Here is a 126,880-nt window from a genome sequence, read left to right as displayed (position 1 = left end):
TCACATTACAAAGGTGAGGACACATCAACTTTCAATTAAGTGGAAAGTGACCACACTGAAAAAAACGTGTGCAAGAAAATGCAAAGGAAGCACACCTGTGTATGTAGCACTACTTCTGGAACAGATGTGCTCTTTCCCCAGCAATCAATGCAGAAACGGAGGGTAGAATTGAACTGGCAAACACCAATGTATGCAGAAAAAGAGACCTACAGCTTTAAATCAGTGGAAGAGTGCTATAAATGGCACAACATTAACAAACTGAAAATCTAAAGTGGAAGCAGTAATGATTTGTATAACCATGTGCCAAGGATAGTGCCTTGTATTACATTGAAGTGTGTCGTGTATGGTCCATCTGGGCAAAACATCCAAAGGAAATGCCTTGTATAAGATATTGAGATCAACAAACACAGTCTTCCCAGGAAAAAAAACTTATCCAGAGGAAGCATTTTGGGATATGTGGCATTATTCTAAGTGCAGTCTATCCAGGCAAAAAAAAATTTCAAGGAAGGTACCTCACATAAAACATAATCTACAAGTGTTGTCCACCTGTGCAGTACCCATGGGGAAACATCTTCAGTATATATGAGGAAATCGAATGAATTCTGGATCTTGAATATTATGTCATGGTATAAATATTCAGTAATGAGTATAATGACAAGAGTCCTCTTGTTGCCGACCAGGTACAAATAATCCCAGCTTTATTTGTCATACAAAACCCACACAGGAGGAAACCTCCTTGGCCCACCACTCCAGCAAATGGGAAGTGGCAAGGACTTCCATGCTCCACTACAAGAGAAGAGGACAATATAAGTTAGGAAATTCTGATGGACAACAGGAAGTCCATGAGTAATGGCCCTTCATATATGAATAGTGATATATGTATACACAGGGCACAGGATAACCAGCTGGTGGTCTTACAAAAACACCCCATTATAACAGTGAGCATTATTGAAGTATACACATTTAGTGCTGACATTATATTGGGCATGTCAGACCAGGCAACACCCACCATGAGGTGGGATCCTGAAATATAATTTATATCAACTAAATAAGATAAAAAAACAATAATATGTGAGCTTACCCCAGTCAAAAGCAAATGCACATATGTAGAATTGTCACAGAAGCAAGAAAATATGTGCCCAACGAAGACCCAGTTAGGTCATGCAGGTAATGTGTGACAAATGTATAAGGAGTTATTCATATACCAGCCTTAATGATCTACTTCAAAGATTGGTGGATTAAAGCAACTAAAGGCATAGATGAAGAATGTTATACAAAGAAACATTATATAAAAAGTAACCTTCCATGGTGAAGTCGGAATATGCCAGTTGTATAAATTGACGAACCCAACCAGGTGATACAAAATTGGAAACTGAGGAATTTCACAGACCAAATAGACGAGAACGAGAACCACATAACAGCAGGAACAAATCCAGATCCAAATGAGAGTACAGGCGAAAAATGGAGAGTAATGAAATAGAAGAAAACACTAAACAACCTTCTTGGACAGCCAATGTTTGGGGAAGGAAGACTCAATCCAGATACAGTATAACACACAAGGAATGGTAATGTACATGGGAAACATTGTATAAATAATGGAATGACAATGTGTCCATGCCTGGAGGAGAAGGAAAGAGGTCTAAAGGGAAAGATGGTACAAGGAACATGTTGCAATGAGTTCAAAGAAATAACCTGACACAGTATGAAGGACAACATTGAGATTTCTACCCAGCAGAACAAAAAGAACATGATAGATGAAACAGACAAAAGGAAGGGAATAACCAGGAAGAAAAAAGCATTCTTTAAGTAGGAGAATGGAAGGTGTACTTCACAGCACTTTTATAATTAGTAACACAGACAAATCCTAACTAAGTAACAGATGAAGGATAAGATGGATAAAAGCCACTGTAATTGCACCAAAGTTTGAAGGTAAACCAATGCCTGTGGTACTCGGACAAGGAAGAAAGTCAAAAGGTACAATCAAAGAAAGACATTACACTAAAGGTGAGTCCCTAGGCTGAGGCAAGAGACTAGATAAAAAGCCGTAAAAGGTGTCTTATCAGAGGTTAGGTATATAAGTGAAGATGCCTCCAAATCTGACTGAATGCATCTACTCCCAAAGCTGCAGGGTGTGGAACCAGAGACAAAATGGAAGGAATTTTAGCATTCCAGTGAGCAGAAAACACTTGTGGTGCTCCCAGTAAAGAACACACCTACCATAATACTCATAAAAGAAATGATCACTGTGTATGAAGAACCAGGTTGAGTCGAGATAAGCAATTAGTCACCAAGATTGTGACACACCAAGATCACAATGGAGTGGTCATGGGCCCATTAAGGAAGATCCAAACATCTGAAAACACAGATATTTGGATTTCATTCCTCCTTGCTTGGTAATATAGTTGACAACAGTGGAATAATTGGAATGAACCATATTCACCATTTCCCATGGGAGCTGGAAGAAATGATACAGAGCTTGACAAATTGCCAAAAATTCCAGGATGTTGAAATAGAGAATAGTCTCCTTAACAGACTATTGGCCAGAAATCTCTTGGGAATTGAGAAAAGCATTGGTAAACAGATGAGACTCCAGACAAAGTGGAGTAATACAAGCCCTCCTATGGTTGGTTCTCTGTTGAGCCCCCAAGTAAAATCAACCCTGGTACCAGGGAAGGGGTAATGAAATGGTCCAAGGGATTGTGGGACAAATTCTATTGCTTGAGAATTGTCTACTGGAGAGAACACACATGAGCTCAACCCAAGGGAATGAGATCTTCCAAGGAAATCCATATACCTAAAAGAGAGAGGATTGCTCACACAGTGAGGAAAGAAGGTAGGGCCATTCAGACTGCCAACACCATATCCCTAAGCCAAAGTGGAAAAGTCTGGGCCTGACAAAGATGGGAATGGAAGAAAAACCCCAATGGAATAAGATATTGAATGGTGATAAAAATGGACCTGGACCTCTCCAACTGGGTCAGACATCCTAATCTAATTAGTTTTCCAAAAAAGTAAGCAGGTGTGATTGACTGACTAGGCATGGAAAGAGGCAAGCAGAAGGCAGTCATTCACGAAAAGGAGAGTCTGAAGAAACTACAGGTGAAAAAGACTGATAAAACAGCATTCTACTACATAAAACAAACTAGTAGAAACAAACACAAGAAGTCAAAAAGTTGAAACTTATTAATTTGTGATCAAGCCCAATCAAATTTTGTAGTCACATGGAGAGTTAAAACACACACACATATACACTAGAGTACCAATGAAGTAAGCAAGGATTACTCTAGAACAGTAGGAGGAGTTAACTGTGGTAGTGTGGAGAGCACAGTATGATTGGTTGAGGAAAGTCACCTATTCTGATATGGTGCAAAACTGACTGGGTATAAAAGACTGGAGAATGTTAGCAAAACATTTTAGCAATGCTTAGAGGCCAGTCTAGGATCAAAATAGCTTTGAGTGAAAGAGGTAAGACTGTTTTGGAATTTGTGGGTGATATGCCTTTTTATTTGAAAGAATGAAGATTGTGATTGGACATTATCCAAACATACAATTTTGTTTACTCGGCATATATTTTTGCCAATGAACTACCAAGAATGCCACAAATCTCGGTTCATATTGTATCTCCTTTTTTTAAGCTCAATATCTATTTCCATTTTTAACAACCACAGTTAATTAATGTTTGTAATAATTTTTAGGACTACAGGATTTCAATGTTTTGCCAGCTATTGGCATTTAAACTATTTCCATTTTTTGTTTGGTTTGTTTTGAATTTCATGCAAAGCTACATGATGGCTATCTGCACTAGCCGTCTCTAATTTTGCAGTGTAAGACCAGTAAGACAACTACTCATCACCACCCACCACCAACTCTTGGGCTATCTTTTATCAACAAATAGTATGATTGATCATCGTATAATAATACCCCCATGGCTGAAAGGGTGAGCATGTTTGGTGTGACAGGGATTTGAATCCACAACCCTCAGATTATGGGTCAAATGACTTAATCACCTGGCCATGCTGGGCTCCATTTTTTGTTGCTCTGTTAAATAATTTTCTAATGCCTTCTTCAGAAAAAGTTATCAAATTTCCTGGACAAACAAATAATTTAACTATATTAGGCTGACCATACTCAGTAACACTAAATTCTGCAATAATGAAGTCTTGGAACAGTATACTTAAATTTCACACCTCTAAATTATGAATAATTTTACAAACTCAGATCTATGTGTTAATGCTAACTTGTAAAACATGCCTAACTGAAATTAACAGGCCCCTCATGAACCAGTGGGGAACATTTCTGATGAAAAAGAAAAACCACCCAATTCAGTTTTTCTTAATTTGAACTGCTATGTTTTTAACATTTTTATTGGCTAAAAGGAAGGCATTTTCTACACTGTTTTAGCTTCAAGGCTGCAAAAAGTGAATTGAAATGGTAACTGAAATCCATCAGAATATCACAAGATTAACAACCAAGCATAGAAGTCGTCAAATGATACGCAGAGGTATTAAAGAATTGTTTAGAACCACCTTGGCAGATACCGTGCAGAAAGCCGAGTACAACATAACACCTGAAGCTGCTAAGTGTCCCTGTCTCCTTATCCTACTGCTGACTATCTTAATGCTTTGATCTTCCATACAGCACTGCAATTGAAATCATTTTGTCTCAAATACATAATAATAGAAGTATTAAAGGTTGGAAATTGCTTAATTAATGATGCTGAGAGTGTGGCTTTATTGATATATTCTGGATTTACTTCTAGAGAAAAAATAAGGGGAGTTTCCAAATTTAACTTACTTCCAATATTCAACCAACTATGGTGTCAATGTTTTATTTTCAAAATACAAGTACTCTTTTTTTTTATATATATAATATATCGTTGGTTAATAAAAATTCAAGAGCTTTTCAGCTTGTTTTTGTACTTTTATATAACAATTTTTGGATAGTGAAACTTACTATGAGCTTCATGATTTTAAATTTCCAGAATTATGTAAAAAGTCACTTATTTAATAAACCTTACAAATATAACCTAGAAAAAGAAAATTCAGGGCACATTCAACTAAGTGTACTCAAAAAGATTTATTCTCATCACATTTCAAGACAACATGGGACATAATGGTCCATCTCAGCTGTCCCATTCTTGAAACCAAACTAAAACTATTAAATAAATAAATTAAAGCCAGCCCATTCCAAAGGTTGACTACTCTATTAGAAAAAACAGGTTTAGCTGAAGATGACTCCTACTCTGCTAGAATTTGTCCCCTAGTCCTACTATTTTCACTGCTAAAGTATGAAAAAAATACATTACACTATCAATTCCCCTTACAATCTTAAACACCTCAATCATATCCCCACAAACTATTTTTTGCAAGAGAAAACAATTCAAAATATTTCAGTCTCTCCTCATATGGCAACCCCTCCATCCCAAACACCATACTGGTAACCCTATCCAATGTTTTTCCAAAGTTAAGCAGCCCAAACTTTAAAAAAATATTTAGAAACTTGCAAGTTGTATATAAGCTTCAGAAACAATTTAGTTTAATATACCATTGTTAGTGTAATTATAAACTAATTTCCTGTAGTGTTTTGCAATACCTTTTGTAAATTTTTCAGTAACCCAAATGTCATGTCTTTCTACAAATTTAAAAAATTGCTATATTATGTCAAGTCTACTAGAAATGTTTTCATCCTAAACATGCTGGATGTTCTTATAATTTTACATATAATGCAATATAAAGTAAAAATTTAATATATTTTAAACTGTTGCATGGTTTTTGACAGCTTACCATACCAATTTAAAGAATCTGAATGCAATGAGAAAACAGTTAAATTTTGCAAATCGTACTACATACTTGAACTGAACATTTATAAACAAGGCACATATTTTAAGTCGCATATTTTATTAATGTCACTTGATCTACACAGAATAATATACAAATCTTCCCATAAACACCAATCCATTAATCACTTGAAAAATGTTCTGAATAACCTACAAACTAATTAAATTTCTAAATTAAAAATCACAAGTATAAACCACTCAATAAGAAGAAATATATAAAAAAGATGTAAAATGTGCTTTAATTTGCAGCTTGTAGTTTCAGTAATGAGCCTGTAGTTCTTGCCTATGAAGAACTTTTTACTTCTTTCAATAGCATTCCCAGTTCATGTTACATTCTCAATGGTTGCTATTTTGAAATTCTATTCTACAAAGTATATTCCATTAAGTCATCCTGAAACTCTAAGTAAACTACACTGCATACATATGATGCTGGATCAAACAAATGATGCTTTTCAATATTACAGTACAAAACATTATGATACACCAAATTAGTTAAAAATTCATAATACAAGGCTAAATATGAAGTTTCTAATAAAAGGGTCATCTTATGACTCTGATGTTAATTATTAATGTTAGTATTAAATTTCAAAGTATATTAAAAGTACTCCAACATATAAACCTTTTGCATCTTCACAACAAGCACAAGCTAGTATTAGTAAACTATTATTGGTATTAGAATGTAACAATCAACTTTTTTTGCTTAATTCAGGCAACCAATTTATCTCTCAACATAAAAAAACCTACCACAAAACAAATACTAACCCTAACAAGAATGTGGCTCTTATTTACGAATAACAATGTTGCACTAGCATACAATTTAGCAAAAATATATAAGTATTAACTGAAACCACATGGCCGATTATTGTTCTTTTCTTTTGAAGCCCAATTTTTGTTTTACAGAACACACAGAATTTTCAATGAACTTTTTTGCCTGCAATAAATAGTGATCAATCTTTTCTCTGTTGACTTCATAAAATTTTGGGAATGTAAAAACACCAAGGACGCTTAAAAGAACAATGGTCAGCCCGTTGAACCAGTATCCAACATAAGTCAAACACCACAACACTGCAGCCATCTTTAAAGACTCAAAAACGTTTTCAACTAGGAGAAGACTGCGAAGTTTAGTGATCATCCAAGCACTTTTTTCAATGAATACATCTACAACTTCATGAATGTAGTCAGACGGTAAGGTAATCTCCTTCTTCAGATGTTTTTCAAATGGATTTCCCCTCTCATTTGTTTTCTTCGCCACATCTAATGCATATTTGTAGATTCTGAAAACGATGGCATTAAGAAGAATCATAAGCAAAAAATAAGAAACAACTGATATAATGGAGAAATACAAAAGTGGAAGCAAGAACAGAAATAGTCCCAAAAAAATCATGGCACTTTTCTCTTTCTTTCGCCAGTAAATAATGCTTTCTAATTCAGGAGACCAGAAAAGATCGCACAAACTAACGTTTGAGCTTGAAGTGGAAACTGGGTGATCAACGGATGCCATTCCTGTCGATATATTATCAGCTGAATTTGAACCTAAGTCATCCATACTTTTAATAAGTACTGGGATTAGATATTTAAAATGTTCTTCTTATCTCGACCAAAAGTTCTATCAATGCCACTAACTATATCTTTCTTCTACTGCCAGGTGGTGCAATACGCACGTGGAAATGATAAAGAAAGATGGCCTCCTCCTTTCTCAATTGACGTCTATGTATAGTACTAGCGACATCTCGCACGTTTTCGAAAAAAACACACACTAAAGTTAAATATTTAACGTAAATACTGATATTTTATAAAACTTTAGCTCGTGTCTAATAGCCTTGCAACAAAGGTTGGTCTTATAAGCTCTTTGTTCTACATAACAATTACCTTCAACATATGTATAACATCTTGTTACACATTACGATCTATGAGAAAACCTGTATTAATTTTAATTAATCAAAGCAAATAATTTGAAATGAGTTACTTTTCTATACATTACTTTCCGAATTCTGTTTTCGAGATAATAAATTTGTAAAATATTTTAGATGTTATACACACGTTACCAGCAATTTTTTTCAGAGTTGTGCTTACAGCAAACAAACAGAAGATGCTTGGCAACTTTTGTTTGAACCTTTATTTGGCTATATGTTAATTGAGAAAAAAACTAAAGGTTCTGCTTTTTTTTATTTCATGTACTAATAACACTTGTAATGGCTTTCGAGTGATATACCATATGATAGACTTAAAGGTTCAGTTTCGTATGTCATAGCATTCTAGAACACATTTATCTAAAACCAAAAAGGGGGATTCGGGATTTTAATGTGACCTAAATTCACTAAAGGCGCCTACAGCCTGTACGTTTGCATTTGCATTGCTAGAGTACTACTAAAAAATTCAATTAAACATTGTTTAACTGAACCGTTCAATCAACAAAATACGAAGAAATTTCTGTGGGGAAAAATGATGGCCAAAATAATCTGTATTCTTATGAAACAAAAAGTATTATTTTCTTCGATTTTCTTTATTTGTGCCTCAACTGAATTTGTATCTGATATTTGTTGCAAAATTACTAATTCTGAACTACTTCCCAAACAGAAGGAAACCAATTCTAAGCACCTACTAAATACCCTTCATCCACATTCTTGGATTGACTGTGATTCCAGTAACGCTATCAAAAATTTAAATGAGTGGTTTATATTGCGATATCGCACTGATTCGACCACGTTTTACCAACTCCAAGACCTATAGCTCTGCCTCAGAGTCGATCCTCTTCCACATCTACTTAAAAAGGCTGAACTTGCTAAAATTATATATAAGCGTGAGCATTATTTTATAAATAATGTGATATTAATTTCAATATTAGAGAAATTCAGAGCTGGTATTATGCATAACTAAACTTTTTCAAGTTAATTTGATTTTTTCTTGACATTGCATTCTCTCGAGTGGTTTAATAGGTTCTAAGAGTATAGTTTCAAGGGTGTCATTTGGAGGGGAACAAAAGACAGTCTCTGTAAAACATTTCTAATAAAGCCATAGTGTAGTGCAACTAGCCGAATTGATAAACCCTCATAAAGTCAGTCTTCCTTACTACTTTCTTCCCATTCATCAAGCTTTTTTTTTTAATGATGTTTCTATGTCGTTAGTAATTATTTACAGTAATCAGTGACAAATTATCTGCAATCACCAGTCAAGAAAGTTCTATGAATTTATTTTCTATCAATAAGAGCACTGTGGTATTTAAATAGAATCATTTTTTAAATATATTTTCAAGTAACAACAATATACTTCAACCTCAAGAAATGTAGAGAATAATTTTCATCACGAAAAATCTGAAAAGAAAAAACAAACACAAGTGAACGAATAATAGAGAATATTTTTCCATACAAGTCATACTTTCGTGTGTTTTGAAGCTGGGCATAATACTACACAATAGACTGTTTGTGTTCTGCCCTTAACTAGTATCAAAACCTGATTTCTAGCACTCTAAGTTCGCAAAAGCATAATAATTGCTTCTGTTTGCTAATCCTAGAAAAATAATGTTTGAATAAAACAAAACAACATTAGAAATCCCGATTATATTACACTTTCCAACCAGACGGAACTTAATATTGTATCTCAATATCTCAGATTACGTACATCAACAATTATCCCCTTAAAACAGCGCTTTGCAAAAGTATTCCACCCCTACCAATAATGTCATATTTTGATGAAATACAAATAATATAAACAATTTATTTGAGAAGATTTTTTTTAATTCAAAACTCTTATTATGAAACTTAGCACTGTTATGTGTGAAGAAGGTTGAATGTCAACAAAACCTGAAAAGAAAATATATAAATTGAAATTCTCTAATTCCAAAAGGATTCAGTCCCCTTAGTCATTACTTGGTGAAAGCACACTTGGCAGTTTTCTACCAGCTTTTCACAATGTAATGGTGTAGTTTATGCCTATTCTTCCTGGCAAAATTGTTCCAATTTTGAGAAGTTCATTGAGTATCGTTGATGGATAGCAATCTTAAAATCTCGTTAAGGCTCTCTTATCAGGACTGGGCAACTCCAGAACATTCATTTTATTCTTTTGAAACCACTCCTGTGTGGATTTGGCCATGTTCTTCGGTCCATTGTTCTGCTGAAATGTGAATCTTCAAAACAATTTTAAATTCTTCGCTGACTCAAAGAGATTGCCCTCTAGGATTCGCTTGCATTTTGCATCATCCATTTCCCCTTCCATCCTTCTCAGCTTTTCAATCTGCTAATGATAAGCATCCCCATCACATTATGTTGTCACCAGCATGATTGACAGTTGTGACGGTGTTGAGTGGATGATGTGCTGTGTTTGGCTTGTGTCAGACGTAATGCTTTGAATTTAAAACAAAAATATTAATTTTATCTCGTCTGACCACAAAACATTTAGCCATACGTCTGTAGTATCATTACATGCTTTGTCACAAACTCCATACGAGATTTAAGATGATTATTTTCCAGTAACGGCTTCTTTCTTTCCAGGACAGCTTTGTGTAGAGACTGGGATACTGTTTATGTATGAACACTGACTCTCATCTCAAACATGTAACTTTGTTAGCATTTCAAAGTTACTATTGGCTTCACAGTGGTATTCCAAACCAGTTTCCTGCTTTTCCGCTTGCTTAATTTGAAAGGATGGCCAGAACTGGGTAGCGAATGAGTGGTATGATACACATTTCATCTAGTAATGATGGACTTCAACGTGCTTAAAAGTATAATCAGCGACTTTGAAATATTCTTGTAACCTTTTCCTTATTTATGTTTCTGTACCACTCTTTATCCCTGATTTGTTTGAAAGACTCTTTGATCTTAATGATTGGTTTGATGTATCACTACATGCGTTTTGGTTTGAACAGATGCATTTACTCTGAATTCAAGTTCAACTGATTTCATTACACAGAGAGAGACCATTACACTAATTCTGTGACCTTTCAAATTAATCTTTTGCGCTTGAACTGATTTAGAATTGCCGTTGCAAAGGAGTTGAATACTTATGCAAATGAGAATATTCTAATTTTATTTGCAAATCCAACATACTTACATAATATCAGCGTTTTTGTAGCTTTCTCGGTGTGGAGTATATTGTGTAAATTCTTAATATAAAGCCCCATTTGAAAGTTTCATGACCTAAAGCTCAGACAGCAACAAAATGTGGAAACTTTGCAGGAGACTGAATAGACACCGAACTCACGATAACTTATGCATGTCTTTTTACTGTCTCTCAAAATTAATACGACTTCACTCAACGATAGTGTGGCCATATTTTGTAAACAATACTAGGTGACACTTCTATAAACATTTCGCCCGATACTTACTATGATTCTAAATGTAGGTCCTGCCATAGCCAAATGGCTAGAATCTTTAATTCTCAATATGAGGGTCGAGGGGCTCGAATCCTCGTCCCACAAAACTTGCTCTCCCTTTCTTCGTAGTGGGCATTTTAATTTAATAATCAATCCCATAATTTATTGGTAGTAAAATAGTCTAAGAGTAAGCGGTGGATAGTGATGACTAGCTGTTTTCCATTAAGCGGTGGATAGTGATGACTAGCTGTCTTCCATTTAGTCGTACACTGCTAAAATTGGGACGGCTAACGCAGATAGCTCTCTTGTAGCTTTGCGCGAAATTCAAACCAAACCAGATATACTGGCAGTAGTGAAGAAACTTGCCTAATTTTTGCCAATTGTATTCCTTTGGTGAATGTAGCTGTTTTAGAATTTTTTTATTCTAAAAAATAACAGAAAGCATTTTGTGGCATTTCAAGATTGTAACTATGACAACTACATTAGAATTGTCACGTGACGATTTTACATAACAGTCTAACCTAAGATAATTTTTATTTAGATACTTTTATCACTGAGGATGTTTTCCATGGTTAACTTAATTAATATACATATTTTGGATTAATCTCATGTCTCATGAGATATTATAAGGTTTAAAAGCGAGTGTACCGAAGTAGTGAAGCAAAGCATCACATTTTTTATAAGTGAAAACGTAAGAACAGTATATTTAATTTACTATACTCATTATCAAGTTAAATTTTAGTTAATATTAAATACTTAATAATAATTATTGTAATTATTAATAATTATAATAAGTGACTGATTGTTTTAATCAGTGTATTCTGCAGCCATTATGACATTTACGGGCCTGGCATGGCCAAGCGCGTAAGGCGTGCGACTCGTAATCCGAGGGTCGCGGGTTCGCGCCAAACATGCTCGCCCTCCCAGCCGTGGGGGCGTTATAATGTACGGTCAATCTCACTATTCGTTGGTAAAAGAGTAGCCCAAGAGTTGGCAGTGGGTGGTGATGACTAGCTGCCTTCCCTCTAGTCTTACACTGCTAAATTAGGGACGGCTCGGTGCAGTCGGCTAACAACCTACTCACTTAAATAGTTGTTGAAGAATCCGCAAGATGGAATTCCTAGATGGAATCTAATGGTGCTAACTAACTAACTATGATATTTATAAGAAAATAAATGTAAGGCTATTTTGGGGAATTTTTTTAATAGAAAATACTTTTTTCCTTGGTACGAATAATCCTTCTTTAGGAGCCTAAGACAAATAGAAACAACAACACGATAATAAGAATAAGCCTTGCTGAACAATGTTATGGTATATGTAACATTTATCTAAGCAAGAGAGAGTTAGTGCAAATTTGGGGTCTTTCTAAATCCTTTTAACTTGGAAAGATTCTTATAATTTCAAATGCAGCAATTCCTTCTTCTTATTTCATGGCCTTCATAATCCTGAACCTGAAAATTAAATAAGAGTTAAAATAATGTGGTTGTACTTGTTGGTAATCACTTCTTTGTAATATATACATGACGCCATGACACTTACATAAAAGAAAAAGGAAATTATGTTAAACTCATACTCTGTAATAGCCAGTTGAAGGTAAAATTAATGAAATAAATAACTTTAATAAAATTAGATAAGTTGAAGAAAACTAAAAGTAAAGCAAATTAAACAGAATTACAAGCTATATAAAACTGAATACAAAATAAAATATAATCATAAAATGAATAGAACTGAATAAGTAATTTAATGAAGCCATAACAAAAAATTGAGTTCAAAAATGAATACAATTTTGAAGTAAGCATAAAACAAAATACAAACTTAATTAGAAATATAATTCAATTATGAATAAAATCAAGTTAAAATACAACATAAAGATAGTGATAAAGTAAAATTAGTTTTGTTGTTCTTTGTAGCTAAGCACAAAGCTATACAATCTGTCTGACTGTGTTACCCAGGAACATAGAAACCTACTTTGTAACGTTATAAGCATTTATATTTTCTGCTGTGTTATTGAAAAGCAAGTTAATGTTGCGAAGTCCATATAATAAAACCAAATTATAAAAGTTAGACAATTTCATATTTAACTTAAAACCACATAAAGTGTAACGGATTTAATATTATATATTTATTTTAATATCTATGTTTGTTTCAGTTTAATATATATTTAGCTGTGCACATAAATTATATCGTTAAATGTGTGTTGCGAACTGCCCGTCTATTCTCTAAATTTGTAGAAGATTCTCGAGTGTAAGAATCGACAATATATGTTTTACAAAAGCACTAGTGTATCTTCGAACACTGTTGCCAACTCAACTTTCGAGAACATCACCCTAAAATTTTATAAATTTACGCGCCAAGAGACAGTTTAATACTGTTAGTTTACTACAGTTGGTATACTGTAAACCTCGGAGGCTATAATTGTAATTAACAGCCGTTTTTAAATATATAATCCGAAAGCTAACCTTGGAAGGTTACTGACTTTAGTTAACTTAGGAGTTACTTGACGGATAGAGGTGTTAGGAGGTAGCTTTACCTTTACCTGTGCTAGATTGGTCAAACAATGTAAGTGGAAAGACATCTTGAGAGTTCATATAGAGGTTAGAAATTATAATTATACGCTTAGAAACTCCGAACTTTCGTAGTTGTCATGTGAATCTGTGTTTTTACTGCAAAAATCATCTTCTGTTGAGTTAATGCCACCTAAAGAAACTAGTCTAGAACTTCTAGTTGAAGCTGAAAAATACAAGTGCTAAGTATTTACATATTATTCAATAAATAATTATATTTTAAAAACAAATGTGTGTGGCAGTTTTCCTCACAGTTTAATAAATTTGTATAAATCTGTTTTCACAGGTTAATAACTAGTTGTACTTAAATTTCATCTTAAAACACAACATCACTGCAGGTTAGTCACAAAAAATAAAACAACTAAGAAAATATATAATTTCGTTGAGAAATGATCAGTTGAATCATAAAGTATTTATGTAAAAACACTTGAGTTTTTATACTCGACCTAAATGCTATTCGCCAATGCTCATTTGACAGATTTTAAATTATTTTAGTTTTAACTGCCGTTATTTGAAAGGCTACTACAACACTAAAGTTTGTTTAAAGAGCATGGTTTGCTTGTTGCACATTTTATCACCGAAATGGCCCGGCATGGCCTAGCGCGTAAGGCGTGCGACTCGTAATCCGAGGGTCACGGGTTCGCGCCCGCGTCGCGCTAAACATCCACACCCTCCCAGCCGTGGGGGTGTATAATGTGACGTTCAATCCCACTATTCGTTGGTAAAAGAGTAGCCCAAGAGTTGGCGGTGGGTGGTGATGACTAGCTGCCTTCCCTCTAGTCTTACACTGCTAAATTAGGGACGGCTAGCACAGATAGCCCTCGAGTAGTTTTGTGCGAAATTCCAAAACAAACAAACATGTTTAAGAAAAAATGGGAAGTTGAAAGAACGATAAGATTTTTCCCAAGGGTGGAGGTTAAAGATATGTGTCAGAAACTTATTTTTAGTATATATATATATATATATATATATACATACAGTAATGTAAATATATGGGTGTGTTGCACTAAGGATTCTTCTAGATGAGGTATCTGTGTTTTCTGGTGATAAATTGGATAGTAAACGAACAGCACGCATTTCACTTGTTTTTAAAATAATATATGTATTCTAAACAATTTAAACATATTTTTATTTACACTATGCAGATCATGGTTGTATCTTAAACACTACACAGTTCTTTTCTTCTGGTCAAAAGTTCATTTAGACCAATTCAACTGCTTTAGAATTCAGTTGACAAGCCAAGGTATTCTTCTTTATTATTTTTTTTTGCAACAGTATCCGTAAATAATTCACTTACCCTTGCATGTGAGTTATTGCAATTGTATCCCGAATTATAATGATTGTCTGCTTTTCGTGCTTCCAATAATTATCTGTTCTTTGTACTTCCAATAGTCTTCTGCCTTTTGTCAAAGCTCACGTAGGCGGGTTCAGTTAGTCTAGAACACCCTTAGACGAGACAAATATTGTCCTTATCTATTTCGAGCTGTTAATTTTACTCTGACGTATCAGTGATTAGGTTATTCACTCCAACAATGATTAACTTTACATTTCCTAACTTTTCTCTGATTCAACATCTCTTTCAGGTGACTTTACTTTTACTTTGTTTCCATTCATCTTGTCGCAGCTATTTCTATGTCTATCACGTAGACCTTCTAGAAATCTCCATAACCTCGACAGCCATAAATTACAAACACAAAATAAACAAATCTTAACACTGCATTAGCCCCACCGCTAGTACAGCGGTATGCCTCCGGATTTACAACGCTAAAATCAGGGGTTCGATTCCCCTCGATGGGCTGTGCAGATAGCGCGGTGTGACTTGGCTATAAGAAAAACACACCCACGCTGCACTAAACAGTTTTTTATATCTGATGATATGTCAGCCGTTTGCTACTATTTTTTGTCTGTCTTTGAACAATGAGCAGGTACCAGAGGACTAGAAGTTAGCTAACGTAACTCTTCTTTTCAAGAAAGATGATCAAAATTGTCCCAGTAATTATAGACTCATTAGACTTACCTCAATTATTGGAAAACCTTTTGGAAAGTCTGTTAAAATATGATTTGCAAAGCCATTTAACAAAGTTGAGAATTTTATTTTAGGCCAGATGATTTCGCTAAGGGGAAACCTTGCCTTACAAATCTCTCGACATTATTTTAAAAGGCTACTGCCTAAGTATATGAGGGTAAGAGTGTAGGTTTTGTGTAACTAGATTTTCAGAAAGCATTTGACAAGGTGTCACATTAAAAGCTTGTAAAAATAATATTCATAGATGCTGGGTATAAGTTAGCAAATCGGATAGAAAAGTGGCTAGATGGAAGAAAACAGAGGGATATTACAAATGGAGCTCAGTCAAACTGGATTAATGTTACAAGTGGGGCATTTCAGGACTCAGTCTTAGGACAATTGCTCTTTTTGATTTACATTAATGTCATAAATGAAGGAATGGTCAATAAATCACTTAACTTTGTAGATGATATTAAGATTTTATATGGTGGTGCATACTCCTTTTTTCACACTTAATTGAGAGAATGAGTAGGATTATGGAACAAAAGAATAAATTTTGACAGAGTAAAAGTTATCTATATCTAAGAGTTTTATATTCCTAACAGATCATTGGCCTTTGGAATAGGTTGCCTTTGGATGTTGTGGAAGTAATAAATTTAATTGAGTTTAAAAGAAATCTTGATAAATACTTGAGTGATAAGGACTGGCTTTAAGATAAAAAAGTTATTAATAGTTTATTTGAATTTAGAGGATGGAACAGCTGAAATGGACGAATAGGCTCCACACTGGCCCAAAATGCTATGCGATTATAATGTCTCAACTGGTGTATGGGCGAGCTTGTTCAGTGACGGAATTCAATTTAGGCAGCCCAGAGACTGCAAGTCGAGCGCTTTAAACATTAAGCCATACTCAGTGATGTCGAGAAAACCCACTTGTAGAGAAATATATATGCAAAAACGAGCCGTTTTTGCATATATATCAAACCATACTATAAGCACAAGTTATTCCGTTTGAAAAGGTATACCAGAAATTTAACACAGTTACATTAGAATCAGAACAAGTTTTATACCAGAATTTTTAGTTTTATCATTTAACTTTGGGGAAGGGGGAAATGGGCAAAATAGAATATCTAATTAAAAATAAATGTGTTATGTTAGTGGATTAGTATTAAACGAAGCGTCAGTAGATGGCAGAATATTCTTAGAAGTTGAGTCAATGTTTGACAAAACGTTAAGAGTAATACTGCAAAGCAGGCTTAAGACTTTTGATTTTTAAATTGTATAGTATTGGTAAGTACGTGTTTATTAGTGAAAGTAAATCATTTTGAAGATAATTATTATTTTGTGTTCGAGAGTGTTAAGTAAAAATGAAATCTAAATTAAAAGCCTTTTTAATTTTTATAGCATACCGTTACTTACTAGCAGCGTCGATATAATACGTCATTATTGCAATAGGCCTAATGTATAATATTACGCTACTACTGATATTAAGTAATGATAGTAATAATGATCTATACACCTTACCAGCTAGCGACAAAACTAAGTACAGTTTAGTTAGTAAGTGTGCGATGTGAGAGAAAGTAGTTGTGAAACAGGATTCTTTTCTTGAGAAATTCGAAATACTTTGCAAGTTTACTTTTGAGAATACTGTATATAATATAATTTTAGGGGTAAGAAAATTAAATAATTGTATTCAAGTTCTTCTAAATTGTAAAATATTCAAGTACTGTCAACGTCATACGGCCAATAAGAAGTTTACAGCTCACTGTTTTAGCAGAAGTTGTTATATATTAAACAAAAATATTTTTTTCTATACAATGACTCATAACCTGTGAGTCTGTATTGCCAGATGTAGCAATTCTTTTTATTCTCGCTAAGAAAAAGTAAAATGTTAATAAGTATTATTATTGTTAAGAAAACAAATATTTATCAACAAGTTAAAAAAATATATACTTGTAATCCAAAACTAATTTCAGACCCAGAGTTTTACAATTTTACATCTTTGGAGTTTCAAAAACAGTTTTTATCACAGAATAACCTTGGCAGAAGTGGAGCTAAGAAAAAGAATGAGGAAAAATATCCAAAACAACAATTACAATTTCTTAAACTCATAATAACCTGAGTGAGTACTTTGTACAATATCTGCTCTACTAATCTCTTGAACACTTGACTTTAATTGTCATTTATACTCACATTTTTTGCTGTATGATTGAGGTTAAAATTCAACATAAAGCTACTATTGACACAATATCTAGTCATTTGTCTATTGTGACAAACTGAATTGCATACCTTTAGGGCTGAAGTTATAAGGTAATATCTTGAAACCACTCAGTTATATTGTCAACCTACAAAAATTAGTGATTAAATCATTCTAATGGAAATGAATTTGTCCTAAAAAAAATAAAATTAATAGGTAACTAAATGATGATGGACAAAAAACAAAATATAAAGTCAATAATAACAAAAAAAGGAACAATTTTATGGCTTTGCCTAAAGAAGTGATGATGAATTTAATCACTCCATATATCAGTCTCAGTGCTTCTAAATGCTCTGGGTTTCTTGTTTTTTTTTTTAACCAAACAAACTGACAGTGGATATGTTTGTTTTTATCACAACAATGAAATAATGGTTTGGGCTCAGGTTTAATTTACTAGAATAAACAGAACTAATTATCAGAGAAATATTAAAGTGAAACATTAATTACAAGGAAAAGCTTTAGCTTTGGTCCAGCTTATCAGAAAGCTTTTCACCTTTAGTAACAACAGGGAATCTTTCAAGATGTCGGAAGTTAGTACAAAGATTTATTCATACAATTCTTAGTTTCAATTTGGTGGAGTATTGGCAGCAAATTTAGTATCTATTTAGTATCCTATTTTATGAGGAAAAATACATTTCTTTGAATTTAATATGTGATATTTATGGTATATACCATACAATTTTAAGATCTTTTAACTTGCACAATAATGGAGTTATGCATCTCGTACTTTCATGAGGTCCTGTCCATCTTAGAGCATATTTAGCAATAAACTGTTCTCATACTTAAAAATATGGTTGGTTGTCTTCTGTAATTGTAGGCTTATCTGTCATTTTTAGAGTTTTTTTACATTGTGCTCTGCTAAAGGTTTTGTAGTTTCGTAGTGTATTTTTAAACACATGTTGATAATATTGTATTACTGAGGTAAGGATCTTGTGGAAGGGTGATTCAGTGTCCCAAATTTAGGTTGCTGAGGCAAGACTTGATGATTTATGAAGGGAAGTTCTGACAGCAGAAAGGAAAACCAGGTAAATGAATATCCCAAACTTAATGATATTTTATGAACATATGAAACGTATCTTCTGAAAATACCTGCTTGCTTTTTTTTGGCATGTTTAATTAAGCATGATCGGGGGTAGTTAATACATGATTAATTCTAACTGTTTTATACATTTCTACCATTTGATGAGAAATAAATTGGAGTCTATTGTTGGAAATGAAAATTTTGTGAATGCTTTATCTGTTGGAGTATTCATTTACTAGCTTCTTTTCAAGAATTTGTGTGTTAATTTGTCTTAAAGGATACTGTTCAATCCAGTTACTAAAATTGCTGTCACAGTTAATAAGTTACTATTTCCAGCAAGTGACTTGAAATAATATCTCATTATGTCAATGGCTATACTCTCATTATATTCAGATGTTTTAAAACATTTGATTAAACTAGCAAATTTCTTTTTATTGATCATGTTTTGCAGTATGGCATGCATGATATAATAGAACCTAATTAGTAATGTTTTCATCATTTCAGGCCATTAGTTTCTCTTTTCTATTTTATTTCGGAATGACTTGCTGTTGGATGTTTACGAGGAATAACTAACCTAAATTCACCATTATTTGTGAATTGTTTCTCCATATATTTGTTTATAATGATTATCTTGTGATTGTTCATAACCAACAATGAATAACAGTTAAGGAGAACATGAGGTTTAGGTCAGGAGTTTTTCTCTGAAGGATTAACAGGATACTGTGATAAATTTTAGGTCATTTGTAATCACTTCCTTTTTGATGGACCACTAAAAATATCAAATTCAACAATTTCAGAGATCAATACACAATATTCTAGTCCGTCTGTAAACAGTTTGCAGCTATTTGAGAGAAGCATCATCTGTTACTGCTGTGAATTCTTTGTAATCTCGTTACATCTTAAATGTTTCTATAGCTAAACAACAGCCAAGCATTATAATTCTGTTGTAGTGTAATTCCTCTCAGTTTAATAATAATTATCCGATTTATATATGTATATTGGATGTTGATGTTCAACTTTCTGAGGAAGCTTTTGTACTGGGCCTGATATTAAGGCTTGTTTTAATATCAGGAAAGTATCCTCATACTCTGGAATTTAATTCTATCAACTTTATATTCTTTGTAATTGGCAAAAGTTTGGCAATAGTGAGAAGTCTTGATACAAATTAATTATGGTAACTGCACATTCCCAAGAAGATATTCAATTTTCTAGTTCTTTGTAATTAGAAAAATTCTTTACAGCTTTAATTTTGATAGTTGTGTGTATGTGTAATTTCATATGTTATCCTAACATTCAAGGCATGTATTTCAGATTTATAAAATTCACTTTTATTAATGTTAACATTTATGTTTGCTTTTCAAAGTCTATGAAATGTAGTTTAAGATCTTTAAACTACTTCTCAGACCTCTATAAGAATATTACATTATCAGTGTATGTCCTTTAGTACCTTATATCAGTCGCTGGAATATTCTGTTTTCCTTTTGTCTACTACTACTTTTGTCTCTGTTTTCAGGAACATTTCATAGAAGTATATCCATATTTAGTACGTTTGATAATGTATGTTTTACTTTCCATCTGAATTTACTCTGTGTTGCTTCTTTATGAAATATTTGATTTTCTTTTTTATATATCTTTAAATACTTATTTGGGTTATTTTTACGGTTAAATTCATATTGTGTCATTACTTTTAAATTGTTCCCTGCTGGGACAGCTGTAAGTCTGAGGATTTACAATGCTAAAATAAGGGTTAAATTCCCCTCAATGGACACAGCAGCTAGTCTGATGTGGCTTTGCAATGTGAAAAAATACTTTTAGAACATCAATATGAAATATTCTCTCAGTGGTATATAAGGTGAAATGTCATGAATTTGAATCATTTGTAATGGAGTGTGTCTTCCAGGTTATATGGACATCTGGTTGGTCAGATAAGTCATTTTGAATACAATGAACAATCAAATAATATGTTTATGATTGTTAAATTTAATGGTAGGCATGCAACTGGTAAAAACAATTGTATATACAATAAATTTATCAAATTATTACTTTCTATGTCAACAGTAATTATATAATTTTCATAATCAGAATGGATATTGTGTTATCTACACAAACTTATTTCATTCAAACCTGTTATTTGTGAAATATATAATACATGTATTGCTTTCATATATAAACATGTTTTAATGATGCTGACATTTCCACCCACCTTTGTTTTTAAGCTCTGTCACGTGACTGTAGCATAAATCACTCTGATGACCTCAAGATATCTTTTGTAGTTATTATATCCTTGCTGTGAAAATTGCCCAAAGAAAACCTGTCCTAAACCAGTACATGCTATGAATGAATCTTTTTCTGTGAAATATTTTCATAAACCATAGTTAACTGCTAGTGTAGATGTTTTATTAAAAGTGATTATCACTTCTTGTTCTAATTGCCCTCTTCTTGACTCTTGAGGAGTCTTAGTGATTATTGAAACATGTAATAATAAGAAATTGGATTTCTCTACGATAAGTAACTATTTGGATTATTGATTAAGAATTGTTTAGAATTTGTATATATGAAAACATCATGCTATTTCTCATTCTTTAAGCTCAGGATTTTCAGAAGAAATTGAGTTACACCATTGTTTAGGAGATTACAATTAAATGAGCAGCTATTAAGTATATCTGCCTTCTTTTCAGAATTCTGTAAAAGTAAAATGTCTTTCCATAACTTTTGTAAAATTGGAAACTGCGAGTTGTGAATTACTGTTGAATGTTTCACTTTAAGTATTGCTTGAATTCTTACTTCATCCAGATAAAATCCTCTATACTTAATGAAAGAATAATTTATACATTATCACTTCTACCAGTTCCTGTTAAGGAGCCAAATGTAATGAATCTTTTACTCTGGCCCCTCGGTGAGGATTCCTGTACGTGGTGAGGGGACCTCCCAGGGAAGGTTCTGCTCTTTCAGTTTACCTCCTCTGGGATCTAAACATCTCCCCATGTGTTTGCCATGTGTGGCATCCCGTGAAGGGGTAGAGAGGATCCTGGTGGTTAAGGGGTCCATCCCTAACACACCACTTTGGCCTTGAATTCCTGTAGACGGGCAGCATTTGGATGGGCCCCCTTGGGTCAATCAGCTGGTCCACTTGGGCTAGAGTCAACCAAGTGCCGTGTTGGAAGTTCTCAATGGGTGTTGTGGACATTGTGTCTGGTGCTGGTGTTTGGGTATAGTGCTCACGAAACCCTGGCGTTGCTGCAGTGTCCTTGCATGACATTGCAGTGTGTCCTCTTGTAGGGCTCCATGTTGGGTGGGGTCAGTGGGTACTGAAATTTTCCTTTTTTCCTATGAATCCTCCAACAAAAAATTTAAATAAAATAGTGAAAAAACAGTCAATAGGTAAATGACCACGTCTTGAAGACTCTGAGCAGCAATCTTCAACATCTGTAACACCTGTACCCCATTTTCTTATATTACATTTTCTTTCAGAAAAACCTTCAGGGCAAATGTCCCCCTTTTTTATTCAGAAGGGACTAGAGGAACTCGCTGGCTCTCCAAAGTCAGTAAAGAAGCTTCGATCTGGAGACATATCAGTTGAAACATCCACATCCAAACACAGTGAACTCCTCTTGAATTCAAAGGCAATTGGGGATGTACCTATTGAGGTTACCCCTCATGCTACCTTGAATTCGTCACGAGGAGTTATTGTTGAGAGGGATTTGAAGAACATCCCTGAGTCAGAGATTGTCGCTGGTCTCTCCATTCAAGGAGATTCTGTAGTGAGGCACATCTCCACTTGCAAAGATGGAGTTACACTGCAAATATCCTCATTTTGACATTTACATCACTACGTGCACCTGCCACCATCAAGGCAGGTTATCTCATTTGCAGGGTTCGGGCCATACATACCAAACCCTCTTCGATGTTTCCAATGTCAGAGATTCGGCCACTCAAAGACATCCTGTTGTTGTTCCCTTACATGTGCTCATTGTGGTGGCGAGGATCACGATGCCTGTGAATGTCACACAGACCCACATTGTGTCAACTGCAATGGTTCTCACCCTTCCTACTTTCCTTCTTGCCCAAAATGGTTGGAGGAAAAAGAGGTGCAGCATTTGAAAACGACTCATGACATTAGTTATCCTGAGGCTTGGAAATTGCTGTCTGCCACTCCATCTTGGACATATGCTGCTGCACTTCATTCCACAACTACAGTGGGAGTGCAGACAGATCTCTCTGTGCCTCCAAGAGAATCGTTTTCAAAACAAATGAAAAGCCTTTTGACCTCCGTGGTTAAAAAGGTTGATGAATCGTCTTCCACACCCATCTCTGTTCCTCCCATACCTTCCAACAAACCTCAAGATCCACGTCCTTCAGTTTCAAATACAAGCATTTCTTCTGATACATCTTTTTCTCCCACCCCACAATGCAAAACAATCATTCGTTTGTGTCCTCAGTCACTGGAATCCCCCTTCCAACAACAAAGACCTGCCCAATCGACACAGGGCAGGATCCATGGAGGTCGAAAGACCTCCGAATAAGGACAGTAAGGAAAAAAAGACGTGGTTATAAACAGAAGGGTTCTCCAGCTACTTCACCTACCCGTCATTAAAAATGACCACCTTGATACAATGGAACTGTCAAGGTTTACATTCTAATCTGGATGATAACAAAACACTGATTGCTTCCTACTATCCTGTATGTCTTTCCTTACAAGAAACATTTCTAAAACCTACTGATACAGTCACCATTTGGCAGTTTTATTTGTACAGAAATGACAGGCTGTGTGATGGACAAGTACATGGAGGGGTGGCACTATTGGTTGATCAGCATGTACCCACCCTGTCTTTGTCACTCAACACACCCTTGGAGGCCGTAGCCATTCGTGTTTTCTTGCGTCATACCATCACTGTTTGTTCTCTCTTCCTGTCCCCTGGAGAGACATATGATCAGACCTTGATGCTGTTGTTGAACAGTTGCCATCTTCCATTCTAATCCTGGGGGACTTTAATGGACATCATCCCTTCTGGGGAAGTGCTGTTATTGATAGGAGGGGTTGCTCTGTAGAGCGTATGCTCTCTGATCACAATCTTTCTCTTTTCAATACTGATTCTTCCACTTATTTTCACGCACCTAGTCAGTCCTTTACCGCTATTAATCTCTCGGTTTGCTCCCTTTCTATATTCTCCCATTTTTCATAAAGGATTGACAATAATCCACTTGACAGTGATCATTTTCCTATACTTTTGAGAGAGGTAAATCGTGATCGATGCCACCCAACCCGCGTGCAGTGATGGAAGCTGGATCAGGCAGACTGGTCCACTTTTGCTGCTCTCGCAGAACTTGATCCTGCCATTGTCTCTCAGCCATCAGTAGGCGACTGTGTGGCAGTGGTAACTGATTGTATTATACAAGCAGCTGCTCAGTGTATTCCTAAAACCTTGACATGTTTTCCACGATATCCTCATTTGTGGTGGAATCCTGCTTGCCACTTTGCACGGAAGGCTCAAAAATGGGCCTGCGATACTTTCAGTAGATATCCCACACTTTCGAACCGCATCTCTTTCCAACAGGCCCGTGCACATGCTAGGTGGGTAAGACTTCAAAGCCAGAAGGAATCTTGGATTAAGTTCAAAACTAGCATATCTTCTACTACCAGTTCCAAGATCATGTGGGACAGGATTCGAAAGGTCAGTGGGCACTACAATTCTGTCCCTCTCTCCATCTTACTCTCTGATGGCCAAGAGGTAGCTTTTGCCAGGTATCTAGCACTTCTGCTTGCTCCTCCACCTTCTTGGCCATCAAGACTCAGGCAGAGCGTTCACCTCTTTCCTTCCGAACTGACTGTCTCTTTGACTATAATTGTCTCTACACTGGTGGAACTGATAATGGCCTTTCATCGGTCTGGCAGTACATCTGTTGGATATGATGATGTACACTATGACATGCTGCGCTATCTCTCTCCTGCTTCTCTTGATATTCTTCTAATTGTTTTTAACTGGATCTGGCAGGAGAATGTTTTTCCTGAGGCCTGGTGCCAGGCTATTATCTTACCTTTCTCTAAGCCCGGGAAAGATCCTAAGATTCCTTCAAACTACTGTCTAATTGCTTTGACAAGCTATCTTTGTAAGACATGGGAGAGGGTGGTCAATACTTGTCTTGTTTGGTTCCTCGAATCAAACAACCTCCTCTTGCCCACCCAGTGTGGGTTCCGACGACAGCACTCCACCATGGACCACCCAATTCAACTTGAAACATCAATCAGAGAAGCCTTTGCCAAACGACAACATCTTGTATCAATATTCTTTGACATTGAGAAGGCTTATGACACAACATGGAGGTATGGCATTTTGTGAGACTATATATATGGGTTACGTAGCCATTTACTCATGTTTATTAAAATTTTTTTAATGAACAGGAGATTCCAAGTTCATGTGGGTGCGACATTTTCCTATTCTTTTCTACAGGAACTTGGAGTCCCTCAGGGCTGTGTTCTGAGTGTCACACTTTTCAGTATAAAAGTTAATGCCATTACCGAACAACTCCCTCTTACTTTTGCAAACTGGTTCTATGTCGATGACTTTGACATCTTATGTCAGTTGACGAGCATGAGGTATATTGAGCATCAGCTACAGACTGCCCTCAGTTGTTTACTGAAGTGGACCATGGAGAACAGCTTTAATTTCTTTCTCTCTAAAACCATTTGCATGCACTTTTGCTGCCAACAGGGTATTCACTTTGATCCTGAACTCCATATTGGTGAAGTTTTGCTGCCAGTGGTCCCTGAGACCAAGTTCTTAGAGCTTATCTTTGATCATAAGCTGACCTTTATACCACACTTAAAGCAGCTATGGGTCAAATGCACAAGAGCACTGAACATCCTCGGTGCCCTCTCTACCACCAGTTGGGAAGCTGATCGATGTTCTGTTAAAGATATATCGTGGTCTTATTTGATTGAAACTCGATTATGGATCAATAGTCTATGGTTCTTCCATACCCTTGGCCTTGAAGATGCTGGACCCCATTCATCATTAAGGACTTCGACTCTGCACTGGTGCTTTCCACATCTCCTCGGTTCAGAGCTTATATGTAGAATCTCATGAACCTTCTTTGCACCTGTGCTGTTTGCAACTGTCTTTACTTTATTCTTTGAAACTTCGTTCCTTACCAAAGCATCCCACCTGGGGTTGTGTTTTTCTTCCTCGGTGGCCCATACTTTTTCAGAACAGATGGTCTGCCATTGCTCCTTTTGGCCTTTGTTTCCAGGCTCAATTGGATGAATTGGGTCTGTCCTTGGATAACATTGCAGAATCCACTGGTCAGCCCATCCCACCATGGCTTATTACAGTCCCTATATGTGACTTCTCTTTAAGTCATCTGAGAAAAGCAGGTACTTCCGATTAGAAGTACCGTCTCTTATTTACTGAACATCTTTCAAACAATCTTTTCATTCCAATTTATATGGATGGTTCCAAATCATGTGAATGTGGCTCTGCCATGGTTTGTTGCAGTTCTGTGGTTGCATGCAGAATCCTCTCTACAGCTTCTGTGTTCACTGCTGAACTTTATGCCATTTCTTTTGGCCTGAATCATATTGAAGCTGAGCAGTACTCCAACTGCACTATTTATTCTGACTCGTTTAGTTTTCTACTGGCCCTGGAATCGCTTCACGTTGGTTCACACCCTTTTATCGCTGATATTGAAAACAGAGTGGCTCATTTCTTATTGACATGTACTTCTATCCAGTTTTTCTGGATACCAGGCTATGTTAGTATTCACGGGAATGAACTTGCAGACACGGCATCTAAATCTATCTGCTCTGGCACTATCACCACTGTGCCCATTCCATACGTGGACTATAGTCCTGTATTGAAGGCTTGGCTTTGTGCCAGCTGGCAGTTGACTTGGAGTGAGCAACGTGAAAACAAGCTTTTTGAAATAAAACCCTGTATTGGACTTTGGCCGTCTTGCTTGCTTAAAGATTGGAAGGAGGAAGTTGTTCTAACTAGACTACGCATTGGTCACAGTTTTTTAACTCATCATTTTCTTTTATCTGGAATTGATGCACCAGTGTGTAGTTTGTGTAACACTCAAATCACTGTAAGCCACATTTTACTTTCTTGCCATCGTTACGACTCTCAATGACAGCACTATTTTAAACATGTTCTCTCCTAGGGTTTGTCTGTAACATTGGACAGTGTTATTGGTGATGGTGACACTGTTCATCTTGATATAATTTTTAGTTTTTTAATGGTCATTAATCTTTTTAATGTTATTTAAGTGTTTGATATTTCATCATTAAACATTTTGGTTCCCTTTTCAGAGTCACAATCTTTAGTTTGATTTGGAATTAGAAAATGGCTGTAACATTAAATAACTCGACACCAGGACTGGAAAGGCCATCTTCAGGTGACTAACACTGCTGTTTGAACTACCTGTTAGTTGTCCTGGCGAGTTATTATTACAATTTTGCTGCATGTCTTTTAAAACACTTTTATTACTTTACCTTTTAATAATGGCCGTAATGACACATAACCCAGAATCAGGACTGGAAAGGCCAACTTCAGGTGACTGACAGTGGTTCTTGTACTTACCTGTTAGTCTGCCTGGCAGGTTATGATAATTACCATTATGCTATGGAAAGTCTTTTACAACTTCCTTTACTCTGGTTTCTCTCTTAACATTGTAGACTAGATGTCAACATTGGTTTTATGCTATTTATGTTTTTCAATGCTGTTTTGTTTTACCTTCATTTCGTTATATGTATTTTACTACATTTACTTTTACCTTTTTACCAGATGTTTGGCGCAGATAGCCAAGCTGCTTTGTGCCATAAAACACTAAATCAACCAACCAACATTTTATAAATTTGTGATTGTGGTTTTAATTCTTGTTTCATTCTGTAACAAAAAACCAATTGGACGAAGTACGTTTACATGTATAATACAAAATGGTATACTTAGTTGTGTTAAATATAAATATTTTAGTTACTTTAGCAGTATAGATACACTTATTATTTAAATTTTTTAACAAATATATATATATATATATGTATATATATTTTCAGATACATGTATGACCTTGTTGTGGAAGGTGGTTGGCAATGCGTAGGAGGACGTTCTATGCGATCGTCTCTCTAGCGCTGTTATCGTGGGCTGGCTTAACATTTCACCTTTTTCTGCAGCGACCTCAGGGCAAGGTGAGTGCTTTTTTTGTGTGTGTTTCTCTGGTTTAGTAGAGGTATTTTTTTGAGCACCTGGAAACAGTTTTGTTTCACAGCTGTTGGTGTATCTTGCACTGATTTTAAAGCCAGTATAATTTGTAGTGAAGCTCTTAATTTTTCTTTTTATATTTTTATTCTTCTTGAAATGTAAGCTCAACATATCTTAAATTGTCTTTGAGTTTAACAAGATCCAGCCCTGCAAGCATGCATGGACAGAGAAAAAAAAGTCATCATGAAGATGAAACTTTAAATGTTTTGATAAATATAACTTAAAATCTATCTAAGGATAATGTGCATATTTGTAAAATGTGTTTTGAAAGTACCATCCAGTATGAATATAGAAAAATCAAATGTTTAATGAGGTATCCCTTTCATTTACTTTACTATTCAGTGTTTTCTTGTTTCTCTTCCCTACACTAGTGTTGTTTTTAATTGTGATGTAGTTTCTGGTACTTTTGAAACATTTTTATATTGATTTAACCTTTAAATTAGTCAACAGACTATTGGAAGTGTAATGATGTAAGATAATGTAGACCAATATTTTTACAGGGTGAAAGGTTCCAAATTTCACAAGTTTCATCATGTGTGTGCAGGTGTATGGTTACAATGTAGCTGAAGCTTTTTAAACTTGTGAGGGAACATTCTACTACAGGCACGCTTATTATCAACAATAATTGTGTAATTTTTTATGTTGTTCATACCTCCTCTCAAATAATATCTTTTATCAATCTTCTACTGCCCTCTAATGCATTGTGAAAAACTTTTTATTGATGCACTAGTCTCTCTACCTTGTATATTCAAGCTACTCATTTAGCATGCATAGAGCATGTGACAACCCCACATCAATAGCAGCATTATACACCCTCCTAGAGCAAGTGGCTTTTTCTGTATAATTATTTTTATGTAACTTTCTAGATTTGCATACTGAGTTGGGTGTTTCTTGCTTGTTCTTGATTTTCATTATATTGCGTTATTTGTACTTTACTACAGCCAAACTAATTTTAAGTTTTGTGGGATAATTTTTGTTTTTCGAATGTTTATATTTGTGTTTATACTTATTTTTGTGAATTATGAATTTGTTATTTACTGTGACTGCCACTATAGTTCTTGATGTTTCTAGACTCGTGCAGTATTATTGCTCAGACCATAGGGTCGCCGTTGTCTGCCAAGAAAGTGCAAGTCTTAGTTTGTCATGAGTTAGCTTCTTATATGGGGCCTAAGTGTTCTTTCCCACATGGGTCTGCATTATTTTTAGCTGATGAGCATAATCACAAGGAAGATAATTTAGATAGCATATTTCCTGGTTCTTTGTTTTCTGTGCTCCCAGTTGAAGTACCTTTTGAGGAGATTCACCCTTCTACACCTTTCTTTTAATTCATTTAGTTTTGCTACATTTTGAAAGTTTCTTCTGCTTATTGTGATGGCTTTTCTTTTCTTATGTGTGAACTTCTGAAAATTGATCTGTTGGGTGTTTCCCCACTTCTTCTAACATTGAGGTTTATGCTCAGTGGGCTTTTCTCATTTAAATTCAGGGTTTCATATGCCTTAACCCTCTTGAGTTTTGGACCAACAGTGTTTGGTATTTCATCATTATTAGAATCCTTACTTGGATTCACAAAGGTTAAATTCCATTTCACCCCTCTGGAGTTCAAATACTGAGGCTGTTGTCTTGATTTTTCAGGCACAGTTTTCAAGAATTTGTGTTACCTCTCTCTGTGTAATTCTTATCAAAGGCCTTTCATCATTATTCTGAAGAATGTTTGAATGACTTTAGATTTCTTTTGTGGCTGACATTAGCCAGACTATCTTCATCAACCCTTTTCCTACTTGCCTGGCTATTTTGTTGTTGAGATCTGTTAGTAAGAGATGTGCTATTGGTGGAGGTGTCTATTTCCTGTGTCCGTCAGGAACTTATTAATGTCTTCATTTCTCTGTGACATGGTATTTGGGGACTATCCTGATTCTTTGGAGCTCCATGTTGATGTGGCGAGGCCAAATAATTCCTTCTTATTCCTTGCTAATAATTTATCACCAAATTCCTCCTCCATGTTTCCTGATTCTTTTGTTGTTTCCTGGCATCCTTCTCCATGCCTCATCTTTCTTATTTTCACGATGGATGTCTTCATAGGTATTGGTGACTACACAATACAGTCAGGTCTTGTGGCTTAAATGTTTTGTCACGATCATTGACCTGTCCCTTCTCAATCAATTTCTGGATCCTTGTTTTTACATGGAGTTTTTGTGGTTCTTCATTGGTTGATGGAAAACCAGATTTGTCATAGTGGATGTATATTATTTCTAGATGAATTATAAGTTATATTTTATATTATATGTTTAGAGAAGTATCAGGCGTCTGTTGAAAATATATTATCAGTTTAAGAAAATGATAAAATTCATAAGTGATATTTTTCATCTGTACATGGTAGTATGATATTTATTAAAATATTTTGTACTATTACTGTGTTTCAGTGCATATTTAAAATATAAAAAAATTATAAATTGGTGCAAGTTCAACATTATGATGAATTGAACTTCAGCATTCTCATTGTGTTAACTAATAGGAGATGCAATTATATAGACTAAAATAAAAGTTAACCAGTAGTGCCAGTGTTATAATTATACCAGAGATGTCCTACTAAAAAAAACATTGAAATAGCTAATCATTACTATGACCATTCTGATTGAAATTAAAAAAAAACTCCCATGTGGGTCAATAGAAACATTTTAAGTTGATTTGGCAGAAAGCTAGCTTGCTTTGACTGCAAGTGTTTTTGTATTGTAATATTTTTAAGCCTTGCACAGCCAAATGATTTCTGATATTAAGTGAAAGGTTCCCTTGGTTGTGACACTTGGCAACAAAATCATAGAATATTATTTTACACTCCACTGATTTAAAGGCAATATTGAAACTTCTGAAGAAGATCATGGTAAAATAATATTTAGTCTAGCATGTTTTTTATTCATGCAAAGGTTACAATTGTTATAATTGTTACTACATTTGTTATTATTATTCACTGCACATTCAGCTTTGCATGTTAATAACATCTGTAATTATTCATGTGTATTATAATAAACATGGACAATTTATGATGTCATTTTATAAAACCAGAAAGATATAAACACAAATGCTATTGTTCTATATGTACTTATTTTGCTGATTAAAAAAAAAAAAAGAATGTTTGTATGTCATAGAAATAGTAAACAAATGTGAAGTATAATAGTTATAATTGTTATGGTTGTTTAACACTTACCACACGAGCCAGCTCAGCATACTGATGTGAATAAAAAAAAATTAATTCCAGAAAGGTTCAGGATATTTTGTTTATCCATTTAGTCAACTGATTTTTCCATTGATAACAAAACATGAAAATATGGTTGCAATAGTACCATTATTATACAGAAGAAGGGGGCTAAAATAATGTATAATAAAATCACTAGTTTTAGTTCCTTATGAATCTATTGGGATAATTAAGCACAAAAAGGTAGTGATGGAGTTGAAACGTGCACAATGAATTACAGGTGATTTCCATTGAAATTTTCAAGTTAAAAATGGCATTTCTGGAATTAAGAGAAAGAAGAATAGTATAAAGGCTCCTTTACTGTCATCATAGTGTAATCCATATAGACTTCATTGGGCTATATTTTCATTATAATTATTATTATTATTACTTGTTTTAGAAGTTGTGTGCTGAGTTTCTTTCATTGACAACTGTTGAAATAACTCTTAAATCATCAGTTTATAGAAAGAACACCCCTCCCCTTCCACCCACCACCACACGCACACACCGTTGACCATTCTGGGCTCAGTATTAAAAGATACTGGATTGTCTCTTGTGCATTTCTTAAAATAAATATTTAAAATATTATTTAACATTCATTCTGATATTTTTGTTATGACTTCTGTGCTTTATTAATTAATTTAGACTTCTGTGCTTTACTAATTAATTTAGACTTCTGAAGAATATTTTTCTTAGTATCTTTGTATGATTATTGGAAATTTTGACCTCAGTGGTTCACTTGTTCTGGTAACTTAACCAATCCAATATCATAATCAGTGTTCCATTAGTTCCATTCAAACTGAACCTGAACTTCTTCACTGATGCTTTCAACTCTGATTGGTGATCATCTCTGAATGGCCATTTCACATCTGGCACACAGACTCAGGACAGTTGCTTCTTTATACCATTGCATTCAAACTTCCAGTAGTCTGTTGGGCATGCTCCCATTTTGTACCCCTCGTTGTTGATCATTTTGTTATGTTCCACTCCAGTAACTTATTTTTTTTTATATTGACTACAAAAGGTGAACTCAATTCAGGATCTCTTGTTTTCAAACCATGCACCTTCCTTATTGGACCAATACTCAGTGGCTTGTCACATTACTTGCCACGTCAGTTACTTTGAACATGGTGCAAACTTTCTCCTTTGGATAGACTATGTTCTGTACACAGTATAGTGTTTTCACCTCAGGTTCTCTGTTGGTAGTGCTCTCTCTTGTGGGCTCCACTCCTAAATGCTTTGTCAGCCCTCTCAAGTTCTTTTTCCTGATTAGCTGTTCCCCATCCCTTTGCTCTTGCTATCAGTGATTTAAGCAGTGACTGGTCTCATCCTCTTTCCATGTATACCCACCTCTGTTATTTACCTCAGTTTCTGGTCTTGATTCAAGATAATCCTTGTTGTCTTCTTGGTAGTACCCCTCTGGTTAGGTCAGTTGTGGTTACCTCTTCTATGCCATTCTCTCTTCTCCTGCTTTAACCTGACACATCACCCTTCTGTCATGCGATTTTGCCCCTCCATTTTCACGTGTGTGATTTATTCTGTCCCTTGGCCATTGAATTAGACTTTTCTGTGAGATATCCCTTTTCTTTTGCCATTTCTATTGTCCTCCTACTTTGGTCTATCCATTGTCACTTGCCTCCTGACTTTTCTACTTTTGACCATCATCTTCCTTTTATCTGGAATTTTGACAGTAGACCAACTATCTTCACCATTATTTGTTATTGGTTAGCCTTGTCAAAAACATTTCAGTTTTCTAGATACCAGAAGATTTTTTCCTATGCAGTTTTTCCACCTTGTTTTGGTCCTTCCTTATCCACAAATCCATTTTTCCCTGTTCTCAGGTGCAACTGGGACCTCTGTGTGATCCTGCATGCCCTTACCTCTGTGCACCTTTTGGGTTGTTGGAAACTGCAACTTTACTCTTTTGCCCCCAGTAGTTTGAAGTATTAAAAAATACTTCATTGAAAAATCTGTTTACTGAAGTCTACCAAATTTTGTGAAGATACCCTTAATATGTTAGAAGTTAGATGAGGAAAATATCTTTTCTTTCACTTTTCTTCTTCTTACCATTGTTCATAAGTGCTTCTGTGAAGGGTATTCCTTTTGTGTGAAACCAGAATTAGAAATCAGCTGTGTATAACATACCTGCTTAGACACTCAAAGTTGATTAATGGGGTTATAACATACTTTGAGAAAAGTTATCAGAGGGAATCTGGAAGCTAGTTACTTTTCATTTGGAAAACAAGTTATTCTTGATTATTGATAGCCAGTTTATTTTATTTTAATACTTTGACATCTAACTGATTTTGGCATAAATAGAAGATACTTGAATTCTGATCTTGATGTTTCAACTTTTGTTGGAAGTTGCATCTTATGCTAGTATTTATTATATACTGATGTCCTTGACATATAATACCTTCAAACATTGAACTTGATAATTGAATGCTCCTGTGTTTGTATTCAAACCTTCTGGAATAAAACTGATATAAAATACTTGAGTACTTGCATAAATAGTTTATATTCCAGTTTTTAAGATCTAGATCTGTTGCTTTATTGCAAAGAGTAGTTAAAAGATACAATGTTTTAATGACTTTTGTTCATGGAATTTAATATTGTAATTTTATTATGGCCTTTAACAATATCATTTAACAGCGTCTTTCATAACAATGGCAAGATCTAGGTTGTTGTCATTTATAGATGTGCAGAATTCATATCACATGATGCCTAGAATGAGATTTGTCTGAGGAAAATTTTTACCACTTTATTTTCCTATCAGATTAATTTGTTTTTCTATACATCATTTTATAGCTAGAAAAATACTTCTTGTAGATTTTTAGGGTGCCACAAAAGTAACTGAAAATTCTGAATTTTCAGTCTAGCACATATACATACAAACTTTTAAAAATGTGTACCTATAACTTCAAAATTCAGTTGCTTAATCTCATTCACACAATTAGAGTTGTTGCTCATCAAATTGATGATAAAATATTAGACCACTACAATATTCGTTGCACCTCAGCTAGCCTGACGAGTCTTAGTTTTGGGGGGAGAAAGGCACTATTGGCACTTGATATGGGAAATATAGTGTACTTTAAGTGCTATTAAATCTTTGTTTTTACTCATACAGTTTTATAAGTACTAATGTAGTTTTTTCCTGTTGATGCTGTGATTGTTTGGCTGTATCTGGGAACAAGATGACCAACTTGCTGACTTATCAGTTCTAAATAATAGTAAAGTTAAACTAAACAGTAATAAATAAATATTTGGTGTTAAAATAAATAAATAGTATTGTATTATTAAGTCTTACCATTATTCTGATGTGTAAATAACTCAGATAAAATTGATAATTATACTTCACTGGGTAACATGTATGTTAATATTTTACTTTAAAAGTAAATATTAAAATACACAGTTAAATGTCTGTTTCTGTGTTTCACGTGGTATGTCGAAGGTAGCACTGGTTCATATTAGATTTTTATGATGTTAAAAATTGTCTTATAGAAGTGTATAATGATTTACTCACCAAAAGAAAATTGCTTTTCATATTATGATTTAAACATAAAGTTTGTGATGAATTTTTTGCATCCAATCATACATCCAAGTAAAAAAAAAGTAAAACTGCATATAACAACGAGTGGTAGTGAGATATGGAACATATTGTGTTCTGTTACTATGACTAGAGACATTTTTACTTTAAAATATCACTTGTACAAAAGTATAAGTGGTATCATTTTAAAATGAAAATTATGAAAGTATGAATGGTATAGTTTTTCATTATTTTTTTTTGCAGTTTTGCTGGTGTGATCATGCAATAGTTGGTATGTACATGTATAATAATCATATTTTTACATTATTGTCTCATCTGGGTTACGCCATGACTTTATGCCTTTAAAAACCCATAAAATACAAAAACCTGCATGAAGAGCATAGTTGAAAATTGTGACATACCTACCCCATTCTTGAGAAAATGACATTGTATTGACTGATATTGATAAATGTGAACAAAAAGACCTATATGTATAGTGTTTTGTCTAAAAAAACATACATTTCTTAAAATTGAAATAAATGATAAAGGTAGATTTCCATATAATTTATAAAGATTTTATTTACTAAGTAAAGCAATGGATTAAACAAATGAGAAATTGAAATATTGAGAAATTTGAGAAAATATGGTACTTCATTTGATATTGAAACCCTTTTGCAAAAGCAAATGTAGAATGGTTATGCAATGTTTAATCAAAAGTATATTTATTGAGTTTAGTCAGTGAAGGTAGTCAACTTTTGAATAATTTTACTTAGACTAGTATTTTAAAAACTGTAATTTACTATAACCAGTTGTGCTGAATGATTTAATTATTCTTCAAATTTTTAATTACATATTTGGTGTATAGGTGTCTTTTTATATTTCCAAGCTACTATTTATTTTCTTTAAATTAAGAATGCTATAGGTGAGGATGAAAAAAGAATCAAGAGATCTTTATATACGAATGAATCAATGTTTGTAAGCAAACTGTTATAATTTTTACAAACAGTAATAGGTGAATATTGACTGTTGTTTAAGGATAGTGTTCAAATGAGGAGTAAGGAAATGTTCTTTGACATAAGACATTTACAAATGAGAAATTGGGATTATTTTGATGGAATCATATCTGCTGGAGCAAGAACATTTTATCTGGTATTATTATTGCATATTAGAGTATACAATATAACTAAGCTGTTAAAATTTCAGTTATATGCATATATCTAGTAAATTATGAACAATCCATAATAAAAAGATCTGGTATCAATACTTTCATTATGCAAGGTTGATCAATTTGTTGTGGAATTCTTTAGTTGATGTTTATATTAGCTAAGGAATAATGAAACTACTTTGTAGAAGAATAAATAGAAATGATTATTTGAAGGAATAAAAAAGTGCTCTGAACAAGTAAGTATAAAACTGGTGATTGTAATAGTTGAATATAAAACTAGTATTTTAAATGAGTGAATATAAACTGGTGATGTGAAAAAAATGCAAAACTGTTGTCTAAATAAGTTAATATATAATTATTGTTATAAATGAATAAACATAAAACTGTTGAAGCTTCCTCTGAATTTATAAATATAAAACTGGTAATTTTATGGCATGAATAAAACTTTTAATGAATAATTTAGCGCTCCCTTCTCCTTTTAGAAACTGAATCAGTAAGTTCTCTTTGCCAGTAAACAATAAGTTAAATATTAATTTTTCCGTCTTTTTTGATATATTTTAATATCTTAATTTTTTACTGTCATTCCTTTTGCTTTGTGCTGCTGTTTTATTTTATTGGTATATTTGTTTTGGTTTTGCAAATTTAATCAGTTCAGTTTTTTCTGTCTGTGCAGTTAGTTATATTTTACACATTTATCTGTTTATATATATATATATATATATATATATATACACACACAGAAAAAGAAAGGTTGAACAGCATATAATAATGGAATTTAATATAAATTTGGAAAATGCTTGTCAAAACTCAAAACTAACAATGACTAACTTGAAGCAGCTGAATTTGTTTCAGTTAGTCTAGTTTATACTTCATTGATATTGCTGAAGGAAAGGGATGGATAATAAATTATTATTAAACTATTCAAGTAAGGATTTTAAAATTCTTGTTACCTTGTAATAGTTATTTATAGGAAGAGATTGGAAGTTTTACAGTTGTAGATATTAGTGTTTTATTTGTTAACAAATATTTCTACCCACAACCAGATGCAGATAGTGAGTAGTAGTGGAGTTTGGACATTATAGATTCCAGCACTCAAATTCTAGCCTCATTTGATTTTCCTTGAAAGCTGTATTGTTTTTCATCTGCGTTTCTTGGTTATATACTGATTTGAGATATTCCCAATTCATTTAAGAGCTGTTGTCACAGAAATTCTTCCTTCAGAAATTAATTTATTATTTTTGAACAAATGGTATTATTTTAAAATTTCATTTGGTTTTTATTATTTTCAAGGTTATGGATCACTTTTTTATTGTTTTTGGGTTCTGTTTCTGTTAAGTATTAAAGTAATTTGAATCATTTTTTTTTTAGTAAAAAGATTTGTTGAAGATTGTGATCCTGTAAAGGTTACTAATTAACCTTGTAGTAATGGTAATTTAACTGGTTTCTGAGGTAATAACATTATTACAGGTATTTTAAAAGTTATTAAAGATGAACCACCTTTGAGTATTTTTACAAAAAAAGGTAAATTTATCATTTATAAGAAAGACAAAATTAAAATACTAAAATGTTTAGAAAAAAACATTGATAATTATAAAAATTAATAAAAAATGTTTTATCCACCTTGTTTCTTTACCTGAATAAAAATTTGTTTTTAAAATTGCAAAAAGCTTATATTTATATAAATTTAATGTATTTAAAATATATATTAAATTTAAAGGTAAAGTTAAAGGAACTAAAACAAGTTTATTACCACAATTGCTAAAGCAAATTGTAATTTTGGATTTGTGTAAAATTTTATGCACAAGTTTTAATTAATTAAATTAATACAATTAAAATACTTACAAAAAGATACAAATAAAAATACTAATATTACAAAATTACAGAATACTATAAAAATAGAATATAATTAATGATTCCACAAATTTAATTTCTCCTGTATGTAACTCCAAAAATTATATAAAACACCTATTAAATTTAGGTTTATAAATTCATTTAAATACTGTTACCAAACTTATCTCTGTTGTGTTTTGTGGAACTCAGGATATGTTTATTCAATAAAATAAAATCATTATCAGAAAATGACTGATGTATTGTTTTTAATATACCCAAAATAATAAACAGTTTTGTAATGTATAATTGCTTTAAATTCTCTTGAATTGGCAGTTTGTATTCTAAAACATATTTCTACTTTATGTACTGAAATAGATTTGAAAGACTTGATAAGAGTATGTAATAGTTCATGGTGAGCATTCAAGATTGTAAAGAAACACAGCCCTATAAAAACTGACAGTTTAAATGATTGATTTTTTTTCATGCAAATATAGTTATTTCTAAATAGTTTCACTAGGATTCTGTATAAAAATATACTTAATATTTATATTTATAACTATTGTTTTTAGTGAAGAAACTTTTAAAGAGGTAAGTGGTATTCCTGTAGGAGACAATTTTTCATCGAATAATTTGTTTCTTCTATCAAAATATGTTTTGAGCAGTTTATAACACCTGGCTTACATGCTCTTACTTTCCATTATATTGATGATTTAATTTCTACTAATAATTTAAATTTTGATCTCTAGAATGTATCCATCAAAACTTGCATAATAAAATACCAATGCCAATTACAGAGCACACTATTTAGATTCTGATATAGTTTTCATAAGTCTGCTGTTTTTAATGAAAGAGCAAATTTTTCATGCCCTTGGTTTACCTTTCCCAAATAGCAGGTTTTTTTATGTTCTGTTGAAAGGAAAAATTATATTTACCAACTAAAACAGTATGTAACTATTTGTATTAATAAAATTTTATTTATACTTGTTAGTAGTAAAGTTATTTTTTAATGGTTATAGAATGTTTAAATTCATTTGCAATAAATATTAAAACTTATTAAATAGTAAGTTCTTTATAGACATTATGGTTACTTATATTTTCAGTATGGGATCCCTGAGAATAATTAGTATTTGAAGGTCATCTAAATAATATAAATACTAGCTTTAACTAATTCTACCTTTTTGAGTGGTGACACATTCAGCATGCCAGGCCTGGAAAGGCCAGCTTGAAGTAACTAAATTTGCCTCATCTGTTTCAGTTTATGCTTGAATGATATTGGTAAGTGAGAATTATTATTGAACTATTTAAATAAGTGTTTCAAGTTATCTTATAATAGTCTGAGTGAAGGCTGGTTATTTCATAGTTGTAGATATTAAGAGTGTTTTTAATTAATAGATATATTTCTACTGTTGTTTTAAGTTTAACATCATTTTAATCACGTTGAATTAATATTTTACTAAGAGTAGCTACAATATGCACAATTGGCTGCAGCTGATAATTGATAGTGGGGTTTGAGATGTTTTAGGCTCAAGTATCAAATTTGGCCCTTGTTTGATTTTTCTTGCTGGTTGTCTTGCTTTCTCATGTGTGATTTAGGATCAATCTGATACATGGAATATTTTTAGTGCTTTTAGAAGCTATTGCTGCAGACATTTTTCTTTAAAAATTATACTTGTATCTTCTTAAATATTACAGCTTAATTGTCCTGTTTTGTGTTCGTTAATAGGTTGATAGACAATTTTTGGTGGGTCATGTTTGGATTTGGATTCTTTTTATTCCAATCAATCTAATATTTTGAGTTATGAAAAGCATTTTTAAAATCTGACTTAAATGTTACCTTTGAGAATTTGTTTTGGATGCTCATATTTTTCATCTTTATATATATATTTCTGAATTTCTTTCCATGTACTTTTGATATAGAAAAAAAAAAGACTATTTGCATTTGTAGAGATATTTAGTTATGGAAAAAGTATAAAAAAGACAATTTCAATATCTAAAACTTCTGTAATGATGTTGCCGGCACACACCAAAAATATTAGCTATAACCATTATCTACCACATTTTTTGCTGTGGTTTATTTGTCCTTAAGTACAAAACTGCACAATCAAATTAACTCACCATGACAATTTGCCCCTGATTTTTTTTTTTATAAGCTCCAAAGCTTATTGCTGAATCATAGTAGTGGGGAATATTTTTTCTCAGTATATATGATATGTCAGCCTTCATATATAAAATACAGCATGATGAAGAGAAAACAATGCATTGTTCTAACCTAGAAACACCAAAGACAACTCATGCAAGTGCAGCATTAATGAAAAAATCCATTCATACCTAGTATATTATTGTGTAATTTTGTAAATTTATATTTGTGTACAGAGTATTGCACTTGAAATGTGTAGAAACATACTTTAATTATTTGGAGCCAATTGTAAACATGTGTATTTAAGTATGTTAGAAATTTTTTTGTTCACATACTCTGAAATAATTTATCAGAAGGATGAGTAATAATTCATAAGTTTGTTGAACTTGTAAGGAAACTTATTTTTTCCTTTTATTGAAGCTATTTTCTTCATAAATTTTTCTTTACAGTAGCATGAATAGAGAAACAATTTGTATTGCTTTTTCTTGGAAAATGAGATTACATCATTCTTTAAGCTGGTGTATCAGTTAATTTAGCTTTTAAAAGAAGTTCACATTTGTCCTTTATTTTAGGGTGGTCTAAAATATGATTCAAGCAGTATATTAGGTGGGTATTCAAACACTTTGTTTTTCTGGTTGAGTACTTTGCTGGATATTCACTGAAGCAATAAAATTTTATTGTGTGACCTTTATTAGCACACAGCTCTGCACATTCAATCTTAAGTGAAGTATAAAAATATAATAGCAAGATTAATGTTCTAATGCATATTACGCAGTTAAAAAAGGATATTTGTTCTTTTGGTTACTGTCCCGTGTACTCTGCTGATGTAGAAAGTCTTTCTGCAGAGAAGGTACATATTATAGCCAGTTGCTTTAGAGAATCATGGGGGTTCTTGTACTATTTAAAAGGTTTTGCTGTTCAGAGTTCTTATGAGCCCTCAGCAGATCACCTTCTTAACAAAGTTTCTCAATATTGAATCTAGAGATGGTAAAGGAGTTAGAAACTGTTATTAACATTGGCTTCATTATGTCCTGGTTGTTTAGAAGTTATTCAAACCATATTATGAATTTCACCATCATTTTACAGAATTGTTCTTGAAGCTGTTAGAGGTGTATAACATTCAGACAGCCCAACAAGATGGGAACATTGTTCAGTACCTGTTCGTGTAACATTCTAGCTCAGCTTATGACAGTGAGACTCAGATTTTTTATGTGCTCCATCTATGTGATGTGTATAATTTCCTTCTACTTCTTGGTTGTTCAGCAGCTATACAAGCATCAATTAAAAAAAGAAGCACCTTGGTTGATGGGTCTTGTAAATGAAACACAACCAATACAGCAGGTATGTATGGGGATTATGTGATACAAAATTTAATTTAGTTAATTTGATGAAATATTTCACTAGGATATTAAATTGTTTAATAATTTTATTTATACATACATACATATAACTGTATTTTAATACAGAAGATAAAGTTTACACCTGTCTACTTATCTTAAATTGTTTTGTAATTCATTTATACAAATCAGTTAATGTTAATATTCCAGAATGTTTTTTACTTTGTGTAAGAGACTGTAACAATATTTTTAGAAATATTGATAAGATTAACTTCCCTAACATTTGAATTATTGAGGCAAAGTGGAGAATAAAGACATTAATTATAATTTCCAACAATTAGTGGTAATGGAATACAGCTATGCTCATTTTTGGTTTAATGTAAACTACTATTCTTCTTCACATAAAATCTGCTTGTAAATTACAGCAGTACAGGTACTTGTATTTCAATAGATTGTAGATCTGATACACCTTTCTTCTGATATAATTTTAAAAGCTGACTTCTAGCAGTTAACTATGGTCAGAATTGTATGTTATACATGAACCAGGCTATTGCAACTTTGGTTACATTTTTTGTAAATGTTAGTGTTAAAACAATGAGCTGTTTGGAAACTTTATACATAAACTCATTTATACACTAAATTTTATTAAGTGCACAATGCAACAACAGGATTTAAATATTTATTTTGCTGTAGTTTCAGACATAATAACTTATTAAATATTTTTACATAGCATTTCATGTTTTTTTGAGAAATATATCAAACAAAAATCAAAATGTATTTTTTCAGCATTTTTAAAAATGAAGCCCTGAAATAATATTTGTGGAATATACACAGTCTTGATAGATGATGCCATTGGAAGTTGTCAGACATATGACTAATATGTCCAGTTAATTATAAAAAGAAATCAGTTTAGAAGGCCTATATATGGGGTTTCACTATTAGTTTTACACTTCAAACAGAATAAATTACAATGCTGTAAATTATAAAATGTTTATAATTTGAGGAAACGTGGTGTTGTTGAACTGCAATTTGATACATAACCTCAACACCCATACAGGTTTCTGGATTCAGATTCAGTGTTGTCCTCCATATGTGTTAACTTTTTTGATCTCCACTTTTTTGAGGATCCCACCAAAACTCGTGTTTCCATATGCCATTGCTGCATTTTTACATTCAACTGAATATGTAACCAGCCCCATCAGTAGGAGCGTGACACATCCTTCTGATTGTTCAGTCATCACTTCTCGATTTGGCACTCGTGGGTAAAGGTGCTTTTTTCTTTTTTCTTGCTTGTGAACTTTTGAGATAGGTATTTGTTGTGAAAGTATCTACAGAAACACCAACTATTCTGGAAATATAAAATTTGATTTTTATTTCCAACACATTTTCTCCTGCAGATATTGTGTGGTCTTATATTTTCTCAGTATTGATTCATAAATGACAGTGACTTCCACTTTGTCTGAATGTAGGACAACAAGACATTGTTCACACTAGACTAACAATTAAAGTAGTATCTGATTTGTCTTTGTTGAGGAGGTGATGTAAGAGTTTTTCATGTTGCCTGGACAATCTTTCGAACCTATGTTTGTCATTGGTGACAAAGAAGAATTAGACAGTTTTTGCCACTAACTACCTTTGCTAAATCTTCTATTTATGTTGTCATTGATATTCCTAGTTTTGTTTTTAATTTTTACACATTTTCTCATGTATGTTACTTTGTTTCTCCCACCTTTGCCTCTTATTTTATTTCCTGCTTTTTCTGTTTTTGTTTTTTTCCTTTTAATCAGATATAGAAATGTATTCCTTATATTTGATTATTTTTACCTCAGCCTTGCTCAGGGATAGTAGGAACCCATTTAGCTCAGTTTTCACATTTTTGGCTGATTGTCAGAGAAACTTAGTCTTTATTTTTATGATCCTCCTTCCCTGTGTGCTGTTCCTTTTATTCTCCTCCTCAGGATTATGTTTCTTGATACAATATGTCAGAGGCAGTGTCTATTGGCCAGAGTTGCTGTTGTATAGTTTTTTCATTCTTTTCCAGGAACTTGTTCCCATCTGTTGGACATTCCCAAGAAAAGTAGGGATTGGCTTTTGGTCATAGCTCTTTAGCATCCCAGTTGGTTTCTCAATCCACTTTATATATCCCATGGAGACTTTTCTTATCCTACAGTGGGCTTTTGTTCAGAATCTTTGGATGATCAGATTGTCTCAGATGTTTATTTTCATATTCCCATTTCCTCTTCTTCCAGACTTTTAGCTTGTTCATCAAGTTTGTTTATTAATTCCAAGCTCCCCTTTATGGCCTTGTTGCTGCCCAATATATATTGTTTTTCCTCATTTAAATGCATGGCTGGTGATTGTGGTTCCACCCTTATATGGCCAATCCTATCTGGCCTTCTACAGCTATACTGTTTTTCTCCTTCAAGAGAAAAATTCTGTCTTGGTTGGTTACTGAAGCCAGAGATATTTCATCTCACATAAATTCCATATTTGGTTCTTTTGGATGTGTTATTTCTGTTCTATCCTCCTCTTTTTTTTCTTTTGGGAACTTGGGCTTCCTAGAAATTTCATATTTTCTTGGGTAATGCTCCATTTACAGTGGACTGTGCACAATCAACGGACTCTCTCACTGGATGCTTTGTTCCCCTTCATTCATCTTTGTTCTTCCATGCATATTGATATCACCTGATGGTTCAAAACAACATAGATAAATACTTAACCCTTTCACACTTTGCATCCATACTACCCACTTTGCTTACTCTTGAAGAGATGATTGGACAGTCAGTATAGAGAGAGTCAGCTTTGTGTTATACATCTGTTGGTGGAAGGCTATCATATACGTTTTTGTCTCTAAAAATGCAGCAGTATCATGTACAAAGCAACTCAAGGGTAGTGGTGAGAGAAGAAAAGGTTGTATATAGAAGGCATCATTTAATTGATAAAAGCTACATTTTGTAAAATGTTAACTTTTGCTGATGATAATGGACTTCAATTTGGCAATTAACAGCTTTGGCAATGTGCAACAGTTGTTCATCCTTAACTAATTTTCACAAAGGTGTCAGTTCTCATAGTAATATTACCTTTTATAGAAGTATACAGTGTTATCCAAAAGGAGTATGATTTTTTTCATCGAAATAGATAACCACCTGATAATGGAGCTTGTATGTTTTTTTTCTGAATGATAAATAGCTACTTATTCTTTGCTGTAATATTCTTCAAAAGAAAAGAAACTTTTAAAAAGGTTTAAATATGCAGCTTATTTGTTTCTATAGATACACTATATAGGATTACAAATAATGCACTTAACCTTTTGAGATTATTATCTTGCTTATGTTAACATTATTGCTGTTTATTTATGGGGCATGTAAAACTTTAATATTTCAGAGGTAACAGTATGATCAACATTTCACCAACTTTACAATTAATAAAATTACTGTCACATTCTTTCCTTTCATGTTATTTCTTCATGTAAGAGGAAATAACTGCATATAAACTATTAGACACAGGTCACAAGAATTTTCACTGAGTTAACCTAAAAAGAACATTTTAATCTTCAAAACCACCTTATATACCAAAGTATCTAAAAATGGTAAACTGGTTTTATATCAACATTTAATTGTACACTTTATAGTGTGGTGTTTAATGCATACAAATGTTACAGGAATCACTCAGCATGATTTAGTAATTGAAAAATAGTAAACTTTCAACATATCTACACTGAAATTCAGTAGCAGGTCCCCTCGGTGTGGATTCCTGTACGTGGTGAGGGGACCTCCCAGGGAAGGTTCTGTTCTATCTGGTTACCTTCTCTGGGATCTAAACATCCACCCACGTGTTTGCCGTGCGTGGCGACCCATGAAGGGCAGGAGAGGATCCTGGTGGTTGAGGGTCCAACCCTAACACACCACTTTGGCCTCGAATTCCTGTAGACAGGCGGCCTTTGGGTGGCCCCCCTTGGGTCAATCGGCTGGTCCACTTGGGCTAGAGTCAACCAAGTACCAGTGTTGGAAGTTCTCAACGGGTGTTGTGGACATTGTGCCTGATGCTGGTGTTTGGGTATAGTGCTCACAAAACCCTGGCGTTGCTGCATTGTTCTTGCGTGACTTTGTAGTGCGTCCCCTCGTAGGGCTCCATGGTGGGTGGGGTCAGTGGGTACCGAAATTTTTCCTTTTTCCTATGGATCCTCTAAAAATTTAAATAAAATTGTAAAAAAACAGTCAATGGGTAGCGACCACGCCTTGAATACTCAGAACAGCAATCTTCAACATCAGTAACACACGCATCCTCATTTTCTTATATTACATTCTCTTTGGGAAAAACCTTTAGGGCAAATGTCCCCTTTTTTTATTCAAAAGGGACTAGAGGGACTTGCTGGCTCTCCAAAATCAGTAAAGAAACTTCGATCTGGTGACATATTGGTTGAAACATCCACATCCCAACACAGTGAACCCCTCTTGAATTCAAAGGCAATTGGGGATATACCTATTGAGATTGCACCACATGCTACCTTGAATTCTTCACGAGGAGTTATTGTTGAAAGGGATTTGAAGAACGTTCCCGAGTCAGAGATTCTCGCTGGTCTTTCCACTCAAGGAGTTTCCGCAGTGAGGCGCATCTCCACTCGCAAAGATGGAGTTGCACTGCCCACAAATACCCTCGTTTTAACATTTACTTCACCAGGTGCACCTGCCACCATCAAGGCAGGTTATCTCATTTGCAGGGTAGGCCATACATACCAAACCCTCTTCGATGTTTCCAATGTCAGAGATTCGGCCGCTCAAAGACATCTTGTCATGGTTCCCTGACATGTGCTCGTTGTGCAGGCTAGGACCACGATGCCTATGACTGTGACATGAACCCACATTGCGTAAACTGCAATGGTTCTCACCCCTCTTACTTTCATTCTTGCCCAAAATGGTTGGAGGAAAAAGAGGTGCAGCATTTGAAAACGACACATAACATTAGTTATCCTGAGGCTCGGAAATTGCTGTCCACAACTCCATCTCGGACATATGCTGCTGCACTTCATTCCACAATTACAGTGGGAGTGCAGACAGATTTCTCTGTGCCAAGAGAATCGTTTTCAAAACAAATGAAAAGCCTTTTGACTTTCGTGGTTAAAAAGGTTGATGAATCGACTTCCACACCCATCTCTGTTCCTCCCATACCTTCCAACAAACCTCAAGATCCACGTCCTTCAGTTTCAAATACAGGCATTTCTTCTGATACATCTTTTTCTCCCACCACAAGAGACAAAACAATTATTCGTTCGCATCCTCAGTCACTGGATTCCCCTTCCAATAACAAAAACCTGCCCACCCGACCCAGAGCAGGATCCATGGAGGTTGATAGACCTCCTCCGACTAAAGACAGTAAAGAAAAAAGACGTGGTCGTAAACCGAAGGGTTCTCCAGCCACTTCACCTACCCGTTCTTAAAAATGGCCACCTTTTTACAATGGAACTGTTGAGGTTTACGCTCTAATCTGGATGATATCAAACGCTGATTGCTTCCTACCATCCTGTTTGTCTTTCTTTACAAGAAACATTTCTCAAAACTGCTGATACTGTCTCCATTCGGCAGTTTTCTCTGTACAGAAATGACAGGTTGTGTGATGGTCGAGTACATGGAGGGTGGCACTGTTGGTTGATCAACACGCGCCCACCCTGTCTTTGTCACTCAACACACCCTTGGAGGCTGTAGCCATCCGTGTTTCCTTGGGTCATACCATCACTGTTTGTTCTCCGTACCTGTCCCTGGAGAGACATATGATCAATCAGATCTTGATGCTCTTGTTGAACAATTGCCATCTCCATTTCTAATCCTAGGGGATTTTAATGGACATCATCCCCTCTGGGGAAGTGCTATTATTGATGGGAGGGGCCGATCTGTAGAGTGGATGCTCTCTGATCACAATCTTTCTCTTTTCAATACTGGTTCTTCCACTTACTTTCATGCACCTAGTCAGTCCTTTACTGCTATTGATCTCTCAATTTGCTCCCCTTCATTATTCTCCCATTTTCATGGAGGGTTGACAGTAATCCACTAGGCAGTGATCATTTTCCGATCCGTTTGAGAGAGACTGGCCGTGGTCGATGCCACCCTACCCGCGTGCCCGGTGGAAGCTGGATCAGGCAGACTGGTCCACTTTCACTGCTCGCAGAACTTGATCCTGACATCGTAAATCAGCCATCAATAGACGACTGTGTAGCAGCGGTAACTGACTGTATTACACATGCAGCTGCTCAGTGTATTCCTAAAACCTCGACACGTTTTCTACGATATCCTTGTCCGTGGTGGAATCCTGTTGCCACTTAGCACGGAAGGCTCAAAAACAGGCCTGTGATACTTTTCGTAGATATCCCACACTTTCAAACCGGGTTGCTTTCCAACGGGCCCGTGCACATGCTAGGTGGGTAAGACGTCAAAGTCAGAAGGAATCTTGGATTAAGTTCACAACCAGCATATCTTCTACCACCAGTTCAAGATCATATGGGACAGGATTCAAAGGTTAATGGACACTACAATTCTATCCCCCTCTCGATCTTACTCTCTGATGGTCAGGAGGTGACTGATGTTCGGAACATCGCTAACACTCTAGGTGAAAGCTTTTGCTGGGTATCTAGCACTTCTGCTTGTTCCTCCACCTTCCTGGCCATCAAGACTCGGGCAGAGCGATCACTTCTTTCCTTTTCGAACTGACTGTTTCTTTGACTATAATTGTCCCTTTACCCTGGTGGAACTAAAAATGGCCCTTCATTGGTCTGCCAGTACATCTGTTGGACCTGATGATATTCATTATGACATGCTGCACCATCTATCTCCTGCTTCTCTTGATGTCCTTTTGATTGTTTTCAACCGGATCTGGCAGGAGAATGTTTTTCCTGATGCCTGGCGCCAGGCTATTATTTTACCTTTCTCTAAGCCAGGGAAAGATCCCAAGATTCCTTCAAACTACCGTCAAATTGCTTTGACGAGCTGTCTCTGTAAGACATTAGAAAGGATGGTTAATGCTCATCTTGTTTGGTTCCTCGAATCAAACAACCTCCTCTCACCCACCCAGTGTGGGTTCCGTCGACAGCACTCCACCACAGACCATCTAATACGTCTTGAAACATCTATCAGAGAAGCCTTTCTCAACCGCCAACATCTTGTGTCAATATTCTTTGACATAGAGAAGGCTTACGACACAACATGGAGGTATGGCGTTTTGCGAGACCTCCATACATATGGGTTACGTGGCCATCTACCCATGTGTATTAAAAATTTTTAATGGACAGGAGATTCCAAGTTCGTGTGGGTTCGACACTTTCCCGTTCTTTTGTACAGGAACTTGGAGTCCCTCAAGGCTGTGTATTGAGTGTTACACTCTTCAGTATAAAAATAAATGCCATCACTGAACAACTCCCTCTCACTGTTGCGAATGGGCTGTATGTCGACGACTTTCACATCTCATGTCAGTCGTCAAACATGAGATATATTGAGCGGCAACTACAAACCGCCCTCAGTTGTGTACGGAAGTGGACTCTGGCAAACGGCTTTAATTTCTCTCTCTCCAAAACTGTATGCATGCACTTTCGCCGTCGACGGGGTATTCACTCTGATCCTGAACTTCATATCAGTGAAGTTTTGCTGCCAGTGGTCCCGGAGACCAAGTTCTTGGGGCTTATCTTTGATCGTAAACTGAACTTTATACCACACTTAAAGCAGCTTTGGGTCAATTGCACAAGAGCACTGAACATCCTCCGTGTTCTCTCTTTTACCAGTTGGGGGGCAGATCGCTGTTCAATGTTAAAGGTATATCGTGCTCTTATTAGATCGAAACTCGATAATGGATCAATGGTCTATGGCTCTGCCAGACCCTCAGCCTTAAAGATGCTGGACCCCATTCATCACCAAGGACTTCGATTCTGTACTGGGGCTTTCTGTACCTCTCCAGTTCAAAGTATATACATTGAATCTCATGAACCTTCTCTACACCTTCGCCGTTTGCAACTATCTTTACAATATACTTCGAAACTTCATTCCTTACCAAAGCATCCCACCTGGAAATGTGTTTTCCTTCCTCGGTGGGCAGTACTTTTTCAGAACAGACCATCTGTCATTGCTTCGTTTGGCCTTCGCATCCGGGCGCAATTGGATGAATTGGGTCTATCCTTGGATAACATTGCAGATTCCACAGGTCGGCCCTTCCCATCATGGCTTATTACAGCCCCCAAATGTCACCTTTCTTTCAGTCACCTAAAAAAGGCACATACTCCAGATTGGAAGTACCGTCTTTTATTCAATGAATATCTTTCAAACAATCATTCAGTTCCCATTTATACAGATGGTTCCAAATCAGGTAATTCAGTGGGCTCTGCTATGGTTTGATATGGGTCAGTAGTTGCGCGCAGAATCCCTTCTACAGCTTCTGTGTTCACTGCTAAACTGTATGCCATATCTCTTGCCCTGGATCATATTGTAGCTGAGCAGTACTCCAACTGCACTATTTATACTGATTCGCTTAGTTCTATACTTGCCTTGGAATCGCTACACGTTAGCTCACATCCTATTCTCGCTGATATTCGAAACCGATTGGCCCATTTTTCATTAGCAGCTACTTCAATCCAGTTTTTCTGGATACCAGGCCATGTTGGTATTCGCGGGAATGAGCTTGCAGACATGGCAGCTAAATATGTCTGCTTCAGCACCATGGACTATGGTGTTGTCTTCAAGGCTCGGCTTTTTGCCAGCTGGCCATCCACTTGGAGTGAGCAACGTGACAACAAACTTTTTCAAATCAAACCCGAAATTGACTTTGGCCATCTAGCTTTCGTAAAGTTCGAAGGAGGAAGTTGTTCTCACTAGGCTACGCATTGGTCACAGTTTTTTAACTCATCATTTTCTTTTATCTGGAACTGATGCACCAATGTGTAGTTTGTGTGACACTCAAATCACTATCAGCCACGTTTTACTTTTTTGCCATCGTTACAATTCTCAACGACGGCAATATTTTAAACATTTTTTTCCCAGGGTCAGTCTAACATTGGACAGAGTTATTGGTGATGGTGACTCTGTCCACCTTGATAATGTTTTTAATTTTTTAATGGCCATTAATGTTTTTAATCTCATTTAAGTGTTGCATATTTATTCATTACACCTTTTTAATTGTGGTTCCTTTTTTACAGTTTTAATCTCTCTCCTTCAATTTGACATTGGACAATGGCCAGAACATTAAATAACTCGACACCAGGACCGGAAAGCCAACTTCAGGTGACTAACGCTACTGTTTGAACTATCCGTTTGAACTACTCGTTAGTCGTCCTGGCGAGTTGTTATTATACTTTTGCTGCATATCATTTCACACTTTTACTACTTAACTTTTTCGTACTGGCCATATTGACTCATAACCCGGAACCAGGACTGGAAAGACCAACTTCAGGTGACTGACGGTGGTTTTTATACTTACCTGTTAGTCTTCCTGGTGGGTTATGATCATTATCATTCTGCTACAGGTAGTCCTTTACAACTTTGTTGACTGGATGGCAACATTGGTTTTTACACCATTTTTTGTTTTAATTGCAGTTTTGCTTTTATCTTCAATTACTTTTACAAATTTTACTCCATTTACTTAACTTTTATCTTTTTACTGGACGTTTGGCTACTCATTATTACGATTTTGCGGAGTGTTCTTTAAAAGTTTTATTCTTTTACATTTTGATAATAGCTGCTATGACACATAACCCGGAACCAGGACTGGAAAAGGCCAACTTCAGGTGACTGACGGTGGTTCTTGAACTTACCTGTTAGTCTTCCTGGTGGGTTATGATCATTACCTTTTTGCTAGAGTAAATACCTTACAACTTCTTATACTCTGCCTTCTATCTTAACATTGTAGACTAGGTGTCAACATTGGTTTTATACTTTTTTGTTTTACCTTCATTTCCATTTATGTCTATTACTACATTTTTTTCTTTTTTCTTTTTACATTTTTATCGAATGTCTGGTGCAGATAGCCTCGCTGCTTTGTGCCATAAAACACTTAATCAATCAATCAATAGCATGTCATTCCATCAATTTTGTTTCAAGAACAGATCAGCCATAGCAGGGGCATGGTTTTGGAATAAGTTTAAAATATAACTTGTGCTAATGCTCTTTTTTGAAGATTATTTAGTTGTTAAGATGACAAAAACATTAGTTATATGCTTGTTTTTCATTAGATCTGTATTAAAACATTTGTAGGATTGTTCTGTATTACCTGATAATAACAAAAAGTTTTCATACTCTGAAAATTATAACTTATTAATGACCATTCATTGTCTTTTCATACCTTAATAATTTTAAGGTTAAAAACTCAACTTATCATAAGAAACTTACAAAGCTCCTACTGAATTTGTAGAGCATATTGATTTAACTATCACGAAGTCAGACAAAGGAAGCAAGACAATAATTTTAATGTAAGAAATAACAGTAAATGTATAAGCCAAGGACAAAGTGAAAAACTTGACACTTGAGTGGCATAATATTGTAGTGTAATATCACTATTTATGATAAACATGTTTGTGCATAGTAATGTTCTTGTCTGTGCCATTTACTATAAACTGTACATGTCTGATTGTACAAAGATGGCATAGGATTATAATGCAGCTATAAACATTTGGATGCTTTATCAGCAGGCCTAGTTCCATCTAGGACATTCTGCATGTATTTAGAATTTACAACTCAGTTATTTGTAATTATAATTTCTTAATCTCGTGTGTGAATGAAACATGCATAAGCCTGATCAATCGATTAAGATGTAGTTATGTAAATTCAAAGATTTTGATGCTTTTATATAGAACTTAAGTGTAACGTTTGAAGCATTTGCAAAGATAATACAATGCGCTCTGTATCAGTGGCTCATTTTGTTAATGTGTTGAGTTGTTTTATATAGAAGTATGAATTTACTGCAATGTATGGCTAGTAGCTGAAAGTTTTCTACATTATTTATTTACACATATTAGAAAGTAGTGCTTTAGTGAATACTTGACTAATAAGAAAAATGTTAATGAATATTTCACTTCACAGCAGTAAACATGCTCCTTCCACGTGTTAAAAGTTGAAACAATTATCACAAATGTTGAAATCTATATTGTTGTTTATGCTGTAATAACATTTTTGTCATTTCATTAGTATGCACATCATAAGCAAATGGATGAATTGCCTTTGTTTTATATGTTATTATAAAATATCAGTAATTAGAGAATGACATGACTGATCATAGACCTTGCAAGATGAAATTTAAGAACACTGTGGCTTTTAAACAGTTGATACAATCTTCTTATCTTTATTAAACAATACATCAATAATGGTTCATACCTTCACCTATTGGTATATATTTCCATGATAACATTACAAGGATGAATCAGATTATTAGGGAATAAAACATTCTTGTCATTGAAAAGTCTAGGAAAAGTCAGAAAATTTTGCTTTGTCAAATATGTTGGATCCATATCAAAACTTTCAGTTTATGCAGAAATAAATGAAAATAAACCTTCCAACTCCAAATGTAGATTTTTTTAAACTAGTTGTATTGTCTCATATTAGAATGAAAACACTAAGTAAGGATTTGAAGTTGACTGAAGAAACCAGAATTGCACAACCCTATTCAGCCACATACCTATAAAGTACTTTGTTGTAGCCCCTGTTGACTTTTTGCCTTTAACCTGCATAATTGAAGTCTTGAATGCTGGTATCTACATGTGCAGAATCTTTGGAAAGTCTGTCAAAATGTATGATCTAAGATTAACCTGTCTTTTTTTAATAGAAACTTGTTATAATTGGAATTGCCAAGTTAGTCAATAACACTGTAACACAAAGTTTGTTCCTGGACAGTATGTGTTATTTCTTAATTGTTTGTGTTGTAAAAGTACAGGTAGTGGCCATTATTCCCTTCAAACTTTGCTTTTATAACCTGGATAATGAAATATAGAAATTAACCTATTTTTCTGTGTAAAAACAGACAAATTTGCATATTTTCATTTACATAAGGTCTGAATAAAACAACATACGAGTCAAGATTTACATGTATTTATACTAAAGTTATACAAAAATGAACAAAAATGTTTAGAAATGAGTAGTTTTTCGAGATTTGTGAGTGTATTGTAAATCACATTCACGTATCAGCCTCCAAATGTAGTTCCCCATCATGTTTTCATTATACGCTCCTTGGTAGCAGCATTCAAAGTCCAGTATATCTTGGTGGAAGCACTCGCTTTGCTCCTCTGAGTATGCTCCCATGTTCTCCTTGAACTTATTAAGAAATGTGTCAAGAATATGGACTTTCAGGAACATCCTACAACCCATTTTGCTGTAGTTCTTCACTAGAGCCTCAACCAGTTCTATACAATTTTAGGCCTTGTGATTGCTCAAGAAGCCATGAACCACTGTGACAAAACTGTCTCAAGCTTTTTTTTCCTTCCTACTATTGTTCTTGGGGAATTCTATGCACTCCAGGATCTTTATTTGTGGTCCAATGAAGACACTAGCTTTGACCTTTGCCCCAGACAGCTTAGGGAAGAAGTCTTAAAGGTACTTGAAAGCTGCAGACTCCTTATCAAGAGCTGTGGCAAATTGTTTCATAAGACCCAATTTTTTGTGCAGTGGTGGGGACAACACCTTCTGGAGGTCCATTAGTGGCTCACACTTGACATTATGCCTCCCCACAGAGAACTCAGTCCATTGTAGCCAGTGCTTCATGTTGTAGTGAGCTGTGGTGTCCCTGCTATCCTAAAGGCAAAGATAACAGGGAAACTTGGTAAAGCCTATTTAGAGACCCATCAGGAATGCTACCATTTTGAAGTCTCCGATAATCTCCCAGCTACGCTCATCATACTTCAAGACTTCTAGCATGGTCTTTACATTGTTGTATTCCTTTTTGAGGTGCACCAAATGAACCAGGAGAAGAGATGGATACTTATTCCTATTATGGAGCAGCATAGCTTTGAGGCTTTTTAATGAACTAGCAATGAAGAGGCGTCACTCGTTCGGATTACAGGCAATTTCAGTTGCCTTGCACAGACCCAATACATTGTGGGAGAAGTAGAGCCCATCTTGATGAGTGAAGAAACTTGAAAAATGTCAATGACGCTTCCTCTGACTTCCTCTAACAAATCCCATTCCTTGAGCCTAGATGTCAAAAGCTCGGCATTTAACTTTGTTAGACCAAGATCTCTGATTAAGTCATTGTGGTCTCTTTAGTTGGGGTAATATGGGTTTCTCTCACCAGCTGCACCTCTGAAATTGTAATCTGGTTCTTCAATGTCTACATCCTCTTCAGATTTGCTGTTCTCTTCTGAGGATGGCTGCCTTCTCTCTGGCAAAGTGGGTACAGGGAGCTCAGGGCAGTATGGCACTGGGCCAATGGATGATGGAAGGTCCGAATACATGATAGCAGATGCATTTTTGCCAGCCCAACGTTTGGAAGGGTCTACCATGCCGAAGTAACAACTGCTTGAGTGGTCAGTGTGTTCACGCCAAATTCTTGGAATAGCAAACTTCATGGCTCTCTTTTTCCCTCTGTTCACCATCCTGCAAAAGAGCAAAATAAAATTATTATGAAGAATGAATTTATTTCATTTACAACTAATGTGTAAGAGGTTTGTGCAAAATATTTTGATATTTTTTTACTATTGAAAATTAAAAAAAAAAAAATTAAATTTTAAAAGCTCAAAAATTTGTATGATATAAAATCTTACTATTCAAGCAAGCAAAAATTGTCCATCTTATCTTCTAGAGTTTTTTGCAGTGCTCACAGGTAAAATGAGGTACCCAGGGTTTGTCTTGATTCCCGACAGACGTGCTGAAGTTTACCTTATAGGCTTCACACATTTTAGCAGATGCTGTCACAGAGTACTTTTTTGCTTTTGTCTTGATAAATTGGCCACATAGAATGCATCTGGAGGATGATTGTAGCTTCTTGATGCCATCTCTGATAAAATCAGATAGGTCTGTGTGTTCACTTAGGCAGCTAGAACTGAAGTGGTGAGTGGTGAGCCTCTGTATATATATTACTATGGAAAGTTTTAGAAAATTCTAAAATGTTCTTGACAATTGTCGTAAGTTCTACAACATTCTAGAAAATTCTTGAAAGTTCGTGAAAATTCTCTGTCAGTTACTTAGTACTGAATCTACCTGGAATGTTCTGGAAAATGGGTAAATTTGAAAATTTCATTACCCACATCATCAAAGCAAAGTTTTAAGAGAAAAATAGGTCTTTTCCATTTACTTTAGGCATAAGCAATTGGGAAATAACATTTTCTTCCAAGGAACAAGAAAAAGTAAAAATTTTGTTAAGAGTGTAATATATAATCACGCCATCAAATTGAGCATAATTAGTGATGAAAGTAGTTCTGAAGGCAGTGCAGAATCTAGGACTAATTTATTTGTTTTATTAAAAGTTTCATATAAATTAGACATTTTAGGGGGTTTTAGTGTTGTTTTTTAAATTTAATTTGCAAGTGAATAAAATATTTCTGACTGAAGTAAGTGACACTTGACAAGAAAAAAAAATTTTTGGTTTTATTATTTTACACTGCAGTCATCTATTTGTATTACACCTTATACATATGATTTTGCTTCCAAGTTATTTCATTTTAAAATTGAATCTTATTTCTGGTGCTTCATGTGTCAGTATGATAAAATGTTACTGGTCTCTCTCTGAAACATTTTAAAGAAATTTCAAATTTTATTGCAACCAATGTAGAAGTAACAGTTATGATAACAATTATACTTGTCATAAGACATTAATGTTAGGCTGATTACATTTTTAAACATTACATTCTTGATCTAGTCCTTTAGGGATTTTTAATAATTAGAAGTGTGTATAATGATAGTATTCCTATCACATGCTTGTCATATCCATTGCCATTGACTTGTTTCACCTGATATAGGGCTTGACAAACTAGTTGGGATATATGGTAGTAGTCAGAACACTATTTATATGAGCCATTTGATATAAAAACAATTATTATGGTATGTATGCTGTTTACAAATTGCTAATAACGGTTGTAATGATTATACTTAAGAGTAAAAGTCTTATTAAAGGGTACATTAACTTTCATTTCTTTCTCCTGTATGATACATCTGTCCCTTTTGCACTGACAGTTATTGATATTATGTTTTTAGCAACTAATAAAAAGAAATTGAAACACTATGCCACCTTGACTTCTATCTCTAAAAGTAGAAAATGACTTTTTCATATGACAACAGGCTGCCATTTTAAAGATTCTTCTAAAGTATTTTCTTGATACATTGAGTTGGAAAATACACCTTGATATGTACCTTTCTGAAGTTTGATTTATAATAAAACATTTAACTTTACCAAAAGTTTTGTAAACACTATGTATAGATAATTTTCCTATTCATTTAAAATTTAAAATGCATGTTGTGCAAATTAACGCCCACAAGATCATAAATTAATTATTTGTTTTGAACTGTGAAAATATTTTCATTGAACTTGTTTGGTAGAGGTGGATCAGTTGTTTTATTGCAAAATTCAGATTTTGATATTGATCAGAAAAAAAACAATCTGGAAATGTATGTTTAGTAATCATTTGTATTTTAATTATTGTTGACTTTTTTGCTATCTTACATAAATATTTGTCATACATGCTTACATTTTTGTTGAAGAATTAATAAATGTTTTGGTAGACATATTAGATTTGAGAACTTTAATGAATTGTAACTTCCTATTGAAAGAAACAGGGAAGCCAAAACATAGTCAAATGTAAGAGACAAATTTAATCCATTAAGGTTTGCAAACCTACTAATAACTGTTATTAGTATCTTTTCTTTTTGTAACATTAATAAAGATATTTAGATTTTTTTTTCCTTTATCAGAAAAGATGTTTTCCAAGGTTTCACTGGGTTACGCAAAAAAATACATTACTTAAAAAAAAGATTGTTTATCCTTTAGTAAAGAATCTTCATAAAAACTGAAGTAGAAATAAATTTCAATCTTTTTTTAAATGCTCTGTATTTACATCATTATTGTGTTATCTGTTTTAATGATTTGTTTTCTTTAATATTTTCCTGGTTTAGACATTTCAAAATAATTTTTGTAGTACAATTCCATTATCATCTGGGTTTAATCATAGAAACTCAAACATTCTTTTGAAAATGAAGCTTTTTTTTATAATATCTAAGAAATGAAATAATCTGATTTGACTTAAGGTTTATTTGCAAGTTTAAAGTCATTGTAAGTTTTAAGGAAAAGAAAGCAAGTTAGTATCATTGATTTGGAATTTAAGACATATTTCTATACACTAGAAGGCAAAGGCATCAGTTTGAACATATTATAGACTAGGAAAAGGCATCAGTTTAAACGTATTATAGACTAGTTGGATGTAAATTGTGTAAATTCATGATTGATGAAAGATTATCTTAAGACATGAAAACTTGCTATCCTTACATGCTTTTTGTAACAAATGCCCATAAAAATGGCAAAACACAATGTGAAACTGCAAGTTTGCAAGTATCTTTCCATGTACTCAATAAAACTTCATGCTAAATTTGCTGGAATCCATCTACAGAAAGCAAAGTAGTGGTAAAAACTGCAAAATTCAAAAGTGAAAATTTTTGTCTCTCCCCATGGAGCCAATGATCCTCAACATCAAACTTTGTGAAGAATTGTTTTAAGTAGTGGTAGCAAATGTAAAAATGCCCTGAAAAACCACAAAATGCAAAGTGCTAAACTGGAAATTTGTATGTAACCATGCATGAGTTTAATGAACTGCCATACTAATTTTGATGAAGATTCATTCACACCCAGCAAAGTAGTTACATGGGTGTACAACAGACATTACAATATTTATATAAGTTCATAATTAGAGTAAAAACCATATTTTGTACAAAATGTTTGAAAAATAAAGTGCATAACACTTGTGAACAAAAAAAAAAAAGTATAAAGGTTAAAACAAGGTAATAAAAGTAAGAAAGAAGTAACAAAAAGGAATAAAATAGATAGTGGAAGCACATGTTCTTAGAAGCATCCAGTTAAAATAAGAATATGCACATTTTAGAAAATTTCAGATAATTTCAATGATTCTTCTCCAGATTAATCTCTAAACTTCAAAGTTATTAGTTTGAAATAAACACTGTGATTGAAGTTTAGCAGACCTGATTCTTAAAGCTGAGAGATAGGTCTCAAGTTAAAAAATAAAAGTGATGATAGAACAATAAAGTTATATGTAATTATTAGTACTTTCTTGTACAACAGATAAGTATATATATTTTCCTTTGAAAGTTATGCACAAGTTCTGAGAATTAACTTCTCCCCTCCTCCTCTTTCTGTACAGACTGAGAACCTAGAGGTGAACTTACTCCAAACAAGACTTCTTTCATAACTATCCAGCATTTATTCAAGATTATAGATATTTTTGTTTTTACCTGTAAAGTCCACCTTGTTTTAATGAGTGTTTAGTTCTTACAGTCAATTCTTTATTTACCACTGGTATTTGTAGGTAGCTTGCTGTAGGTTTCTGCTCTGTAGGACAATTTCTGCAGACGGTGCTTGTGCTAAAACTATGTTGTTGTTATTTTTCTCTGTGTTTATTTTCAAAGTTTACTAACTATAAACAAAACTTTCAAGAATCATTGTGATCAGCTCATATTCACAGTAGTCAATATTGTCTGTGAATGGTGTAGAATGAATTCTCATTTTTATTTGTGCCTTATGGAAAATTGTTATTTTTGGTGGGATATTTAGCTGGATTCTTTGTATTAATGGAACAATGCTTAATTGGCATATGATCCACAGAAAAAAGTAACTTACATTCAGTATAATGGTGTTAGCACATCAATCTTCTAACATATAAAGTTTACATTGACAGTTTTCTTGACTGTCTGCCATATACTATTTCTACAAATTTAGATAGCTAGTCACCTGTTTGATTATGTATGTTAAGAGAAGTTGTGTTGCACTTGTAAGCATAGTTTGGTTGATTGCTGGGTTTTATTGACACAAAGCAATGCAGCTACCTCTCAAACGACTGGTATAAAAATAAAAACAAAAGGTAGAACTTTGTTTTAAAAAAAGTTAAAAGGTAAATAGTGTCCAAAAAGCAGGTAGAATAGTTCAAATAGATTTAAAAAGGTCAATGGCCCATCAGAAGCCAAAAACACAATTAAGTTTAAGTGTCACCATCACTAATGACACCATCCAATGTTAGGGGTAAACCTTTGAAATAAAAGACATACCTGAAGTGGTGCTGCAGCTCACACTCAAATAACAGCACAAAAGGAAAATGTGGGCAAATGTGACATGAGTATCACAAAGGCCACACATTGGCAGATCAGTCCCACATAAAAGAAAATGAGTAAAAAAAAATTGTGACCAACACATAACCTCACAAGAAAACTTCCCTCTTTTGATCATTATGGAAACTAGATGGATAAACAAAAATAACAGGTTTAATCTGGAAAAGCTGAATTTTATGAATTTTCTCACTCCAAATCAACTGTCAAGTGGCATGAAGCCAGGTCTTGATCTCAGGACCAAAGTTAATATATGGGACAGACAAGATTGTGACAGCACTGAGAACATACAGATTTAGCTGAGGTATCAGCACACTTGTTCTGTAGAATACTGACATGGCCAGTTATCCAGAAAAACTGGTTAGAAATTGATGAAAGAGAAAACTGAGCCAGTCATTCATGAATGCTTAAGAGAATTGAGGAAGAACTGATGTGAAGCAGTTCTAAGGCCTGAAGAGAGCTAAGACAGTCCATATAACTAGTACAGTTAGTGTACATCCTAGCTTCTATTAATGTATAAAAATGGGACTTCTGATCAGCAGTATCTGCCTTTTTTCAGATGACTCAAAAAAAGGTCACAAGTAGGAACTTGTAGGTCCAAATCTTGTTTAGAGCTCCAAATGAGGTTCTTGCTGTGTTCTTTGGTTATTTCTTATGACAGACTGTTTTAACAAGCGAGTCATGGAGTAATGTTTTTTTCCTTTCTTGAATCACCACTACTTTTGGTTGACAGATATAATTCAACTCTGCCTGTAGATTTGCCCCTTCAAAATGCTAAAATTTTGTACTTTACATTGCTTTATAATCCAGAATAGGAGGTAATTTTAGTTGCCATTTGCATTTATGAATCAATATACTTGGAATTGAAATAAGTAGATAATTGCTTTTAACCTTCATTTCTCTCCATATTTTACTCCAAGCTAATTTAAAGGAAATACTATTGAATTCAGAAATGTTTCTTGTCATTTTACCTCACATAGGTTAAGAACCTTGTACTTCTCAACTCTGGGAATTCTATTGCTGAGAGAACACTATTTTGTTATCAAAATATTGCATTAATAAAATCTTTTAAATCATATTTAACTATCATTTTCTTTTGTGTTTGATATCATTACAGGGAATCTTTTAATGCAAATTTTGCTATTCTAACCATAAAATTTATAAGTGAAACTTGTGTAAATACTAAAGAAAGGTTTCTCATTTTATTAGGAAAGAGGTTTTTCTCAAAGGAATTTAGTTATATTTTCTCACTGATTTTCTAGCATATATTGAGAACCTTCAGATTAAGTACTTTTTGTAAGGTTGTGACAATCAGGTATCAGTCATGAGCATGAATGTTTCTAACACAATTTATTAACACATCCACATGTGTTGAATTTTAAAATAAAACAACTGAAACAGTAAACTGACATAGATTTAGGTTTTAATCTGCAGTGGAAATGTTTAAATGATGAGAGTTTGGTAAATGAAAAATTTACTTAATAGGAGATCTGTGCAAGTCACTGATGTATTGTTTTTGCAACCATCATCTCTTGGAAACTCAATGTGGTGATGCTAATGCTACTGTCAGAGGCACAACCTCAGACAACAGATATGGGGAATTTCCTTTGGGAAAATTTGGAATGTTGATGCTGTAATATAATGCTTTTAATTATTTTAAAGGGTTTATTAGCATAATAAGTGAATTGAAAATAATCAGAAACATCTGAAGATACATCATTTGTTGAAACCTATAAGGTATTTAAATTTATTACTGCAACATGGGCCAAAAATATAAACATATTTATATAATTTTTTATTGGTTTATTTCATTTATTCATATTCATTTTGCTACATTGTTAAGATAGTCTATGTAACCTTATTTTTCTTCAGATGGAACTGATTTTCAAGTGTGCAATAAAGTTAATACTGTTTATTAATTATTTGTGCAAGTTGTATTGAACTGCGGCATGTAGGTTGACAGCAGAAATACTGGATAGGGTTGTAATGTATGTATATTAGTGTAGTAAAATTGATCTTATCTGGTTGATTTTTTTGTTATTATTTATATTTTATTAGATGATTACATAATAAAATTAATAATGATGATTTAAATTTGAATCACATCTCAGTGTAATTTTAAAAATGTAATTTGTTATATTGGAGACACTTTGTAGTATATTTGAGGACTTTTGTCCAAGCAACAAGCAAGACCTGTGAAACGTAAAACCTTTGCTATAATTTGACTTTCTGAAAATCATGTAGTCTTGTAGCAAACAGGGCTTGCAAATTATCTTAAAACTGCTCATTTTTGTAGCTTGCTTTTTTTTTTTCATTTGAAAGCTTAGTATGAGTTATATAAAGAAATACTTCACTTTCTTGCTATATGGCCTGGCTTAATTCAGTTTTTACATCTTTTCAATAAGTGAATGATCTGAATGTAACTACAACATTCACTAGAAGTTAATATTAAAATAAATATATTTTCAGGTGCATCGTTCCTTAAAGTTGAATGATCAATTAGACTTGTTGGAACTAGAACTACAAAAACAGCTTAAATCAAATGAAGAACTGTTGATAAAACTACGTTCTTTGAAGAAGAGTAAGTTGTTAAATCATATCTTTTTAAGATATAAGTGAGTACATTATTTAAAAATGTTGGTTAAAACTTTATGTATCTTATGATTTGTAGAGAAGTAAGAAAATTGTTTTATGAAGAGTTATACTTGTAGGTTTCTTTTTTTTATAGATAATTTTAGAAAGATGTATAAACTAAATAAGCTGTGATTCATTTTGTTTTATATATATGGATTGACAGAAGTTGATTGTCAAACCTTTTATTGTTTAAAAATTGGTTTATTATATTTTGGTGACAAAATTTTCAACAATTTACAATCAACCAAGAAGTTATACTTTATTACAATTATTAAACACATTTTATTAACTGATGTTAGACACTTAAAGGATTCACGTTTATTTTGTCCACCAGTTCTCAGATGTTAAAATTTTTTAGAGAAAAGTTAGTTTATTATTATGAATTTTTTAAAAAAATCTATAATGAAATGCCTGCAAAACAAAAAATTCCATTCCAAAGTTTTGCATCCTAGAATGCAGGCTACTTATTTAGGGTCAAGTGAAAAAGCGTCTGCCAAGGCCTGTCTTTTTTATAATTTCCACTGAATATAGAATGGTAAAGCAAATACTAATGTCATAAGTATTAACTTTATTGCTATCACATGAGTTGGTCTTATTTTAGAACCCTAGTTTATTAACTTTGTTTATCAACTCTTGAAGCAAAGGTGTTCATTTGGTAATCAGAAGTTTTTCATGAACAAAAGTTGTAATGATTTTGTCCATTATCCTCTAAAAACATTTTTTAATCATCAGTAAAAGTTATTAGTATGTGAGATTATTCAGTAGAAAAGATAATTAAATCTACTGACATAAACATACAGTGTAGCTTTAATACTGTTATTTTTTGTTTCATACTACTTAAAGTTCCATTTTCTAAAGTTATGTTTTGCTGCTCTATGATCAATTTTATTTTCATCATACTCTTGCTGTTATATATTTTTGTTGATAATCTATGTATTTGCATGGATGTGAAAAGTTCAAAAATGAGTTACTCAGGTAACAAAGATAAAAAGTACACTCATCTGTAGTTTTCTCAAACCCTCCACCCAAGGTGTTTCTGTAGTGAGGCGTACCTCCATTGCAAAGATGGAATTATGATGCTGACCAGTGTTCTCATTCTGACATTTACATCACCACATCCACCTGCCACCATCAAGGCAGGTTATCTTAATTGCAAGGTACAGCTATACATTCCAAACGCTCTCGGATGTTTCCAGTGTCAGCAGTTTGGTCACTCGAAGACATCATGTCATGGTTTCCTGGCATGTGTTCATTGTAGTGACAAGGACCATGATGCCTATGAGTGTGGAATGGACCCTCATAGCATTAATTGCAATGGCTATCACCCTTCCTACTTTCATTCTTACCCTAAATGGTTGGAAGAAAAAGAGGTGCACCTTTTGAAAATGATACAAAACATTACTTACTCTGAGGCTTGAAAGTTGCTGTCCACCACTTCATCTCAGACATATGCTGCTGCACTTCATTCCACTACTACTGTGGGAGTGCAGACAGATCTCTCTGTTCCTCTAAAAGAATCGTTCTCAAATGAAATGAAGTTTTTTTAACCTCCATGGTTTAAAAAGTTGATGAATCAACTTCAACACCCATCTCTGTCCCTAACATACATTCCAGCAAACCTCAAGATCTATGTCCTTTGGTTCCAGGTATGGGCATTTCCTTGAGTACATCTTTTTCTCCCACCCCAAGATGAAAAATGATCATTTGTTCACATCCTCAGTTGCTGGAATCCTCTTCCAACATCAAAGACCTGCCCAATTGACCCAGTGCAGGATCCATGGAGGTCGATAGACCTCCCTTGAATAAAGACAGTAAAGAAAAAAGACATGGTCCTAAACAGAAGGGTTCTCCACACATAAATAAAAATGGCTATCTTGATACAATGAAACTCTGAAGGTTTACGTTCTACTCTGGATGACATCAAAACACCGATTGCTTCCTCCCATCTTGTATGTCTTTCCTTACAGGAAACATTTCTGAAACTTGCTGATACAGTCACCTTTAATACAGTCATTTTTTAATGGACAGGTGATTCCATGTTCATGTGGGTTCGATACTTTCCTGTTATTTTCTACATGAACTTGGAGTCCCTCAGGGCTGTGTTTTGAGTGTCACACTTTTCAATATAAAGTTAATGCCATCACTGAACAACTCTCTCTTACTGTTGCAAACAAGCTCTATGTCTTCGACTTTCACATTCCATGTCATTAGTTGAACACAAGGTATATTGAGTAGCAGCTACAGACTGCTCTCAGTGGTTTACTGAAGTGGACCATGGGCAAACAGCTTTAACTTGTCTCTTTCTAAAACTGTTTGCATGCACTTTTGCTAACAATGGGGTGTTCACTCTGATCTTGAATTCTGTGTCAGTGAAGTTGATTTCTTTGGTTCTTGGGGCTTATCTTTGACCACAAGCTGACCTTTATACCATACATCAAGCAACTATGGGTCAAATGTACAAGAGCACTGAACATCCTTCACCACTTGGGGAGCAGATCAATGTTCTATGCTAAAGATATATTGTGCTCTTATTTGATCAAAACTGGACTATGGATCATTGGCTCTGTCAGGACCTTGGCCTTAAAGATGTTGGATCTCGTGCATCATCAAGGACTTCAGCTCTGCATCAGGGCTTTCCATACTTTCCCAGTTCAGAGCTAATACATAAAGTCTCATAAACCTTCTTTGCACCTCCACCCTTTGCAACTGCCTTTACTATATGCTTCAGAACTTTATTTCTTACCAAAGCATCCCATCTAGGGTTGTGTTTTCCTTCCTCGGTGGGACATGCTTTTTCAGAACAGATAATCTGCTCCTTTTGGTCTTTGTCTTCAGGTGCAGTTGGATGAATTGGGTCTGTCTTTGGATAACATTGCTGTATCCACTGGTCAGCCCATCCCACCATGGCTCAATACAGTCCCCATATGTGACCTATCCTTAAGTCATCTGAGAAAAGCAGACACTCCCAATTGGAAATACTGTTTGTTATTTGCTGAACATCTTTCAGACCATCCTTCTATTCCTACTTATACAGATGGTTCTAAGTCAGGTAATTGTGTGGGCTCTTCCATGGTTTGTTGTGGTTCGGCAGTTGCACGCAGAATATCCTCTACAGCTTCTGTGTTCACTGCTGAACTGTATGCCATTTTTCTTGCCCTGGATCACATAGAAGCTGAGCAGTACTCCAACTGCACTATTTATTCTGACTCGTTTAGTTCTCTACTAGCCCTGGAATCATTTCATGTTAGTTCACACCCTGTTCTCGCTGATATTCAAAACCGACTGGCTCATTTTTCTTTAACATCTACTTATATCCAGTTTTTCTGGATACCCGGGTCATGTTGGTATTCGTGGGAACGAGCTCACCGACACTGCAGCTAAGTCTATCTGCTCTAGCACTTTCACCACTGTGCCTGTCCCATACATGAACTATGGTCCTGTATTCAAGGCTTGGCTCCGTGCCAGCTGGCAGTCGACTTGGAGTGAGCAACGGGAAAACAAGCTTTTCCAAATAAAACCCTATATTGGACTTTGTCCATCTTGCTTCTGTAAGGATCGAAAAGAGGAAGTTGTTCTAACTAGGCAACGCATTGGTCACAGTTTTTTAATTTATCGTTTTCATTTATCTGGAACTGATGCACCAGTGTGTAGTTTGTATAACACTCAGATCACAATAAGTTGCATTTTAAGTTTTTGTCACCATTAGACTCTCAAGGACGGCACCATTTTAAGTATGTTCTGTCCCGAGGTTTGTCCATAACGTTAGACAGTGTTATCGGTGATGGTGACACTGTCCACCTTGGTGATGTTTTTAGTTTTTTTAAAGGCCATTAACCTTTTTAATGCTACTTAACTTTTTAATTTATATATTAGATCTATTTTAATGTGATTTCCTTTTAAGAATCAAAGTACATCTAGTTCAATTTGAAATTAGAAAATTGCCATAATGTCAAATAACTCAAAATCAGGACTGGAAAGGCCAACTTCATGTGACTAACGGTAGTTTTTGAAGTTGCATGTTAGTCTTGTTGGCGAGTTATGATAATTACACTTATGTTACAGAAAGTCCTTTACAACTTTTATTACTGTAATTTTTCTCTTACTGCTGTTAGACTAGATGTAAAAATTGGGTTTAATGCTATTTATGTTCTTAATTCAAAAATTGAACTTTGTTTTGTTTTATCTTTATTTCCTTTTATGATTTTTAATAATTTTACTTTAATATTAACTTTTTACTGAATGTTTGGTGCAGATAGCCTAGTGCTTTGTGCTATAAACCACCAAACTTTTTGAATTGATATTGTTAAATTTGTATATCTTTTCCAAATCATTGTTTTTTTTTAAGTTTTTTCTCAAACATTTAAGTTTTCTACTGCAAAATCACTTGTGAATTTTTATTTACATCTATTTTATATTCAGTTTCACTCATTACACAGGTTTTATACCACATTGTTTTTACATAGTGTTATCAAGGGTCCTTTGTCCATTGCAGTGTTGTAAGTTTCCAGAAGAAATTTCTTTAACACTTATTGTTCTTGTTATTTAGGCTAATATTCCATTTTATTGATTGTACCAATGGAAGAAGGCCTTAGCACATAGTGAAATATGCATGCTGTGTCAATATACAATAATATATGAATATACAGTATTAATATCATGTTTCTCTTGTAAATAGAAATATGTTGGGTTTATTCGTGATGACTAGAAACCCATTTGAAGTAAAAATGTATTCTCAAGATATCTGGTGTAGGTATTAAAATAAAGTACAGAACAACATTTTGTCCTTCTTAGGTCATCTTTAGGTTAATAATTGTTTGCAGTAGATAGCAAGATTGTACAACAAAATAATCAGATGTTAAAGTATCATCATCTTACCCTTGTCTGGCACACATTGTTTTCCTATGTTAAACACAACATTTCTATTAGTAGGTTTTTTTGATTTTTTTAAGATTTGAATCTGTTTCCAGAATGGGCCTCACAAAAGATAAGTGGTATAAACTAGGGTGGACTAATGAATACAAAATAAGATGTTAGCCAAAAATCAGAAATGCGTGTAATATATTTACTGTTAATAATCCTAAAACTAGAGATTGTTTCACTTCATAATACTACTAATAATTGTTTCAGTTATATTGGAAGTGGGTGGGCTTAGACCAGTTAATTTATGATATAGGCAAAGATATTCTTAGAAAGTATATTTTCACAAAATGTTTGATGTACAGCAATGTACATCCACAGAGATAGGTTTAGTGAGCCACCAGCACATATGGTTTAAACTGTAAATATCCGGATTGAAATGTGCAAGATTTACTATGTTTCTGATAATTTATTTCATAATTACAGTCATGTCATATTATTTTAAAGATAGGAGGATGGCATTTTAACAACATAATGCAAGATGTTAATGCCAAACGATCCTAACTTAAAATGCATTAAAAATGGCAATATTGAACAAATAAACTCTGATATGCCATTTAACATTAATAGTAATTAACTTCTTGTTTACAGCTTGTGTAAATCTGCCTACCACCCCTCACACAAAGCTTTGTCATTCAGAATGTTGCTTAAAAAATATTTGCATCATATGATGACAACCACAGTTGCATACACTAACACCCTATGATGTCAACCAGAGTTGAAGGGTAAGACTGGATGATTAATATTTGTTTACTGATAAACATTTCTTTTTAAATTCTTCTGCAATTGGATAAGGGGTATAAGCAATATCTTTGAAAAAAATCTTGGTAAAACAAGAATTCTCACATTTTGTTCATGTTTTCTAAATTGAGAATTGTTTGTATTCCCTATGGCATTTGATTACTCCTGATTGCTATTTTTACAGTCTAGATGTTTTGACTATTTGTTAACATAAATTTAACTAATTGAACAGCTGTCATATCAGTGATTCGTTTGAACACTACACATAGCATTTAAATTATCCATAAATGGCAGTCCAGCAGGTAATCACTGATGTCACTGCCTTATGTTGGACTCTGTAGTTATACAAAACAAATGTTTTAAGGCTTGAACTTTCTTGGGCTATCTCTCACTCGTAAAACACAACCATCTTTGAGCAAGGAGACCTGAAATGTTTATTTTTGGTATGTACTTTTAATACCATGTGTATAACTGGTAATTGCAGCAGTGTTTCTGTTAAAAGTACACATCCTTTGTCGGATATGAGTTGGATGTTGAATTGTATGTTCTTGTGACTATGACATACTGAAGTTCCATCATTGTTTGTTTTCCTTCTTGTTGCTTTGCAGTATCAGGGCAAATTTTCTTGTTACTATTTATAAAATCATCACTCACATCTAGCTTGTCATCAGATGAAGGAAATTGCTTCACATCATGTTGATGTTTCTTTAGGACATTCATTGCTGTGTTTTAACCCATCTGATATGCATAAAATATGCTGTGACATCTGTTTAGTGCATGTACAATAGGTAGACGTTTATATACATTAACTCCTAATCTTCTAGCATTTTTATGAGTAGGCCTATCTGTTTATGTTGTTTTTCCTTTATGCATATACTTGTCAACTGCGATACTTCTAAGAGCATAATAACAAAACAAAAACACTAGTACATCTTTATCATCAGATTGGATAACAAAACATGTTTGATCACTAGACATTAGTGACATATAAAACTATGCAGGTATCTGGTTATCCCTACAGGAAAATACTCATTTGATTACTGATATCTGTGTTATGTTATTTAACAATTCACTTCTGTAATACCTTTCTGCAAAGATGGCATGTGTGCTGTTGCAAAACTTGTATTGCCCATATGACTTAATATAAAGAAATAAAATGCTGTTAAAGCTAACACTTTATTTTAATTGCTGAAACAAACATTTTTTAGTTTGGCATTGTATGTTTGCTGACATCAGATGTGTTACTGGCTTGCTATCACTATCCTGATGAAGAATGCCAAATATCCTTCTCTTATTGATCAAGTGAAATTATTCAACTGACAATAGACATGTTTCTTACCAGTATTGTCACTGTACAGTTCATGACAAATACTGCAAGATTGTCAAAAATCTTAACCTCTTATTCAATAGTGATTTTATTTAAATTCAGTGTAGGAAAGCTATTTCTGGAACACAGTGAATGTTATTTTCCTCATACCTATTTGCTCCTATATTTTCACACTACAAATCATCCTCCAAGTGACACTTGTTGCTTTTTTGCACCTTTTTCTAATGCTTTGCCTGTGGTAAGTTTACTTGAACACTGAATATGATCATCTTGCCATTTGAGTAAAAGATGTTTATCACCATATACAAGTCTCAACCGTTCCTTCCTGATCTGTAAATTTTAGTTTCAATAACTTCAAATTTATGTAAAATCTGAATTTACTAATCTTTTATCATATTGAATTCAATCACCTTCAAAAAATAAGGTTTTACCTTTTTTTTTTTTTACATGAACCAAAATTATATATGGACATTCACTTCTTTTTGTTTTTGAATAGTTACTATGAATTTCTGTTAGGCATACAATAGCTATAATATTGTCCTGATATTTTGCATCAGTTGCAAACAGTTCAGGATAAGGAATTAATTTAAGTATTATTTTCTTATCTCAGTTTCCTTCTATAACTTGCAAAATATTTTGTTTTGTAGTCTTCCCTTTTCCCTGTACAAATGGCAGTATGTTTCACTTGTATAATTAGACTAGAATGATTGTGAATAAAGTAATTTTTTACGAAATAGGTGCTGTGGAGGTGCCTCATAAAACTGAAAAATCAAGTTTAAATTTTGGTAACTGTCCATTTTAAACAAAATCCTATCATTCTTTTTCATAATACCAAGTATTTACCAATAGAAATTATTATTATTAGTTTATACAATGGTGAATTGTAGCTTCTGAAAATTTGGTAGAATATAAAAAATTTTATCATAATTTGTGTGTTATTTTTACACTTTAAACTAAATGTTTACCTGTACATTGTTACTAAGCATTTCAATGCTTAGTATGTATGGATGGGCCAAAAATAAAATGACTGCTGCATTCAGTATATTACTCTGTGATGCTTACAAATAACTGCTCAAGCTGAATTGTAATCTTATTTGAGCATCTGACTGCTGTTATTGAGCAGTGGCTTTAGTATGACAGAAAAGCTTAAGTGTTTAGGAACAGGCTATTACTAAACATGGTAGTGCTCAAGTATAAACATTAAAGAGTTATAATTCTAGAGTAAACAATGTCATCATTACCTCTTGAAGTTGTCTTTTTCACAGATATCTGATATTCTTTTAAACGAACTTAAATATAGGGTGAAATAAGAATTACTAGCTAATAATAGATGAGCATTAGATGACTGTAATGTGTAGAGTACTCAGTGATTTGTACTCTATATAATTTACCATCAGGTAGCCAACTCCTATATTAGGTGTGAAGAAATAAAATAACATATTAAATTTTATTACACACATTCACTAACTTTCAGTCAGGTGCAAAAAAATGTCACAAAACATTTTGTAAATGTAAAATGATGTATGGATGGCAGAGCCCAAAGGATAGGGGATAATACAGCCATACATTTTTCATCTGTTCTTTCCTTATTGTAGGTTCCTAAACAGTAAGTCCCAAGAAATCACAATTATGACCAGTGATGATTAATAATCTGTTGTATGGTATAATATTAATATCTGAGGCCATTCTACAAGTGCAGTGAAGAAATGATGAAACTGATGTGATGTTATCACTGCATTATACAAGTAAACATGATGGTAATGCTAAAATGTGCATAAACAAGACAAGGATAAATACACAAAAATCATACAGAAGTCAGTGCATAGTAATCAAATCTTTCTAAGAACTTTTGTTTTCAACTAAATGTTGAATTTCTGTCAGTTGCATGAATTCAGGTTTGAATAAAAGTATTTAAACTGAATAGTGCTGTACAGTTTTACAGTGGCTAATAACCATAAGTTTGTAAGATTATCTCAGAATGGCTGGTGTGGGTATTAACACTTTTATTGATAAGCAGAGAACAACATTTCAACCTTCCTAGGTCATCTTCAGGATAACAGAGAGAGTTTGCGAGATACATTTTTATTTCTAGTGGGTTTTTCGTCATAAAGAATAACCTATTACGTACTGGTTACTTATATTTTTTATTTTTATTCACTCCTACCTTATTTTTGTAGTTATTGGCATTACTATTCCTACATAATTAATTTCTGCAAATTTTTTAAAAACTTGCATGTGTGTTTATTCCTTGGCAAACATTAATTATAAACAATAGGTTATACATTTACATGTTTCTTGACTACCTGCATTATTTGCATTGAAATGAACTTGTATGTTCTTTTACCACTTACTATATTCTGCAGAATGGAAATGCACTACCAGTTAGTATGCATAATAAAATAACAGTTTATTTTTCTTCTGTCTTTCTTATCACCATAAAGTATACATGAAAATGTTTACTGATTGTTTGATGATCATTAGTATTGTTTACAATTTTTTTTATTTTATCTTGAATTATACAGTAATAGGACATTTTGGCCATATTTCATTATTCATAATTAGGATAAAGTAAAATACTCCCTGCCTTGGGTAGAATGACACTGGACTAAAAAAAGCTCTGTTGTTATTTTCTCCATATTTCTATCATACCTGATCAGATTTGCATGATTCTTAACTCGTAAATAGTGAAGTAATTTGCACACAAGTTTTTGTATGTGTATTTAGAAACACAAATATTTTTTTCTGTATGAAATGTAATACAGTATTTTTCTCTGTAATATGTGATAACACTTTTAAAACCAGTTCTTTTTTTTTTTTAAACTAATATTTAAATTGAGGCTTCTGGCAACATCTTTTCTATAGAAAATATTGCTCAAGAAAAAGATTTCAAGTTTGAAGAAATAATCAAGGAAGGCAACAGTACATCAATTAAACCAAGCCCAATAATTGGTGTATTAGTTTTTTCATGCAACCGAATAACGATTAAAAGAAATCTAGACCAGCTGTTAAAGTAAGTTTTATTTGCATTGAACTGTATTCTGCAACCAAATTCAATAATTTATAATTAAGTCACAAAATATTTTTAGCTATGGAAGAACCATAAGTAAACAGGTTTAGTTTACGATTAGAATAATATCTTTTAATAATGTAATAATTTGCAAAAGATTTTCAGGGTTTTTTAATGATAGAGAAAAACTAGTAATTTCATAAAGAATCAAAGTTGTAGCCTTCATATAGAAATGCCTTAGAAGACTATTTAAGTTCAGTTGATGTACAGCATTAGAGACAGAATGTTATTTAAAGTGCAAATAAAATGAATTGTTACTTGACTGTCAGTGATGATACTATAATTTGAGTGGGTGAGTAAAAACGTTTACTACATCCAAGAAAATTGGGGTGTCAGATGGTATTGATTTATCTGATTATGCTTTCTATCTCACACACATTACTGGAGGCCCCATTTTAATTTATCCATCAAACTTATAAAATGTATAGAAATGAAGAATCATTGTTATCCTTATAGAAACCTAAGTACATTATTTTCCTGTAAAAATTTCCCTTTTATGTATTATGGGTCCTCCAAATAAAAACTTAAATAAAATAGTGAAAAAACAGTCCATATTAAGCTTTATTTTCAACTAACTTGTTTTTTTTTTCTGTTTTGAAAAGGTACAGGCCTTCAAAAGAACAGTTTCCAATTGTAGTTAGTCAGGATTGTGGTCATGAACCCACTACAAAAGTTATACAGTCTTATGGGGATCAACTTACTCTTATACAGGTAAGAAAAGTAACTTTTTTTACTGATTATATTAAAAAATAATTAAATTAAAATCAACTTACAGTGAGTTTTTTTTTGTACTTGAATTGCAGGTTAGCATTTTTATTGTTTGTGATGGTGGAACAAAGATAAAACATCATGCATTACAGCATTGTGGTGGGATACTTTATGATGACTTACACTTTTAATTAATATATTTTTAGAATTGTTATGGTAAAATTAGGGACTATTTTTCTCACTTGGAAAATTCAATTTTGTGCTATGAGTCCAACATGGAAAGAGTTGAATATTTATTTAATATTCTAAAAGTAAATTTATACAGTATATTTAAAAATTGCATGGAATGAGGCTGTGATACCAAAAACAAACAGCAGAAAGAGTGAAACAAAACTGACAGATACTTTTATTGATAGAAATGGCAAATTAATAACTGTAAAATAGTACAAATTTGGTATAAGTTACTTAACAAATAAATTTTGTTGATGCACTTTTGTATACCACTTGTTACAGTAGTTCTTGATAGAGCGTCTAACCAGAAAGTTCTAATTTATTAAATACCATACCAGTGTTTGTGATTCTGTTGTGTACTTATAGAAAGATGAATGCTTTTATATCATGAGTTTTATATAAGGTCTAAAGTTTCCATTTTCCAGTACCTAAAAACAGATTGAAAAATGTATATATTATCAGAAAGCGTGGAAAAGTTGGGGAAAAAGAAACTAATACAAAAATGTTTGTCAGTGTTTAGAAACATCCCATTATAACTACACTGCACTATTTATAGTGTCAACTGAATGTGGTAATGCTTTCTGTGCAAGCATAATCAGAAACTTCCAAACACAACAGAGAATGAATTACACATCTATAAGGTCCTTCCAGTTTTTTTGAAGCCAAATATTAATATTGAGTGCACTAATATTCAACATTGTCATTTCAAGTTATACACATAAGTATAAGCCATGCATTGTATTACAGACATTTTTTTATTCATTGTACTAAACATCAGTTTGTTAGTTATGATCAAAAAATTAATGCTTTAATACTGGAACTGCTAGAAAATATTTTGCAGCTAAAAATTTTGAACACCCCAAATATGAGATTTGTAATCATCACAAGCAGTCTAATTGGTTCATCTCTTTTGCATATTATATCAAATGCAAACTTCTTTATCACTTATTTTGAACTGTTTCTATTAAAATTGTTCCACTCATAAAAGACATTAACTATAAAAAAAGAAAAAAATGTTAGATGTTAGGAGGTAAGTGTGGTTCTGCCATTTCATGCTGTCTCTAACAATGTTTAAAATAGACATATTTGGACTAATATTACATGAAAATACCAATTTTGCATGATTTAATGTTATCTTTTCATTGTGTTGACATAATATGAAGTAATACTTATTATTTATAGATTAGACATTTTTGAATTGGTCCTTATAATCCATCTATTGACATGTTAAAAAGTATGTAATGGTAACAAAATTCTCAATGTTGGATAAGAATTATACTTGGTTAGTGGTATGTGATTAAAACTTAGATTTTGTATTACACTTTCATATTAATAAATAAATACACAAGTTATCTTTTTCTTAAGAAAATAAGAGATTCCATTTAGCTAAAGAATAAAATGTATAGCTCTAACAAGTAATAGTTGCTGAATAAAAATAATGTTGTGCAAGAGAAATTTCATGACAACTGTAAAGTTATTCATGTATGTAATATTACAGTAAGTTTTAGTTGTTTTCTTCTCAGTTACTGAAATATATACATTTGCACTAATATCTGGAATTCCTAATAAATAAATCAACTAGTAGGCATGTTTTATGTATCGCATGGTGAAAGATACATTGTAATTTAGTAAAATTTTCATATGTTTGGCTTTAAAGTACTGGTTATGAGTTTCTGTTACTTTAGTAATTTGAAGGTTAGTTGTTTATTTTTCAGCAACCAGATCAGAGTGACATTTCATTGGTTGGAAAAGAAAAAAAGTTTAAAGGATATTACAAGATAGCCAGACATTATGGCTGGGCTCTTAATAAAACATTTCATGGTTTTAATTATGATACAGTGATAATAGTTGAAGGTGAGTATTATAAAAATATGATCTTCATAATCAACAAGGCAATAACCTTACACCACTGGTTTGTTTAGCTAGCTCTTTTGTAAGTAAATAAATATATTTTTCAGTCATTTTTATGTTTTTATAATTTTTATCACCCAGTTTTGTCTTTTATGAGCTATTGTAAGCAAAATGTTTTATTTTTCTTTATTAAACACTAATTTTAACACAAATGTAAGGTTTCAGTATATAAATATTTAAAGATGAATTCTGTTTTGATCAAATAGGCTTAAAAGCAAATTTCAACTATTTTATATATATTAAGATTAGCATATATAAGCATATGATAACCATGCTTATCCTGGCAAAACAAAAGAGGTTGTTTAGAGAATATACAAATTGTTAATGATAGCTTTTAAGAAACATTCATGCCTAAGGTTGTCATTCAATTCACCCATCTTGCAGGAACAACATGTATAGTGACAGTTTTCAAGTGTCTTGAAAAATATTATTGATAATACTCATGAACTACCTGCGTGCTTGGCTGAGCTTGTTGGTTTGATCCATTCCTTATGGGTGTATCAGTTTTAAATAACAATGAATTATTTAACCCTCTTGTTGTGGTTAGGTTAGACTGCACATGTTATGACTTTTTATGAAGTTGCATTCAAAATTTAATTAAACTACATTATTATAATTGTATGTACAAATACATTTGGTTTGAAAACATAGTCAGTGAACCGAGTTTCAATACTAAAGTTTCAATTTTATAAGGAAATGTTTTAAAAATTCTTTATCTCATGGTATGAAAATTGTGATATTTGTTTCTCTTCGGTCTTCTCACTTCTCTAACTTATTCATCACTTCTATGATAAGTGTGAAATTTAACCTAAGTTGCTCATTATAATGTAAATATTACTAAGATAAAGCATGATTTTTATAGCCTTCAATCTTATTTGTTTGAAGAGCTATAAACCAGAAAACTACTTCCACTTGCTTTACCCATTGTTTCGTGCTGTTTCTCCCAACTTGCCAGTAGTTCTCTCTGACATTTTATTCTGTTTTTGTTTATTCTCAATAGAAAGCCAAGTTTTTAATTTATTAAATGATATCTTATGTTGTTTTCAGTACAGTGTTATTTCATTTTCAGTTTGAAATTTTTCCTAGAGTCTTCAAAACAATAAGCTTAGAGTAAGATTTAAAGATTCCTAAAAGGATAAAACAATTTTGATGGTTATAGGACATTGTTATTATGTTTTATTGAGTGTAATTATTTAAGTTAACAAAAATTTAGTGTACTAGTAACTTTAGATAAAAAATGTAAGCTTAAATTTCATTGGCAACAAACAGCAGAATAAGAATTCACTAGTTAGTGATGTATTTCTTTATATATTATTATAAGAATAACTAAAATTAAAAAAAATAGATATTTATTACATTAGATAAGGTTAGATTAAGTAAGATAATGAAAAATAATAATAAAAATTATTCATGAGGTATGGTCATGAGAAGCTTGTATCTTGTGTAATTCAGTGTGATAATGTGGGCTATGTGTTCACCAACTGATTTACAATTTTTATGGCAGTTGTATTAGTTAAACATGGGAAAACTTTTGCTGTGGCTATCCTTTTCTGTGTATGTTGCTTTGCTTTTAGTGACATACATTCAAAATTTAATTGATGTGTATGAATCAACTTTTCATTGTAACATAGCTAATAATCCAACTTTTAATATAAGTTTTAAGTTTTTAATTTTATAAGGTAATATTGAAAAATAATTATCAGTTTTTCCCTAGTATGATAATTGTGACATTTGCTCTTTAGGTATCCCCTCTACTTTATTTACCAACCCTTCAAGAAGTATGAAGTTTAATGCAAGTTATTCATAATGATATCATTGCTCAGACAAAGCATTAATATTTATAGCTTTCAATCTTATGTAGTTACAGAGACATAAGCTAGAAAATCGGAACCATTATGCCATGCTCACTTGTCACATCCTCTTCATAAATTGCTAATAGTTCTTTCTGACATATAATATTTACTATTTATAACCAATAGAAAAACGAAGGTTTCAGTCTACCAAACTATATATTAACTTGTGTTGTTTTTTGCACAGGGAATTGTTTATTTTACTTCCAGTTCAAACTTTATTCCCAGGGGAAACAGATTGATCAGCTTATTTCAATTTTTAATGGCTTTTGTCACATGGTTCTCCCGCTGGAACAGTTGTAAGTCTCTGGAGTTATAATGTTAAAATCAGAGGTTTGATTCCCCGTACTGGATGCAGCAGATAGCCCAATGGCTTTGGCATAACAAAAACACAAACACACACGTATCGCATAGAAAGTCTGAAAATTGTGATAGTTATGGAACATTGTCTGCATTTTTGCATATTATTATTCTTTATTCTTTTGTGCATTATTTAATTAAATAGAAAATTATTTATTGTAGTAGTACCATTGGTATTAAAAAAGTGAAGTTAAATTTCATCAGTAGTCAACCGCAAAATAAAAAATAAACTAGGTGAGTACTTTACTTCTTGCTTTTCATGTGTGTTCTTTATTAATTATAAAAGTAGCTAAAATTAGAAATGTTTTAGTTTGGATTAGGTTAGATAAAAGATAATCAATTCACAAGGTGGAAGTACTAGACGTGGTTCTAAAGGGCAGTAAAACAATAAAATTTAAGCGTAAACAAATATAAACTGTTACGAATTTTAACTGTGTTGATAAAGACCAAAGGCCATCTCATCACATTTGTTGACTTACATTCAACATTTTATTTCACTGCTGTTATATACCTATCTTTGATAAGTTTAGTATAAAATTGAAGATTGTAAATCAACTAATGTGTAATATTAAGATTTTTCTTACTTTAAATGTAAATATTAAGCACACTTAAATATTAATTTTTGTATGCCATATGGTATTTGAATGCAGCATTGGCTCAAATTAGATGTTTATGATGTCTAAATACAAAGTCTTTAGTTTGTTACAAATTAAGAACTCAAAATAATTATAACAACAAATTGGAATATAAAATAAGAGCCTATTTTATATTTTTCATGCTGAGATATTACTCATGTACTGGATCAAACACAGTAACCCCACTCACCTGTTAGCATTTTTGGAAATGTTTCATTATATACACTTCTGTCTATGACAAGTGAATAACAAACCAAAAACTTTGAATATTCTCCAATTGGCTTTCTTACCCATTTTGAAACATTATGTTGTCAAGTTGTTCTTTCGTAACAAGATTTCAAGGGGGTAAGGTTGACTCTAGCCTGCTCGAAATTTCATATTTTTTGAGACCCTAAAACAGCGTAGTTGTAATCCTTAAAAAATGTAATGTAATTCTGTGATATTGACAGAGTAATTAATGATTCTTGTGTTTATTTCAAATGTATATATAAAACCTAAAAAAAATTTTGTTTCATATATTCCTTGTGCAAAATTTTAAAAGGCTTAGCAACTTATAGCAACCAGCAAATGGGCACAAAGGTTGTCATAACTAGAAGATATAATTGTTTGGTGTACTTGTTTATTTACTTTCCTATGTTTTAAGAGATGCGAGTTTAAGAATTTATTTGTAAATAATTATGTATATGCATATATAATGTATTATAACTGAAATGTGACTATTTTACAAAATACTGGTCAACTTTAACACACCCATGACAGATTACTTTGTAAAAGTTTGTTTTATTTTCTTGAATATGGCAACATGAGTGTGCATGCACTTAATCATTGCAACCTCTCTAATGCTAGCCAGGCACGGTCAGAAAAACCAGTATAGTAAATATACATAAATATATATTCTTACAAGATTTAAACTATTTAGACTAAACATTTGTGTTTTCATGTCAATATATGTAATTATAGAATAAAAAGCATTACTTATATTTATTTCCTAATTTTGTTGTGGTGGTTGCAATGTCAGTCTAAATGACCAACCATGTATAGAGTTAGGGTAGAGAAAATATAAAGGTTTACTGAGGGGTTAAAAAAATTTATTGAGGAGGTTATAATTATGATAGAAATAATATTTAGGATTTTTAATCATAACATGAAAACTGCTTTGCACTCAGTAATGAAACACATCTTATATTTTCACAAATAAATCTTTAGTACAAATATTCATTAAATAATTGATTTTTTTATGTTCAAAAGACTTGTAATGTTTACTAAAAGTCTAACAAATTTTGTGAATTTACACATACTGCATTAAAAGTTATAGTATAAATACTTAATAAATGGAAAAGTTTATATGAATTCAAATATTTTATACCAAGTTTGTTACAAAAGGGTTAAAGCTATTTGGAATAAACAAATGTAGTATCATATTACAAATTGATAAAGCTTTTAAGCTATTTAGGATAAACAATGGGAATAACCAGTTACAATTTAGTCAATCTTAGAATAAATTTAGCTCTTATCAGTACTTAAAAATGTATAGTCCAAGCTTTTGAATGTAGTTTTTCTGACTGCTGAAAACTATGTAATATATTGGTGCATGCAAAGGGCATTAAAATAAATTCTTATTTTCTTCAATCAATGTGTAGTTTTAATTAAAGAAAATTCTCTGAGTAATTTTTTGTTTTATCTTTATTGATGTATATATAAATACTTGTAGTTTATAGCTGCTTTAAGCTTAGAGTGAATTCCAAAAATTTGCTTTTGAAATAGTGCTTTTTTTGTATGGAAATATAAGGAGAATTTAAAATTCACTTATTGATTTCTGTGAATGAAAAATATGGAATAGCAAATAACAGTACTTTGGTATTTGCTTGTAGGTGTTGTTTGTAGATTAAAAAAATAAATGTAAAAATTGGACACAAAGTACACTTTATAAGTTAATTTGTTTTTTTTCAATAAGAAATATTAACTGAAAAGTTTGTTATAGTAAATCACCTTTGTTAATATCTTGTTTCCTCCCCAGATGACTTAGACATTTCTCCAGATTTTTTTGAGTACTTTCTAGCTCTTTACCCAATTCTTAAATCAGATCTAACCCTTTGGTGTATATCTGCCTGGAATGATAATGGCAAAAATGGAATGGTGGCTGAAAACTCTGGCAAGTATTTTAAAACCTTTTGGTTAATATTGTGTTATTAGATTTGATGGATATAACACTATGTAACAAAACTTTTACTTTTTCTTGTTCCTGGGTACAAAGTGTTATTTCCCAATTGCTTTTGTGACCTGCAAGCGTATAATGAAAACATGATGGGAGACAAAATTTGGGGGCTGATATGTGAAAGTAATTTACGTTACAGTTGCAAATCTTGAAAAACTACTCACTTTTTAACATTTTTGTGTAACTTTAGTATAAATACATGTAAATCTTCACTCATGTTTTATTCAGACCGTGTGTAAATGAAAATGTGCAAATTTGTCTGTTTTTACATAGAAAATAGGTTAATTTATAAATTTCATTATCCATGTCACAAAAGCAAAGTTTGAAGGGTATGAGTCATTTTCTGTACTTTTACAACATAAGCAATTAAGAAATAACACGTACTATCCAGGAACAAAATCTGTGTTACATAATGTTATCAGTTCCTATTCAAAGACTTGCTTGTAATGTCATTTGTTATGTCAGTTTGTCTCTCTACAAAAACTTGCTTATTTTCATTACTGATTGTTTTAATTTTGTATATTGGCTTATTTATGTTAAACATTGGTATATTTAGATAAATGTTTGTTTGTGTTACCTACTATTACAGTTTTCACATACAGTACGTATTTCTGGTCCACTGTGTTAAATATTGTGCATGTATATTATGCATTTGATTCTAAAGGATGTTCAAAAATTTGTATTATCAGGTGGAATATCTGATTTCATACATATGAGATGATTCTGTTTGTTACATTTCTATCTAGATATAGAGTGCATTACTTGAGAGATGCCAGGTTAGTGTTATCAATTATAATGTTTAACTCCAAACAAGTGAGGTGATTCTCTGTGTTATATCTTTTCACCTATTTTACACATCAGGGTAGAAACTTGTAGGTGTGTGTTGTCAGATGTAATGTTTTCACCATACAAGTGAGGTGATTCTTTCTATTATAGTCGTCTGTCCTTCACCAAACCACTGAAGAATAACATTTAACTGTTCATGACATTTCACATCAGTATAAAATATATCTATCAAAATTTATTGTATATGTTGGAGATATTTACACATTTTGGTAAAAATTTTTAGAACAATCTACCTTTACTATCCAGATTTGACAATTATATATAAATCTGAGTTGTGTGTATTGACACTGAGAAAACTGTAATGGTGAAATATTTGTTAAAATAAAAATATTTATACATGTCTGGAGTGTAAAGGTAATTTTTTCCAAAAAATTTTAGCAAAATGTATAAAATGTGGCCATCACAAATAACAAGGACAAAAGTTTATAAGTTGTTAAAGAGGAGTTTTCAATGCATTTTGTATTTGTATGTCATTTGACAGATTTGTCTTCCAATTGCACCCAGTAAATGCTTGATGGAAGTGAAGTATTGTGGGTGTATAGGCTGCTCCATTCAATTAATTACCCTCTCATCAAACTATAAGACCAATTTGACATTGTACAGGTGATTGCTATCATCCATTTGGCAAATATGAGATGTGATTTCTTCATATATAGTAGTGTTAAAGAACATAGGATGTGGTCCTAGAATATGAGCCATTACTTGTACCATTCTACAAAATGTAGAATTCTGTACTTCCACTGTTCATTTTTCCTACCTGCAATATACTTTTGCTACTATCACATGCTTTATGTTCCTGTATAAAAATGAAGTTGAATCTTGATATGGCTTCATTCCAAATAAATATTTACCTAGTTATCTAACTGCAGGAGTGATGTCACACAAAATGGACATTTTTTTATGTATAATTAGTTAATTGACCATATTTTAAGAAGTTGTTTTAGGTGAACCATTTTGTGCTTTGCTATGAGTAAAATGCACCCCATTGGGCAACTATCATAAAATAGACAAACTTTTTGAAGTCTTTTTTTTTCTTTTCTGTTTTTACATTGATGCAGCAAATCTTGATTCAGTCTTGGAACTGCTGCCTTCACAAATTTAGGAATCTCAAATTGATATATAATTGTTGCCAAGTTCAGAGTTTCCAAGCAATTGTTGCATTATTTGGAAGTTATTCCAAATGCTGCACACACTTATTACCAACCTGTGTCTAAATGTTTTGTATATAAGTGAAGCATTCTTATGTCTCCTTTATATTTATTCCACTGCTTATGAACAACTTGGAACACTTTATACTCTGTGATTTGCTTCTGGACTTGCAAGTGTGTGTTATCAATTTTAATTTCATACAAGTGTGATGCTCCACTGAATTACATTAGCATGTTATTTCTGTATATATTTCAGTGACTTCCAAAATTCTGTTAGCAATTGTAATGCCATATTATGTTATTCCAAATACTTCTTAATTAGTAGGATTGAAACCTATTCACTGAACATACTTGCACTTTCAGTTATGGGAGGATTACAATGTGATGTTTAGTTTCACTATTCTAAATGTCCAAATTGTTTGTATGTGTTAGAGTGTACTGTGTAAGCTTCCAAGTTGAATTGTTCAGTTACAAGCAAAAGTACTCATTTCCAGTGGCAGGAGAAGTTTACATTAATCTATCAATTTAATTTATTTCATGGAGCTTAAAAATTTGTTGTACTCTGTTTCTGTTTCTATATTGTAATAGTTGTGTTTATTTAATATTCATATGCCTACTATAATTCATTTGAAGAACATTTAGAGAGTAACATTTGTTAATACATTTTTGCATATACTTTGGTCTTTATGATAATTAGTATCTCCTGTCCTAAGGAAATGTAATAAATGTTTGTTTTTTTAATATTATAACAACTCTACACATTAAGTACAAGTGAGTGAAATTATTCTGGTTATGGAGTTTCAGTCCTTATGTGATTTTGATTCACAGAAAAATTGAAATAATTAGGCTTCAACTTCTAGTATCTTTATATTTGGCAGGAAATTGTATACAAGTTAGAGAATGTTGAATTTATTGTAAGTTTGTTCACCTACTGTAAAAATATAAAACAGTACAGGATTTCATTGTATACATCTACTGCAAAATAAAGAATATCATAGAGTGCATCTGATTAAAAAGATATAGGATGTTCTAGATTGATGTATTTATTTAATGAATTTTTTCCTTGTTTTATTTTGTAACATTTCTTAGATACCGAAATTTGAAATTATTCCTTTTTTATTTTCAGAAATGCTTCACAGATCTGACTTTTTTCCTGGACTTGGGTGGATGTTGACAAAGGATTTATGGTTAGAACTTCAAAACAAGTGGCCCAAAGCGTGAGTGAAAACAATTTAGCGTTCTTGAATTTTAATGTTATATCTGCACTTTTCGAAAAAATGCATAGTAATGAGTGAAAAGAGCTTAAAGTTTTATCTTGTGGGTTTGCAAAAATGCAAGTCAAAAATATTGTTTTGTTTTTACACATCCAATAATAATATTGTGGGTCTGTATTTACCAGCAAGTATCATATCTCTTTTCATATCTTCACTTACAGAACAAGTGTCTAAGTGACAAATCTCTACATTTACTGTGCATTACATTTAATGTAAGTATTAGGAAGAGATGAAAACATGTTTCTTTGTTCTTACATTAACTTATTAAACAAGTACTCATTGCACAATACCCTCCTGTTAAGCCAAAAGTGGGTGATCAGCATCAGAGAAAAATGAAAATTGTTTAATTGTAGCATATTGTAAATTGTGTGATTCCAGCTTCATTTGAAAAATTATTAGTCTCCTTCACCTGTAGTACAGTATCATTTTTCCCTTTACCGGTTATTTTGAACATATGGGGGATGAGACCATATATGAATGTAATGTGACCCCCATTCCCCATTACTTTCAAAGTAGTCAATACAGCTGAAGACAAGATTATGCTGAGAGTAAAGAAGACTTCTAATTCTTCAAAAGAAGCTGAAATTAAGGAATCAGCAAAGAACCTCTGAACATTGTCACAATTTAGATAGTTAAATTTTCATGTTTTACAGCATAATCTTGTTTATATATGTAACTGTTTATGCATTAAGTTATTATCAAACAAGTGTCTAAAGTGATAAATCTCCATTGTTCATTATGCTCCAAGTATTTAAGTAGGAAAAGATGGAGACAGTAGAATTGTATGTGAATGTATCAGACAAATGCCTAACATGACAGTTCTCTTGCTTGTGTATGCAGTAGAATGAAGGTTAAAGTAAGTGCATTATGTTTGCCAGAATCAAAGGAGCTATGATTTATTTGAAGATTAGGATACTTGTGTATTTTTTGCATTCATTATGATTGTAATTTCTAAAATTTCTAAAAAAATGTTTCTTACATGCTGTCAAATATTAAAAAAGTGACAGACTGTCTCCATGAAAGATTTTATTAACATCAATTCTTCGCTTTAAAAAATTCTAAATGATTATCAGCTTAAGCTTCAAAGTCACAAATTTTAAACTAATAGAAATTAAAATTTCAACAAATAAGAAAAGCATATTGAAATTAAAAAAATCTTTCATATGTCCCAGTCTGTCATCTACTGCATGATTTGTGGTCTTTGGAATATTTTATATATTAGTAAAAGGTTACAAGATGAGTGAAACATTTCATGAACAAAGAAGGTATATTATTAATGGCAATATCAATGACCCAGTCTTCTAACATTTTTGCAGTAACAAACATAGTATTTCACATCTCAAAATAGGTGTCTTTTAAAGCCCATTTCACCTGAATATTTTTCATGTACCATAAGGAACACCACCTTATTTATATCTCAGTAAACACCTCCTCATAAAGTTTAAATGAAAAACCTTCTTTTGTTTAATGTATTCTTCTTATATGTTTTCTTATGGTATTTATTAAGACTTAAATAATTATATCCGTAATCTATTTCCTGATATCTCTTCTCCCTATTTTTAATTATTTGTTTAATTCCTGTAAAAAAAATAAATATTGCCGTATTTTATTTTCCTGAGAACAATTTATTTTTGAGTAGCAAGTTAAGAGATGGAACAGTCAGTTGCAATACGCATCTTCCTTGAAATATAAAGACTTCAATTCAGTGATGAAACAAACCAAATATAATTAGCTGTGTTTTAAATTACCTTGTTCACTTGTATTTATTTTATCAGTTTATTAGTGAAAGTACCTGTCTATGCATGGATTATTAGGTTGTTATATTTTAGCAAGTGCATAAAATAAATATCAATCCAATTTTAAACATAAATTGTTTCTGAATTAAGGTATTTTCTGTTATGTCACCATTGTTTTTAACAAATAAATTCCTTTAATCAATGATTAAAGATAATCAGTAAATGAAATACATGGATTTAATTGCAAATATTCATTTAGAAATTCAAGATGTTACTTTTGTGTTGTTTAAATTGTACCTTGTTTTTAATATTTCAATGTCTTAACTTACGCTAATGCAATCTTTCATTTCTCTGAAAATTTTTAATGCTTATTTTTTATATATATATAAAATTATAGTGTTATCTAACAAATACTGAGTGCTGAAGAGTACTATAGCTTATTATAAAAACTCAAAACAATAATCATTTGAAAATTATTAACTTCCCACTTACTGTGATGCTGAATTTCACTTAAATTTAGGCCTCACAAAATTATTAAAATCATCCACCCATGGAGCTGGATTTTTTTATTTCAATATTTTTAAAGAAACATATCTGTAATGAATCTCAATCCTTATGATATAAATTCACAGAAGACCAAATGCAATAGATTTAATGGCAGTCTTCTTTGCAGAAAGCTTTTGGATTGGGCCAAAATTAGCCAGTATTGTCTTTACTTTAAGTGTCAAGACCATGTCGGAAATAGTCATTGTCGCATTCAAACTTCTATATGATTCAGACCATTGACTGATACTTTACTATAAAAGTAATTGCTGGCATATGCAATGAGCAAGTGCATTCAATTTGGTGGTACAGATAATGATTTTACAAATGGAACAAATGCATCAATGACAACAACCTTATGTTGCTTGCTTTTATAAATACAAGATTGTAAATTTACAAAAGAAATTTGAAATTATCTTTTATGCTGGTATCAGTGAAAATTCAGTTCTTAGTGCTTTATCTGTACAGCAATCAAAACCATTTATGATATTAATGATATTAATTTCCAGATTTTGTGTACTGGCCATAATTTTAGTACAGTTGTATTATAATAACTCAGTGTGAAAGCTGTTTATAATGTATTGAAAGAACTTCAATGAAAATTTATGCCACTTTAAAGTTAAGCTTGTGTGATTGTTTTGTGTTTCATATTCTTGAAATAATGAAAGTAAGGTAAGAATTTATATATTTTAAAGAAATATTAGCATCCATTATAAACGTTTTCTATCATGTTTCCCTCTATCAAACCCTAATTAATGTAACCATTGAATAAACGTTAATATGTTCCTTTATTAACCAGTTTATTAAGTAAAATAGGTAACTAATAAGTATATACAACATATTTCAAACTATCTTTGGCTGTGCAATCAGTTATGTATGTAATTAGAGATATCTGTACTTCTGTTAAAAACTCTGTGGTTTAGTGTACAGTTATCTCACTGTGACTGAATTTGTTATATGCTCTGAATCTGCATTATATTAAGTTTGTTCCAACATTGACCACAATCTTGCAGCTCTTGTTTTATTGCATGATAATACTCAAATATACAAAAGGCATGAATATTATGCTTAGGCTAAAAAAAGACAATTCACATTTTAGTGACTGAATATTATAGAGTTGAAAAGAATCTTGTATGTGAGAACTTACAATGCCTGTACTATATTCGTATTTGGTCAATGAGAAAACATAAGCACAAATTTTTTTTACTGAAATGTTTGAATTGCATAACTACATTGCTCTTTCAAAGTAGAATGTTGTAAATTTAAAAAAATGTTGGGTTCATTTTATATAAAGTTACTTATATGTAACTTTGTTATTAGGCTTATAAACCTAAAATACTTATCCAGTTGAGAATATTCTTATTTTCTATGAAAATGTGACTTGTGTAACATCAGTGTGTACTTATCTTTCTCAGTTTGAAGTATATTGTGGAGATTCTAAAAATAGTCTCATTTGAAAGTTTCACAATTGCAAGCTCAGACAGAAACAAAATTTTGGAACTTTTAAGGGGGTAAATACTTTTGTAAAAATGCTGTGGGTAACAAACCATGACATCTCATTTGAAGGAATACCTGAAGTTGTGTTTTTTATAATTTGAAAACTGTCTTGAAAGGTATAGGTTCTGAACTAAAAGAAATATTCCCTGGTTCAAATTGAAACATCAAAATAGCTAAGAACATTAAATTTAAAATGTGCAGATATGCTTCTAAACTTCAAGGAAGCAGAAGTAAAGAATGTTAAATTTTCTTGTTAAAGAAAATATATGTGAAACCCAGTGGCAGCACCAGGATATTTTTGTTGGGGGAGGCTGAGGTAAACTGTGAAGGGGTTCCCAAAATGCCATCAATGTGAAGTATAGATGGTAAATTATAATAATGTAAATACCAAGGTACATTTCAGAAAGGTGTGCTATTTTGAACTGTGTTTTCAATGCAGTTTTCATTGGAAACTCATACTCTATATAATCTATTTATGAAAATATGCGTATATGTAAAAGAAGAAGCTCACCTAAATTCCACCCAAGGTAATACATAATAATAAAGAAAATCAAGATTAGCTTAGATTGAACATTTAATATACCATTAAGAGTAAAGCTACAAATCAAAAGAAATATAACATAAAGACATAGTTTACATAGCAGAAACAAATTATCTCATGTGTAGTTAATACACTCTGAGGAGAAGTAAGGTCACTATCAGGCTAACTATCTTTCATCATGTTGTGTTTATAGTCAATATTACGTCAAAACAATGCACCTGTTCTGGTGATTGGCAGCAAAGGTGTCTATAACAGTATCAATATCTCACAGAGGACACAGCACCAGCTAAATGCTTCATAGTTTAGACCTATACACATTACACTTATACATGCATGCTATGTTTTACTTTTCAATAAAAGATAAATGAAATTAATGGTTTATCAAGTAAAATTTCTAATGATCTGTTGTAACTTGAAATAAGCGTGGTTGTCTAATCTTTGTCAAAGCTTAGGATAGAATGGCATTACACAGGGAGTGGCAATACAGCGCATGAGTTTCAGTGCATTCAGTAAGTTGCTATGGGACGCATGACACATACTTCTGTCTTAATGAAGATGTTGAGTTCTACAGATCTGTTAATTATTAAGCAACAATGATGATTGTGTTTTCCATGTTTGTATTAACAATATAATTAAAATTTGTTTGCCTTGTGTGGGTTCATAGCTAAAATTGTAAAATTTAATACAAATGAGCTGAGTTTCTGAATTTTGCAGTTCATTAGTCCATGATTTTTTACAATGCAAAATACATTTCTTTTAAACTTGTCATGTTTGTTGGTGATGTAACATTTGTGATAGACAAACCAAATTTTATAATTCTTGTGATAATAGATGAGTGGATTTTAAACTATTGAGTAATGACTGATCATAAGTACGGAAATTTCTTCCCTAGAAATTAATTAAATATCACTGGCACAGTATAAGTATTAGTTTTATAAGATATTTCATGGAATATATAGATAAAGAAGAATGAATTGGATATGGTAGGTTAAGAAGGGAGAAATGTTATGAAATTAAACATTATAAATCATCAAATGTTTGTAACCTGAAGTTTCATTTTTTAAAATATTGATATGTTAATGTTGTTTCATTTGAAAATTTATTTAAATAAGATCATCAAGTGAAAAAGCCATTTTTTGTAATTATGTTTTGTTAATTTTTGTTTTTTGCACCAGATATAAATACAATTTGATGGCTGAAATGGATATAATGCTAGAGTTAATTTTTTATCTTTAGTACTTGTGAGGTAGAATATTAATTTAAAAATAGTACATTGGATTCTTTTTGGTGTTTATTATACACATAAAAAGCTTTTGAGAAAAGAAAATCATGTAAAACTTTTATGTGATAGATTTTGGGATGATTGGATTCGTCAACCTGCTCAAAGGAAGGATCGTGCTTGTATCCGCCCAGAAATTTCACGCACAAAAACATTTGGAAAGGTTGGAGTGAGCAAGTAAGTATTACTAGAATTGCCATATTTAATTTCAAGCAATATTCAAGTTCCAATATAATTTGAACATTACTATGTACTTTTCACATATTAAGTAAACTTAAAGTGGATAGAGCAATTATTAATTATTTTTTATTTCTTATGATATGGCAGATATTTGTTATATTACATATCTATTTTCATTATTTTTGTTGTTTGTTGATTACATTTGGAGTGAACAATTTATGATATATTCAATTATATATTTTCCTAGCAGTGAAGCAGTTGTAATTTGGAATGTTATGTTTCTGTTAAAAATTAACTTTTCTAAATAAACCATTTTTGTAACTAAATTTTCATAAATAAAACTAATAATAGAGGTTGTTTTGACTAAAAAAGGTGGTTGAAATGTGTGAGTATATTGTATTATTACTAACTTTTGATATTTAATTGACAGTTTTTATTTTGAAAAGTTGAAAACATTTGCCTTCAAAAGACATAATAGTTCTTATCTTTTAAGAAGAACTTCACGAATGAAAAACTGCATTAACCCTTAAACGGCAGCCATCATCAGTTAATGCTGATACCTACAACATTCCTGCTGTTTAAGGGTTAACTAAAGAACAACACATTCCTTCAATTTCAGCTCATTTTTAGAAGGTTACAGTCTATAAATTTTGTGAAAATAACTATTAACTAAACAGGGCTCAAAACTAATGACTGCCTTACATCCTGGGGCATGTAAATGTTACCTGCTGGCAACAATCCTTGCTATATCTATTTCCTGAGAGGGGAAGTGATATTTTATGTATAAATGATTGTTTTATTGGTTATTTTTAATGTATTTTTGCCAAAAATGAGTTATAACTGCCTGTAATGAAACTAAAAGTCAGACAAACAAACCACAAGTTCTTTCATTAGATATTCTCTCTCTGTTGCACTGGCAACACCTGTTGTAACATATAGATTACAAGGTCCATGTGTAAACTAAATTGAACATCCTTGTTCGGTAGCTTCTGTGTGTCAGTGACATCACCTTCAGATCATGGGGTTTCAGGGCCAGCGATTTTTGTGAACATACATCCTCCCTCCGATATTTGGTTGCCTCCATGTAATTTACATAGCCTAATAAGTCCATGCATCCAACAAATGGAACAATCGTTTTTCTCTGTAGTTAATGTGTGGTTTTACCAAAGAATATGCCTTTGTCGAGATATTTCAAAAAGCGAAAGAAATCTGATGATGAGAGTTTAGAACTGAATACAGAAAATAATATTAGTAAAGACAATAGTTATACAAAGCAAAAGGAACTCTGTAGCAAAGATGACAGTACTGAGAAGGATAAAAAAGTCGAGGGAAACGCAGGCACCATCACGAGTGTCAGTGGTTTTAGTGGGGTCATTCCTCCCACCTCAGCAGCAAGATCAAGCAGTCATGAGGGTAACCCAATGTCTTTGGCAGAATGCAATAAAAAGTATGACTTGGAGAAGCAATTTCAGAGTTATCTGCTGAAATGGAAAAATAATTCCCTTGGTTAAAGTTTGATCAAGAAACTAATGAAATGTTTTGCAAGGCATGCAAAAGCCACAAAAATGTTTGCTAGTGAGATAGTGTATTTGTAAAAGGTACCAGTAATTTTCGTCTGCAATTGATCAAAGCCCACGATATAAGTGGGAAGGTATACAATGTGTGTTCAAACTGCCAATGCTGAAGCTTACTTACAGGTTCAGTCGATGGATTTATAAATGAGAAATTTTCATTTTCATCAGCTTAAGAAACTGGAAAAACTTTTCACTACTGCCTATTACTTAGTAGTAACAGAACAGCCTTTTTCTTGTTTTGGGCCTTTATGTGAGTTACAGAAAATAAATGGAGTGCAGCTAGGAGATGTGTACATAAATGACAAATCACTGAAGAACTTTACCACATGTATTAATGACATCATGATGCAAGATCTGTGTGCAGACCTCAACAATGCTGTAGTGTTTTCCTTCATGTCAGATGGATCTACAGACACTGGAGTAATTGAAGAAGAAATTGTATTTGTTAAATTTGTTAAGACAGGAAATGTTACAAAATTTTTGGACTTGCAAACCCCACCCAATGGTACCACCACATGATTAAAAAACAGCAATTGAAAAAGCATTTAAAACAGTTGGTGTGGAGAACTGGAAAAGAAAGGCAACCAATATAGGTACTGATGGTGCTTCTGTCAATACTGGAGCAGAAACAGAAAATGGACTAATCGCACTTCTTACTAAAGATGGAATGCCATGGTGAGATGTGGCCCACCTATTTGAAAGGGGACTGTTGGATGCTATGAAGAAAGAAAAGTTTTTATCAGACATAAAATACCTTCTGTTATGACTTTACAAACAGTATCATTTGAGTGCCAAATCAAGCAGGGAATTAAAAAGTTTCAGCAATGCTCCAGAAGAAAAAAACATTGAAACCTGTGAACATACTAGAGACAAGATGGGCTCCTTGTCTCTGTAAAGTGCTTGAAGTTCTGCTGTAAAGAAATTTCACATCCACGTATATGCCTTTAGACCATACAGCTTAGTCAAAAGATGCTAGTGCTACAATGGTTGGGAGAGCTAGAAAAAATCAACAGGATGTGAAAAAATACAATAATTTACTGTATATGCATTTCATGCTTGATATCTTACATGAATCATCACTATTGAGCTTAAGCTTTCAATGTGACCAGGCTACTCCAACTGGCTTATTTAATGCACTGAATACCTTTGTGCTTGCTATAGAGGTCTTCAAGCATATGAATGGAGAAAATCTAAGATGCTTTATCCAAGATGTTGGTGAAGGGAATCAGTTGCAAGAGATTGAGCTTACCAAACATGAGCATGATTTTCAACATTTTGAAAATGTAAAAGAATGCATATTGCAGATAGCCATAGATCATACACTTAAAAAAAAGATTTAGACCTTTTCTTGAGAAGGAGCTAGTGCATGTGGCCATGGTGCTTGATCCAAGAGACTGAGCCAGTGAACCTTAAGAAGCTCTTGCTGCAATTGCAGTAGATCAAATTAACACTGGGGCAGCTCATTTTGAACAACCTCTTCATGTTGTAGGCTATGATAATGCTGCAGCATTACATAAGTGGCTTGAGTTAAAGGCATTTTCTCAGAGGCAAAACAATGTTTAAGGCATGGACCTTTACTACTTTTGGAATTGGATTTTTTAATTCTCTGACAGATTCCCAAATTTGTGTCTTTCAGCACAAATCATTCTCACACTGCCAATGAACACGGCATGTTGTGAAAGGGGATTTTCCATTATGAAGAAAACCAGGCAAGACTGGAGAGTCAGTCTGGATCCAGTCAAACTATCCATGCTTATGAGGATAGCAGTAGGTGGTCCAACATTGACTGAGTTTAATTCCAGGAGAGCAGTGGAGTACAAGTGGGCTCAATCTCGTTGTTCAGTTTTACAGGTGTTAAAATGGTTATTATGTTATACTTGTGTTTTATTATTGAAGTCTGTTACTGAGATGGTATCTCTGTCTATTGTCAGTCTGTTGCAGTTTTTATTTGGAACAGTGACTCCTAAGTGTGGGCAAGCAAATATTTCACAAAGATTATCCTCAGGACAAGTGGTCAAAAAAGTTAGTTTTGAGCTCTGACAAAAAATTGAAAGAGCTAAATGAAATTAATTGTACCTATTTGCAGTAAAATATAAAATATTTTGTAATAAAAGTTTTTTAAAAAATTCTCTAAATTTGTTGTTTCAGTCGGGTTAAAATATACCTGTGTTTAAATATAAATAGGTTTGAATTTTATGTATTACGAATTAGAAACAACTTGATTTTCATCTTGGTTTTATAACTTTGTACTCATATTTAAAAAAAAAAATCTAATCTTGGAATATATGTCTTACATCTTGGTAATGACATACCCTGAAAATACATTTTTCACTTTGCACCTGTAACAACACTAAAACTATGCCCTTTTCACTACAATGTAGTGTTTTCTCAGAAACCTAATATTATCATTTTTATAACATTAGAATATGATAACCAGTAAAAAGTAATATTCTGCTTGTTTTGCAGTACTTTAAATGAAAACTACCTACCTTTGTTTCTTTCTTATATAACTATATAGCAGAAACTAAGACTCTCCCTTTTGTTTTATAACTTTTTTTCAAAGATATATTCAAGAACTAAAGCTTCAACACATTTTCTTTTAGTGGTCTGTTTTATGAAAAACACCTGAAATTTATCAGATTAAATGATAAGTTTGTGCCTTTCACCCAGAAGGATCTCAGTTATTTGAAAAAGGTAAGTCTTTGTCAAACACGTATTAATGAACACTACATTTCTAATATGTTTATTGTAAAGTTACACTGAATGTATGTAAATGTGTGTATCTTTCATATAGTTACGGTTGTTTTATGTGGGTAAAATGAAAACAGTAAATGCAAGGTATTCAAAAGGACAACACCCAAAAACCTGGCAAATCAAGTCAAATTTATAAAAGAATATAAGAAATACATAGAAAATGTGCACATACAGTACTACACAAAAGTGTTAGGACAAAGTCAAAAATTAGATTTCGGGCTACTTTCGAAGAACAATGAAAGGTAAATCACAGTCGATACATCAACATTTTATTAATCTTCATATTTAGTACAACAGAAGCTCAGTAAAAGTACTTGGGTCCAGCAAACAGTTAATATTTTTTGTCCCCCCTTTGCTTCAGTAACTGTAGACAGTCTTTTAGGTATTGTTGCAACATATTTAAGTTTGCATTGCGATTTTACTCCAGATGCTCTAATACACTCCCATAATGTTTCTTTGGAAGTAATTTTTGATTTGTCCAAGTTTTTGATCTATCAAATCCTCTGTAGGGATCATTTCATCATCTGAATGACTCCAACAGCTTCTTTCCTAACTAAGTTATTTCTGCATAGGTTGGATAAGTGTTTGGGTCATTATGTCCTTGGTAGTAGAATCCTTTATCAATAACATGCAAACCATTGGGTATGTCATGATGGATCATTTTGTGATGGTACTTGTGCTGGTTCATTATTCCATCCATTTTGCAAATATCTTCTGTTGCCTAAGCAGGGGAAAATAACCCCAAACTGTTACACTGTCTTCCCCATGCTTCATGGTAGGTACTATGCATTGAGGTCAGTGTATTTCACTTTTCTTCTGCTGGGCGGTACAGTCTGTGCTTTAAACCGAATATTGCAAACTTAAACTCATCCATTCATAATGTCCTTTTCCAGTCATAAAGATTCTACGTTTTGTGTTTTTAGCAAATTTCAATCTCTTGACAATATTTGAAGAATGAAGTAAATGTTTTTTTTAAATGCTACACGACCAAATGTTCCTTTCTCATTGAGTCTTCTTGATACTGTGGATGTGGACACTTTTCTGTCATTTGGTGCATGGTTGTTTATCTCATGCTTGAGATCAGTGGCAGTCTTCCTTCCATCTGGAAGGCTGCATAAGTGAAGGTACTTAATATCAGTATTATTGAGTTTATGTGTTCTGCCTCTTCCTTTCCTGTTTTCAAATTTACTTGTCTCTGTCTCATGATCTTTGATGTATTTTGTTTGGGGAGCATTTTAAGTCTGTAGCAATTTGTTGGAGAGTCCAACCAGCAATTCTCTACGCTTCTTGGGCTGACATGTTGAAAAAACTTTATATGTAGTGTCAAATACTGTTGTTAGTAAGGTTTATTTGTGGAGTGCATTTATATTTATTCTAGCATATAAGAGTACCATATGCTAGCTTCTTTACATATAGTTAAGACACTGCATTGGGTACCATGACAATTATTTCAGACCCTAAATTTGATCAGTACACTCATTCAAGCAAAATTATTATGACATACCTTTGGTACAATTATGTGGGAATTCTAAAAAATAAGTATTTTCACTGTGGCTCATTCATTTGTTAACAGGAATCAGTGAAGTATTACCATAATGTTGAAATTTATATTCTGTAATGGTGTGGAAGAATTAGCCTCATAAATTGGAAAGAATGACAAAATATTCCATTGTCCTAACAGTTTTGCATGTACTGTACATGTTTAGAAATCTTAAAAAATAAAATAAAAAAGCATGAAAAAGATATCATATTTTGTCATAATTTATTTTGTGGATATGAATTTTGTTATATATTATTCTCTTCATTCCTCTTTACATGTGATGCCAGAATTCTCTTAATGTAGAGCTTTAGTTTTTGTAATGAACTTAAAGTAATGTATTAATTGCATATTATGCTGATTACATCTGTGCATCTGTTTTTCTTAAGGCAATGAAAATCTTTAATTGCACATTTTTATATATATTTATTGATTCATAATACTCTTTTTAAAGTGTAATAATCTATGATGCTATTTTTTAAAATTTGGCTGTACTTAAAATATCATTTCACCTTTACAAAAAAAAGTTATTTTTCTTTACAAGTTACCTTTTAACTTGCTCATTGAAAAGTTGTCTACTAAAAGCAAGTAATTTTTGAATTCTCATTGCTTTACCAAAAGTTTTAGGTTGCTCATTTCAAATCTCTTTAATCCTTTTTATTCCTTTTCACTGTAGAAATTCTTAACAAAAATTGCTAAATATCTAGTTTTGTCTTTAAAAACAGTCATATAATTCAATTATTTTTTCATTTGTTGTGAAATTTCCAAAATTTGAAGAGACAATGCAAAAAAAAATTAAAATTAGATTTTTATATTTGTTTTATTGTTAATCAAAAATTTCTATTTTATATATGCAGTTGGTTTTAACTTGATCAACTTATATTAACATTTTGGCATGAGCTGGTGGTTAAGGAATTCAGCTCCCAATCTGAAGATTGTGGGTTCAGATCTTCATTGCTAAACATGTTTGTCCTTTCAACCATGGTAATGTTATAATGTGACGGTCAATTTCATTATTTGCTGGTGAAAGAGTAGCTCATGATATGGCAATGGATGGTGTTGACTAGCTTTGTTCTCTCAATTCAATCACTGCTAAATTAAAGAAGCTAATGCAGATATCTCTTGTGTTGCTTTGCATGAAATTCAAAATAACCAAACCATTAAAATCTTTCTTTTTGATGCTTTATTTTACTGATACCAGTTGTCACTACTTTCAACTATCAATTTTAGAGAAAGATAGAAAAACAGATAAAGATTTATTTATATGTGATATGTCACAACAGTGTAATATCAGGCTAGGTAACATTATTTTTGCTTAAAATGTACAAGGTTGATATTAACTTATATTTTGATAAGTATTCTTTATTCTGAGATAGTAACTCACCTCCTCAAACAGATTGTCTATATTCCTTCATATATCTGCCAAAGAGATTTGCATACCACTAACATTAAGACAACTCTTACCTAAATTCACATGAATAGTGCCACTGTATGATGATGTCTCATGTGATGAATGTGCTCTGTGAAAAAGTAAGGTGACACCTCCATATTTACTTAATCCTCCTGTGCATTTGTACTGGTGAATTTTGATTCTTTTCTTCAGCGTTGTACTGTACAGAGGCATTTAACTTATTATCTATGTTCAAGTTAAGTTATTGGTATTTATTTCTATTATTAACCCTCTCACCCTAACTATCTCCCTCAGTGTTGATTCCTGTACAGGATAAGGGGACCTCCCAGAGAAGGTTTACTTCCTCTGGGATCAAAACATCCACCCATATGCTTGCCATGTGTGGTGACCCATCAAGGGGAGGAGAGGGTCCTAGTGTTTGAGGTGTTCAACCCTAACACACTGCTTTAGCCCTGAATTCCTGTAGATGGGCAGCCTAGGGGTGACACCCCTTGGGTCAATCAGCTGGTCCACTTGGGCTAGGGTCAACCAAGTACCAGTGTTGGATGTTTTCAACAGGTGTTGTGGACATTGTATCTGATGCTGGTGTTTGGGTATAGTGCTCACAAAACCCTGGCATTGCTGCATTGTCTTTGTTTGGCATTGAAATGCGTCCCCTCTAGGGCTTCACGATGGGTGGAATCAGTGGGCACCTAAATTTTTGGTTTGTTATTATGCATCCTTCAAATAAAAACTTAAATAAAATAGTGAAAAAACAGTCCATAGGTAAACGACCATGTCTTGAAGATTCTGAGCAGTAATTTCCAACATCTGTAACACCTGTACCTCATTTTCTTATACTACATTCTCTTTCAGACAAACCTTTATGGCAAATGCCTCTCTTTTTCCTTTAAAAGGGACAAGAGGGACTTGTTGGCTCTCCAAAATCAGTCAAAAATCTTCACTTTGGTGACATAATGGTGGAAACATCCACATCTCAACACAGTAAACTCCTCTTGCATTCAAGGGGATTGGGGATATACCTATTGAGGTTACACCTTATGCTACTTTGAATTTGTCTTGAAGAGTTATTGATGAGAGGGATTTGAAGAACATCCCAGAGTCGGAGATTCTCGCTGGTTTCTCCACCCAAGGAGTTTCTGCAGTGAGGGGTATATTCACTTGCAAAGATAGAATTATAATACTGACCAATGTCCTCATTCTCAAATTTAGATCACCACGTCTGCCTGCCACCATCAAGGCAGGTTATCTTAATTGTAGAGTACAGCCGTACATTCAAAACCCTTTCCGATGTTTCTAATATCAGAGGTTCAGCCGCTCAGACATCATGTCGTGGTTCCCTGACATGTGCTCGTTGTGGTGGCAAGGACCACGATGCCTATGAGCGTGAAACAGACCCTCATTGCATCAGTTGCAATGGCTCTTATCCATCCTACTTTCATTCTTACCCTAAATGGTTGGAAGAAAAAGAGGTGTAGCATTTGAAGACATTTCAAAATATTACTTACCCTGAGGCTCGAAAATTGCTGTCTACCACTTTATCTTGGATGTATGCTACTGCACTTCATTTCACTACTACAGTGGGAGGGCAGACAGATCTCTCTGTGCCTTCAAAAGAATCATCCTCAAATCATATGAAAAGTCTTTTGACCTCCATGGTTAAAAAAGTTGATGAATCAACATCAAAACCTAGCTATGTCCCTAACATTCATTTCAGCAAACCCCAAGACGCACCTTCTTTGGTTCTGGGTGTGAGCATTTCCTTTAATATATCTCCTTCCACCCCATGCTGCAAAATGATCATTCATTCATATCCTCAGTTGCTGGAATCTTCTTCCAACAACAAAGACCTGTCCATTTGACCCAGGGCAGGATCTATGGAGGTCGACAGACTTCCCTCGAATAAAGACAATAAAGAAAAAAGATATGGTCATAAACTGAAGGGCTCTCCACCCAATTCACCTACACATAAATAAAAATGGCCACCTAGATATAATGGAACTGTGAAGGTTTACATTCTAATCTGGATGACATCAAAGCACTGATTACTTCCTAATATAGGCCTGGCATGGCCTAGTGTGTTGAGGCATGCGCTTCGTAATCTGAGGGTCGCAGATTCGCGCCCAAGTCGCGCCAAACATGCTCGCCCTCCCAGCCGTGGGGGAGTTATAATGTGACGGTCAATCCCACTTTTCGTTGGTAAAAGAGTAGCCCAAGAGTTGGCGGTAGGTGGTGGTGACTAGCTGCCTTCCCTCTAGTCTTACACTGCTAAATTAGGGACGGCTAGCACAGATAGCCCTCGAGTAGCTTTGTGCGAAATTCCAAAAACAAACAAAAAACAAACTTCCTATTATCCTATATGTCTTTCCTTACAGAAAACATTTCTGAAACTTGCCAATACAGTCACCTTTCAGCAGTTTTCTTTGTACAGAAATGACAGGCTGTGTGATGAATGAGTGCATGGAAGGGTGGCACTGTTGATTGATCAGCATGTGTCCACTCTGTCCTTGCCACTTGACACATTTGTTCTTTTCTACAGGAACTTGTAGTCCCTCAGGGCTAAATTAGGGACGGCTAGCACAGATAGCCCTCGAGTAGCTTTGTGCGAAATTCCAAAAACAAACAAAAAACTTCCTAATATCCTATATGTCTTTCCTTACAGAAAACATTTCTGAAACTTGCCAATACAGTCACCTTTCAGCAGTTTTCTTTGTACAGAAATGACAGGCTGTGTGATGAATGAGTGCATGGAAGGGTGGCACTGTTGATTGATCAGCATGTGTCCACTCTGTCCTTGCCACTTGACACATTTGTTCTTTTCTACAGGAACTTGTAGTCCCTCAGGGCTAAATTAGGGACGGCTAGCACAGATAGCCCTCGAGTAGCTTTGTGCGAAATTCCAAAAACAAACAAAAAACTTCCTAATATCCTATATGTCTTTCCTTACAGAAAACATTTCTGAAACTTGCCAATACAGTCACCTTTCAGCAGTTTTCTTTGTACAGAAATGACAGGCTGTGTGATGAATGAGTGCATGGAAGGGTGGCACTGTTGATTGATCAGCATGTGTCCACCCTGTCTTTGCCACTTGACACATTTGTTCTTTTCTACAGGAACTTGTAGTCCCTCAGGGCTGTGTTTTGAGTGTCACACTTTTCAGTATAAAGATTAATTCCATTATTGAACAACTCCCTCTTACTCTTGCAAATGGGCTATATATTGACAACTTTCACATCTCATGTCAGTCATCAGATGTGAATTATATTGAGCAGCAGCTACAGACTGCCTTCAGTCATTTATGGAAGTGGACCACAGCAAATGGTTTTAACCTCTCTCTCTCTAAAACCATTTACATGCACTTTTGCCTGCAACAGAGTATTCACCCTGTTCTGGTGAAGTTGTGCTATGTGTGGTCCCTGAGACAAAGTTCTTGGGGCTTATGTTTGACTGTAAGCTGACCCTTGTTCCACACATTAAGCAGCTATGAGTCAAATGAACAAGAGCACTGAACATCTTTTGTGTTCTCTCTTCCACCACTTGGGGAGTGGACCAATGTTCTATGCTAAAGATATATCATGCTTTTAATTGATCAAAATTAGACTTTGGATCACTAGTCTATGGCTCTTCCAGGACCTTGGCCTTGAAGGTGCTGGATCCCATTCATCATCAGGGGCTTCAACTCTGAACTTCCCCAGTTCAGAGCTTATACACAGAGTCTCCTAAACCTCCTCTACACCTCTGCTGCTTGCAACTGTCTTTACTGTATGCTTCTGTATGCTATAATTAAAAATTAATTATAAATAGATGTATACAATTAAAAGTTTAAGGCTACTTGATGTAAACAAATATAGTTTCATGTTATAATCTAAAGTTATTCTGGGAAGAAAAAAGGGTAATTTAGATTTATTTCAATTTTTGGTCTGTTGGTTACAAAGTTGAGCAAATCCACTGACCTTGTATATAATTAAGGTAGAGAAAACAACATTTAAAGTATAAAGTTTTACTAAAAGCAAACTTAGGAGATTTTATAACTTGCATAAATAAAATTGGAGGTTTTGAGATGAAGAAAAGTATTTTTAATCTTAACATGAAAATCACTTTGCACATGAACTATCCAAAACAAATACTCAGTATATCCCCAGACAAATTTTTTCTTAGCAAAATACTTTACTAAAAAAAATTACTTTTTATATATGAAAAAATTATAATGTTTACTGAAAGACTGCCTGATTTTGTGAAGGTATGCATACAATATTAAAAGTAAGTAGTATCAAATATAAGGATTTGAAATGAGTTTGAAGAAGTCATAGGGTAAATCAAATCAACCAAGCCTGTGTTGAGAGAGTTAATAAAATATTGATTTTGGGTTGCTTAAAATTTCTGATTTTTGTTATCATGAATTTTTAAATGATGATACTTTATACTTAGTGCTGAGTGTGGAACATTTTCACACTTAGGCCTTATTTCTGTTGTGACTTTTGAAGGCTTTTCACTTCTCAGGGTTATTGCAGCTGTTTTTAAGCGTGTTATGGATTAATGTAGTAATCAGCCAACTTTCTCCTCAGTCAGGAATTATTTGTAAGACTACAACCTTAATTTGATTGGCCTTACCATTCATGAAACAACTTTAAATTTCCTTTTTCTATCTCTCGATTTTGTTCTCAGATATGTTCCCTGCCATCTCTTTTGATGTTACTTATTATTTTTCATATTCTCACTTTATGATCCACAATACTTAGGTTTACTTTTATCTTTACTCCTTATTGGTTAGTAGGTTTTTTAACTCTTTTCTTTACCTAATGTCTTCTTTCTCATGTCTTAATGCCTTGTACCCCTTTTGTTCTGATATTTAGATCTGTTTCCTAATTCCTAGCTATTGCTATCTATCTGGATAGCTAAGGAATCAAGTTTATTACCTTCTATCTCACTTTCTTGTTCCCCATTTTTATATTTTTCTCTCTACCCTTTTGTAATTTCTCTTCTATCACCATCTTTTATTGGAGGTGCTTCTTTATGCTTCTAATAGTTTTTGGGTCATGTATTTACACACTGCTCTCCTTGGACCCTAGTTTTGGAGTTTCTTTGGCCTATTTGATATCTGGTCCTACCCCTTCCCATTGTCAATTCTCGTGCTTCTTACTTTCACACCTTCCTTCTCCTTAGAGAGATAACTTATCTCCACCCTCACATTTAGGTTATCTGATATCAGTCAGACTAGACTATTATACTAATGTGGCATTATCCTTTTTACATTCTTATCGTCATTCCATTGTATTTGTTTATCAAAATCTGTAGTAGATCTTTTTTATTGATTCTTCTGCCCCCTTTCCTTCTGGCAGTAATTCTTTTCACCACCTTTTCTAGTTGTTGGTAGCCCTGCCCAATTCCTTTCTCATTTTCTGGTGCAAAAAAAGTTTCTTCCCTTGTCTTCTTTGTTCTGTTACACTCATTCCATCTTAATCTTCCTCACCCAACTCTCTTATGTGACTGAGACCTTAATGTTATCTCTTGCATGCCTTATTTCATGGCATTTGTACTGTGTTTTTCTCTGGACTTGTTATCTCCTACATCTTTTATCTGATGTCTTTTTCTTTAGATGTTTCTCACACCATCTTTGTTGACTGACCCTTTCTTCCTTGGATTTTGACTGCTCAGAAGGTACACTGCATTTCTCTCTCCTATCTGCATTCCTTCTGTTTCTCATCTATTGGAACATTCATACTCAGCTTGACTTCTGTGTTCTGTTGGACAGTTTGATAAACTTTATTACAGATTTCTCTCTTTGTGTGTTTCTGTTTCTGGGTCCCCTTTTTTTCTTTTCTATTAATCTTTTTTCTTTCTTTGTAAGATGGGTCTGTTAATTACTCTGTTGACATTTTCATCTCAGGATGTGAATAATGAATGGCAGGATGTTTCTCTTTTCTTCACATCTTTCTCATTACTTTTTTTCCTTACATTTCTTCCTTATACCCATTGAATTGAGCTCCTAAAGGTGGACATATGAACTTACTCCACACATTAATTTTTGTTACACCTTTTGACTGTTTTATCTCTTGATTTTTTGGCTACCACAGGTTGCCATTCTTCAGTTATTCCACTATTTGTGAGAAAAATGCTTACTGTTTCTCTTATAGAGCCCCTTTTTCATTACACAGGACTTCATAATGTAGCTGGTGTTGCCTCCTAGTGTGTACTTACCCAACAGTTGCATCAAGCCAACAGAAAGTACTCATGCCATTTATCCTGATCCTGTATGTACCTTCTTTGAGATGGGGTGTTCTGCAACATATGTGTGTGTATATGTATTTACTCAACTGTCTAATCCAGATCATGATTATTTCATGGACTATTATGGAAGAAGTCAGCACTAGGAATGTTCTGTTCACTTTTGACTTGTACTTGCTAACTATTAAAAAATAGGGTTCACAGCCATCCATTGCTCTGTTTCTATTAAAAGATCTTTCCAAAGCAAAGGACTAACGTGGATCCAGATACCTTCTTCATGTTTCTCCTATGTGAATCCCCTCCCCCTTCATAGAGTAGAGCATGAAAGACCTTGTCACTTACATTTCCTAGCCACTAGGATGGTGCCTCATGAAGAACTGTCACTGATTGGAATTAAACTGCTGGAGATAGAACAAGGAATACTAATGAGAAGTGGGGTAAACTGTGAGTATTTTATGTCATCCTTCACATAAATCAGGTACATCACTGATGCCACCTGTGGGCTACTGTAACTTAAGTCTTTCCAGTACAGTTGAAGTGAACACACACTAAGTAACTGTGCCATCCTCTCACAGTAAGTCTGTTCACAGAGTTAAGGTGAGCGTGTAGTACATATTGCTTTGTGTTGCAGTTCCCTTCTCCTGCATATATAATCTTTTCTATAGTATCTATTTAATTGAGTCAAGGTGAATACTTGTTATACAATACCAGTATGCATATCACTTCTCCTTGTGCACCTTGTGTCTCTTCAGTAGATTTGAGCTGACTACACTCTGTACCAGTCTTTACTGTCTGACACTAGAGTTTAGATGAGCACAGTATAAAAACTTGTGATATATCTTTAACATACTGTCATACCTCAGTTGGGGTTAGTCCCATAGAATCTAAGAGCAGAGTTGAAGTATAAACAAGTATCCTTATTACAACATGTTCCCTCCCACAGCTGGAATCTGTCATCAGAGTTAAGGTGAGCATGAGTACTTATAATGTGTGTGTGCCCTTCTCTCACAACTGGTGTCAGTTCCATATATTCTGCTGGTGCAGTCTAAAGATGGGTTATCACACTACACATGTTAGCTGTCCAACAACTTGTGTGAAAGTACTCAGTCATGTTCAAATTCCACCTGTCTTTGTGACACAAGTTTGGCTTCTTTGACTCTTTCTCCTTGACTGTATGAGCAAAGAGTACATCCTAGACAAGACAAGATATGGTATCCAACAGGTATTCTCTTATGGAGCCCCTGCCATTTATTGTTGCATCCCATGGATATACCTCAGATGTTTTTATAAGGATTTCTATCTAGGTAAGTATTGCACTGGTCCCTCTGCTATATAAATGTAAGATTCTATCTAATCTGTATGTGAAGGTGAGTTTTTGCCTCAGAAATTAACCCTTTCTTTGCCTGATACTGTGTTTGTAATGATACTCGCCTCTCACCCATCTTTTCAACTCCTGATGCACATTTTCATTCTTGCCTTGTCAAAAATGAAGATTCACTAGCACTAATGCTTAAGAAGAGTTAGTGTGCAAAAAGATATGTTGCCTTCCATTTGGTGGAGGGCTGTTGTGGCTTGATGATGTAATCATACAGTGGCATAATTAATTTGAAATTGGGTGGAAGTTGTCTCAAGGCTATTGGTGTGCAAATCTCATTTGCAGGCATGCTGAGGAAGATAGCTAATCTGTGTGAAGAGATGAGTATATGTTGGAAATACATTTTCAGGTAAGGAAATGTTAAACTTTTCAATAAATTAGTTTTGCTTGAAGAATAAACTTGAAAATATTCAATTAGTAAAGAAGTAAAGATTTCAATCTTTGGAATTTTTTGACACCTTTCATACTCTTCAAACCCAATACTTTATAATAGAAAAATTTTTCACAGCTTTGCCACAAATATTTTCACAAATAAAAATAACATTTAATGAAACTATAAAGTCCAAGATCTGTAGCTCATTCATAAGTCTTTTACATTTCCTATTAAATTCTTTTGTTTTTCTGTGAAGAAGATGCATCTGTTTATTGTTTCCTAAAATAATAGATTATTTCCCTCACTTTTGTTCACATCAGAGAAAGAGAAGGAAAACTGCTTTCATATTAAATATGTTGTTTACAGTCAAGATGTTATGATCTATGTGGACATGTACATGTGAACACTTTTAATCTCATTTTCTTTGAGATTTACATGAAATAAGTATTACAAAGGGATAAAATACCAATTCTGAAATATTTTTAATTAAAAAAAGTTCAACAGAGTTAGAATTATCATAGTTGATGAGTTACAGTTATTGAAAATCCTGAATTTGCATTGTAAAGTTCACAATCTCAAAGCATATTTTTTAGATAAAGTGTATGATCTCCCACCACTTTTTACTTGTTATTATTTCTGTTTACTTTCACTAATTTGTTTCAGTTACTAATATTGTCTTTTAGATGATAAATAAAACTTGTAAAATGTGTTTGAAAACAAATATATATTTTACTCTCTTGTCAATTAATCTGTTTTCAAGAGTTTTTCATGAATAATTAGTTGTCTCTGGATGTGATTTCTTAAAATTATAACTTCCATTTACACGTACTGAATTAATTAAATATATGTATTCCATAACCTTATATTGTCTGTGGTGTCTTAGTGAAATTGAACTAAGCCTATGTGGTATTTGAACTGTTTCTTTAGTAATAGAAATTGCTGGCTCAGAGCTTTCAAAGCCTTGATTAGTTATCAAGTTATGGGATAAAATTTGTTTAAACTTTATTTATATATGTTTAAAAATCATTTTCTTATTTCAGCATTAAGTCACCAGGAAGTTGTATTATACTATATCCTCTGTAATGTTTTACCTGTGTGAAAAATCATTATATGCATTAGTAAAAATTGAACAGTAAAAGAAAAAGTACTTGTCATTCACCCCTCGGTGTGGATTCCTGTACGTGGTGAGGGGACCTCCCAGGGAAGGTTCTGTTCTATCTGCTTACCTTCTCTGGGATCTAAACATCCACCCACGTGTTTGCCGTGCGTGGCGACCCGTGAAGGGGAGGAGAGGATCCTGGTGGTTGAGGGGTCCAACCCTAACACACCACTTTGGCCTCGAATTCCTGTAGACGGGCGGCCTTTGGGTGGCCCCCCTTGAGTCAATCGGCTGGTCCACTTGGGCTAGAGTCAACCAAGTACCAGTGTTGGAAGTTCTCAACGGGTGTTGTGGACATTGTGCCTGATGCTGGTGTTTGGGTATAGTGCTCACGAAACCCTGGCGTTGCTGCATTGTCCTTGCGTGACTTTGTAGTGCGTCCCCTCGTAGGGCTCCATGGTGGGTGGGGTCAGTGGGTACCGAAATTTTTCCTTTTTCCTATGGACCCTCTAAAAATTTAAATAAAATTGTAAAAAAACAGTCAATGGGTAGCGACCACGTCTTGAATGCTCAGAACAGCAATCTTCAACATCAGTAACACACGTACCTCATTTTCTTATATTACATTCTCTTTCGGAAAAACCTTTAGGGCAAATGTCCCCTTTTTTTTATTCAAAAGGGACTAGAGGGACTTGCTGGCTCTCCAAAATCAGTAAAGAAACTTCGATCTGGTGACATATTGGTTGAAACATCCACATCCCAACACAGTGAACCCCTCTTGAATTCAAAGGCAATTGGGGATATACCTATTGAGGTTGCACCCCATGCTACCTTGAATTCTTCACAAGGAGTTATTGTCGAAAGGGATTTGAAGAACGTTCCCGAGTCAGAGATTCTCGCTGGTCTCTCCACTCAAGGAGTTTTCGCAGTGAGGCGCATCTCCACTCGCAAAGATGGAGTTACACTGCCAACAAATACCCTCGTTTTAACATTTACTTCACCAGGTGCACCTGCCACCATCAAGGCAGGTTATCTCATTTGCAGGGTTCGGCCATACATACCAAACCCTCTTCGATGTTTCCAATGTCAGAGATTCGGCCGCTCAAAGACATCTTGTCATGGTTCCCTGACATGTGCTCGTTGTGGAGGCAAGGACCACGATGCCTATGACTGTGACATGAATTCACATTGCGTAAAATGCAATGGTTCTCACCCCTCTTACTTTCATTCTTGCTCTAAATGGTTGGAGGAAAAAGAGGTGCAGCATTTGAAAACGACACATAACATTAGTTATCCTGAGGCTCGGAAATTGCTGTCCACAACTCCATCTCGGACATATGCTGCTGCACTTCATTCCACAACTACAGTGGGAGTGCAGACAGATCTCTCTGTGCCAAGAGAATCGTTTTCAAAACAAATGAAAAGCCTTTTGACCTTCGTGGTTAAAAAGGTTGATGAATCGACTTCCACACCCATCTCTGTTCCTCCCATACCTTCCAACAAACCTCAAGATCCACGTCCTTCAGTTTCAAATACAGGCATTTCTTCTGATACATCCTTTTCTCCCACCACGAGAGACAAAACAATTATTCATTCGCATCCTCAGTCACTGGATTCCCCTTCCAATAACAAAAACCTGCCTACCCGACTCAGAGCAGGATCCATGGAGGTTGATAGACCTCCTCCGACTAAAGACAGTAAAGAAAAAAGACGTGGTCGTAAACCGAAGGGTTCTCCAGCCACTTCACCTACCCCTTCTTAAAAATGGCCACCTCTTTACAATGGAACTGTTGAGGTTTACGTTCTAATCTGGATGATATCAAAACGCTGATTGCTTCCTACCATCCTGTTTGTCTTTCTTTACAAGAAACATTTCTCAAAACTGCTGATACTGTCTCCATTCGGCAGTTTTCTCTGTACAGAAATGACAGGTTGTGTGATGGTCGAGTACATGGAGGGGTGGCACTGTTGGTTGATCAACACGTGCCCACCCTGTCTTTGTCACTCAACACACCCTTGGAGGCTGTAGCCATCCGTGTTTCCTTGGGTCATACCATCACTGTTTGTTCTCCGTACCTGTCCCTGGAGAGACATATGATCAATCAGATCTTGATGCTCTCGTTGAACAATTGCCATCTCTATTTCTAATCCTAGGGGATTTTAATGGACATCATCCCCTCTGGGGAAGTGCTATTATTGATGGGAGGGGCCGATCTGTAGAGCGGATGCTCTCTGATCACAATCTTTCTCTTTTCAATACTGGTTCTTCCACTTACTTTCATGCACCTAGTCAGTCCTTTACTGCTATTGATCTCTCAATTTGCTCCCCTTCATTATTCTCCCATTTTTCATGGAGGGTTGACAGTAATCCACCAGGCAGTGATCATTTTTCGATCCGTTTGAGAGAGACTGGCCGTGGTCGATGCCACCCTATCCGCGTGCCCCGGTGGAAGCTGGATCAGGCAGACTGGTCCACTTTCACTGCTCTCGCAGAACTTGATCCTGCCATCGTAAATCAGCCATCAATAAACGACTGTGTAGCAGCGGTAACTGACTGTATACACATGCAGCTGCTCAGTGTATTCCTAAAACCTCGACACGTTTTCTACGATATCCTTGTCCGTGGTGGAATCCTGCTTGCCACTTAGCACGGAAGGCTCAAAAGCAGGCCTGTGATACTTTTCGTAGATATCCCACACTTTCAAACCGGGTTGCTTTCCAACGGGCCCGTGCACATGCTAGGTGGGTAAGACGTCAAAGTCAAAAAATCTTGGATTAAGTTCACAACCAGCATATCTTCTACCACCAGTTCGAAGATCATATGGGACAGGATTCGAAAGGTTAATGGACACTACAATTCTATCCCCCTCTCGATCTTACTCTCTGATGGTCAGGAGGTGACTGATGTTCGGAACATCGCTAACACTCTAGGTGAAAGCTTTTGCTGGGTATCTAGCACTTCTGCTTGTTCCTCCACCTTCCTGGCCATCAAGACTCGGGCAGAGTGATCACCTCTTTCCTTTCGAACTGACTGTTTCTTTGACTATAATTGTCCCTTTACCCTGGTGGAACTAAAAATGTCCCTTCATCGGTCTGCCAGTACGTCTGTTGGACCTGATGATATTCATTATGACATGCTGCACCATCTATCTCCTGCTTCTCTTGATGTCCTTCTGATTGTTTTCAACCGGATCTGGCAGGAGAATGTTTTTTCCTGATGCCTGGCACCAGGCTATTATTTTACCTTTCTCTAAGCCAGGGAAAGATCCCAAGATTCCTTCAAACTACCGTCCAATTGCTTTGACGAGCTGTCTCTGTAAGACATTAGAAAGGATGGTTAATGCTCATCTTGTTTGGTTCCTCGAATCAAACAACCTCCTCTCGCCCACCCAGTGTGTGTTCCGTCGACAGCACTCCACCACAGACCACCTAATTTGTCTTGAAACATCTATCAGAGAAGCCTTTCTCAACTGCCAACATCTTGTATCAATATTCTTTGACATAGAGAAGGCTTACGACACAACATGGAGGTATGGCGTTTTGCGAGACCTCCATACATATGAGTTACGTGGCCATCTATCCATGTTTATTAAAAATTTTTTAATGGACAGGAGATTCCAAGTACGTGTGGGTTCGACACTTTCCCCGTTCTTTTGTACAGGAACTTGGAATATCTCAAGGCTGTGTATTGAGTGTTACACTCTTCAGTATAAAGATAAATGCCATCACTGAACAACTCCCTCTCACTGTTGCGAATGGGCTGTATGTCGACGACTTTCACATCTCATGTCAGTCGTCAAACATGAGATATATTGAGCGGCAACTACAAACCGCCCTCAATTGTGTACGGAAGTGGACTCTGGCGAACGGCTTTAATTTCTCTCTCTCCAAAACTGTATGCATGCACTTTCGCCGTCGACGGGGTATTCACTCTGATCCTGAACTTCATATCAGTGAAGTTTTGCTGCCAGTGGTCCCGGAGACCTAGTTCTTGGGGCTTATCTTTGATCGTAAACTGACCTTTATACCACACTTAAAGCAGCTTCGGGTCAAATGCACAAGAGCACTGAACATCCTTCGTGTTCTCTCTTCTACCAGTTGGGGGGCAGATCGCTGTTCAATGTTAAAGGTATATCGTGCTCTTATTAGATCGAAACTCGATTATGGATCAATGGTCTATGGCTCTGCCAGACCCTCGGCCTCAAAGATGCTGGACCCCATTCATCACCAAGGACTTCGACTCTGCACTGGGGCTTTCTGTACCTCTCCAGTTCAAAGTATATACATTGAATCTCATGAACCTTCTCTACATCTTTACCGTTTGCAACTATCTTTACAATATACTTCGAAACTTCATTCCTTACGAAAGCATCCCACCAGGAAATGTGTTTTCCTTCCTCGGTGGGCAGTACTTTTTCAGAACAGACGATCTGTCATTGCTCCGTTTGGCCTTCGCATCCGGGCGCAATTGGATGAATTGGGTCTATCCTTGGATAACATTGCATATTCCACAGGTTGGCCCTTCCCACCATGGCTTATTACAGCCCCCAAGTGTCACCTTTCTTTCAGTCACCTAAAAAAGGCAGATACTCCAGATTGGAAGTACAGTCTTTTATTCAATGAATATCTTTCAAACAATCATTCAGTTCCCATTTATACAGATGGTTCCAAATCAGGTAATTCAGTGGGCTCTGCTATGGTTTTCTATGGGTCAGTAGTTGCGGGCAGAATCCCTTCTACAGCTTCTGTGTTCACTGCTGAACTGTATGCCATATCTCTTGCTCTGGATCATATTGCAGCTGAGCAGTACTCTAACTGCACTATTTATACTGATTCGCTTAGTTCTATACTTGCCTTGGAATCGCTACACGTTAGCTCACATCCTATTCTCGCTGATATTCGAAACCGACTGGCCCATTTCTCATTAGCAGCTACTTCAATCCAGTTTTTCTGGATACCAGGCCATGTTGGTATTCACGGGAAGGAGTTTGCAGACATGGCAGCTAAATATGTCTGCTTCAGCACCATCACTCCTATGTCTATTCCGTACATGGACTATGGTGTTGTCTTCAAGGCTCGGATCCGTGACAGCTGGCAGTCCACTTGGAGTGAGCAACGCGACAACAAACTTTTTTAAATCAAACCCAAAATTGGACTTTGGCCATCTAGCTTCCGTAAAGTTCGGAAGGAGGAAGTTGTTCTCACTAGGCTACGCATTGGTCACAGTTTTTTAACTCATCATTTTCTTTTATCTGGAACTGTTGCACCAATGTGTAGTTTGTGTAACACTCAAATCACTATCAGCCACGTTTTACTTACTTGCCATTGTTACAATTCTCAATGACGGCAATATTTCAAACATATTTTTTCCCAGGGTCAGTCTGTAAAATTGGTAACATTGGACAGAGTTATTGGTGATGGTGACTCTGTCCACCTTGATAATGTTTTTAATTTTTTAATGGTCATTAATCTTTTTAATCTCATTTAAGTGTTGCATATTTATTCATTACACCTTTTTAATTGTGGTTTCTTTTTTACAGTTTTAATCTCTCTCCTTCAATTTGACATTGGACAATGGCCAGAACATTAAATAACTCGACACCAGGACTGGAAAGGCCAACTTCAGGTGACTAACGCTACTGTTTGAACTACTCGTTAGTCGTCCTGGCGAGTTGTTATTATACTTTTGCTGCATATCATTTCACACTTTTACTACTTAACTTTTTCGTACTGGCCATATTGACTCATAACCGGAACCAGGACTGGAAAGACCAACTTCAGGTGACTGACGGTGGTTTTTATACTTACCTGTTAGTCTTCCTGGCGGGTTATGATCATTATCATTCTGCTACAGGTAGTCCTTTACAACTTTGTTGACTGGATGTCAACATTGGTTTTTATGCCATTTTCTGTTTTAATTGCCATTTTGCTTTTATCTTCAATTACTTTTACAAATTTTACTCCATTTACTTGACTTTTATCTTTTTACTGGACATATGGCTACTCATTATTACGATTTTGCGGAGTGTCTTTTAAAACTTTTATTCTTTTACATTTTGATAATAGCTGCTACGATACATAACCCGGAACCAGGACTGGAAAGGCCAACTTCAGGTGATTGACGGTGGTTCTTGAACTTACCTGTTAGTCTTCCTGGTGGGTTATGATCATTACCAGTTTGCTAGAGTAAATATTTTACAACTTTGAAGACTGGATGTCACCATTGGTTTTTACACCATTTTCTGTTTTAATTGCTGTTTTGTTTTTACCTTCATTTACTTTTACAAATTCTATTCCATTTACTTGACTTTATCTTTTTACTGGACATATGGCTACTCATTGTTACAATTTTGCTATGTATCTTTGAAAACTTCTATTCTTTTACATTTTGATACTGGTTGCTATGACACATAACCCGGAACCAGGACTGGAAAGACCAACTTCAGGTGACTGACGGTGGTTCTTGAACTTACCTGTTAGTCTTCCTGGCGGGTTATGATCATTACTTTTTTGCTAGAGTAAATACCTTACAACTTCTTATACTCTGCCTTCTATCTTCACATTGTAGACTAGGTGTCAACATTGGTTTTATACTTTTTTGTTTTACCTTCATTTCCATTTATGTCTATTACTACATTTTTTTTCTTTTTTCTTTTTACATTTTTATCGAATGTCTGGTGCAGATAGCCTCGCTGCTTTGTGCCATAAAACACTTAATCAATCAATCAATCAACTTGTCATTCGATAACTTTACTAGCTGATGTAATCATTCAACACGTGGAAGACATGGGGCTTCCAGGGGTTTACAGGAGGTTAGTTCCAGTGGTTTACCAGATATAAGTAAATACACTTACAGATTTTTGTCCAATAATGGTTTAAGATGTGACTATTTCAAAATTAAAATCTCTTGTTCTTCTCTTGTTGTGTTCTTTATATAGGACAATTATGATGTGGAATTTGTAAAATTGGTTTATGGGACTCCTGCAGTAACAGTTCAACAGCTAACAAAAGGATCTTTGAGCCATTTTAATCCAGTGAGAGTTACTTATACCTCTAAAGATACATTCAAAAAAGCAGCCAAGGCTCTAGGGATCATGGATGATTTCAAAGTAAGCAACAAAATCTTCTTGTTATTTTACTCCATTGGCAAAAGTATTTTAAACTGAGAATTCAGAAATGGTATTAGGTACAAGAGAGTAACAAGAGTAACTTGTTTGTTTCTAAAGTGAGTCAGTGTTGTATAGCTTTCTGAATACATTAGTTAGAATACAAAAAAAAGGAATAAAAATATGTGAGGCATTTAATTTCTTAGTATATACATATATATTTAATATATTTATATATTTATATTGAGTAAGTGTACCAAGTTGCAAACTTACTTTTGCTTTGTTACTTTTCAATCATAACTACTGTAATGACAGTTTGTACAATGAATTATTGTATTTAAAAACTCTGCTACAGTAGATTTATTGACATTAAGAGGATGTTTTGTACCATTGGAGGTGTTTTAAGAATAAAGAAGTATTTATGATACATTAAAAAGATAGTGTTTCACCTGCTGTGACATTGTGTATAGTGCATTTTGCCACTGCCATACACAACTCCGATTACTAGCATTTCAACTTAGACTTCAGTTTGGTAACCCAATTGGCCTGTTAAGGGCTGGTCTGAAGCACATATTTTGTTGGAGTGGCTTAGGATGTTGGAATATACTATCATAAGTTATTTTTTGCTTAAACATGTTTGGTTGAATAAATTTTAGAATATTTTTGAGATCTTATTGTGGTGGTTTTCATACTCATAAAATGAAAATTCCTAAGTATCCAAAATAATTGTTTCTTTGCATCTGTTACCTTTTTTGTAGCTAAAAATGCATTTAATAATCTAAACTACAAATATGTATAGAGCAGTGGAAAGAATCTTTTTTAAACACTTTCTTAAACTTAAAATGATGCATGCAGTAGAACTTGTTGATGAGAGTAATAATAGTGTAGACTGTATAAAACAAGGAAGAATTTATGCACAAACTGGGAAGAATATGGGGTATAAACTGTGTAACAACTAAAAATATTTCTTCCACAGATTTTGGCACAATAAGAAAACAGTGTAGGGATTTTAAATGTGCTAAATATTTTGCTGCATAGCTAAACCAGAGGAATGTCATGTGATACAAATTTTTAACAGTGGTCATGGTGTTTTCACACACCCTTTGACCATAAAACTTAGGCAATATATATAATCCTCTTATAGTATTGATAAGCTATTCTACACATTTTCAAAGGTTCAAGGACCTTTATAATGATTGTATGAATCTATGGCATAAACAACTGTCATGAAGAAAATGTGTAATGTAGACTTGCCATTATTGAAAAGACAACCTTTATGATATTGGAACAGATGTTTGATACAATCTTCTGTAATAGCTTGAATATTTTGCTATATTCTTTGTAACATTTGAAACAGTATTGGTTAAATGATACAGAAAAGTATAGCAAATTTGTTATAGTGCTTAATTTTTAATTTTTACAAGCTTACAAAATATCAATTACATACTTGAACAGTTTTCTCAGATTTTTATTAGAGAATTTGTAGTAGTTAGATGCGTGCAAATGTGTCACATCTTCAAACTAAAATTATTTATTTTATATGGACCATTCAATGATGGGAATAATAATTTCATACACCTTATAAGTTTGGAAAATTTATTTGCTATAAAACTTTATTACAGTTAGGCCTACATGTAACTCTAACCTGGTGATATTGAGAAATATGCATTATATTACTTTGTTGACTGTTTCACTGAGTCCATTATTATATTAACTCCCTCAATGGAATTTAATCAACTTTAGTAATATTCTGTTAAAGGTCGTCAAAAAGTGTGCAGTGTCTGGACTATTCCTATTAAACCTTTTGCTTATGTTTAGTTTTGTTTTTCTTTATGCATATATAACAAGTAATGTGACTGCTTCATTTTTTACAGTCTGGAGTGCCTCGAACAGGATATCGAGGGGTAGTAAGTTTTTTATATAAAGGACGCTGGGTGTACCTTGCCCCTACAGCAGACTGGAAAGGATATGATTCAACATGGATCTAGCAAGAATTCCTGAACTTTGATATCAAGCTCTTGTGTTTGAAGCTTTAAAAGGCCTTGCTTTTATTTGCACTAAGAAAATTGTTTCATAAGAATTTATTTTGAACGGAACACTGAAGAGTTACCTGTAAGTTTTAACTTAAATAGATCTTCACCTGAATCATTCTGCAAAGACAAATGTTAAGGCCAAATGAGTGCCTTGGCAAAATGGATTAAACTGCTTGAAGCTACCAAACCCATAACAAACTTCACAACTTCTGGTGAATACGTTTACTGTGATTGAAGTTAAGACTGGCTTGAACATAAAGCAGTGAAAGTAATCCTTTAAAGGTCTGTGTGTACAAGTTTTCAGATCATGATGTGAATACAAATATTTAACTGAAAATACATTTATGACTTGAATTCTTATGTATGCATTATTTTTAATTCATGAGTTTTAGATCCTTGTGCTGGGACACATGACAGGCACAACAACAATGATTAAACATGAACTTGATTACTTAATGTTAGGATCCAGGATATTCTGGTTGAGCTTGGTAGAAAATCAGCATCTGAACAGTGGTATGAGCTCAGGGCAGCTTACTTGCACCTTTTTAAATTTTAATCATAGCTACTAACAATTTTAAACCAAGGAGGAAATTCTTCATTGCAATCTTTAAATGTTGTGCCTGTTAAAGCATCCAGAACAGAGACAATAAACTCGCACAAAATAAAATTCACTTGGACTATAAAGTTATTTAATTAAAAGTTTGTGTGTGTTTTGACTTTCATCAATTCCAAATGATTTGTAAAATGTAGGTTTGTTTCTTTCAAAAAATGCCATCTGTGATGATCTACTAAAAGCATGGTTAAACAAAATTTTTATTTGGTTGTTTAGTCACCTGTCTTGTGACATTATAGGTTAGTTTAGAACCATCTTTCTCAACATTATATCTATTGTGATGTTGGGTTATAATAATAGATTCTGAGTAAGCATGTTTAATAACCAATCAGTTTTGTTTTTTATTTATAATTTATATGTATACACTGATGAAATTAAAAGACATCATTTGAACACTTTCATAGACTGGGGAGAGATCATTATATATCATAGCCTGTTTACTTTAACATACATTAATAATTTCAAAACCTTAGAGGGAATTTTTTTTAAACTGAACCTTTTTCAACAAAATATTTCTAGACTTTATTCTCTTGAAACACTTTATTCAACAAAACCAAAGTTTTCTTTTGTTTATCGCTGTTTTCGGGAAAATCATCTCAGGTATGTAATGATAGTTGTCACAGTAATGTAGCTTATTACATCTAATACTTGGTTAGAAAATAAGTATTCCATTTTTGACTTAATATAAAAAAGATTGGATGCTTAACTTGTATAAGCATGACTTAAAGTCACAAAAGGAAGAATAGTAAGGACCGAGCCAATTCTGAACTTACTGAGAAACTAAACTGTTTTCAGTTATTTTCATGCTGTTGAGAAGTTAAGTGCACTGTGTAACTTTTCATTTAATGAATCCATTTTTTTTTATTTCCTGGCTTTAGAAAGTATTTCTTTTATTGTAAACTTCTTACTATTTTATAGAAATGTAGGTCAATGGAAATTATTTTTGAGGACTAGAACCATCTAGCTTTTTATTCTTAATTTACCATTGTTTTGTTGCTGTTTGCTTGATGTGCAGCTTCTGTACTGAATGAAACTGTTTATATCAATAAGCACCAGTTCATTTTTATGAGAGATGTTTTTAATTTGAGAAAACTGAGTGAGGTGTATACCAAAGAGTTTTTTTGAATCTGTAGTTAAAAAGTTGTATGTTTTAACATAGTGAACATTTTTTAGCTTTTAAGACTTAAAAAGGAAGAGGAATTTTATTTAGTTATTTTAAAATTGGAAATTTATTCTAGCATATTACTCTCTCTCTGTGTGTGTGGGTGTGTGTGTGAAGGTATATTTTAAACATTCAATAATCTGATCTTAAAAAGTCATATTCAGGTTAGTTTGTAATGAAGTTTTATTACTCTTAGGTAATTACTTTTATTTAAGATTTTAGTGATAAAGAATGTACAATGTTATTTTTAATGATTTAGTATGTTAGAAGTTGAAAAATACTTTAAGGGGTAACTTGGGTAGATTATTTGAATTGTTTGAAATATACTAATAGTTAACTCATACACATAATCTACTGTCATCTGATTGTGCTTTGTTTAGACAAAGCATTAATTGTGTTTTCGTTAAACTTGATCTTCAAATATGATTGCCCCCCAGTGGCAAAGCAGAATGTCTGCAGATTTACAACAGTAGAAACTGGGTTTCCATACCAATTTTGCACAGAGCACAGGTAATCCATTTTTGTGCTTAACTACAAACCAAACCAGTCAAATATGATTTGCAACTCAATAGAAGAGGTGATAAAACAAGTTTTTTAAACCATAAAATATTAGGATATAGCATTTCAACTTAACGGTTAAACTGTCATTATAACCTGAACTTAAACTTCTGTATAATATTATTTGTAATGTATGTTGATAAATCAAAACCACTTGCATCAGACTTGATGAAGTTAATTTTGTTGACATTTAATATTGATCTAACAAATTATATATAATGTCAGCAGTTCAAAAATCGATCCATATTTATTAAAATCATATTTCTATTTCATTTAACCGTTTGTATATGGTACCTTTAAGAAATGTAATATTACAAAAGTTCCTGTATTATCAGAGCTTCAAGTTATGTTTAACGATACTGCCAGCACAGTTTTCATTACTAAACAATGTATTAGTTTTAATAAGATTTATACAGTTAAACTCAAACTCCATCAAAACAGAAGTTTATTCATTCCACTGTATTAGCAGTAAATATTTTGCATATACATAGTCATGTACAAAAAATGCTTTGTTTATTGACATTCTAAAAAATGTATTTATCGTGTATGTGACTATACACAATTATAGAATTAAATAAGAAACAATTTCAGAAGAACAAGCATGCTGTTGAAATTGGTCTGTTTTATCCAACTACAAATATTGCTTGCAAAGCCATAATATCTTATTTATTTTGTTCAACTTGTTGTGTGTGTTAAAATGTAAGGTTACTCATAGATAGTTCTTTTTCATGTGTGCCAAAGTCAAAGAGATTTGTGAAATAATTCTTATAATTTTTTTTTCAGCAATAAATGAAACCTTTCATCATTATTTGTGTATAACAAATCTGAAGTAAATGCTTATATAGATTTATTGTCACCACATGTATTAGGTTGCTTACCTACAATGTGTTGAATGGTATCAAGAGGTTATTAGATGATGTAGTGCTAGAAAGTTTTTTAATCAAATTGTTTAAGAATCATGATGACGTTTAGAACACTCCTAGAAAATTATTTTAGTTTGTGGTTGATTTTACAAATTTATTTGATTTGACCGATCTTAAAAACTTCATTTTAAACTTTGCACAATTAAGATCGTTGGCATGCTTGTTGGTATCGTAAGGATCATACAGCAATAAAACAGGTAACTTTGTACTTACTGCTACAATAAGAGAAACAGGTTATTGTATCCTTATTTGTTAAACTTCTCTTCATTTCTGTAGAAAGGAAACAATAAAAAGTTGGTGTATAAAATCGTTTTTAAGTGACGCAAGAAAGTGTGGTGTGTAGTATAAGAATTTTTGTACTAGGTAATTTCTGCCACCTTGTGTATGCCTGATCCCTATAGTTTGTGTTTTCAGAGTGAATAAATACCATACCACGATTTCTGTTGTCTTTTCAGTTGAGCAAAACGTACAGTAAGTAATAAGTTCAAATACGGATGTTCAAATTGCATACATAGCCCTGCATGGCCCAAGAGTTGGCTGTGGATGGTGATGACTAGCTGCCTACCCTCTAGTCTTACACTGCGAAATTAGATACGGCTAGTGCAGATAGCCCTCGTGTAGCTTTGCGCGAAATTAAAAACAAACCGAATGGCATACCTCGCAAAACGTATATGATTCAGAATACTGAAAAAAAATTTATCAACATATAATAAAAATCCTCTTTACATTTGTGGGTATCCTATAACTTAACTCTCAACTGGTAGGGTAAAATATTTGTATTGTAAGTGGTAGGATGGGTAAACATTACCCATATTTAATACATTTGAAAAATATCTATAATACAATGGAGTCAAAATGTCCCACAGACGATTACAATAGTAAGAAACAACTGCAACAACACATCTGCTCTGCTTAACACTCGAGAATTCTCTGAGGACAGAGTGCAGAAAATGTAAGATAGAGAGCAGCACTGGCGGAGTTGGAATATCGACATGAAAAGAAAAAAATCCACGGGAACCATCCTCACTCCACCCTTCTAGTTGAGAGTCAATAACATTGTTTTTTTCGATTTTAGAACATTGTTATTCATTATATAAAACTTTTTTTGTGTGTGGTATTATTTTATAGTTGATTCCCAGCGGTAGACAGCAGTCAGCTTAACTTGGCTTTTCGTAAAATCAGAAAAACAATAATTGTTTCAGCGTGTATAGTGCATTATATTATATATGCAGTTAATTATTTAAAACAACTGTATAAACGGATATTTAACAAGTTACAATATTAAAAATTATTTTAAACGAGTTTTTTTCAATTTGTGAAGTTTTAATTTGTAAGTGTTGTAATCGAATATCCGGGCAATCTCCATTTAGTAATGATATAAATCATTTGTATAAATTAACTTTCGTTTATTCATCAAAATATATCTTTTATTTCTGAACGTTTGCAAATAAACATTCCGAAGATTAAATTTAAGCATACGTACGATTTTAATTGAAGTTACAATCCGTTTTCAATTAGAAGTTGTTATCAGTATAATTATAAGTAAGCAAATGTTCTTGACAGGTATAAACAAGTTTAAAGCATTCAGTGAATTACGGCTTCCAATATTTCAGACAAAACTGGCTGGATTAGATAAAGTTAGAAGCAATCCTTGATGTATATGGTCTGGAGTTTTATCTGTTGTGATTACTTCAAATGATCTCATTTTGTTCCTAGAGAGTATGTGCTATTTCTTAATTGCTTATGGCCATTATTCCCTTCAAACTTTGCTTTTGTGACCTGGATAATGAAATTTAGAAATTAACTTGTTTTCTGTGTAAAAACAGGCAAATTTGCGCATTTTCGTTTAAAAAGGTCTGAATAAAACAACATGAATCAATATTTACATGTATTTATACTAAAGTTGTACAAAAATGTTTAGAAATTAGCAGTTTTTTTTAGCTTTGCGACTGTAATGTAAATCACTTTCACGTATCAGCCCCCAAATATAGTTTCTCATCATGTTTTCGTTATACGCTCCTTGGTAGCGGCATTCAAAGTCCAGTGTATCTTGGTGGAAGCGCTCGCCTTGCTCCTCTGAATATGCTCCCATGTTCTCCTTGAAATTACCAAGATGAGCATCAATGATGTGGACTTTCAGGGACATCCTGCAGTCCATTTTATCGTAGTCCAAAGCCTCAACCAGCTCCAAATAATTTTCGGCTTTGTGGTTGTCGAAGAAGCCACAAAACACTGTGACATAGTTGCCCCAAGCTTTTTTCCCTCCTTCTGAACTTCTTGGTGAATTCTCTGCGCTCCAGGATCTTCTTTATTTGTGGTCCAATGAAGACACTAGCTTTGGCCTTTGCCCAGGCAGCTTAGGGAAGAAGACTCAAAGGTACTTGAAGGCTGTAGACCACTTATCAAGAGCTGTGACAAATTGTTTCATAAGACCCAAATTTATGTGCAATGGTGAAAACACCACCTTCTGGAGGCTCACACTTGACATTGTGCCTCCCACAGAAAACTCAGTCCGTTGTGGTCAGTGCTTCCTGTTGTAGTGCGCTGCGAGTCCCTGCTGTCCCAAAGGCAAATAAAACAGGAAAACTTGGTAACGCCTCTACAACATTGTAGAAGTTCGAGAAAATTCTCTATCAGCTACTCAGCACTGATTCTACCCGGAATGTTCTGGAAAATGGATATAGTTGAAATTTCATTAGCCAGGTCACAAAAGCAAAGTGTGAAAAGAAAAAGTGATCTTTTTATTTTATTTATTTTAGGCATAAGCAATTGAGAAATAACACTTTCTGCACAGGAACAAGGAAAAAGTAAACATTTTGTTACATAGTGTTATTAATGCGTGTAGTATAAAGAACAGGTTTCAAGTATGTTGCATTTTAAACTAATGTTTACTAACGTATTTCGTTAACTATTTTCACGCTTTTTTAGATAATCATACTATCATGTCAGGTAGCAAACGTCCACTTTGGTTCTTTATGTAGTTTAATGAATTTTATTTTGAAAACATTATCCAAAATTATACAACCAGGGTAAAGTTAATTGTAAAGCTCATCATGTTTCATATTTTTTAAGTTTCCCCAAATGTGTCTTTAATCTTTCGTGTCTCCGTGATGTTAGCTTTATAAGTATTTCTGTAATGTTTTTTTAGAAAACAACTGGTTATTTTAATTAGGTTCACAATTTTAAAAAAACAAACAAAACTGGACTAATGTAGTACGAGACAAGATATTCGTAGAAATGTTTAAAGGGAAAGAAGTAGAATGTTATGTCCTCTCGTTATATTTAAAAATAGCGAATAATTATATATATAATTAAATTTAATCAATCAAAACGTCTGAAAAATATAAAATGCGTAGATTAGGTACATTGTTTACCGTTTGCGTGTAAGACAAATTTCGTTACAGTGTAAGTTATTAAATCCAAATTAACTAAAAATAGTAACGCCTTGCCAGAGTATGTAGAAAGTGTTAAAAGGAAAAAACGTCTGAAGAGAGCATTTTTAGAAACCGAATTCTTAACGTGCAGCAGATAGCCCTCGAGTAGCTTTGTGCGAATTTAAAAAACAAACAAACTTAACGTGCAGAGGCATTCTAATACAGTGTAGTATACACCTTGGCCTCAATAAATGCTGCTATTCTACAAGGGAGAGCTCTCAACTAGGTTCTGACAGGTGTCTAATACAGTTTCACTTCACTGCTGTTTTAAAAGTTGTGTTAGTTAATGAAGATTGGGAGGCTCTGTTACAAGTCTTTAGAGAAAAAAAAAAACGAATAATTATGGTGGTAAAAGTAGAAGAATTGGAATTAAAAGTTTGTTTTCCCTCTTCCTCCCTTCCATCCCATACAGAAGCTCCGGGTTTTGCTTGATGGGCTTTACTGGTTTTGGAATTTCGCCTAAAGCTACACGATGCCTAACTGCACTAGCCCCCACACCCCAAAAGATATTTAGTGATGAAAGGCTAGAGAGAAGGGCAGCTAGTCATCAGCGACTTTTAGGTTATTCTTTTTACCAACGAATAGTCATATTTTATCGCTTTCACAGCTTTAATTGTCAAACGCACTGTTTTTATTTCACAGAACAAAAATAATATTTATTCCCATCTAAAATCATGCATCCTAGAAAAACATGTAAACGAAAGTGAATAAAGCAGAAAGACTTGAGATAAAACTAAAGAAACAGATCGAAACTAAGAAAAGAGCAAAATAAATTTAAACTTTCTTATTTTAACAATATATCGGACAAAACAAAGAACAAAATTCAGAGCTGCTTTTCAGGCCGTCTGAACACCTTGTTTTTAAAATTGGAACTCATTCAAAAACGATGTCACTTATTTTTATTCTATGACCATAAATTATTTTGCAAAGAGACGAAACTTTTTTGTTTGTTTGTAATTAAGCACAAATCTACACAATGGGTTATTTGTGGGTATCGAAGCCCAATTTCTACCATTGCCGCTGTACCACTGGGGTCTTGAAACTGGTCAAATATTTTCGAATGAATGTAAATAATAGTAAAACAAATCAATCTATGAGAAAGAGAACATGTTAGCGGTGTTTCTTAACATGTTGGTATATGGAATTACAGTTAGAACTCTTGACAGATTTTGACACTCGTGGTGGGCAGAGCATAGATAGGCCATTCTGTAGTTATCTGTTTAGTTACGACCAAACAGAAAATTATAGAATGATATTTTAGGACATTCGTTGTTTTCAGATTAAAGAAAAGTTATAACTGTATGCATAACTTATGTAGCGTACGTTTAAAAGGAAAGTAAAAGTCAATCATTGTTAATATATTTTTAATCTATATAAACATAATAGATTATGTCTGTTGTATGTTCACGTAACTACCTCGCAGGGTGTGAATGGATCTTCACCAAAACTGGTATGGAGGTTCAATGAGTCCATGGAAATATACATACAAATTTACAGTTTTGCGGTTTTTATGGGCGTTTTTACCACTACTTCGCCCTTTGTTGATGTATCTTCACCGAATTTAACGTGAAGGTTTGTTGGCTTCATTCGAAGATGTAAGTTTACGACTTCATATTTTGTGTTTTACAGTTGCTGTGGGCGTTTTATACTATTGCTTATGGAAACAATGTAAGAGAGGCAACTTTCCACGTCCTAAGATAACCTTTTATTATTCATGAATTTACAAAACTTCTGTTCAAGGGATAGGTACTTCAGCTAGTTTTCTGTATAGAATTTGTCATTCAAGGAGCTGTATTTTCCGACACCTGCTGAGTATTTATTAACAAACACATTTTTTTTATTTCAGAGTATTATATTAAAAATAAAAAATATAGATTTTCACTCAGACGTCATCATATTTAAACATGCCCAACCCTACGAAACTTCTTCTGAGGTTCCCCGCCCATACAGCAGTAAGTTTACGGATTTACAACGCTAAAATCAGGGGCTCGATTCCCCTCGGTGGGCTCAGCAGATAGCCCGATGTGGCTTTGCTATAAGAAAACACACCTCTTCTGAGAGCCATTATGGTCTTCTGTCACACGCTAAAGTGTACTATGCTGTTTTTCGCGAATTGTCATTGAGTAATATTGTTCTTTCGAGTTAAGATCGAAATTTTCTTGTTTTAAAATATATTTGTGATCCTCGATGAGCCAGCGTTAGGTTTACGGAGTTACAACGCCAAGATCCGGAGTTTGGATCCCTGTGGTGCACCAGGCGAAGAAAGCTCTTTGTGTAGCTTGGCCTTGAAACAATTATATCAAATATATTTATTATTAACAATAGTTAGTTAGTTAGTTATCACCATTAGATTCCATCTAGGAACATAGGGCCGCAATCGCTTGCGGATTCTTCAACAAGTATTTAAGTGAGTAGGTTGTTAGCCCACTGCACCGAGCCGTCCCTAATTTAGCAGTGTAAGACTAGAGGGAAGGCAGCTAGTCATCACCATCCACCGCCAACTCTTGGGCTACTCTTTTACCAACGAATAGTGAGATTGACCGTAACATTATAACGCCCCCACGCCTGGGAGGGCGAGCATGTTTGGCGCGAACCCGCGACCCTCGGATTACGAGTCGCACGCCTTACGCGCTAGGCCATGCCAGGCCCATTATTAACAATAAAGCTGCACAATGGTATGTACCACAGCGACCAAACTTCGATTTTTATTGTTCTAAACCCTTAAACTTATGTGGCCCGTTATGGCCAGGTGGTTAGAGGGCTTGACTCGTAATCTGAGGGACGCGGGTTCAAATTCCCGTTATACCAAGCATGCTCGTCCATTCAGTCGTGGGGAGTTATAAATTATGAAAAATCCCACTATTCGTTAGAAAAAGACTAACCCAAGAGGTTGGCAGTCATGACTAGATACTTTATCTCTAGTCTTACACTGCTAAATTAGGGATATCTAGTGCAAATAGCCTTCGTATAGCTTTGCACAAAATTCAAAACAAAGATATATATATATACACACAATGGCGGAGAAAGATATTTGCATACAAATTCTAATAATGGCAGTTGAAACCACGAAATAGTTAAATTATTATTAATCTTTCAAATATGCTGTGAAAAATAAAAATCTTCTGAAATTAGTCCATTTTTAGTAGTTTAATTGAAACATGTAAACCTCATCAAACTAGCTTGTTTCACAATGTTTTTATCATTTAATCTTTTTTTCTGTTCTTGTTAGAGTGTTCATTATTTTTTTCTTGATTTCAGTAAATTCATTCTGTTTGCTCCTTGATAGGTTGATCAGTATTTTCTTAAAACTGCTTATAGATTAGCAAGTAATTATCACGCTTTTCGTCATGAATTAAAGAAAAGTAGAGATATGTGGGCCATTAGTAAGAGGTTTAGACAGTTATAAATGGGTAGTCCATAGGGAAGAGATCTGCAGTGAATAGATGATAGTATGAACATGTTGACAGGATAAATGTTAACACTAATAGCATGACTGGCGTTGAAAGTCACTTTAAGGTAAATGATTGTTCTCCAGTAAACGAATTAAAGTTGTTTCAGCCTTTGAACCATCTCTAGAGATACTTGAATACGCGGAGTCTGTACCTAAGCTAAACAATTTAAATTTGCTATAAAATAAAATAGTTACACGATTAGGAATCGTTAACGGCGATTTGTTTGAAAATGGTATTAATTAAACAAAAGGTTGTTTCTTTGTGTCATATATGTGTATACATCTGCATTTAGCAGTACATCTTCTGAAGCTAAAAAAGTTTAAATATCATATCATGGTGTAGGTTTAGTTTTAGAACTATTTGGAATTGCTGCATTTGCAAAGGTTTGTGTCATTATTGAACAATGTACCGCACGGATATTTTCGCTATTGTATTTCGAACGCTTCTCGTTCGTTACGAAACAAAATGTCATCCTCTCATCAATTAGTAGAGTTCATTAACTCACATTCACGCTACACGTCCGTTAGTAAACACAATAGTTTGCGGTGTTTTGTTACAGTTATCACTGAGCTTCCACAGTGGTACGCCGACCCATGAAAGAGATGTAAGGCCGAGTCATCTACAGAATTCGAATTGTCTATTTTTGTATATTCAAACGCTAAAAAACAGTCTCTAGGTCTCAGCTACTCGCATTCTTTAACAGTCTGCATTATTCTTTCTGAGGAATAAGTGAATATAAACTGAGTTGTTTTTTTTTACTTCCTGTTTTACAAAGGATTATGGAACAGCACCAGATAGAAATAGATTTTTCTGCTTACTGGATCGATCGTGCGCTTTATTGTTAAGGGAACATTAAACAATGTAAGGCTGCTGTTTCAAGACAGTTGGTGAATTCCTACCTTCGTAACAAAAATTGATTGTTTGCATTAATACAATGTAACTCGTTTGGTATCAAATTTGAGACATAAAATCATACGAACCATTAGCTTTGCCTAAAAGGCATTCAGTTTAGTACGAACATATTAAACTGATAAGGTATTAGTCATGATATTTTACGAGGTGAAACAAAATCTATTTCTGTTATTCATTAAAAAATAGAACATAACACTGTCTGATGTTAGCCATTTTTCACACTAGTACACAAGAATACATTATTAGTCATGTAACTGCTCTTCAAACTTTAAATATTCTTTGTATTCTGATATAATATTTAAAACCATTTAAAACAAATTTGCAAGGAATCATCTTTCTCGTCACAGCAAGAAAAGTATTACTTTTAAGTTTTACTTAAGAATAAAACTTGTGTGAAAAATATGTACTTCGTTCCTTTAGTGTTTTAATATTAACAACTAATGAGATGAAATTCTTTAATCAAATGTAACAAGTTAAATTACAATTCTGCATGCTGTAAAAAGCGACAGACGTTTATAAAAACTGGAAACACACACATGTTAATTCTCTTCTATATGTATGTCATAAATATTTCCTTTCTGGTGCATCGTATACGAAGTATATTCTAGAACATTATAACAACCTCATCCTGAAATAAGCATATCGCTTTTTTTACACCCGTTTGTGAAACTTATTATCAGAGAAATTTAGCTAATCGTGTGTCTGTTTGTTTATTTGTTTTTCTGGAATTTTGCGCAAAGCTACTCAATGGTTATCTGTGCTGGCCATCGCTAATTTAGAATTTAGACGAGAGGGAATGTAGCTAGTCAACACCACTGGCTGTCAACTCATGGGCTACTCTTTTAACAATGAAAAGTATCTATAAGAGCTAGCATGCTCGGTGATGGGGGTTCGAACTTTCGACCCGCAGATTGCGAGTCGAATATCTTAACTACCGGGTCACATCAAGCCAATCG

At 33.7% G+C, this 126,880-nt stretch overlaps 2 protein-coding genes across 21 annotated transcripts; one reads left to right on the top strand and one right to left on the bottom strand.

Moving 5' to 3' along the window:
* Positions 1-5,880: 5,880 nt before the first annotated feature.
* Positions 5,881-7,561, bottom strand: LOC143249159 (reticulon-3-B-like). Its single transcript, XM_076498595.1, has one exon. The coding sequence runs from the start codon at positions 7,380-7,382 to the stop codon at positions 6,696-6,698; it is 687 nt and encodes a 228-aa protein (XP_076354710.1). The 5' UTR covers positions 7,383-7,561; the 3' UTR covers positions 5,881-6,695.
* Positions 7,562-16,879: 9,318 nt separating this feature from the next.
* Positions 16,880-118,563, top strand: LOC143249158 (alpha-1,3-mannosyl-glycoprotein 2-beta-N-acetylglucosaminyltransferase-like). 20 transcript variants are annotated; one of them, XM_076498578.1, is made up of 15 exons: positions 16,909-17,002; positions 17,745-17,834; positions 18,933-18,994; positions 28,040-28,171; positions 41,218-41,472; positions 62,213-62,324; positions 72,225-72,372; positions 73,032-73,140; positions 75,084-75,222; positions 80,142-80,276; positions 83,460-83,550; positions 89,276-89,380; positions 93,561-93,651; positions 112,670-112,840; positions 114,712-118,563. In XM_076498578.1, the coding sequence occupies exons 5-15, from the start codon at positions 41,269-41,271 to the stop codon at positions 114,823-114,825; spliced, it is 1,419 nt and encodes a 472-aa protein (XP_076354693.1). In that variant the 5' UTR covers positions 16,909-17,002; positions 17,745-17,834; positions 18,933-18,994; positions 28,040-28,171; positions 41,218-41,268; the 3' UTR covers positions 114,826-118,563. The 20 variants fall into 20 exon arrangements, 19 of the variants coding, with proteins under 19 accessions (XP_076354700.1, XP_076354693.1, XP_076354695.1 ...); XM_076498580.1 differs by having other exon boundaries at positions 18,909-18,994; XM_076498574.1 differs by having other exon boundaries at positions 18,896-18,994.
* The last annotated feature ends 8,317 nt before the right edge of the window (positions 118,564-126,880 follow it).

The sequence above is a fragment of the Tachypleus tridentatus genome, chromosome 4, assembly GCF_004210375.1.
Source record: "Tachypleus tridentatus isolate NWPU-2018 chromosome 4, ASM421037v1, whole genome shotgun sequence".
Classification (NCBI taxonomy): domain Eukaryota; kingdom Metazoa; phylum Arthropoda; class Merostomata; order Xiphosura; family Limulidae; genus Tachypleus; species Tachypleus tridentatus.
This window is presented reverse-complemented; position numbering and strand designations above follow the sequence as displayed.

Coding starts and splice junctions, on each gene's coding strand:
- LOC143249159 (XM_076498595.1), bottom strand. CDS start 7,382: ATGGATGACTTAGGTTCAAATTCAGCTGATAATATATCGACAGGAATG.
- LOC143249158 (XM_076498578.1), top strand. CDS start 41,269: ATGGGAACATTGTTCAGTACCTGTTCGTGTAACATTCTAGCTCAGCTT. Junction 72,373..73,031: donor AATCTAGACCAGCTGTTAAA/GTAAGTTTTATT, acceptor TGTTTTGAAAAG/GTACAGGCCTTCAAAAGAAC. Junction 83,551..89,275: donor CAAAACAAGTGGCCCAAAGC/GTGAGTGAAAAC, acceptor TTTATGTGATAG/ATTTTGGGATGATTGGATTC.